The sequence below is a fragment of the Vipera berus genome, assembly GCF_964194415.1.
Source record: "Vipera berus genome assembly, chromosome: 12".
In the NCBI taxonomy this organism is placed as follows: domain Eukaryota; kingdom Metazoa; phylum Chordata; class Lepidosauria; order Squamata; family Viperidae; genus Vipera; species Vipera berus.
Genome location: NC_138215.1, coordinates 4,224,651 through 4,361,036, shown reverse-complemented (window position 1 = coordinate 4,361,036; position 136,386 = coordinate 4,224,651). Strand labels below are relative to the sequence as shown.

General features: G+C 51.7%; 9 protein-coding genes across 15 annotated transcripts in view; 3 read left to right on the top strand and 6 right to left on the bottom strand.

Moving 5' to 3' along the window:
- The window catches only part of VPS33B (VPS33B late endosome and lysosome associated), a 9,491-nt gene extending 5,315 nt beyond the window's left edge, over positions 1-4,176 (top strand). The window contains exons 14-23 of the mRNA XM_081337572.1: positions 2-76; positions 1,238-1,302; positions 1,405-1,459; positions 1,557-1,603; positions 1,739-1,871; positions 1,980-2,053; positions 2,127-2,228; positions 2,330-2,402; positions 2,991-3,101; positions 3,572-4,176. Coding sequence (XP_081193698.1) covers positions 2-76; positions 1,238-1,302; positions 1,405-1,459; positions 1,557-1,603; positions 1,739-1,871; positions 1,980-2,053; positions 2,127-2,228; positions 2,330-2,402; positions 2,991-3,101; positions 3,572-3,651 — 815 coding nt within the window. The 3' untranslated portion in view covers positions 3,652-4,176. The remainder of the gene's footprint in view (position 1; positions 77-1,237; positions 1,303-1,404; positions 1,460-1,556; positions 1,604-1,738; positions 1,872-1,979; positions 2,054-2,126; positions 2,229-2,329; positions 2,403-2,990; positions 3,102-3,571) is intronic.
- A 1,622-nt stretch (positions 4,177-5,798) lies between these two features.
- Positions 5,799-14,421, top strand: PRC1 (protein regulator of cytokinesis 1). The gene is made up of 14 exons (XM_081337393.1): positions 5,799-5,999; positions 6,112-6,244; positions 6,333-6,455; positions 6,532-6,771; positions 6,855-7,025; positions 7,121-7,270; positions 7,446-7,593; positions 7,678-7,814; positions 7,897-7,992; positions 8,068-8,214; positions 10,817-10,918; positions 12,786-12,887; positions 13,659-13,838; positions 14,190-14,421. Exons 1-14 carry the CDS (start codon positions 5,989-5,991, stop codon positions 14,265-14,267), a joined length of 1,818 nt encoding a protein of 605 aa, XP_081193519.1. The 5' UTR covers positions 5,799-5,988; the 3' UTR covers positions 14,268-14,421.
- Positions 14,422-14,656: 235 nt separating this feature from the next.
- Positions 14,657-17,499, bottom strand: RCCD1 (RCC1 domain containing 1; the record flags this gene model as incomplete). Its single annotated transcript, XM_081337009.1, has 6 exons — positions 14,657-15,510; positions 15,589-15,618; positions 15,951-16,241; positions 16,324-16,445; positions 16,530-16,683; positions 16,779-17,499. The coding sequence occupies 6 exons, from the start codon at positions 17,497-17,499 to the stop codon at positions 15,356-15,358; spliced, it is 1,473 nt and encodes a 490-aa protein (XP_081193135.1). The 3' UTR covers positions 14,657-15,355.
- A 204-nt stretch (positions 17,500-17,703) lies between these two features.
- On the bottom strand, positions 17,704-27,986 carry UNC45A (unc-45 myosin chaperone A). 2 transcript variants are annotated; one of them, XM_081337279.1, is made up of 19 exons: positions 27,790-27,986; positions 27,656-27,692; positions 27,394-27,569; positions 27,183-27,275; positions 26,388-26,555; positions 25,686-25,854; positions 23,629-23,799; positions 23,380-23,551; positions 22,814-23,114; positions 22,552-22,646; positions 22,058-22,199; positions 20,602-20,742; positions 20,318-20,445; positions 19,418-19,484; positions 19,213-19,326; positions 18,989-19,104; positions 18,784-18,901; positions 18,548-18,703; positions 17,704-18,300 (listed from the first exon to the last, which is right to left on the bottom strand). In XM_081337279.1, the coding sequence occupies exons 1-19, from the start codon at positions 27,973-27,975 to the stop codon at positions 18,037-18,039; spliced, it is 2,814 nt and encodes a 937-aa protein (XP_081193405.1). In that variant the 5' UTR covers positions 27,976-27,986; the 3' UTR covers positions 17,704-18,036. The 2 variants fall into 2 exon arrangements, with proteins under 2 accessions (XP_081193405.1, XP_081193404.1); XM_081337278.1 differs by having other exon boundaries at positions 18,989-19,326.
- A 9,761-nt stretch (positions 27,987-37,747) lies between these two features.
- Positions 37,748-64,802, bottom strand: MAN2A2 (mannosidase alpha class 2A member 2). 2 transcript variants are annotated; one of them, XM_081337039.1, is made up of 24 exons: positions 64,577-64,802; positions 64,228-64,485; positions 63,742-63,886; positions 51,477-51,648; positions 49,817-49,944; positions 48,441-48,614; positions 47,936-48,122; positions 47,602-47,779; positions 47,298-47,500; positions 47,018-47,200; positions 46,811-46,925; positions 46,645-46,712; positions 46,360-46,525; positions 45,800-46,036; positions 45,589-45,711; positions 44,245-44,359; positions 44,029-44,162; positions 43,791-43,932; positions 43,479-43,612; positions 42,214-42,291; positions 41,833-42,027; positions 41,582-41,692; positions 39,633-41,427; positions 37,748-38,932 (listed from the first exon to the last, which is right to left on the bottom strand). In XM_081337039.1, the coding sequence occupies exons 1-23, from the start codon at positions 64,706-64,708 to the stop codon at positions 41,272-41,274; spliced, it is 3,534 nt and encodes a 1,177-aa protein (XP_081193165.1). In that variant the 5' UTR covers positions 64,709-64,802; the 3' UTR covers positions 37,748-38,932; positions 39,633-41,271. The 2 variants fall into 2 exon arrangements, with proteins under 2 accessions (XP_081193165.1, XP_081193164.1); XM_081337038.1 differs by lacking the exon at positions 42,214-42,291.
- Positions 64,803-66,285: 1,483 nt separating this feature from the next.
- On the bottom strand, positions 66,286-81,566 carry FES (FES proto-oncogene, tyrosine kinase). Of its 4 annotated transcripts, none has more exons than XM_081337737.1 (18): positions 81,188-81,566; positions 80,488-80,661; positions 80,265-80,361; positions 77,771-77,954; positions 77,330-77,467; positions 77,103-77,228; positions 76,751-76,873; positions 75,969-76,155; positions 75,206-75,298; positions 72,989-73,198; positions 71,984-72,106; positions 71,853-71,906; positions 70,942-71,060; positions 69,981-70,075; positions 69,548-69,671; positions 69,036-69,193; positions 68,731-68,853; positions 66,286-66,733 (listed from the first exon to the last, which is right to left on the bottom strand). In XM_081337737.1, exons 1-18 carry the CDS (start codon positions 81,401-81,403, stop codon positions 66,591-66,593), a joined length of 2,487 nt encoding a protein of 828 aa, XP_081193863.1. In that variant the 5' UTR covers positions 81,404-81,566; the 3' UTR covers positions 66,286-66,590. The 4 variants fall into 4 exon arrangements, with proteins under 4 accessions (XP_081193863.1, XP_081193864.1, XP_081193865.1 ...); XM_081337738.1 differs by having other exon boundaries at positions 75,206-75,292; XM_081337739.1 differs by having other exon boundaries at positions 81,335-81,562.
- A 3,058-nt stretch (positions 81,567-84,624) lies between these two features.
- On the bottom strand, positions 84,625-109,172 carry FURIN (furin, paired basic amino acid cleaving enzyme). Its single transcript, XM_081337615.1, has 16 exons — positions 108,994-109,172; positions 102,538-102,840; positions 96,226-96,324; positions 95,243-95,338; positions 94,640-94,768; positions 94,326-94,402; positions 94,009-94,097; positions 93,751-93,923; positions 93,452-93,664; positions 92,438-92,538; positions 92,249-92,352; positions 92,050-92,167; positions 90,989-91,168; positions 90,779-90,903; positions 88,100-88,216; positions 84,625-86,031 (listed from the first exon to the last, which is right to left on the bottom strand). The coding sequence occupies exons 2-16, from the start codon at positions 102,715-102,717 to the stop codon at positions 85,463-85,465; spliced, it is 2,370 nt and encodes a 789-aa protein (XP_081193741.1). The 5' UTR covers positions 102,718-102,840; positions 108,994-109,172; the 3' UTR covers positions 84,625-85,462.
- A 9,486-nt stretch (positions 109,173-118,658) lies between these two features.
- MFAP1 (microfibril associated protein 1) lies at positions 118,659-128,023 on the top strand. Of its 2 annotated transcripts, none has more exons than XM_081337612.1 (9): positions 118,659-118,902; positions 119,010-119,229; positions 119,322-119,451; positions 122,421-122,608; positions 122,849-122,957; positions 123,041-123,201; positions 126,481-126,640; positions 126,825-126,914; positions 127,035-128,023. In XM_081337612.1, the coding sequence occupies exons 1-9, from the start codon at positions 118,821-118,823 to the stop codon at positions 127,215-127,217; spliced, it is 1,323 nt and encodes a 440-aa protein (XP_081193738.1). In that variant the 5' UTR covers positions 118,659-118,820; the 3' UTR covers positions 127,218-128,023. The 2 variants fall into 2 exon arrangements, with proteins under 2 accessions (XP_081193738.1, XP_081193739.1); XM_081337613.1 differs by having other exon boundaries at positions 122,421-122,612; positions 122,853-122,957.
- A 210-nt stretch (positions 128,024-128,233) lies between these two features.
- HYPK (huntingtin interacting protein K) lies at positions 128,234-130,505 on the bottom strand. Its single transcript, XM_081337614.1, has 4 exons — positions 130,269-130,505; positions 129,223-129,278; positions 128,578-128,629; positions 128,234-128,454 (listed from the first exon to the last, which is right to left on the bottom strand). The coding sequence occupies exons 1-4, from the start codon at positions 130,452-130,454 to the stop codon at positions 128,359-128,361; spliced, it is 390 nt and encodes a 129-aa protein (XP_081193740.1). The 5' UTR covers positions 130,455-130,505; the 3' UTR covers positions 128,234-128,358.
- Positions 130,506-136,386: the final 5,881 nt, after the last annotated feature.

The following is a 136,386-nucleotide window of genomic DNA, read 5'->3' as shown; positions in this document are numbered from 1 at the left end:
GATATTGGGGCCTGTGAGTCCATCATGAAGAAAAAAACGAGACAAGATTTCCAGGAATTGTTGAAGACGGAACATGGTAAGAAGGGATGTTCAAGCGAACTGGCTGAATGCGATTATGGGGCTGGAGTTGGTTACTGAATGTGGGAGGGCATCAAACGACGGAAGTCCTCTCCTGAGAATCAGTAGAAGGGTTAGCAAGCGGGCAGGAAACAAGAAGTGGGCGTGTTGGCTTTTAAGGTATTTATGGATAAATGTATGAGGAAGTCTCTTGACAACATCAGAGGCTTGTTGGTTGTGGATGTGAACATTCATGTCTTTTTGCATGCAGTAAGTTCTGTGTTGCTGTGATGCTGACTCCAGTAGTGTAACAAGCATGGGAATGAAAACGTACTACAGATTGTGTTTGACAGGGAGAATGGAATGAGTAGTTGCAAGATACATATATGGTAAACACCAGAGCAAGGAGGCGAACCTTTGCACTTTGGAGGAATGTTTGCAGACGAGAGGGGGGAAAGGATGAAGAAATGTGTTTAAGACCTGCAAATGCTGCATAAGGGAAGTGGATCGGAAGTGGTCCGTCGTATGGAATAAACAACTACAAGGGCAGAAGAGGGCATTGATTCCAACCTCCTTGTTGCTGGGAGTGTCAGGAGAAACACCAAAGGAACGTGAGTGGGTGGCAAAGCCAGGACTGAATAGCCGGGCCTTGAAATAGCTAAGCCTTGAGGTAGTCCGGTCTTGCAAAGGAGATGAATTCAGATCCAGCTGCAAAAGAAGTGCATGAAGGAAGAGGGGACCAGACGGGCAGGGTGTGAAGTGGGGTAAGCATAGCTGAAGGAGAGGAATGCATGCAGAGATGTATCGGAACAGTTTCGGTATCAAGGATTTAGTTAAGACTTTTTAAAATGCCTTTAAATTTCCTTGGCTCACTGGGCTTCGCCTAACCCTACCCCAAAACCAAGGCTGGAATCTGTGTGCATGGAGTGCTGATCTTAGGAATCTCCACACGGTCCCCCTCTGCCAGCCTTGGGCATCGGCCTAATTCCTGAAGATTCTCAGCTTGAGGGTTGGGCTGCTTCTGGCAGAGGGCTGGTGGGCATTGGCTGCTGGCTTTTGGGCCTCCTGAGGAGGGCAGGTGCTGGGAGTCAGAGGCCACGCGGGGCTTCTCAGCAAGCAAGAAAGCTGAGAGGCTGGGCCCGGGCCTGGCTCTGCTCTCATCACTACGTTTGCTTGGCAGCCCTTCTGGAAGGGTTTGATGTCCGGGAGAGCATCAGCTTCATCGAAGAGCACATCGACCGGCAGGTGAGAGGAGGGTGGATCCCAGGGGACCGAGGCAGCGGCCCGAGCCCAGGCCTGGGGGAGGCTGTACACTGACCAGCTTCTCCTGCCCTCTTCCTGGGACAGGTTACCCCAATTGAGAGTCTGAGGTTGTTGTGTCTGCTGTCGATCACGGAGAATGGTGGGTTCTGGCTCGGGGGAGGGAGGGAGGGAGGCCTGGGTCAGGCAGCCCTTGCCGTGTGCCTTGACCCCCCGCAGCTTCTCCTCCTCTTCCCCAGGACTTTCTCCCAAGGACTACCGCTCCCTGAAAACCCAGTACCTGCAGGTGAGGCTGGAGACGGGGCCCTCCCTTGGGTGGTAGAGAGGCCCCAAGTCAGTTTTCTGGAGGTGCAGCTCTGCCCTCCCCCAAGGCTTTCACTTACTTTCACCACCTTCTGCGTCGGTCCCTGCCGGTTGGCAGAGTTACGGACCAGAGCATCTGCTGACCTTCCACAACCTGAAGCACTTGGGGCTCTTGACGGAGCAAGCGTCCGGGGAGACCCTGACGGCTGTAGAGAACAAAGTCAGCAAGCTGGTGACGGATAAAGCGGCAGGTAAGGGACCTCTGGGATTCCGTTGCGCCCTGGTTCCTTCCGGGGAGGGACAAAGAGATGGGTATCTTCAGTCCTCAAGACCCCTTTCGCCTTCCTCCCCCTCCCCAGAAAAGCTGTCAGATGCCTTCAGTTCCCTGGCCAGGAAGAACAATTTCCGAGCTATAAGCAAGAAACTGGGCCTGGTGAGTTCCTGGCTCCCTTAACTAAGGCAGGGAGGGAAGAGGCCTCCGGTTGTGACCACCTGTTTCCTTGCAGATCCCATGTGGGGATGGAGAGTACGACCTGAAAGTGCCCCGGGACATGGCCTACGTGTTCAGTGGCGCCTATGTGCCCCTCAGTTGCAAGATAATGGAGCAGGTGCCTAAGAGCCTTTGAACTGCTGGGACTAACGGGGGTGTTTGGGGGGGGCTCCTGTTCCCCCCTTGGCAGCTCTGGCTTGACTCCTTCCTCCATCTCAGGTGCTGGAGCGCAGGAGCTGGCTGGGTCTGGAAGAGGTGGCAAGGCTGCTTGGGGGCCACGAGTTTGTCACAGGCAAGTGGCTTGCCGGCTCCGCTGCTTCTCCGGCTTAAAGACGTTTACGCGGACGGGGGTCCTGCTCCTATCCATCAACTTCACCCTTCTGGACAGCAAGGGGCATGCTGCTGCCTGTTCCCCTCGGTGGCCGCGGTGGGGATTTTATTATCAGTACAAATACTGGCATATGTGTCCCCCAGGAGTTGTGGTGGTAAACTCAGTCTTGCTAAGCTGTCTAAAAGGCAGTATCAGCAAGAGAATTGGGGAAGTTAGGAGAGCTGCCAGGGTCCCTGTGATCCTCCCAATTCCCATTCTACCTCAGAGGTGCTGATCTTCAGGAATCATTGTTAAGACTGAGTGGATCCAGACCTAAGGAGGGCATGAAAGAGAGACCACGTATTGCTCAATCAGTCATGGCAGGCCTCCGTAGGAAAGCTGCTGCTGCCCAAACAGTAGAGACAGGGCAGGAAAGTTCCAAGAGCTCTGTGTGTGTGTGTGTGTGTGTGTGTGTGTGTGTGTGTGTTTCTCAGCATTCTGCTTCCGGGGGTGAGCACGCGCCTTCCAACTGACCTGGAGGCATGGGTTTAGGTATGTTTTTCCTTGCAGCTGCAGAAGAGCCGCGACTTCCAGCCCCCCAGCAAGTCATCCTGGCAGTCTTCTTAGGAGGCTGCACCTTCTCTGAAGTGGCTGCTCTCCGCTTCCTTGGCAGAGAAAGAGGTAGGAGATGCACCCAGACTGGGGCAATTGCTAATGGGCCTGCGTGGTGGAAAATTCCAAGCCCCTGCATATAAACCCGGTGGTGCTGCTGCAAGTTAGATTGAGGTGAGGGCCCTGCATTCTAGCCATTTTGGAAGTGAGCTTGAGCAGAGAAAAAGTAAGCTTTTTGTAACTAGTCTCCTTTCGGCGTCTAGTTAGGCAGATCAGTCGATGGTAGTAGCTTCCTGCTCGGCTTCCTTTGGGACTGAGTTTGGGGTCTTTGGGGTTTTTGCCTTGCTCTTCCTTCAGGAGGTCAAGCGAGTGCAGGTAGCCCTCCCTCCTTCAGTTCTTCTCACAGTCCCGTGGGATAGATAGGTTAGGCTGACGAGGGGCTTGAGCCAGGCTCTCGCCATCCCTGCCATCCCACCCTCCAGGTCAGGGAAGGGGTTTGTTCTCTGCAGGGTTACCTTTCGTGCTTGCCTCCCCACCAGGCCTCCGGTTCATAATCTTGACGACGGCCGTCACCAACAGTGCTCGCCTGCTGGAATCCACCATGGAGATGAGGGTGTGACTGCATCCGGGGCAACCCAGAGGTGAAGGGATGCTTTGAAATCCCTTGGTGTTCTGCCCAGCCAGGGAGAGGCCGTGTTCCCATCAGTTGGAGAATCACGGTCATTCGCCCAAGCGGGGACAAGAAAAGTACGGAGGACTTTTCCCTTCTGGTCTTCTGCCGGGAGCTGCTGCGATCCCTCAGATCCCTCCGTTGGAGTTTTTTTATTAATCGGAAGGTGCCTCTTTGGAAGCAGGAACTTTCCTTGGGAGAGGAAGTGTCTAGCAAGGCTACGAAATGTGCAGCAGTGAAAAGAAATTAGAATGTCTTTAGTGAAAGAAAGAAAGCCCAGAATTTCAGACGGCTCTTTTCTCCTCAGCCAGGGAAAGTGGATGAAGAAAAAAACCCCTCAGACTGCCGCCCCCCCCCCCCATATTTTCAGCCTTCAGCTATTCTTTTCTTCTGCAATAAATGGGTCCATGTATAATGTGCATAAACATCTTGCCAGAAACCACAGGAATAGAACAAAATAAAAGATTAATTGAAGTAATTGCTACTGGTCAATTTTTGCCTATCATGCAAGGCTTCCTGTTCCTCTGTGCCCGCTCGCCCTCGTTCTCTCCCTTCCCCCAAATCCCAAATCAGTAAAACTGCCTGGTGATTTTTTTTTTCCTTTCGAGCGGAAGCTGAACCAAACCAAACTGGGTGGAAATGGGTGGGGGACCCACCACAATTGTGGGGCGGCAATTGGGAAGGGCAGAAAACGTTACAAAGAGTTTGACAGCCACATGGTAGAAATGGCGAGGTGGGGAGCCACAGAGGAGAAGGGCTGGATTCACCCGTCTTCAGAGACAGGACACTTCGCATGGATGCCTTAAATGGCCTCAGATTTAAGGCAAAAAGATTTGTTCCCCAACTCAGCGGTCCTCAACCTGGGCAACTTTTTAAGACTTCTGGACTTCAACTCCCAGAATTCTGGGAGTTGAAGTCCACAAGTCTTAAAAGTTGCCCAGGTTGAGGACCCCTGCCCTGCCTGAGTAAAACCACTTCTTTAGCCGTAGCCTCCAGATTGTTTGCATCCAACAGAAATAGGCATGGTGGAGCAAAGGAAGGTCCTGGTTACTCCGACCCGGGGGGGGGGGGGTCTTCAAACTTGGCCCTTTTATGACTTGCGGACATCAACTCCCAGAATTCTGGGAGTTGAAGTCCGCAAGTCATAAAAGGGCCACGTTTTGAAGACCCCTGCTCTGACCAATTCGCTAACTTTCCTCCCACCACCACTACCTCCCCCCCCCCCCCTCTCTTCGTTCATGTTGGATTCGGGACTGGACCCTGCCGTTTTCTTGGTGAGATTTTAAGAGGTTTTTCTGAAGCCTTAATAATAATAAACCTTTATTGTCAAAGTACAACATGTGTACATTGAGATTAGCTGAGCCTCCCCCGTGCTCTCTCCCCCCAACACAGTGACAACAAACCCTCCATCCCACCACACCATGTGAACCAACTGCACCACACACCGGCCTCCCAAGTCAATTCTGCATAAGATTATGTCCCATTTAAAAGCCTAACAGCCCACGGATAAAAGCTATTTTTCAGCCTGTTGGTACGGCTGGCTATATTCCTGTATCTCCTACCGGATGGTAGGAGAGTAAAGAGATACCGTCCAGGGTACGCTGCGCACCACACGGTTCTCAGGCCTCAGACAGACGAGGCGATTAAGGCGCAGCGTCGCCCCAACCCGGAAAAGCAGGACGGGCAAGAGGGGGCAGCTTGGGTGGGTGAGCGGTGCTTCCATTGGGGGCGGAAGAGCGGTGCCAGCCCCCGCCTGCGGCCACCGGGGCTCGGCCTTGGAAGACGCCCTTTGCCTAGCTCAGGGGGGCCTTCAAACTTGGCCCCTTCAGTCATTGGAGTTTTAATATGGCTTTTAATTATTGTTTATATTCGGGCATAATATTTAATTGTCTTTTAACTTTTGTATTTCGCTTTTATATTTATTGCCCTGTACACCGCCCTGAGTCCTTTGGGAGAAGGGCGGTATAAAAATTGAATAAAACTAGAAACTAAAAAAAAAACTAAACTACTTGCGGACTTCAACTCCCAGAATCCCTCAGCCAGGCACGCTGGGCTGGGAGTTCAAGAGTCATAAAAAGATCAAGCTCGAAGCGCCCTGGCGTAGCTGGCCGACGCGGCCCCGCCCTCGGCGGCCTCCGCGCCCTGATTGGCCGTCGCAGAACAGCCGTGGGCGGGGCCTCGGACGGAGCCAATGGCAGCGTGGCGGGCGTTTGAATCGCCCAGCAGAAACGGTCGGGTCGGGGCTGAGCTGCAGCGGCCGCGGAACCGCCCGGCCGGCCGGCGGAGATGAGACGCAGGTGTGGCGCGGGGCCGGGGGGCGGGGGGGGGGGTCCGCGGGGGGGGGGCGGCGGGGGCCGGGCCGGGGGCATCCGAGCTGACGGCCCCCCTCCTGCTTCCCTCCCTGCGCAGCGAGGTCCTGGCCGGCGAGTCGGTGGCCTGCCTGACCCAGGCTCTGGGCCACCTGCGCGGCATCTGGGAGGAGATCGGCATCCCGGAGGAGCAGCGGCTGCAGCGCACCGAGGTGGTCAAGCGGCACGTCAAGGTGAGCGGGCCGGGCCGGGGCCGGGCTGGGGTGGGTGCTGCGGGGCGTCCGGCGGCTGAAGCGCGCTCTTCTGTCCGCTGCCGCGCAGGACCTGCTGGACCGGATGGTGGCGGAGGAGGAGAGTCTCCGGGAGCGGCTGCTGAAGAGCATCGCGCTGTGCCGGAGGGAGCTGGCCGCGCTGTGCCAGGAGCTGCAGCTGGCGCCCTTCCAGGTGAGTGCACGGCGCGGCGCCCCCCCCATCCCCCCCGCGGGCCTCCGAGCCCGCCTGTCACCCGCCTGTCTTGCAGGAGGAGGAGGAGGCCACTATCCTGCAGCTGGAGAAGGATCTGCGCACCCGCGTGGAGGTGATGCTCAAGCAGAAGCGCGAAAGGCGGCAGGAGCTGCGCGCCCTGCAGGAGCGGGACCAGGAGCTGGCCGGGCTGCTCGGACAGGCGCCCTACAGCGGCGGCGTCAGCAGCGAGACCGTGCCCACCTTGGCCGAGCTGGACCGCTTCCGGCGCCACCTGGCATCGCTGGCGGCTGAGAAGGTCTGGGCGTCTCCAAGGGGCGGGTGGGCGGGTGGGGTGAGGCAGCTCGGTGCTGACCCTTTCCTTTCCCCCCCCCCCCGTAGGAGAACCGGCAGGCCGAGTTCATCCGCTTGAAGCAGCAGGTTGTCCTCTGCATGGAGGAGCTGGAGCAGCAGCCCAGCACTGCCTTTGAGCAAGAGGTCGTGTGCCAGAACGCAGGGGTCTTCGGCCTCTCCCTGGACATCCTGGCTGCCTTGAAGGATCTGCTGCAGCAGGTTGGGGGAATGGGCTGGGGGGGCGGGGGAAGCACCCACCTACCCTCCTTGAGTTCTGCTTGGTCCTAAGGCTGCTCCTTTGCTGTTCCTCCCAGCTGGAGGCCAGGAGAACTCAGAAAGAGGCCATGTGTGACGAGATGCGCTCCCGCATCCTGACGCTCTGGGACTGGCTGCAGGTGCCTCCCGAAGAGAGAGACGCCTTCGCTCCGTACATGGAGGGCTCCAGAGCCAGCATTATGGACGCTGTAAGAGGCTGGGTTTCCTTCCTGGGCACGAGGGCCCCGTTGGTTTCTGGGGGGGTCCAGGAGCAGCACTCTCCCCTGCGTTCCCACCTTGCCATAGAAACATGGTGTGCATCAAATAAGCCCTTCCTTCCTTGTGTTTCGTGGCCTCGACTCTCCTCCTCACTGCCTCTTTTAGCTGCGCCTGGAAGTCGACCGCTTGGAAGAACTGAAGTGCCAGAACCTGCAAAAGGTGGTGGAGGCTATTCGGGCTGAGCTGGTCACCTACTGGGACAAGTGCTTTTTCGGGGAAGAGCAGAGGCGCTCCTTTGGCCCCTTCTATGAAGGTGGGTTGGGGGCCAGTCTTGGGGGTGAGCGCAGCCCTCTTCAGGAGCCCTTCCTGCCATCCCTCACGCTTTCCTCCTTCGTAGACACCTTCACCGAAGAGTTGTTGCAGCAACACAACAGCGAGTTTGTGCGACTGAAGCATTATTATGAGACGCATCAAGAGCTCTTTGAAGCAATCCAGAAATGGAAAAGGAGCTGGTGTCTCTTTCAGGAGCTTGAGGTAGCGCTGGGCTGGACTGGGCTGGGCTGGGCTCAGCTGCCACTCCAAGCAGCAGAAGACACTCGCCTTTTCCTCCCTGTAGAAAAAGGCCACCGACCCAAGTCGCTTCGCCAACCGAGGAGGCAACCTCCTGAAAGAAGAGAAGCTGCGTGCCAAACTGCAGAAGACCCTTCCCAAGGCAAGTGGTCCCAGTCACTCTCCCCATCTCGTGGGCCTTTGGCAGCCCACCCTAAATGGCCTTCTTCTGGTGCAGCTGGAGGAGGAACTGAGGGTCCGCGTTGAACTGTGGGAGCAAGAGCATGCTCAGGACTTCCTAGTGAGCGGGCAGCGCTTCATGGAGCACGTGGCTGAGCAGTGGCGCCTTCATCATCTGGAGAAGGAGAAGGAAAGACAGGAGCGGGTGAGTTGGCAGCCTCGGGATTTCAGCCATCTTCCCGGTCAGGCGGTTGTCGGTTTATCTTGTCCAGCAAGCGTAGCAAGCCTGTTGACTGGCGAGGGTGCTTAGTCCATGTAGCCAGAGGGCAGCCAGGAGTGATTTTGCCTGCCAGCCCTAACCCAGCGGTTGCTTTCACCACCTCCCATAGAGGCAGTTCTGGGCTCCCTCCAAGAAACACTGGACTTTTTTTGTTTTTAATAGTAATTTTATTAAAGATTACAACGATAAACACTAAAGTTTATTTTTTTATATTTTTTTATAAAATTTATTGGCTTACCATAGGACAGGGAGTAGGCAACCTTGGCTCTTTTATGACTCGTGGACTTGGACTCCCAGAATTCCTGAGCCAGCCATGCTGAGGGGAGAGAGAGAGGTTTCCAAGCTGAGCCAGGCTGGCACAGGAATGCTGGGAGTTGAAGTCCACCAGTCATAAAAGAGCCAAGGTTGCCTACCCCGGCTTACAGCTACAATAATAAGCTAAAACATAAAAAGTTAAGAACCCTTTTAACTGTAATATAAACTTAAAAGGATAAAAAGAAAAAATACAAAACAAAACTAAAATAAGAATAAAGGAAATAGGTAAAGAAATGACTTTTCCCCTTTAGTGTCTTAACATACAGCAAACTCAATCCATAAGGCCTTGTCACTTCAGTCAGCAAAGATCCACTGAAGGGATATATCGGAGATAAGAATATGTCTAGTTCAACCTTCATCAAATGAATCAACCTTTATTTTTAACAGTCATGGTCTTACTTCCTTCAAATAATATGCTAGACCTAGAGCATAATTTCTTCTCGTTTTTCTTTGTCGCTTCTCACAACATTTTTCAAAGCTTTTAACAATCCTCTTCTGTAAATCCAATATAGGAAAATTACCCAGGTTACTGTCTTGCTTTCTTATTAATTATTAAGCATGAGCTAATTTCTTTTGTATGTCCAGTGAAGCATCTTTTTCCTTGTCATTCTTGTACCCTTTAGTTTTTCAAGCTACTTTCAGATCAGTCACAATCATGCCAAGAAATGTTTGTTCATAAATGGCATCTTTGAAGCCCAGTCTATCTATAGAGGCATATATTAATTTCTGGCTCGCTCTTGTTCAAAAATATTCTTCAGTACATCCAGTATTAAAATATTTTGCTTCATTCTATATTAGTAAGTCAAGTTTGAGTGTTCTCCTTTAGTTGTAATCTTTAATTCCTTCTAGTTCCTTCCAGCGTCCAATTTTTAGTCTTATTTCTTTCAAAGAATTCAAAATGAAAGTGTCACAGGAAAGATTCTTTAGATTCAAAAAACTTACTTCAAATTTATCTTGTCCTGTTGTCCATTTGTGACTTTCTAAATCAATGTTTTATTTACCTTTTTACTGTTTATTCCAGAAAAAAAATGTTAATTATTTAAACTTGTATTTAAAACTTTCTTGGTAAGGCTGATGGAGATTCACCTAGTACTGTAAAACCTTTCAGTCCAAAGGCTCCTGGTAGCTGAAAAGCAGTTAACAAGTAATTTCCGAAAGCAATTAGAAAAAGAAGTAGGCAAGCCTAGTGACCAACAGCATCTTGAGCAAAAAGCAGTTCAGTGGTGAGAAAAGTCAGGTCTTGCCCTTAGGCAAGAAAAACCAATAGGGGGTAGCGAACGTGAGAAAGAGTTAGGTGTCATAGTGGACCACCACTTAAGTATGAGCCAACAATGTGCTGCAGCTGCCCCCAAAGCCAACACAGTCCTGGGCTGCATCAACAGTGGGGCAGTGTTAAGAATTATGAGAAGTGTTAGTACTGCTTTATACTGCACTAGTAAGACCACACTTGGAATATTGCATCCAGTTTTGGTCGCCACAATATATAAAAAAAGTTGTGGCTCAGCATTGTCTGAGATTGTATATGTATAGGCCAGGGGTAGGCAACCTTGGCTCTTTTATGACTCGTGGACTTCAACTCTCAGAATTCCTGAGCCAGCCACGCTGAGGGGAAAGGGAGAGGTTTCTAAGCTGAGCCATGCTGGCTCAGGAATTCTGGGAGTTGAAGTCCACAAGTCATGAAGGGGCCATAGTTCCCTATGCTGGCTCAGGAATTCTGGGAGTTGAAGTCCACGAGTCATAAAAGAACCAAGGTTGCCTACTCCTGGTATAGGGTCTCTGCTTGCACAGCATTTGGACTAGAAGACCACCGAGGTCCTTTCCAGTCCCATGATTCTACTTTCTAAGATGGCGATTCCTTTGCCTCCCAGATCCCTAAACCCATCAGAGACCTCGGGAGTCTGGTCACAGCGATCCTGTCTTTTCTGGGTTTTGGGTTCCACCACTGGATTCCACAAGGCTCCCTTCTCCAAGTTAAAGCAGAGCCGGTGTTGCTGAGAGCACTTGGCACAGAGAAGGTGAATTGGGAGGCCTTGCAGCTCCTCTTGCAGTGTCTTCCTCCCCCAATTTCTGACTTGCCCTCCGATCCCAGGTGTGATAGCCAAGCAATAGGTCCATCTCTCTGATGAATTAAGAGATCAGCCAATTTCAGATGAGGTTTCTGAGGTGGCTGTCAGCTCCCCTTTAGCCTATTCCGTTCCCTTCTGTCTTTCAGCAACTCAAAAAGTCCCGACAGACGGAGGAGGAGATGCTCTACGGCAGCACCCCCACCAAGAGACGGGCTTTGGGTATCACCACACCTGGCAAAGCGCGAAAGGTAAGGGGGGTCGCCCAGAAGTCAGGTTTGCCTTTTTACCTCACCTATAGAAACGCAGGACAGCTTTTTCCTTCCTTTCCCCTTTCGTGTCATCTTTTCCTTCCTTATTTGTGCCGCCTCCCCCCAACTCTTCCCAGTTTTCTAAGCGTATCCAAGCAGCAGCTTTTGCTTTTTGCTCCCACAGCTGTTTTCTAAGCTGCATAGTTTTGCCCGGGAGTTTTGCTCAGGGTAATTTTTTTATTGCTGTTCACCAGGAGAGAAATTCTTGCCAGACTAAAGCACACTCTCTGCATAACTGCTATCTTGGAAAGGTTTAGGCCCCTCTCTGCACGCCAATGACTCAGAGTTGATCTGAGCTGGTCTGCCTCCGAGTTCCTTGGGAAAGGCCCCCAGCCTCCCGCAACTCCGCACCAGGCGGCAGAAGCATACAATCCATCCCTGTGCAAGAGACACATTTCAAGGTACAGTTGAGAAGAACAACAAAGATGATTAGGGGGCTGTAAAGCTAAAACATACGAAGAACGGTTGCAGGAATTGGATAGGTCTAGTTTAGTGAACGCTGTTACCTTCCCACCGGAGTGGTCCCTATTTTTCTACTTGCATTTTTTTTACGTGCTTTCGAACTGCTAGGTTGGCAGAAGCTGGGACGAGTAACAGGCGCTCACTCTGCTACGCGGCACTTGGGATTCGACCCGCCAAACTGCCGACCTTCTGATCGACAGGCTCAGCAACCTAACCCACTGAGCCACCGCGTCCACTCCGGTGGGAAGGTAACAGCGTTCCGTGCGCCTTTGGCGTCTAGTCATGCCGGCCACATGACCACGGAGATGTCCTCAGACAAGCGCTGGCTCTTTGGCTTTGAAACGGAGATGAGCACCGGCCCTTAGAGTCGGAAACGACTAGCACGCATGGGCGGGGGAACCTTTACCTTTACCTAGTTTAGTGAAAAGAAGGAGTAGAGGTGACATGATAGCGTTGTTCCAGTATCTGAGGGGCAATCACAAATAAGAGGGGTCAACCTATTCTCCACAGAGGCAAGAAGCAGTGAGTGGAAGTTCATCAGGAGGACATCCAACCTAGAACTAAGGAGGAATTTCCTGACAGAGCAATTAATTATGGAACAGCTTGCGAACAGTGATGGCGAACCTTTTAGAGACCGAGGGCCCAAACTCCAACCCAAAACCCACATATGTATTGTCGGGTGCTGGGTGGGCGTGGCCCATTGGGTGGGCGTGGCTGTGGTGGTAATGGCAGACTGGGTGGGACTAAAAAGTTCAAGCAATCAATTTCAACTTTGCAAGATCTTTTTTTTCCCCGCGAGAAGTTGAGATTGATTGATTGAACCTTTATTTTGCACACGGCGGCGGAGGCCTAAAGTGAAAAGATTTTATAAAACCCAGCTGAAGGTCTAGGACTGGGGCGACGGCATGCGTGTCCACAGAGAGGGCTCTGCGTGCCACCTGTGGCACGCGTGACATAGGTTCGCCACCACAGCTCTAGAAGTTGTGGGGGCTCCATTCCTGAAGATTTTTAAGAAGAGATTGGATAGCCATTCGTTTGGAGTAGTATAAGGTCTCCTGCCTCCAGCAGGAGGTTGGACTAGAAGACCTCCAAGGTCCCTTTCCAACTCCCTTATCCTGTTGTTCTGTTATTTTGAGTCTGCCAGTATGAGGCACAATAAAATTATGTCCTTGATCAGGTTTCTAGTCCGTTTTCTGTGCAGCTGAAGGTATTGTGATGTAAAGACATGCAGTAGATCTGAAAGTGAGAACTGATTAGCAGCACTTTCCCCCCGAAACGGCGTTCAGATTTTGTTGCTTTGCACCAGGGACCGCTTTCTTTGCTAACGCCTGGACTTTTCTTGCAGCTCAACAGCACCACCACAACTCCCAACAGCACCATCCGCTCAGCCCTGAGAGGTTCAGTGTTAAATTCTCCCGGATGCCACCCACCCTTGTCTGGAGGGAAGGTAAAGAGCTGACCTCTTTGGTCTGGAGGGAGGCAGCCTCCAGTCCCACTCCCAGCTGTTTCGGAAGGCCAAGAGGCAGGAGAAACTAGAGGAAGCAAAGCAGTGGGAACCGGGCAAAGTGTAACCCAGGAGTAGAAAAATTACGAAATAAGGGGAGAACTGTAACAGAATAAGCTTAGAAACGAGAGAACGTAGAGATTGCTTCCTGGAGGAGCTGAAGGGCCTCAAGGCTCCCGCAACCACAGCTAAGCAGCAGCCTGGCTTTGCGTGTGTTGTCAGCTGGCCTGAAACAATTGCCGCGCTCAGTGCTGCACAGGCCTCGGGTGCAGCTGGCACTTGGCAAGTGTCCTGGCCAAAATAACACCTCCCAGGGTTCAGAGTAGGTTAGTCTGCTTAAGAGGGCTGCTGCCCAAATCCAGCCCTTTAGCTGTGGTGCAGGCCTTCCGCAGCTCAGGTTTTCAGAATGCAAACAAAATTATACAGAAAGCAAAAGCAACGTGGCAGTTGGGATGTTCCTACATTGCTCCCTCAGCTGTGCCCAGGTGAGAGCACCAGAGCTCATGGAGCCCACACGGCGCACACCTGCACTAGGGGTCGCATGGCTTGGTAATGCCTTCAGACCAATAGTTGGAGGAGGGGAAAATGAAGAACGGCAGCCATAAATTCCCACAGGAGGTCCACCAAAGGTTAACACCTCTGTCAAACGTGGCCCTTCCTTTAATCTTCTGACTGTCCTTGCCCAAAGTGCCATTCCTCTCTCTGTGTCCGCAGCTTGTCCGGACCCCCACCCCTTTGGTTGCCAAGACCCTTCCCAAAGGCCAGACGGAACGCAACAAGGAGAACGTGCCTCAACTCAACAGGACAGCTCTGAGCGGTGGGTGTACCCCGACAGCCCCTGCCCAGCACAATGGCAGTATTTACTCTGTTGCCAGCACCTATTCAGCATTTGCGGTAATTCCCTTCTCCCTCTTCTCCCCCTATCCCCGCTGGCTTTGGAGATAGATGCACTGCGCAAGAATCGCTAGATAGCTGCACTCCCCATGAGGGCCTCTGGCCAGTCGGCCATTGCCAAAGGAAGGCCAAGGGGCTGCGTGGGTCCCATTTCTGCCTTGATCTATCCCTGAAGAAAATCCCCCCCCCGTTTCTTCCCTGCCACTGCTTCCACTCCCACCAAAAGCCCCTCTGAACATACACCCGTGCATGTTGTCCAAATACCCATCCCACTGCTTCAAGTGCGTCCCCCCCCCCGCAGCTCTATCCAACTCCGCATCCTTCACACCAATTGTTCTTCTCCCTCCCCAGCGCGCACTTTCAGAGGCTTCCAAATCTGAGCACCCGTCCCACATCCTCAACTCCACAGTTTCCAATCCTGATGGCTGAAGGGGGGCCGTTGCCAGCCCCGGATCCTCTCACCATATAGGATCTGGCATGAAATGGACCTTCTGGGGCACGGTTTATGCTACTGCTTTTAACTGTTTTTAATGAATTGATTTCCAAGTTTCATGATACAGGGAATAAAAGTCTAGATGCAGCAGCTGTTCTGGGCCCAGGCCTGCTGCCTTATTCATGGGGGTGGGGAGCAGGGAGCGGTTTGCCCCTCTCCTTTCCTTGGGCAACTGAAGTGGATGGTCCACCCAGGTCCTGCTCATCAGCAGGTGGCCTTCTGCTCACCTTAGCCACAGGAAGGGGAGAAACTACGGGGAATCCTCTGGGGTGCACTGTCAACTGTCCAGTTGGCATTTGCAGAAAAAGAAACTCCTGGGACACGGTTTTACCAAGAATATAATACTTTACTGAAAATTTACATTGGCACAGAAGAAGCGAAACCAGCTCTGATTTTTCCACAAGAAAGCTTACTTAAATAGATTCCCTCGTCCCCCACTCCTCACCCACTGGGTATTCACATTGTCCAATAGTAATACTACTTCTTGTTCTGGGAAAGGTCCACTTCTCCATCCAGCACTTGTGTTAGTGATGTGGGTGTTCTTGCAGGCTCTCAAAGACACCTCGGGTGCCTAGATACCATCCCTCCCACCTTTGCATTCTATTCCCCAATCTCTCCTCTGCCTTTGGTCAAGCTATGAGAGGGGGAGAAAATGCAGGTGAATCAGTCCTGACATGCACAACCTCCCTCTTCACTGACTGGCCCATCTTATGGCTGGGCTAAGAGGCTGGCATTCCTGGCACTTCGACTGTCCATTTAACGATCATGGTTTCTTTAAATGTCTTGACTTTGCTCTGCACAAATTAAGATAAATTTTATTCTGCATTTAATGTTGTGCTTCTGATATGTAAACATGGCTCCCTTAAGAAACATCTGGGCTGCTCACCTCGGAGGAAGCCTGAGGCGGCCACTGACAACCACCCCCTCCCCAATTCTCGCTCACGGGACGGACGTCTTAGGACGATGGAACCTCCTCTGCGAAGGAGCTCTGCCTCCAAAGACACGCGTGGCAGGCGTGGCATATTCAGGGCCCACCCTCAGCTGCCTCGGCTTGGACAAATGTGGTCCACGGGCCACAGACCACATCCTGCACTCTGAGACTCCTCTCCACGAAGTAGCAAACTCTCCTTGGCTGGTCAGAGGTGGCCGCATCCTGGTGCCCCAACTGGCCATATTTCCCTAGTAGGGACGAAAGCAACCGTTGGCCCCACAAAGCCCGGGGCCACAGACCTCCAGCCCCACAAGCGCTTTACCTACCCCAGCCCCAGGTGTAGAGGTGTCCGGTGCCTGAAATGGAAACGAGCAGGGTTAAGGCAGGGGTCGGCAACCTTGGCTCTTTTATGACTCGTGGACTTCAACTCCCAGAATTCCCGAGCCAGCTAAGCTGGCTCGGGAATTCTGGGAGTTGAAGTCCGCGAGTCATAAAAGAGCCAAGGTTGCCGACCCTTGGGTTAAGGGATGCAATGGGGGGGGCAGGGAGAGGTTGAAGAAAGCCTGCAAGTTGTGAGCCGCTGCCCGACCATCTTCCCTGCTTTGTGGGGGACGGAACCCGCGACCCCTTCGCCCTCGCCGGCCGCTGCCTGCCCGCCTTCCTTCCCACTCCGGGAAGGACCCCTTACCCGTCACGGCGGCCGTGTGTCGGGACCCGCAGCTGACCCGCCGCAACTCGGCCTCCTCGGGCAAGTCCAGCAGGGCGGGGAAGGGCTGCACGGAGACGAAGGGCGCTGCCTCGTCCGCAGCCTCCGGCCCGTCGCTGCCCGGGGAGATGCTGTGCTGGCCAAGGGGGCGATTCCGCGGGGCCGCCTCGGCCTCCTGGCTGGCTGCTGCTGCTCCGCTCCCGGCGGACATTTTGCAGGGCAGCCCGAGCTGTCCGGCCTCGTTCCAGCCCCACAAATACAGATCGCCCGCATCTGGGGGAGGGGAGGAGGGGTGAGTCGCCGTCGCGGAGGGGTCTCTCGCCCTCGCCCGCCCGGGAGGGGCCGCCCCGCTCACCGCTGACGGCCGCCGAGTGCCAGCCGCCCGCCGCCGCCTCCGCCACGGCCAAGCCCTGCAGCGCCTCCACCGCCCGCGGCTCCCGCACGCTCTCCAGGTCGCCGTGCCCGAGCTGCCCGTGCCTGCCGGAGAGGGAAGGGCGCTCGGTCCCGCTCCGTCTGCGGCGCCCCGTCCGAACACCCGCCTGCCCGCCCGCCCGGGCTCACCTGCCGCCGCCCCAGGAGAAGAGCGTCCCGCCGGCGGCCAGCAGCAGCGCGTGCTCCAGGCCCAGCAGCAGCCGGCGCGCCGGGAGGGCGGCGGGCAGCGCGGTGAAGAAGGGCGGCCGGGGGGCCACGTAGCCGCCGGGCACCAGCGGCAGCTCTGCGGGGAGGGGGGGGGGAGAAGGGCGGGTCAGCGCGGAGGGGTCGAGGGCGCGGCCGGCCCCCTCCTCCCGCCCGCCCGCCGCCGCCGCCCACCTGCCGCCGCCGCCTCCTCGGCCCGCAGCTCCCGCCGCCAAAGCGGCCGCCCGTCCAGGAGGGCGTCGGTCCCCGCGGCGGCGGCGGGCCAGGCTTCCAGCGCGTCCTCCCGCAGCAGCAGCAGGTGCGTCTCGGAGGGCAGCGCGTCCAGGCAGTCCCGCGGCAGCGCCGCCGCCACCGCGCCCTGCAGCCGCACCCGGCCCGCCCCGGCCCCGCCGCCCGCCGCCGCCACCACCGCCGCGAAGCTCCAGCTGGGCCTCACGCGGCGCACCGGCCCCTCCGCCGACAGCGGCTCCGGGCCGCCCTCGGCCCCCCAGCGGAAGCCGAAGCAGAACCAGCCGCTCCCCGCGCCCGCTCCGGGCCCGGCCGCCCTTCCTCCGGCAGGCATCGGCTCGGCGGGCGGGCGCTTCTTCGCTGGGAGGCCGCGAGGAGCCGCCCGGAATCGGCAGCCTCCGCCCCGGCTGAGCCGAACGGCCCGGATCGCTGCCTCCCCCGCCCCGCAGCCCGGCGGGCAAGTGACGGTCGCTGCCGCCGCCGCCGCCCCGCGGAGAATGGCGGGCAGGCCCGGAAGCCGCGGGGTGGGGCCTGCGCGCTCGGCCGGCGTCTTCTCGGCCTTTTGAAGAGGCGCCACCGGCCCCCAGGCAGGGTGCGAGTTTATTGATTGATTGATTTGATTTATATACCGCTCCTTCTCCTGAGTTGGGGATCCGAGCGGCTCCATGGGAGGGAAGTGCGATTTCCCCCTTAGAGGCAGCGTCTTTTTTATTTATTTTTGGGACTTATATGCCGCCCTATCTCCCGAAGGACTCAGGGCGGCTAACAATAAAAGACAATAATACATTTTAAAAAAAAATCCTCTCCTGGGACCACATGGAGCTCCTTTACAAATGCTGCCCTTTCAAACACAATGTACCAGACAAGGGAAGAGGTTTCTTTTGTTTTTATTTATGCAACATGTCCCATTATTCCCTGCAGGGCTGTCTCCCAGAGTGTACAAAACGCGGAAAGTGCAAGAGAGAAGAACGGTTGTGTAGCAGCAAAGAGAAGGGCTGAGGCTCCGCAGGGGGAGCGCAGGCTGAAGGAACAGCCCAGGCAAAGGATTTCCTGGGGAAGGGGGAACTGCTCCAGCCCCCTCCCCCCCAAGAGCTCCTGCTTTGCCAGGCCCCAGCAGTCAGTAGTGCCCCACCAGGCCCAGCCCAATGCGTGTGGCGAGGCGCAGCAGAGGTGCTTCCGAGAGGGCGCGCACGGCACGAGGGCCTCACTCCCTGACAGCAGCGTTGGGCTTAATCAAGCCGTAAGAGACGGCCTGAGCCAGGCACTCCTGGGCCACCTGGGCCACCTGGGGCTTGTCCTCCGCCCTGGTCGCCACGGACAAGATCTCCAGCATCTCACTCTCCATCAGCTTGGCGGCCACCTCCCGGTCGGCTGCCATCATGTTTCTCACCACTGCCACACCACGGTGCTGAAGCTCTGTGCAGGGGCTGAGCAGCAGAGACTGCAGGATTTCCAGCCAATCCGTGGTCTGGGGAGAAGCACCAAGAGGCATGTGGCAGGCATGCCCGACCCTGCCCTTGCCACCCGCCGGATGCCCCACCAGGCAACAACCCTGCTTCCAGAGCTGGCAGCGTCCCTTGGAAAGCAGGCCTGGGGCAGAGGGATCGCGCCCCTAACCCTACCCAGCCTCTCACAGCAAGGCACACCCCTCAGGTGTAGGTGTAGGTGCCCGTGCGTTTCTGCAAGGCGGGGGGGGCTGTCTCAAGCAAACTTACCAGTTGGGAAATCTGCACACCGATCTGTGGCAGCAGCGAGGTCAAGACTGCCAATGTCCCAGAAGCTGCCCGACGAAGCCTCTCATCTTCCTCCCCACAGTACAAAACCAGCAGTTTCAGACGATCGCTGCCTTTGGCCAGAAACAGCTCCGCCACCTGTACGAAAGATGAGCGGCTGTCAGGCCTGAGGGGCCGCTGCCCGGCCACCCACCGCCAGCCTGCTTCTAGTTGCTCACCTGGGGGCTCAGGGCCAGGTTGCACATGCACTCCGTGGCTGCCAGACGAATCATCTCGTGCTCCTCAAACATGTAGCCTTCAATCATGGGCACGGCCTTTTCCTTCACAATCTTCTGCCTGCAGGAGGCACGGGGAGAAGTAGCCACAAAAGCCATGACCAGATCCCAAAGGATCCCACCCACCCCAAACCCAAACGGGCCTCACCTGAGCCTCTCACTGGTCCCAGCCAGGTTGGTGAGCGCCATCAGCCCCTCAAAATTCTGCAGGCCGGAACGAGTCAGGTGCAGGAGGCTGACCAGGGGCCGAACCACCTCGCAGACCTGCGGAAGAAAAATGGCCAGCTCAGCCAGGAGCCCTGCCCTGCTCACGGGAGAGGAGGACTCGGGGACAGCTGCCTCCCAGGCCCACCGGTGCTCGCCGGCACAGACCCGCTCTCCAGGAAAGGCCATCTCCGGAGCCGTCGTGATGGCGATCTTGGCCAGAGCCTGCGCGGCCTTGCTTTGCCCCACTTCAGTCCCCTCAAGAGCCAGAGGGATGAGCGCCTGTTGGGTGACAGGGAAGGGGGAAAGAGACTGGTCAGCCCGAGGCCCTCGTTGGGAAAAGCAAGAGAAGGAAGGGGGAGGGGATACTGACCTTCCCTCCTCCAGCAGCTACCACAGCCCCACGGTTCTCCGGGTTATCCACTACGGCCAGAAAAACCCTGTATGTAGCACAGCAAAACATGCGAGCGGGGTGTGTGTCAGAGCCAGGTTCAAGCGCATACCCTCCCAGCAGTAGAGAGAGGCAAACGAATAGGAGCCCTTGTCTCCACCCTGCCCTGTTAAGGCACAGTCCGAATCACTGGGCTAAGACACACAGGATCCAGAAACCCTGGAGAGCAACTTCAGGCGGAGGTGACGTGGCCTCCTCTGGGATGCAGGACTGTAAGCTTAAATGCCGTTTTCCAACATTTGGGACTCTTTAGTTTAACTGAGGAGCCTGGAGGGGCCAAAAAACAGCAACTGCAGAGAGTTGTATTTTTCATCCCTAGAGTCTCTTGTTGGGGCCTGACGCACACACACACACACACACACAAAACGAAGACCATTCAACTAATGTTTTCCTGTCTCGGGAATCATAATGCTAGTTTTCTCCAATAAGCCGCAGGGAGAAAAAGATGCTTCAGACCCTTTTCCTGGAAGGACTATGGAGGTGCATAGAGCCCGTGGACTGCTGATTTTTCAAGTGTCTCCTGCAGCGCTTTCCCCTCCCTTCCTTTGTCCAAGTATGCATCTTAGAGGAACCACTGCCAGGCAAGGTCAGCAGCCAAACGGGAAGCTGTCTCTCTCAGGCATGTTCAATCAAGGGAGCGTTAACCAATGTCTCTCGAGCTGTAAGTCACCTTTGCCCTACCGCAGGAGAGCTGAGCGCCCAGCTGTCCCCCCCCCCCGAGACTCATGCCATACACTGAGCAACTCCTCCCTGCTGCCAGCCCCATCTGACTGCTCCAGGTTTATTCGCCTCTGGACCCCAGGCCAAGCCGCGGAGCCTCACCTGGAAATCAGCTCCCGACAGGCAGGGCTTAAAGAAGGGCTCTCGTTCTTGACCATGCAAACAAGTGCCGAAACCACACCAGCCGCCAAGAGCTTCTGCACACGCCTGTGGACGAACTCTGGCTTATCCTAGAAGAGGAGGCGAGTGAAGCCACACAGCCGGGGGAGCCCTTTGCGGGAACCTTCATTGCACCTCTGCCTCCCCCCCCTAAGATGCCCGGCCCCTTCCCTCCCGCAGGGCTTTCGCCTCCGCTCTTCATCTCCCCGGGCGTCTGTCCTTCTCACCTTCGGGTGCTTCTCCGGGATGTGCTGCTTAGCGTATTTAGCGAGCTCCACCATCTGTGGGTCAGGTTCCTCAAAGTCATAGCTGCTGGTACAGTTGACCAGCGTCGAGGCCACTGCAAATACGCAGCTCCGATTCTCTGACTAGGATAGAAGCAAGGAGAAGAGAGGGGAGGTTTGTTCGGCAGCCCTTTGAGTTCACCAATCAGCATCTGTCCCACTTGCAGATATCCTGGAATTCTGGAGTTGGATAAACGATCCGCTTGAGGCAGAGTGTTCCAAGAATCAAAACCTGAGCATCCCTGGAGACAGCTGTCTTCCTCCACTGGACAGAAACAGCCCGTCTCCCTCGGGGTGATTGGGTCAACTGTCACACTTGTCTTATCATTAGGACAGATCTTCCAACATTCAAGCAGAATCTGTCTTCCCCCTGAACCACCAATCAATGTGCTGCACAACAATCTTTTCTTCAAAGTGCTATTCTTTTATTGCAGACAAGTGTGCAATGCAGCCATTCCGGATACTGACATGGCACTTTTTCAAGCACGGGGGCAGATCCAGATTTGAGCACCGACTCCACCCAACCTGAAGCACATTCTCACATGCAGCAAGAAAAAAACAGGACAAAGTGGGAAGTAGACGCTGCAACAAACCCAGACGCCTACATCTAGACCAAGAGCCTCATCACAGGCCCAACGAGAACACACAGCATCACATGTTGCTCCTCCAATGTGAGACATGCCATCATTTGCTAGGAATGCCCCTCTGGATTCTTCATACAACCAAGAGGACAACTCTGCAGAAAAGCGTCAATGGACATGTTTGACATCAGGACTAAGTAACATCAGAGCCTTTCAACTTTCCAGGAACCTCCATAGCAGATTTCAAAGTGACTCTTTTAGAAAAGCAGGACCGCCAAGTGCGGAAAAGGGCTTCAGACAATCTCAGAAGGTTTCAACAAATACAATGGGGTTTTAAACAACTGAGGAGGCACTCACTCGGTCTCAGATGTCATTTCCACCTGTCAGACCAACCATCTTCGTCTTACCATTCCCCCCCCCGCACTTCGCTCCAATTTAACCTCACACCAGTGCAGCTACTCTGTGCATCTGATGAAGTGAACTGTAACTCGTAAAAGCTTATGTCTTTCCAAAAGTTGTTGATCAGAAAAGATGCAGTTTTTGCCATCGCAGACTAGCACAGCTCTCCATGCCAAGAGGTGGGAACCCTGTTGACTTTGCTTGTAAAAGTCAGCAAAAGGTCACAAATAGCAGCCATGTGACCACAGGATGCTGTGGTGTCTGGACCTCCAAGGACCATTTGCAAGTCGCATTCATTCAGACCCAACACAAACCTGACCAGTTGCTGAATGAGTGGTTAAGCAAGGACCACCCATATTAGAATATGGCTGATGGGATAGTTTCCTCTCCATCTTGTTCAACTCCCAAAGAAGCTCTACCTGGGCCAGCTGGAACAGAGCCTGCAGAGCTGCGTGGTCCTCCATAAGTTCTTCCTTGACATCTGCGTCCAAGGTAAGGAATGCCAAGCCTTCTGCTGCCCAATGGCGGGTGCCAGCATCAAGAGTCTCGTTGCACAACCATCTGGATGTGGGACAAGGGGACACCAAGGCAGGGAGCATTAGAATTTCACTCTAACCATTAGTAAAAAGAGCTCAGACGTGCAAAGTCGACAGCAATCATGAAATACCAGATCCAGACCATATTGCAACCACATCAGATCTGTTCGGGCTGTTAGCTACTATTCAGAGCATGCATAAAACATGTCACCCCTGGATCACACTCACCCCTGGATATCCAGCACGTTTACAAATGGGAAAGCAGCAAGCAATGCTTAATGCCTTCTCCCCAAAAGGGTACCGGACCAGGTGGAACTGAAGGTGCGAGAGTCTTTAGGGTGGAGCACCTCTCACAGCCAAGGAAGGGCCACACTCACTTGCAGCACTGCTTGGCCAGTTTCAAGGTGGAGCCTTCGGCAAACTGTTTCATGCTGAAGTCTGTGCCCCCTGCCGAACCCAATTTACAAAGGCCCTGAAAACACAGGCAACAATCCATCGCACAACTGGCACTGGGCAGGTGTCACTTACCAAAGGCCTTGTCCCAAACAAGCAAGGGAGAGAAAGGAGTTGCATCTGAACAAGCCCCCTCCCTCCCTCCCTGTCACCCAGCCTAATCCAGAACAAGCTGCACCTACTCACCACCAGAGCCCGGATGCGAATGCTGTCACGCACGCTGTGCTTGTAAATCTCCTTGAGCAGCGTCACACCGTTTGCAGTGATGAAGGAGGCACGTTTGGCCTTGTCAGCTGCGTGGATCAGGGCCTCCACAGCCACAAGTTGGTGAGCCACCTGGGATGAGGCACACAATGCCAGAATGTTCTCCATGATGCCATTCAGCTCCAGCACCTGGTTCCCAGCCTCCGAAGGGCCTTGCAAGAGACAGCTCACTGTCTGGATGGCCCTGAGTTTCCCAGGCATGCCATGGTCCTGGAACAAACCCCTGGAAAGGGAGAGCACGCACCGGTATCAGCAAAGAGACTAAACGCGAAACTACTATGTGAATATTGAATGTATATTATAGGAAGAAACCAACAACTGAAGCAGCTCCTACCTCTCTCACTCGTGAGGCCTCTGCCATGAAACACTCACCAACAGAAGCTGGCAAAGCCAAGAGAGACAACCAGCCCAACATTCATTGCTAAGAGGCGACAGTGTCAAACAGCAGCTCTCTCCAAAGGGCTGCATTTACAGACTTGCAGACCTACCGGACGTATTCCTCACAGAGGCGATGGAAATTCTCTCTCTCGCCATCACACTTCAAGTCGTCATAAAGCTTGCTCAGCAGCACGGCCACTGTCATGGGGGTGTTCTCTGTCACAGGCAGGCCTCCAGGACTGTGGGGTACTGTGCTCCCGACCTCCAGGATCTCTTTGAGACCTGCAAAGAACCGTGGCTGACTAAAACGGAGGAGGAGCCAAGAATAGAAAAGTTGCTGCCCGGAGAGTCGTGCTCACCATGATCAATGACCCAAAGGGTCAAAGAGTTGTTGGAGGCCTGCAGCGACTTTGGGGCTATTGCGCTGATCAGCAGGTTGAGGATGCTGTCGCGACCGTAGCAAGAGATGCCTGCTCGAGTGAGAGCCTCCAACAGCCATCTAAGGAGCAGTTTCAGCTCTCTGGTTGAGTCTGCAGCAAGAAGCACCAGTTAGAGGGGTAAACGACACCCCCACTGATACTTGTCAGCTATCGCCACTTATAGCACACAAGTGAGCAAAGGCATAACTTGACTTAGCATCACATTGTTCTCCTGCAAAACGTCTAAGATGCTTTATCCAAGCTGAATGTGAATAAAAACATAAATATGAGATGTCTAAAAGCACAATAATGATTAGAAACACACACACACACCCAGGTACATGCAGCAAAAATTGAACAGGCAGGCCAGGCTGTATTAATGTTGCAAAGCTGGGAAATATGCAACTTAGATTTCTGGCCCTTCCTGGTATGAGAGTCTTGATCTAGAGCAGACATCTCAAACTCGCAACGTCACGTGATGTTGCGTGATGTATCGGGACTGTTTTGCCATTGACGGCAATGGGGTGGGCATGGCTTCTGCGTGATGCGTCCAGCCCATGGGCCGGCAGTTTGACATCCCTGATCTAGAGCACCCTGTACAGGTAATCCCTGAGTTCGTGTTCACCTAGCGCCTGTTGGAAGTTACGTGATAAGTTCCCCCTAGTGTTTACGAGCAAGTCCTAAAATTACGAACTAGTTTCTTTGCCTTTGAGGAAGGAGAATCCATGGAAGCTCCTGGGTGCCGTAATATTGCGCCAGTTCAGGCAGTTCAGGCACTTTTGCAGAAAGTAGGTGCCTGAACTCTCGTGAAATCACAGAGCCTAGAAACTTTCATTCTCAGAGCAAAAAGTGTTTGCGGTGCTTGTTTCCTGCCCCTTCCCAACTCCTTTCTGCCACCACTGGAACACTTTTTGCCTGAACCGAGACCTGACAGAAACTGGAAGTGTTGTCTGTGTGCAAATGGGGTGCTTGGAAACTGAACGATTCGCTCCGTTTCCAATTGCCCCATTTGCACGCAGGCAAAACTTCCGGTCTCTGGGCGAAAAATGTATGAGCACCTATGAGACGCTTGGAAACAGCGATTCACTCCGTTTCCAAGCGCCCCACAGGCATTGAAACACTTTTCACCCGACACTGGAAAGTTGGTCTGTGTGCAAACAGGGCACCTGGAAACGGAGCAAATCGCTCTGTTTCCAAGTGCCCCATTTGCACACAGACGAAGCTTCCGGTCACCATCAGGCTTCTGTCAGGGTGACAACTGTTTGAGCGCCTATGGGGTGCTTGAAAACAGAGCGAGTTCCATTTCCTGAACATTTCCTAGACACCCCATAGGTGCTAACACACTTTTTGCTCAGACGGAGACTGGAAGCTTCGTCTGCGTACAAATGGGGTGGTTGGGAATGGAGCGAATCCCTCCTTTTCCAAGCATCCCATAGGCGCTCAAATACTCTTCGCCTGGACGGAGACCTGACAGTGACTGGAGGCTTCATCTGCAAAAGAGGATGGGTGCCTGAACTCATGCGAGGAGGCACCCAGGAGCTTCCATCGACTCTCCTCTCCCTCAAAGGCAAAGAAACAACGGCAAAGAGGAGACAGAGCTTTGCAAGGTGAGTCCGGTGCAGCAGGAATGGAGGGGGAAGCATGAGGTATCTTAGTGGGTCGGGGAGGCCTTGGGGGCCTGCTCCATCACTAGCCCCCCCCCAGCCTTCCCCACCCTGACATACCCAATGTGCACTTAACGAACCACGGATTCAAATAGCAAACGCGTGGGCGAAAAGCAGGGAGTGATCTCATTCAAGGTACGAGATTCACTTCTTCCAATCCTCAAGCTGCAAATGGGATGGGCAGGCTCCATTGCATTCGTAACTCGAGGACTACCTGTAATCCATCCAGACTTAAGACAGCATCATGAAAATGTGTCTCTGACCATCCTTCTCCTAAGCAGTACAGGCAGCGATGCGACCCCTACAACTTCAGAAAGGCAGCTGGAGACTCACCTGATGCCAAAACATTGTCTTTGTGCAGCACTTCTTTCTGCAGGCCCTGCCTGAGGGTCTCAAACATGACTTGCAACAGGTTATAGGCAGCCAGCGAAAGATGTTCATCCTCCCTCTCGAGCACAGCAAAGAGACGTTGAGGCCCCAGGTCTCTCAGAATCACCACTGTCTGTAAGAAAGTACCCAGCTTTGAGACAGCGGAAGGACCTATAGACCTGTTTTACCTATCATCTTCTTTGAGAACCAGCTGCTCCTCTGAAATTCAAGTCTAACTAGAATAGCTCTTGAGGAGGCAGGCACTGCTTCTCTAACTCCTAGAGAAGTAAAGTCTTGGGATCCAAGATCAGAGTTCAGCCACGCTGGTGTCCATTCCAATATGGCAAGGAATCACCAAGATTCTGTGAGCAACCCAAATCCAAAACTATTTCCCAGAACTGAGCTGCAGAATGACGTGATCATCTTGCTCTTTACCAAGCCCCTTTGCTAGGTCACAAAACCAGAGGCAAAAAGGAGTCTGGTTAGCACAGATGCTTTCACGAGTTCCTAGCTCTGTGCAGTAGGTGTTTCAGGAAAGACCCCCCCCCCCAATATGCTAATTATTTGGTTAGATACTCCAAGAGAAGGTTAAGTGCTGTTAGCAGTCAGGAGGTAAACCATGTGAGTCCCCAGCTCTGAAAAAAGTCATCTTGCAACAGCCCTTACTCGAGAACAGTGACCGCGGCAGAGGCCAGTGAAGGTCCGCAAGGCTGCTATCATCATATCCAAACGGCCTGTGTCCAACAGCTGCAGCAGTAAGCACACTCCATCATTCTGGAAAATTTTCTCGGCACCTGGCTCCTCTCGAGCCAGCACTATCAAGTTCTGAGCTGCCTGGTCAGAGAAAGAACAAGTGTTTTTAACTACCTGAACTTTCCCTGTTCATTTTGATTTATATTGCATTGGGAAATCCTGACCCATCAGATGCCACCTCTTGCTACACACCAGCAAGAGCAGACCTACCAGCCTAAGCCCCTATACTGGGCTTCACGCCCCACACACATAAATCCAATCCAGAGAAACCATTAACTAACAAAATTTAAAGTCTGGTACTATTTCAAACCAGGAAAGGCTGCTATAGATCCTTTGGGGGAGGGAGTGAAGGAAGATGGGGTTTGGGGTCAAGCCTCAAAACCTATGACCCATTATTGTGAGACTGCATGCTCACTTACCCACTGACTGCCCCTACCCCCTCTATACCCACAAGATTATTATTTCCATTTGTGGCACAATATTCAAGTGAAAGACCAGCTAAAGGGATGGAATATCTGCTAAGCTGCACGAACATGCTTGTACAATTCTGCACTGCTTCTACACTCTTCCCAGCCTACCTATCGCTTCAAACTGCAAACTTCTGAGACTGTCAGAACAAGAAGTTCATCAGGCTTCATGAGATGCAGCACACGTCGCCCATTCCATGGCCCAGGTGCATCCTAACCCCCCCCCTTTCTCGACCCATACCTTTTGCTTCTTGTCCTCATCCTTTTCCTCGTTGTTCAGCAGCAGCTTAAACATGGCTTCTACTTTTGAGTCAGTGCAGGTCATGACTTTCATCTGAGACCGAGAGGAAGAGACAGGCCAGCTCAGAGCCTTGCCTGGAAGAAGCCCAAGAGCGCCGGCCCATCCCCAAAGCCTCTCGGGACGGCGGGAGCGGAGGGAGCCCGGCGCCTACCTGCTCCTGGGCGCTGCTGCCGAGGTCGCGCAGAGCCTCCTGGAAGGCCTTGTTCTTGGGCTCCAAGCGCACACACCGCTGCAGGTCCGAGGCGGCCCGGTCGAGGCGGCCCAGGCCCCGGAGGGCCTGGCTGCGGCGGAAGAGGCTCTTCACGTCGTGCCCGTCCAGCTCCAGAGCTGCGCGAGACCAAAAGGGAGGCGTTTCGGTGGTGCCGGCGCCGCGGGGGGAGCGGGCGCGCGCGGGGGTGCAGCGGGCCGCTCACCTCGGGAGGCGTCCGCTTCGGCTTGCGCGTAGTCCTCCTGCGAAGGGAAGGCGGGAGACGGGAGACCGGGGAAGACGCGCCCCCACCCCACACACCCCACCGGCCCGGCCGCGCCCCCCGGCGCCCCGGCTCACCAGCTTCAGGTGGCAGGCGGCGCGGTTGCGGAAGAGCAGGGCGCGCTGGGAGGCCGCCTCGTCCCCGGCCTCGGGTGCGGCCAGGCCCAGCGCGCGCGCGTAGGCGGCCAGCGCCTCCGCGTAGCGGCCGGCCTGGAAATGCTCGTTGCCCTCCCGGCGCATCGCCGCCATCGCCGCGGCCGCCATGGCGCATCGAGTGGGCGTCAGGCGGACGCGACGGGCGGCGCTTCCGGGGGCGGGGCCTGCGCGGGGCACGTGACGGCGCTCCTTCCGGCGGCGCGGCGGCGGCGGCGGCAGAAGAAGTGCAGCAGGTCGGCGGCGGCCAGCGCCAGGAGGAGGCCGCCGTAGAGCCCCACGGCCAGCAGCGGCAGCAGCAGCAGCGGGCTCCTGCGGCGGGACGGAGCGGCGTCAAGCCCGGCGGGCGGGCGGGCCTCCCGACCCCCTCCCCGGCCCGCCCGCCCGCCCGGCCTCACCGGGGCCCCGCCGGGAGGGCGGCCGAGGCGTTGGCGCTGCGGGGACGGTCGGGCCGCGGGCAGCAGGACTTGAGGGCGCCGCTCCCGCCGGGCTGGCAGCAGTAGGCGTCGGCCGGGCCGTCGGACAGGCGCGGGCAGAAGAAGGCGGCGTGGAGGCGCCCGTCCGCGCCCGAGTAGCCCTCGCAGAGATGCGCGTCGGGGGCGGCGTCGCTCAGCTCGGACGAGCCCCGGCGAGAAGCTGCGAGCGGCGCCTGGAAGGAGCCGGCGCCTGGCCGGAGGAAGGCCGGCGGCAGCAGCAGCAGCAGCAGCAGCAACCGGAGCAGCATCTTCCCCGCGGCGCCCAGGCGGAGGCAGCCCGGACTGGAGGGGAAGGCAGCGAAACCGCGCTCACCGACCTGCTGCCACATCCATTAGCAGGCGCCTCCCCTGCCATTAGGCCCTGCTGCTTTTAGCCCCGGCCTAAGTGGGGACTCTGCCAGGCTGGCGGCGGGGAAGATCCATTAGGGAAAGGATTCTGCTAATGGGGGTCCTGAACTGGCCTGGCTGCTCCAGAGGTTTGGAGAAAGACGAATGAATGCGATGCCATTTGATGAAGGTCCTGGCTCACGTAGCAGGCCTTTTCCAAAGCCGGTCTGGACTGGGCAAAGCCGGCCTCCTACGTGCCTCAGCATCTGTTGTAAGACTGCCAGGGGAGATGGGATTTCAAAACAGCAGGAATCATAAAGCTGGAAGGGGACGCTTTTGTATCCTTCCCCCAGGAAGGAAACATGCAGACACCCGAAGAAGAGAGTTTCTCCAATGTTCCCGTGTTAAGAAATAACGTAGCTCAGACATCCTCGGAGGGGGGGAAAAAGGCATGGATTGGAGGAACAGAGTCATCAATTTGTAGACAATTTCTTAAGGGAAGTGAGTTGTCTTACTGGTGCAAAGACTAAAGATGTGACAGGCTGGCTATAATACTCAAGCCCACCTATAATTAGCCCCATTTGGGGACAAATGATATAATTAAGAGCCTGAAATCAATTTCAAAGGACTATGCTTGATGGTGGTATTGGCTTTCTACATCGTGGATTAGGGTGTAGAAAGCGCTACACTGGAGCCTACAGGAAGGACTTCAGGCAAGCTGCACCTCACAATGACTCTGGTGTACTTGGGAAAAACTGGCTCAGTATGCCCGAAGGGCTTTGAAGTAAAACTACAGGGGGAAGGAGACAAAATTATAGGACTAAACACAAAGCACGAAGCCCTACACAGCTACACAGTGAGAAAGTGGGTAGTGAAGAAGCATACAGTTAGATTGGAAAATATAGGAAGCAAGTCCAGTGCCAACAATAAAGGCTCAAATGCCTCCATATAAATGCTCAAAGTAAAGGGAACAAACAGAGCTTCAAGTCCTAATATAGGAGAGGGCAAATAACATATTGTAGCTATTACTGAAACTTGGTAGGACAAAACCCATGATTGGAACACACAACTGGAAGGATATAAATTCAAAAGAAATCTAACGAAGGGGGTTGCATTGTATGTAAGGAAATACTACCCTATACAACACTAGGGATGAAAACCTTGGAAGTATTTGGCTAAATATTAGAGGAAAAATAAATGACATAACCATAGGTGTAAACATACCACACAACCAAGAAGAGGAAGTAGATGAACTCTTTGCTAGTTTACTTGTGTGCAGGAAATATGCCACAGTACACTGGGAAACTGCAGATTCCTGACGTGCCTAGATGACAACTTTGTCAAAAAAAGGTAGAGGAGGGAACTAGAGGCACAATCCTTACTAAAAGTTTAGTTAGTTTTAGTTAGTTTAGTTTTATTTGATTTGTATACCGCCCTTCTCCCTAGGGACTCAGGGCGGTTCACAGGGCATATATAAATAACAATACAATACAATACAAAAGTTAAAAAAAAAAAGATTAAATCAATGCCCAGTTAAAAACAGTAATACAATTCTAAAACAACAATTTAAAACCCAAATCCCCCGTCAGGCCAGACCAGCTAATTCAAATAAATGGGTCTTCAGGCCACGACGGAAAGTTCGGAGGTCTGATGCCATCCGGAGCTCCACCGGCAGTTGGTTCCACAAAGCCAGGGCACCCACAGAGAAGGCTCTCCCCCTGGGGGCCGCCAGTCGGCATTCCCTGACCGGAGGCACCCTGAGGAGGCCCTCTCTGTGGGAACGCACAGGGCGGAGGGGAGTTGACGCCGGCAGCAGGTGGTCCCCGAGGTAACCCGGACCCATGCCATGTAAGGACTTAAAGATCATAACCAAGACCTTGAACCTCACCGGGAAGACAACTGGTAGCCAATGCAGCTCGCGGAGCAAAGGTGTAACATGGGAGTACCGGGAAACTCCCAAGACAACTCTCGCGGCCGCATTCTGTACCAGTTGGAGCCTCATGGGAAGCCTCAAGGGAAGCCCCATGTAGAGAGCATTACAGTAGTCAAGGCGAGAGGTCACGAGCGCATGAGTGACCGTGCACAGGGCATCCCGGTCCAGATAGGGCCGCAACTGGCGCACCAGGCGAACCTGGGCGAAAGCCCCCCTAGTCACGGCCACTATATGATCTTCCAGGGTAAGCCGTGAATCTAGGAGGACTCCCAAGTTGCGAGCCCTATCCACGGGGGGTAAGAGCTCACCCCCCATAGAAAGAGATGGAACGTTTTGAATGTCCTGGGATGCCGGAATGCACAGCCACTCAGTCTTGTCAGGGTTGAGTTGAAGTCTGTTCCTCCCCATCCAGACCCGAACCGCCTCCAGGCAACGGGACATCACAGCGAGGGCATCACTGGGGTGGTTTGGGGTCGAAAAGAAAAGTTGGGTATCATCGGCATATTGATGATACCCAACTCCAAAACCACGAATGATCTCACCCAGCGGTTTCATATAGATGTTGAACAGGAGAGGCGAGAGAACCGACCCCTGAGGAACTCCACAAACGAGAGACCTAGGGGCCGATCTCTGCCCCCCTGCCAACACCGACTGCGAGCGTCCCAGGAGATAGGAGGAGAACCACTGAAGAACTGTGCCTCCCACTCCCAATCCCCTAAGACGCCGCAGCAAGATACCATGGTCGATGGTATCGAAAGCCGCCGAGAGGTCTAATAGGACTAGGACAGAGGAATATCCCCTGTCCCGAGCCCTCCAGAGATCATTCACCAGAGCGACCAATGCCGTCTCCGTGCTGTACCCGGGCCTGAAACCCGATTGGTAGGGGTCCAGATAATCCGCTTCATCCAGGACCAGAGGGAGCTGATGCGCCACCACACTCTCAACAACCTTCGCAAGAAAGCGAAGGTTGGAGACTGGACGAAAGTTGTTCAAAACAGCCGAGTCCAAGGCAGGCTTCTTGAGGAGAGGTCTCACCACCGCCTCCTTCAAGACGGTGGGGAAATAGCCCTCACTCAAGGAAGCAGATATAACCGCCTGGAGCCAGCCTCGTGTCCTCTCCCTAGCTGCATAAACCAGCCAGGAAGGGCACGGGTCCAACAAACATGTGGAGGAGCTCAGCCTCCCCATAATCCTGTCCACTTCATCAGGGGTCACAGAGTCAAACTCTTCCCAGATAACGTTGACAAGACCGCCCGTGTCCTGATCGCCTGACTCCGCCCAGTTGGAGTCCAAACCGGTCCGAATCCGAGCGATTTTATCCGACAGATGTTGACTAAATTCCTCGGCACGACCCTGCAAGGGGTCCTCCCTCACCTCCTGATTAAGAAGTGAGCGAGTCACCCTGAACAGGGCGGCCGGGCGATTATCTGCGGACGCGATGAGGGTGGAGAAGTAATTACACCTCGCCACCCTCATCGCTGCGAGATAAGACCTAATATAGGTTCTTAACCGCAACCGGTCGGGTTCGGATCGGCTAGACCTCCAACAGCTCTCTAGGCCCCGTTTCCGACGCTTCATCTCCCGGAGCTCCGCGGAGAACCATGGAGCTCGCTGGGATCTGCGCCGGGTCAGGGGCCGCAAGGGTACAACCCGGTCAAGTGCCTCAGTGGCTGCCCTTTCCCAGGCTTCCACTAAGGCATCCGCCGAGCTGTGAGCAATGGAGGCAGGTGGGGACCCCAGCGCCGCTTGGAATCTATCAAGATCCATTAAGCGTCTGGGGCGGTACCATCTAACTGGTTCCGTGTCCCCACGGCGGGGGGTGGCAAAACGGAAGACCAGCCGCAGGAGATGATGATCGGTCCATGACAGGGGCATAATAAATGGAGAGCCCCCACCAAGATCATCCAACCACCGTCTAGATAAAAAAATCAGGTCAAGGGTGTGGCCTCCCTCATGAGTTGGTTCTGAAATTACTTGCGTCAGGTCCATGGCCGTCATGGAAGCCATGAACTCCCGAGCTAGCTCCGATGAACCTCCCAGGGATGGTAGATTGAAGTCTCCCAAAACTATAAGTTTGGGAAACTCAACCACCAAACCCGAGAGGATATCGAGCAGCTCGGGCAGGGCTGCCGCTGTGCGACTAGGCGAAATGTACACCAGCAGCAAGCCCAACTGCGCCCCAGAACCAAATCTCACAAAGAGAGACTCACACCCGACTATCTGAGAAACGGTGGACTCCCGCAGACATAAGGTCTCCCTAATGGTAACTGCCACTCCCCCACCCCTACCATGAGCTCGTGGCCGGTGTAGCACCCGGAAGCCTGGTGGGCAGAGGTCAACCAAAGGGACCCCACCCTCTGGGCCCAACCAGGTCTCCGTGATGCAAGCCAGGTCCGCATGCTCACCCTCAACTAAATCCCTAACGAGGGGAGCTTTGTTAACCACGGACCTGGCGTTCAGGTACACCAGCCGGAGCTCAGGAGGCTGAACATCCTCGCTCCCGGGATCTCGGGGAAGAAGCAGAGGGTCGGAGCGCCTCACCGCTTGCAAGTAGCGGAGACGGCCCTCCCGGTAGCGATACGGCCCCCTGTCTATCCGCCTGCTGCCATTCCCCGTCGTGGGAATTGATAATCCCACGACCCGCTCATGAGCCCCGGCGACAACGCCACCCCGTTCTCCCCCCGTGCAGTCAGACCCAAGTCTGGCCTGAACCATGGTTGATTGGCCACCCCCCATAGCCAGACAACCCCTATCTCCCACCCCACTCCCTAGCCCTATAAAAAATTTTGATAAAAAGATAATCAGAGGCTTTCTAGATTTACATTGATGGCCCCTGCCCCTGCCCAGCCATCTCTCAGAGACCCAAAACTCGGGCCCGTCATCGAGGTTAGAAATGTTTAAGGAGGCGGGTCACACCCAGGAGAGGGGGGCACCCCTGAGGGCGTACAAGTCCGTGCTCGTATACTGCCGCATGAGTCTAAAAAAGTCCAGTCAGTCCAGGATAGGCATCCCTTAATTGTCCATGGGAGGATTGAACATAAAGACAGATGACTGGATCCCCACCCAACTTCACTGCCACTCAGTTGGGTGCCCCCAGAGACAGGCCGCTCCCCGCCCTCTCACGACGGGTTGAGACTCCGTTCCTGGGGGTGGACCAGGTATCCTCTGGGTAGGCAAACCCCATAGAGCTCCCACCTCTATGAGGTTGCAAATGGAGAAGTCCAGCCACTCTCCCACCGTGGCCGAAACCCAGGTGTGTCGAAAATCCAAAGGGAGAGGGGGGAGGGTAGGCAGGCAGATGGTAAAAAGTGTGTCCAAGGCAAAGAGGGAAGGCAGGCCAAAGTAAAAAGATAGTCTGAACCACCGGCGTCACTGCAAAAACAGTTCGAAGATGATACAAGATGCAGGAGCCCCATGTCATCCTTGCTCCGGTAAGATAACCCCCGGTCGTCCTCTTCGCCACCAAAGCGGTCCGAAGACGCCGTCGCCATAAGAGGCGACCTGAAGCAAGGGTAAAAATCAGCCATCGCCGCTGAGATGAATAATAGCCGCCCTCTCCACCGCCAGAGCGGCCCGAGGGCGACACCACTACCGAAGCGGGCCAAGGCGGCTTGGGGCCACATGGGAGTCCCGCCGCCGGCGAAAGGGTCAAAAGCCCAAAAAAGGCACCAAAGCCAGCAGCCGGTCTCCGCAGACGAGGCAACAATCTCAGAAACGCCGGTAAAGCTAGCAATGGCCCTGAGGCAAGCTGGTAAGTTCCCAAGCGTCCGGAGCATGCCGTCGTCGCCGTCGCCGCCAAACTCGGGGCGCCGCCACCGCCGCTATCACCGCCGAGCGCGGCCCAAAGACTCCTCGCACAGGCTGCAACCCGCGCCGAGGCCAACGCCCACGCCGTCGCCGCCATCATCACCGCCGCCACCCGGACAGCCTCACAGGCATGCTCCTCACCGACGGGCGTCCTCCTCGTCAGCCCGAGCCGGCCCGAGAACACCAGAGTGGCCCGGACGGCCCGAAAGCAGCAGGGAGCGTCACGCCAGACACGAGCAGCCCAGACGCTCCGGGGAAGGTAAAAAACGGCGGGAAGAGGCAGCCGGAGGGCAGCAGGGGCAGCAGCCAGCAGCCAGTCGTTCGAAAAACACAAGTCCAAATAGACCGCTGCCGGCTTCGTCAGTCTTCGCGTTGCCGCTCTGCCACTCACCAAAAAGCCCCAATCCCATCTCAGCAAGCCATAAGGCTGTGAGGGGCTCCCAAGGGACGCCTATCAGCTGGAGCTGGAGCTGGAGTTCGCGGATGAAATGATTGAGGGAGTAGAAGCTATAGGAACTGGGGAGAGTAACCATCTCATACTTGAATTCACCATAATGCAAGCATAATACAACTACAGGTAACAACCAAGTCAGATTATTATTGTAGAGTCTGACTTCAACAGGCTAAGAGGAAAAACTAGGAAGAATTCTGTGGATGAAAATCCTAAAAGGAAAAATAGTGCAAGATGTCTGGAATACTCTGAAAACAGGATAGTGAAAGCCCAAGCAAAACTTAATAACACAGAAAAAGAAAAAAGACACTGCACAAGGCCAGCTCTGACAAATTGAGGAACAAAAAGATCAAATATAAAAAAATGAAAAGAGGGACATAAAACAACAAGCTACACAGCCCAAATCTGCAAATTGGGGTTGGGGAAGGTAAGGCCCAGAATGGCAACTAATGCCAAAATAATTTTTAAAATTTCAGTATGTAAGTAACAAAAAGTCAAGGAAACAATAGGTCCACTATTGGGAGCAGATGACAAGAAGATGACAGGCACCAAGGAGAAAGTAGAACTGCTTTATTCCTTCTTTGCATCTGTCTGAGAGTATTGGGATCTGTGGGATGTATTAGTGAGAAAGGCTCTGACACACTCCCACCCCAAAGACTAGTGTCAAAATCTTTCCCTGGACTAAACTCCCAAAGCCTAAATTTTACTCAATGACCACATGAGCTAGGCAAGTTTCAGCCTTCATAGACAAAAAACTAAATTGTGGATTTATTCAACTGGCGAGGCTGCAAGTGGCAGACCCAGTTTTGTTCCAGGAAAAGGATGGAACTCTTTATCTGTGCATGAACTATAGTGGGCTAAATGCAGTGTGCATGGAAAATGTCTTACCTGCTGCCCCTGATGAGGGACGTGGTGCATTTAGCCAAAGGCAAAATCTTCACTAAGTTAGACTTACAGAAGGCTTAGTACCACGTTCAGGTCAAAGAGAGCAGTAAATGAAAAACTGCATTTAACTTCCCTCTGGGATGCTTTCAATTCTGGGTTCTCCCTTTGGTCTGCAAGGGGCCCAATGTTCATGCAACTGATAAATGAAGTGCTGCATGACTATTCATACAAGGGGATGCTGGCATACTTGGACAACATATTAATATATACTGAAACTTTGGAGGTGGATGTGAAATTGGTGCTGGCATTCCTAAAGAGGCTCTGAGCTGCTGAACTGTATGCAAAGCTTTTTAAATGTGAATTTCACCAAGATAAAACTGATTACTGGGCTTCCGCATATTCAATGGAGTGGAAATGGACCCAGAAAAGGTGAAGGCACTACTACAGTGGGCCCCTCCCTGCACTAGGAAGCAGTTGCAGAGTTTCCAGGGCTTTGCCAATTTTTACCAGCAGTTCGTTCCCTTGTTTGCAAAGATCACGTTGCCGATTACCAGCCTCTTAAAAACTAAACGGGAAAACAAACTCAAACTGAGTCAGCCACTTAAATGGGTAGATGAGTGCCGGGCAGCATTTGAAAAACTCAAAATGGCTGTTCGTGGCAGAGCTCATTTTGAAGCACCGTGACCCAGTATTCCATTGGTAATTCAGGCAGACGCGAGCGACATAGCTGTGGGGGCTGTGTTATTGCAAAATAATGCCCAGGGGTTACTATAACCATGTGCATAACGCCTCTAAAAAACTGACTGAGGCCGAACAGAGGTGGGCAGTACGGGAGGAGGAGGTATATGCAGAGAGGTGGGCTTTGCTTGCTTGGAGGCGCTTTCTAGAAGGGGAAAAATCCTGTTCGAAGTATGGACTGACCACAAGAAACTGGAAGCTCTGAAAACCCCACGCACTTTATCCCCCAAACAAGGTGCATTGGGCTCAATACTTTAATCAGCTCAATTTTAATCTGCACTACATTCTGGGGGGAGGGACTTTATGGTGGACTCTGTCCAGGTTGCCCCAATACAACAGTATTAAGCCTGAGGTTGTCCGACAGGTCGTCCCCTCGAAGTAGCTAGGAGCCCCAATAACCACTAGGACTCAGGCAAAGAGGGGACCTGAGATTTCAAATGAACTCTGTGAGAAGCTTGAAGAAGTGCTTAAGCTTGACAGAGGGCTAGCTACCCATCAGAATGACTGCACCATCCGCAATGAACTAGCATGGGTTGGAGCCAAATCATGTATGCCCTCAAGCTTGAGGAGCACCGTTTTAAAAGGTGCTCATGATTCTAAGTCGGCAAGACATTTTGGATTTGTAAAAAAAAACTGCACTTGTTTAAGTGGCAATTTTGTTGGCCTTCTTTGGAAAAAAGAGATTGAAAGCTATGTGGCCAGCTGTCCAGTTTGTGTGGCAGCAGAGGCCACTGGGGACGCCTATGGCACTTTTGCAGACTGTAGCCAGCTCCCAGGCATAGTGGAAAGAGATATCTATAGACTTTATTGTGGAATTACCTGAAGTGGGGGGGAATACTGTTATTAGGGTTGTTACTGATCTTTTTCAAAGCAAGCGCACTTTGTCCCCTGCCCCAAGATTCCCTCTGCAAAAATGCTAGCTAAACTTTCGTACAACATGTATAGATTGCATGGTGTGCCTGAGTGCATTATTTCAGACAGAGAAGTGCAATTTTGGCAGGAATTTTTGCAAATGTTGGGAACTGCCCAGGGCTTAAGCTTCTCCTATCAGCCTCAAACTAATGGGGCATGTGAGAGAGCCAATTTGGTCCTGGACCAGTACCTGAGATGCTACATTAATTACCAACAAGACAATTGGACTGACCTCTTACCTTTTGCAGAGGTTGCATATAACAGTTCTGTGCATAGTAGCACAGGATTCACTTCATTTAAGGTGGCCTCTGGTCAGGACTTTGTAGCAATGCCAGAGCTGCCTCAAGAGAAACCTCAAGTACCCTCCTTAGCGAAGTAGATAGCAAAACTCCACAACAATTGGCCAGTAGCCCGTAAGGCATTATGTCAGGCACATAAAAAACAAAAAAATGAGTGACGCCAAAATATTTTAAAGTGGATGATAGAGTTTACTTCTCCACAAAGTACTTACAGTCCACCCTACAGTCGAAGAAACTGGGTCCTAAATATGTAGGGCCATTCCCCGTAGTCACTGTACAATTGGACTTGCCTCTTAAACGTATTCACCCTGTGTTTCACTGCAGTTTATTGAAACCTGAAACTCTGTCACCTCTTTGCCCTGCACCTGATTCCCCTCCTCGGTCCATTTTAATTGAAGGAGAGCAGCATTTTGAAATTAAAGAAATTCTGGATTCAAGGAAACATACCTAGTTGCATGGAAACATTTTCACAGAAAATATTTTCACAGAAAATATCCTGACAAGCCCTGAATTAATGTTATTCTGTGGTTTGGCGTAATTCAGTTTTCCCTGTGTAATTTTTGTTTTTTTTGTAGGCGCAAAAGCCCTGTGATGGGGGGGCAGGAGGTAGATGTCGGCCTCCATCTTTGATTGCTTGCTGTCAGCTACTATGGCAATGGGAAGGGGCAGCAATGGGCAATTGAGGGGGGAAAGCACACGGGAGGAGACTTCATTGGTGGAAATTTTTCATGAAATTTTGTAGCAGCAAGCTTGGACTTTATTTCTTCAAGGTCATTTCTTCAAGCTTTAGTATGCAGCAGCCAGCGACAGTGCACCTGATTCTCAAAACGTTTTTGGGCTGTTGTGTGACCTCTGGTTGCCTAGTTACATGGGGGAGGGTAGAATTTCAGATTCCTTTAAATTTGAATGCTTCATGCAGTTTTGCCTCAGATCTAGCCTGAATTAACTGCAGTCACTTCTTTCCTAGTAAACGTACCTTTTCTCTAAATCTATGAAGGATTTTTCTTTCTTAGGATTTGAGTAGAGGCAGCCCTGACCCTTGCTCTGAGGTGCCTCGCAATGTACATCCCTTATTTTGTGTTGGCCGTTCGCAGACAATAGAGCTGTAGTTTTGTCCTGAGTGTCGCCACGTACCAGCTTGACCGTCAGAATGCCATACTTCAATCTTTTCCTAGAATTACTTATATTTCTCTTGCCTATCACCCCAACTTTTGGGACGTCAGCCAGAACTGCACCATTCCTAAGATGGAGGAATAGAGGAGAATCGCAAAGTAAACACTAGGTCTATACAGGGATTCAGATTTTCAAGGCAACTGTTTGGGCCATGTGTTGGCTACACGGGGTTGGACTGTTTGCTGTCTCTTTAAACCAAAAATGTTTTTAAGTCTTGAGAAATCCCGTAGCTTCTTTAAGGAGCTACCAACGGATGTGGTGTCTTAATCTCTGGGCACTAGGAATTAACACTTGGGATCTGGATTACTGCACAGCAGTAGTAAACACCGGAAGCCTATTTGGCTTTAAAGCTGGCTGTGCCCCAGAATTTCCTCAGGGTGCCTGCTTTAATAATAAGTTGAGACTTCTGCGCTTGGAACGTCACAAACCTCTGAATCTCTTTTTCCCGAGGTGACTCTCAGCTTTGGTTTGGTTGTTTTTCATCCTTACGTGGAAGGTGAGACCTGACTACATGCATCCACTGCATGTTTTACCAATCTTGGGAAGTGAAGCTGGACAGATCCCATTTCTTCTCCCGGATAGCCAATTTTCCTGATTCTAACCCATTCACTGGCTCTGTTGGTTGAGCGACAGCTGGAGTAGGCCAACCCAACTCAACTTCTGCTTGATGAATTCCCGGCTCCTCCCCACCACCCACAGCAATTATTGCAAAGACAAGACACAAGTGTGCACTTGGAAAATTAGAAAACCAATAAAATATTACATACATAAAAAAGACACGAGTGTGCACTTTCACATCCTGTTCATTCAGTTAATGCAGCACAAATTGAGCAACACAGGAAACAGTGGCTTGCTTCCTCCTCCTCCTCCTCCTCAAGTAATCAACATCCCTGAAAACCAGGAGGGATTCCAGTCTAATTTAGACTTCCCAGCATTTGCCATATGCATTACGTACAGCTCTTGCATCACATGCTGAAAACTCCGCCTATGGGAAGATAGTCCTGCGGTCTAAGATACTATGACCTAGGAGTGACAGCCCACCCATCGACCTGTTTGTAAACATACTACATCCAAGAAAAGCCTGTCACAGAGACATAACCCTGTCGAAATGAAACGGGCAAAGAGCAGAAAACAACTCTGCTGCCTTTGCCCATTTCTAGGTTGCCCTCCCGGCGACAGGTGCTTGGCAGGGAGGAGCACCTTCCTACGCTCAAAACTGGTGGTCTGGGCAGTATGACCAAGTCCTGCAGGGCCCGATGCCATCAGATTTGCAAGAGGCCCTCCAGAGTCACAGGGCTTTCTTCACAAAGGAGGCTAGCCCAGAATTAGCTGAATCACAGTTTATTCCAATGCATTTTCTGGGCTCACACGACACACTGAGCCATAAATGAAGTGGGTGGGCTGTGCACAGGTGCCATGCAAAAGGTGGCACATCCCAAAAGTTTGTCCGGGCGCCCGTTGGCCAGGGGAAAAGGGCAGTTGGGGGTAGGAGCTGCTCTTCCTCAGCTACATGTTCTGTAGCGGGAGGGCACTGCTGGCTTCACCCTTCAGAAAGGAAAGGAAAAGAGTCTGAGCCAGCCGGCTCTATGAACCGCAACCCAGCAGCGGGCCTTATTTGATTCGAGGCAGGAAAGGGAGCAGAAACGTCCAGGGAATTTCCTGTCTTCATCCATAATGAAAAGCCGGGCCTTCAGCAGACTCGGCCTTGTGCTAGCTAAAGGTTGCCTTGGATCAAGCTGCAGCGGTTTCGGGGGGAAAGGCTTCCGTGCAGCGCAGCAGGGTGCTTTTCCCTCCCCTCTGTAGCTCACAGTACGAATGTAGTCAGCATCTCTCTAGGGAATTCACTGTGGAGAAACACTCCCTCCTATATGAAAAAATACGGGGAGCTGCTTCCCAGCCCTGAGTGAATTGCCATCCAACCCCTGCTTACAGGCCTTCCACCACCCCCACCCACCCACCCCCGCTTTCTGGAGGAAGTGGGCATGCAGAGACGAGGACTTGGCTTCAAGCTGCAGGAGCTCCACTTAGCCCATCCTCTGTTCCACAGTGTTTGCTACACACTGCACCTGTTTTGCATGTCCGGGATCAGTCAAACCAACTACAGAGTTGGTTTCCGGAGCCAGGGAAGAGCAGGAGTGGGGTTTTCCACTGCTGCTCAAACAACGTAAGCTCTCTCTCCTCCCAGCATAGTCCGCTGCCCTCCGTGTCAAACTAGAACCAAATTCTGGAAGTTCTCCAGGCACAGGTAGCACCCCGGGCAATTTCTGCAGCATCAAAGGACACAGCTACCCGAGGATCTCCTCTCTCTCTCTCTCTGCCTGGTATGGAGCAGCACCACCCTTTGGGGCAGCTGCGCCAGAGGAGGGAGAAGGCCCAGGTGCAGAAATTCCTGATGAAGGGTTCAGGCTATCCGAAGCGAAGACGGAAGGTGGCGATCTCCATGGGGTCAAGGTGCACCGTGGTGCTGTTGGGGGAGGCCGTGGCCAGCGGATACATCAGTGTCAAAGAAGAGGGCTGCAGGGAGATCAGGTCCAGGCCCTGAAATAGGCTACCTAGGGACAGCTGAAGAGCAAGAGACAAAAGCTGAGGGTGCAAAGGCCCAGCAGCCCAAGATCCCCTTAATTTCCTAAAGCAACTTCACACAAACTCCCCCCGCCAGCGAATGCCCATTGCTGGTCCCTTTCCCTCCAGGGCAACTGAGAACATCCAGACGTACCACGCCCTGGGTGGTGGTGCAATTGAAGCCCAGGTTCCTGGCCTCCAGGCCGCAGTCGAAGCCCTTCCGGTGCAGAATCAGAGCTATCTCAGCAGACGGCAAAGCCTCATCCTGGGGAGAAGAAAGCCCGTGTACCACCTGGGAGCCCCAGGGCTTCTGCTCAGCAGGCAGAGAAGGCCGGGGAAGCAGGCAAGGGTTGTCTAGGCCGAGGGCTCGGCTTCTTTGCTCAGCTCTGCCAGACCAGGGCTCACCTCTCCTTGCAAGGTCCGGAGGTTGAGAAGATGGAAGTCGCAGGGCACCGTCGTCGAAAGGGGTGCAAAAGACCTGAGTGCTGGAGGGGGCAGTTTGTCCCGCACGAGTGGCATGGACAGAACCTCCGCGTTCAGGTGCATGGAGGTGATGTGGCTGAGCAGAGAGGGAAAGCTGGTGGGCTGCTCCTCCTGGGCCTGCAGCAAGAGCGAGAGAAGATGGAGACAGCCGCACAGGCCGTGGAGCCTCACCCTCAGATGAGCCCCACAGGAGCCTCTACCGTTGCTAAACTATTGGCTACTAAGCATTACGCTGGGCTCACACACACACACACGCCAACAGGGCAGGGGAAGGCCAGACTACACCACCAGACCAGATTTTACCTCTGGGCTTTCAGCCTTGCCGCTAGGGAAGACCAAGTCTCTCAGCATGGAGGCCAGTTTGGAAAAGAAGCTGGAGCTCTGGGGGGCGGGGGGGGGGCGACGAGAATAGGTAGGTTACCAGAGTGAATATCACTGCCTCAGATCTACAGCCCTCGTGGACAGGAAGCTGGTCACTCCCTCAGCTGGGCTGAAGAGGAGACGGCTCTGTATAGTGTGCTTCCTGGGGCTGATCCACTTCCTGCCTTTCACCCCTCTGGGTCTGTTTGGATCATCTCTCTTGGGCTTCCTTTATTGCCCTTGCTCTCAGCTCCTGTGAGGTCTAATATCTCTTAGATCCGTGGTGGCGAACCTATGGCATGCGTGCCACAGGTGGCACGCAGAGCCCTCTTTGTGGGCACAGGCGGCGTCTCCCCAGGCCTTCGGCTGGGTTTTATAAACCCTTTTTGCTTTAGGCCTCGGCCGTCATGTGGGGAAAAAAGGTTCAATCGATCTCAACTTCTCGCGGGGAAAAAAAGATCTCGCAAAGTTGGAATTGATTGAACTTTTTAGTCCCATCCAGTCTGCCGTTACCACTGCAGCCACGCCCACCCAGTTGGCCACACCTGCCCAATGGGCTACGCCCACCCGGCACCCGACGATACATAAGTGGGTTTTGGGTTGCAGTTTGGGCACTCGGTCTCTAAAAGGTTCGCCATCGCTGTCTTGGATGGATCTCTAGTTATATTTATTCCCGACAGAAAGTTCTCTCTCTCTCTCTTTAATCTCCTCCTCCTTGGTTACTGATGGCTCTTCTTTTCTCTGTCACTCCTGTTCTGAGCTGGAGAACACGAGCATAAAACCGCAGCCGCTTTAAGACCATTGACTGGGGGAGAGGAATGCCTTCCGCTTTCTCTTTTGAAACGGAGAGGAAACCTTTTGTATTTCTCCTGGCAGAAAAGGAGGTGCAGGGCAGCGAGGCAGAGGGGACGGGGGCAAGAGGAAAGGCCAAAGAGCTGCTTCCGAGTCCCTTCTCAGGCGGGAGACCTTCCACGCCAGGATCGTTGCCAGGGCTGCTCTGCCTTCCAAAGTCAAAAGGAGAAAACGGGCTGGGTGCTCAATGGCAAGAAGTGAGTTTTAGTCACGGATGGATTTAAATCCATTTTCGCAAGTCCTTCTGAACAGCCAGTTCAATGAGACCTATTTGCAGGCACTCAAAAGGTTTCCCCAAGAAGTCTCAGGCAAGGAAGGAGGCCCGATCTGGCGGGGGCAGCTCTGGGGCTTCCTACCTTGTTTGCCGAGCTAAATCGTTCCAGCAGGAGGCGGAAGCGATGGCAGGTCCGCTTGTTGTCCTTCAGACCTTGTCCCAGTCCACGGTTGTCATCCTGCATGAGACGCCGGTCCAAAATCACCTCCAGCTGGCCTGGCAATTCGTGGGGAGAAAGGAAAAGCCCGCAGTCAGGAGTTGCCCCCGTCCCGCAACCAGGATCTCTCTGAGCCGATGAAGGGTTCTCCCAAGCCTCAAGCACAGCCCTCGTCCTTCCGGCTTTCCCCCCAGGCTGGCCGCTGGGTGCTTCTGTAACCCATTCTGTCACGCTCACCACTGCTGAGGCTGGACACTCCCAAGGCCTGGGCTGTGTGCAGAGTCAGGCGGTGCTGGCTATCCTGGATGTAGGCCATGACTGGCATGGGGTAGAAGTTGGCCTGCAGTGGCAGCTTCTTCAGGTACTGCCGGGGCTGGATCTGTGGGGCAGGCACAGTTGGCAAAAAGGTGGGTGGCCTCTCCAGCTGGACCCGGGAGGGGGCAAAGGGTGGTTCAAGCTTCTGCCAGCCCTTTACCTGAAAGCCGTTCAGGTCAGTGAAGAACCTGCCCCTGCTCTCAATGTCGCTGCTGAAGCGCAGAGCCAGCTCCCTGTTGACGTGGTCACGGATGTCCACCAGGCAGGAGATCTCCAGGGAGAGGCCATCAGCCCCTGCGGCCAGAGAGGCAACGTGATGTGACTTTGCCACTCTGCGCAACCACATCCCATCCTGCAGCACGGCCAAAGTTCTCACCTGGCACATTGTAGAGCCGGACCACCTCCTGGATGTGCTGGTGGTAAATGGCTGCCTCTGAAAAAAAGGGCCCCTCGGTCACCCGCACCACCGGAGGGTCCTTGGGGGTGTAGGGCTACAAAGAAGAAAACGGGGGGAGCCAATGCAATTCATCTATTTCCAGCCTGCTTTTGACTAGTTTTTAATGGTACAATAATAGTGCAATTTACAAACAATTACACAAAGGTGCACGTTTGAAAATGTTAACAATTAACAAGCTTTTTTGGGGAGATATCCCAGATTCAAAGAAAGCAGCAGCAGCAGCAGCAGCAGCAGCAGTAGCAGCAGTTCTGAAACCATTAAGCTCTCTTTGTAGCACTTATCAAATAAATATTAGGCCAAGCATTTCCTCCAGGGAAGGGATGAGTAGTCATCCGTCAAAGTCAAGCGGGCACTGCTGATGTGAAAGCAGGAGCCCAAAGCCATCCGTGGCAGAGCCCAGCAAGCGACCACTCTCTCGGCGCACCCATGGTTGGGATGCCCCCCTCGCCCCCCTCCCCATCTGCAAAGAGTCACAGAGGCTGCTTGCAGGTTGAGGATGGGGTGGCCCTGAGTATAACAGCTGCTTGTCTCATGCTGGAAACAGACCGAAAAGGCTCTCCCACCTCCCACAAAGGCTGCCCTCCCATCCCGGGGGATAAGAAAGGCAGAGTTTCATGCCCATTTGGAAAGCAATGAGGCCGGATCCATCGTAAGCAGCCCTGCTGCATCAGATCCCCTGGCCCACCTCATCCAGTGGTCTGCTCTCCCAGCGGCCAATGAGGTAGCCAAGGAAGCCTGCGAGTCTCTCAGGAGACGACTAGGAAAGGGGTAGGCAACCCTGGCTCTTTTATGACTCATGGACTTCAACTCCCAGAATTCCTGAGCCAGCCATGCTGAGGGGAAAGGGAAAGGTTTCCAAGCTGAGCCATACTGGCTCAGGAATAGTCCACGAGTCATAAAGTGGCCTAGGCCAGGGGTAGGCAACCTGGGCTCTTTTATGACTCGTGGACTTCAACTCCCAGAATTCCTGAGCCAGCCATGCTGAGGGAAAGGGGAGAGGTTTCCAAGCTGAGCCATGCTGGCTCAGGAATTCTGGGAGTTGAAGTCCACGAGTCATAAAAGAGCCAAGGTTGCCTACCCCAGGACTAGGACCTCCGTGACTTGGTCCCACCCTTTTGGAAACCAGCCAAGCATCATGTCTCGTGGCAGGCAGATGGACAGACAAGATGCAGGCTCAGCAGGATGTCCAAGGGAGGACCCCTTCTGTCTTCACCCCTTCCCAGGTAAAGGTGAGCAAGCCCAGCCCAGGCGGCCCACTCAGACCTTGGCTTCACCATCGGGCAGGAAAAGGTAGGCACCGCTCTTGTCCTTGGTCGTCCGGGTCCCGTAGACAAGGAACTGGCTGCTCAGCTGCTGCTCCCATTGGCCACCAACATGATGCACGCTCTGCAGTCCGCAAACCCAGCGCCAGTTAGTACGTTTCCTCCCCCTACCCTCCCTTTTCCCCTCCAGCCTCGTCCCCTCTGCGGGTCACCTTGAGCGAGCCGCTCGGCCCTGAGAAGCAAGCTCTCAAGTGCTGGTTCTCCAAGCAGAAATCGTCCACGGTGGTGGGCAGGACCTGTACGGGCACGGCTTCGTGCTTCTGCCCAGCAAAATCACGGCCGTGCAGGAAGAGGCGCACTGAAGACGTCAGCATGTTGTGGCTATCAAAAGACTTGATCAATTGCAGGACGGTGAGGCCCAGCGCCGGCAGGCGTATCATGACAGAAACCTGTCAATGAAGAATAAAAGAAGTCTGGCGGAGGCCCTTGGTCCTTCAGGCCCATCCGTCCGTGCAATGGCGGCTAAGACCGCGGCAAGGTTCTTCCATAAAGTCTGCGGTGGTGGAGCCTCTCGGGAAGAAGGCCGGGCATCCCCACACCGGCTCCCCTCAGAAACTTTCCAGATAAAATTGAGACAAAAGCTGAATTATGACGTTCAGGTCCACACAATCTATGGTTCCTCTGGACCTGCATGCATTTAAAAGGCTCTCTGCAGATCTTACAAGGTTGGCCTCTGTCGTCCCTGTTTTCCCTGCCAATCCTCCCAAACTACCTGGAAGACGTCAGGCACCATGTTTGTGGCCGACTGCCACTGGGCACTGAGCTGCACAGCAAGGGGCTGTCCTTCCTCGTTCAAGATAGAGACCCGAGGGGTGTCCACCAGCAGGGATACCACAGTCAGGCGTTCTTGCTCCAGGGGATTGAATACCACCACAAACCTGCAAGAGGGGTGAGCAATCTCAGTGGTACCTGGTTCCACCAGCAGCAGAACTCAGTCCGGACCATTGCCAGACCCCACTTTCCTTGGCTGGCTGCCCTCCCGCACCCCTTCTCCCACCTGGGCGCGGCATCCAATTGGATCACCATTTTCTCTGGCAGCGAGTCCTGATTGAGGCGGGTCTCATCCTGGAAGGGAGAAGGAGATTGAGCGCATCCCGAAGAGGCCCCTACCCCTTCGCCAACATTCCTCCAGGCATAAAAGGCACAGGGAGGTGAGAGCTCACTGCGCCAAGGAAGGGCACTGCCATGTCATAGTGGTAGGCCTCCTTGTCTGCCAGGACCAAGTAATGGGCAGCATTGATGATGACCCTCTTGGCGTTCATCAGCGAGTGAAGCAGCCTGGGGTGGAACGAGAAGGAGGAGGTTAACCAAGCAGGAAGCTGGACTGCCTCGCCTGGCCCGTCCAGCAGCCCTGCCAGGTTTGCTCCTACCTGACACCGTAGTCCACCACTACCGCTTCCTTGGCAGTGCCAGTAATGGCATCGTGATGCTGGAAGAGTCCCAGATTGCGCCGGGCATCTGTGAGCATGGCGTAATCGGACAGTGGGTACCTACTCTCCATGCCAGCGTGGCGGGCGTGACTCAGGGCCAAGCTGTATAAGGTCTCAGCAGCTCTGTGGCAACAGGGCAAAGAGGACATTAGCTGCGCCAGGCTGAAACGGGGTTTTCCCCAGCAGAGCCCCTCCTCCCCGGGGGGGGTTTGCCACTCACCGGAGATGGGCTTCAAGCACTCGGCCCATGCTCTTGTAGAAAGGCCGGGAAGTGTAGTAGCCCGTCCAGTAGTGGTCTTCCCGGTCTGCGTAGGAAAAAAAGTCCCCGCTGAGCACCGGGAAGCCAGGCGGGTGCATGCCCGGGAAGATGCCCATCTGCTTGTAGAGGGCATCAAAATAGTCTGAGAGTGTCCCAAACTGGGCCTGCAGGAGAGAGCGAGCATCACGTCAGAGACCAGGACCTCAGCAAGCCACCTCCCCGTCCTGCCCTCCTCCTCCTCCTCGGCCAAGACCGGGCAGTCCACCTGCACGTGCAGCTCCGGACGGGCATTCAGGAAGTCAAAGAGACGCTGGTAATTGAGGAACTGGGCATCCCATTCCTGGGGCTTGTCGTAGCGGAAGTCATCCCCCAGGGGCACCAGCAGGACGCTGCTTCGGAACAGCTTGGACTTCTTCCGGTACTGGTCAAGCAGAAGCTGTGCCCTGGGAAGGGAGGAAGCCAGGCTGGCTGACAAGGGCCCCGAGCCTGCTGGGATGGGGAGGGAGAGCAGGGCACAAAGACAGAGAGGAGGAAAGCGGGAAGGGCTGCAAATGCCTTTCGGAGGCGGGACTGGTCCCGAGCCCCTCTCAGTCACTCACCGCTCGGCCACATTGCTGCTGGTGATGGCCTTGGGAGGCACTTTCCAGGGACAGTTGATGCGCCCACCTGGCAGCCTCTTGAAGTCAAATTGGCAGCAGACTTTCGGGTCAGGCCCACAAGTGTGGGGCACATCGTAACTGTAGAAAGGCATCATGTGGCAGAGGAGGTCTGTGCTGGAGTCTGGATCTGGGGGGGGGGGCAAACCAGAGCAGATTCACGCTCCTGTCTGCTCAAACGGCCCCCGCAGATCCCACATAGACCAAGCCAGCCTAGTCAACCGACATGAAGGGGCTGCACTTCCTGGCTGCTGGGGGGAGAGAGACAGGCTCTGCATGGTGGTTTGGGGGGAGTGGGGTGCAATAGGAAGAGGAGGGAAGGGTATTGGATACGTTGGCTACCTTAAGGTATTTGTAAAATTATTAAAGGTGGGATACAAATAAAAATTCCAAGGGGGTTGCCCAATGCTCGGGAAGAAGAGTGAGCACAGGGTCCCCAAGCCCTCACCCCAACTCTGCCTCCAGATGAACTCCAGGTTCCGAGTAGCTGCAAAGTGCTTCTTGATGGCATAGTGGACACGCTGGATGAGCATGCTAGTTAGGTTAGCCCGACGCAGGAGATAAGGCATGGTGGCGCTGTGACCAAAGGGATCCACTGCCCAGCCGGAGCGTGGCGTCACCCCTGCTGAAGAGAGAAAGGTCACACACAAGGCCAGCTGCAGCCCTCCTGCCCAGCCCCCTCTACCCTGCCAAGGCAACATGGACTGTGTGGTGTCCTGCCATTCGGTCGGGGTGGGGGGAAGGTTTCTGACATTCTTTGCACGCTTTCACTTTTGCTGTAACCCCTTGGGAATTAGGGAGGGGGACTATCTTAGAAGACGGAGCAGACTTCTTCCCAGCCAGTTCGAGCCTGCTTCCAAGGCCGTTGTGCCCTGAGGGTGACCTGTTATCTGCCCAGCACCTCAGCGTTCTCATAACATCTCTACGGCATCACACTGGCTGCAGGTGGACTGGTTTTTTTGAGGGGGGGTGGAAAATGGGTTTGGGGAAAGTGAAGGAATTGCTTTGTGCTTCGTCGTCAGATTCTGCCTGACTTTTCTGCAACCACTTTCTCTCAGTAAAAGTTATTTTGATCAACCTCAGTGGAGTCAGGAGTTTTACTTTCCTGAGGATCGGCTGGGGCAAGTCCTTACGTTAGGCGGAATCTGCACTCTTGGTCAACCCAGAAAGCCACTTAGCCCGACCGCGGGGACTGTGCAAACGATGTCAGCGCAAGGCAGTGGCCAGGAGGAAGCTGAATGCTGGCGGGAAGACTCCTCAAGGGCTCTCACCACATTTCCCCACATCCTTCACTACCACAATGACTTCTTCTGCCATCTCCCCTCTTTTACCCATCAGCCTCCTCTCTAGACTCTCCTCCATCAAGGCAAAGAAATCCATAGCATCCACTTGCCAGTAAACTAGAGAGCCCTAAACCTGGCTGGAGGTGCTTCTACCTCGCATTCAGTGCCCCAGCACAACCAGACTCTCCCTCCCCCCGCTCTCAAACCAAGCCTTTAAACATACAGGACGTGCCTCAAAGCTGAGACGGCAAGCCCTGCCTCTCCTTGTGCTTACAGCTGCGGCTGCTCCCATGGCCGAGGCAAGCCAGCCTCTTTAACCAAGGAAAGACAGACTTTCCGCTGGAAGGCTTTCCTCCTGACGACGGGTTGCTTCTTTCTGATACAGCATCCAAAATTCCAGTGAGTAGCCTGAGAGCTCCTGGAGTGCCCAGCTACAAAGACGGGATTCCTCCCAAGTGGCCCCAAATCCCTTCCAAGCGATGCTGCCACCAGTGCTTCGGCCTGGCCCTCGCACACCGCTGGCCTCAGTCACGGCACTCACCAATGTTCTTCTCCAGCCACTGGTGCCCTTCAATGAGCTGGTCAATCATGGCAAAATAGTGGGAATTAGCTTCATCTGGCATCACCCAGCCTCCTGTGGCCATCTCAAGCTGCCCATTCCCTATGAGCCTGCAAACGAGAGATCTAGGTCAAAAAATCTCCAAAGGAGGCAAGTGCAAAACATTCCCAAATGTCTGAATATTTAAACCGGGCTGGGCCAACCCGGTTCTGAAGCGTTTTATGCAGAACAGTCCCTTTATGAACTCATTCAAATTCAAGACTTCTAATTTTTGGAATGATTGGAGCCATCTGTAATGGGGCATTCTGAACTAAAGATGCTCAGATATAAAACACCTGCACCCTCCTGCCCACTCAAGCAACAGTCTAGATATTCTTCAAGAGTGATTCAAACTTTTAAAAAATTGGTCAAAGTATTCCGCAAAAAAACCAACATCCACAAACAGAATTTCTGAAATTGCACCACATGGTTAAATACAAAATACACTTAGCACATCACAATGGCAGTTTTCACATAATGCCCATGCCTTTCAGCTTAAGACAGTGGCCTGGTTCATGCAAAATGCTCAGGTATAACAGTATGGAATAGTACCACTATATCCCATATGTAATATTATTTCTTTGTCTGTATATATTTCAGTGAAGAACTCTGTCTTTCTTTGCATTTTTTGGCTTGTTATCCCTATGCAAGCTTTTATATCCATGGTGGCGAACCTATGGCACACATGCCAGAGGTGGCACTCAGCCCTCTCTGTGGGCACTCAGGATTTTGGGCACTCAGTCTCTAAAACGTTTGCCATCACTGTTTTATATCATTCTCTTACATTTTTCATCTATATCTGTCTATCTTTGAAACCAGAAATAATTGTTTCCTGCTAACACTCTCTATTCTATCAGTGTTACAATTTTAACACTTAACATTCTACTGATTTTTATAACGTGGGTGGAAAACCAATCCTCAAATTCCCCAATAAAATTTGGGAGCAATTTGTTTCAGCTTTTGTGGGTGACAGAGGAAACACAAAAAAATGTATGATGTCCAAGTTACTTAGGGAGATGACCTCTATTGCTGAAAACAAATTGTACATCTTTTGCAGCAGTCTAGTGGCTCAGTGGGTTAGGACGCTGAGCTTGTCGATCAGAAGGTCGGCAGTTTGGCGGGTTGAATCCCGAGTGCCGCGTAGCAGAGTGAGCACCTGTTACTCGTCCCAGCTTCTGCCAACCTAGCAGTTCGAAAACACGTCAAAATGCAAGTAGAAAAATAGGGACCACTACGGTGGGAAGGTAACAGCGTTCCGTGCGCCTTTGGCGTCTAGTCATGCCGGCCACATGACCACGGACAAGCACTGGCTCTTCGGCTTTGAAACGGAGATGAGCACTGGCCCCTAGAGTCAGAAACGACTAGCACGCATGTGTGGGGGAACCTTTACCTTTTTACCTAGTTTCCCTAGTTATTACTTCTGCATACAGGATTACCTCTGTGGTTGAAATATTTACATTTCTGCACCAAGTTCTTTCATGGCATGAATGAGGCCAGCTAAGCTACATTACACTCAGCCCATGATATGACCCTTCTAAAGTTATGTTTCCCAAATTCTAAAATCAGAAAATAAATCGCACACCCATACACCGCCTGCAGTTACCTGCGGACTACAGCCCGTTTTTGGCTGCTGATGTTGTCCCACCATTTGGAGAAGAAGGAGACTTCAGACCAGATGAAGCGTCGCCGGGGGTCTTCCTGCAGCTTCAGCACCATATTGTTCAGAATGTGCTGAGTCTGATCGACGTAGTATTTGTCAAATGTCTTGATCCAGCCTTTGGGTAAGAGACAAGGAAGCATTATAACACGCCCATCACAAATACGTTGACACACTAGCTCTTGACAGAAAGAGGAGATGTCTGGAAGAGAAACTGAACAAGAATATGCTACTGTGGTCTCAATCAGGGAATTGTAATGATTGAAATAAAATGGTTTTTATGAAGGTAGACTTTGCGGTAACATGCCCATGGCTCAGGTCTGAGGAATCGGGAGAAGAACCAGTTAAAACTTTGGTGTATGAACAAAAGCAGCAACAACTTTGTTCCTAATGACTCAGGAGTAACACTACCTATTATTACAATCTAGATGCTGCTCCATATCCAGAAAGTCTGAGCATATCAGATTTTAAAACAAGAAGTTTTTATAACCATTCAGTCCCATGTATCACTGATTGGAGATAGCAGGAGCTCATGTCCAAATGCCTGCAAAGTTATATTTTTACGACTCTCTGAAAAGTTACTGAAGAAGGGTTGTCTGGAGATAAGTTCTCCCAAAGTACTGGAGGCCACTACAGGATCCTACGCTTTCAGTCCATGCGGCAGGGTTTTCTGAGTAATTTGGGTGACAAAAACCTCTTGACTCAGTTTTGGTGTATTAATTATCATTTAATTTGCAAATGAAAAAAAATAGCTCAATTTTTTTAAAAAAAGAAAAGAAAAAGATAGAAAACAAACATTGTTCACCACAAAATGGGTTGCCATGAAGGCAATAATAAGAGACAAATGTATAAATAAAATGCAGGATCAGAAAGAAATCTGCAAAAAAATGATGCACATATTTTCAGAAACTAAGGATTGCTGTATAAAATATCAAACTCTCTGTTAACACATGCAAGTAACTGGAAATGAAAAGGAAAAAAATTCACCATTTTAGAAATTGACAAAATATCAACCCAAATTTTAATACAAAAGTACTATAAATTTGACAATAAAACCTCAAGATTTTTGGTTAATGTTTTTAAATGGAAAAGCGTATTAGAATAGAATAGAATAGAATAGAATAGAATAGAATAGAATAGAATAGAATAGAATAGAATAGAATAGAATAGAATAGAATAGAATAGAATAGAATAGAATAGAATAGAATCTGGAAGGGACCTTGGAGGTCTTCTAGTCCAGCCCCCTACTCAAGCAGGAGAATCTATACTATTTCAGACGAACCAAAAGGAAAACACAGCAGCTGCAGGACGAGAAAATAGGTGCCCTGGATGGAAAAAAAAATGGGCCTGAATGGGGAGAAATTCCACTTCAAGACCAGATGCTGAAAGGATTACAGGGATATTAGGTAAAAGGTGTCAGAACCCGACTTCCAGTTTTGCGCCCGTAGTGCATGGCCGTGTAAGAGCGGATCTCTGCTCTCCATGGCTAGTTTCATCCTGCCAGGGATGGGCCTGAAGTCGCCCCAAAGAGGTGACTGTAAAGGTGGGGCGCCCCGCTGATCATGGAGCAACAGTAATTGCTTCGTTTGATCCGGGGAAAATCCTCCAAACCCGACAGGAGAAAGGCTAGCCGTATGCCAGCATCTAACCCAAGCTACCTGCAGCCAAAGTCCAATAGCACAAACAACAACAACGGTGAACAGCGTGCTTGGAATTGGTGAGAGTATTTGATCTTCTCTCCCTTATTTTGTAACTAAGTCCCTGGGAAAGATCTCCAAAGCAAAAAAAATCTCCAAAAATGAGGGGAGGGGACTACATTCCCATTCCCCCATAGACGGAAGTGGTGAATTAACCTTTAAGGAGGAAAGAAACATATTGAAATTAAATTTAAAATACTACAAACTGATCAAACTCAGAAACTAAAATAAACTGCTAAGATTATATTCTAAAGGAGCTTGATGAAATTATATAAAAAAAGAAAAACTTCTTGTCTGAAAGAGCTGAAAAACAAATATTTTCTGACATCTAGTGGACAATTAGAATATAGCACATTAAAGACAACGCCCACACAAAAAAGGTGGCTAAATATACTGAACTGCAATTCTGACTTGGTTGGCAATTGACTCCTGAAAGAAAGAATTGTTATAAAATATTAATTTTAGCCCTGATGTTAAATGGCTATACAGCTTACTCTTTAAATGCTGTAGCAGGGAGAGGGAGAGGCAGACTTAAAGGGAGTGTCAGATCTGCCTGGCTCAGCTTGGGGGGGGAGCCTCTCAGGCATCCTGACAAAAAAAGAAGGGGAGGAAGGAGGAGGAAAGGGCAATAAAGCTTTGTGTGTACATGATAGGAAATCAGGAGGGTGGGGGGAAGACAGGTTAGAACATGGGTCTTCAAACTCGGCCCTTTTATGACTCATGGACTTCAACTCCCAGAATTTCTCAGCCAGGCATGCTGGCTGAGGAATTCTGGGAGTTGAAGTCCATGAGTCATAAAAGGGCCAAGTTTGAAGACCCCTGGGTTAGAAGGACCACAGCAGCCGGATCCTGTTTGTACCAGCATCCCATGGCCAGGCACCCTGAGAAATATCCAGACTACCCCCCAAACGTCACCCTGCCAACAAAAGTGCATATAGTCAAGGCCATGGTTTTCCCATTTGCAATGTATGACTGTGAAAGTTGGACCATAAGAAAGGCTGAGCGCCAAAGAATTGAGGCCTTTGAACTATGGTGCTGGAGAAGACTCCTGCAAGTCCCTTGGACTGCAAGGCGATCAAACCAGTCAGTCCTAGAGGAAATCAACCCTGACTGCTCTTTAGAAGGCCAGATCCTGAAGTTGAAACTCAAATACTTTGGCCACCTAATGAGAAGGAAGGACTCGCTGGAGAAGAGCCTCATGCTGGGAAAGGTTGAGGGCAAGAGAAGAAGAAGGGGACGACAGAGAAGGAGGTGGCTGGATGGAGCCACTGAAGCAGTAGGCGTGAGCCTAAATGGACTCCAGAAGATGGTAGAGGACAGGAAGGCCTGGAGGAACGCTGTCTGTGGGGTCGCAATGGGTCAGACACGACTTCGCAACTAACAACAATAACCCCCAAACATCTCAGAATTCTCAAAACATCTTGGATTGGCTGGAAACGAACTGGCCATGGAGGAGGAGGAGGAAAGGCCTGGGAGGCAAACCGATACCTTATTTTGCATCCAATGAAGCACGGTGGTTTCAGAGCTGGCTTGACTTTACCCAGTGGTGGGATTCAAATACCCGAACCACTGGTTCTCTGCATGGATTCCACTTCCGGAAATCCATTCTGAGTCGGGGAGGCCTCCCAGGCCCAGAACGGCCCATCGGAAGTGCATGGACGCCACTTCCGGAAGTCTGTTCTGAGCCTCGGAAGCCTGGGGGAGACCTCCCAGGCTCAGAATGGACTTCCAAAAGTAGCATCCACGCATTCCCGGCGATCCATTCTGGGCCTTGCGAAAAAGGGCTGGGACATCAGCCAGTTCGCCGAAGTCAAAAAAAAATTAGCTACCAGTTCTACTGAACCGGTGCGAACCAGCTGAATCCCACCACTGACTTTACCACAACCATCACTCTTAGTAAAAGAACCCTTTGCTTTAAGCAAATGGAGTCGAAGGCTTTTCTTCCCTAAGGGATCGGATTGGGGCAGGTCTGACAGGGAACTTCGGTATATTGTTCATCACCAGCCTGAATATAACACCCCATATTTGAGTACTATGCCATGCCAGTAAAGATTCAATCAGGACCCTGTACTCTAATAACAGCCAATGTATATTTTCTACCTTTGAAAAGAAATCATGAGATCAGGAGCTTATGGAACAAATTGGAACGTTACTCCCATAATTTACTTAATGCGTGCCCATCAACATATATTGATAGGGGGAGACTTAAATTCTAGGGTTGGCAGCGACAATGAAACTTGATACACACAATCTTCATGAACCTATTTTCGAATCTTACTTATTTCCACGTACAAGGAAATTGAAGCAAACTTCACAGGCTTTTGCCTAGCCCAGGGTTAGGCAACCTTGGCCCTTTTATGACTCGTGGACTTCAACTCCCAGAGTTGACGTTCCCAGAGTTGAAGTCCACGAGTCATAAAAGAGCCAAGGTTGCCTACCCCTGGCCTAGCCCAAACAACTAATAGGCTAAATCTTTACATCTTGAATGAGTCCCTTAAATCAGACCATCCTGCAGAGCTTATGTATTGGAATGGGCCCAAGAGACCCACAAACTATAGACCACGGGCGTCAAACTGCCGGCCCGCAGGCCTAATGCATCCCGAGGAAACTGCGCCCACCCCATTGCCGGCAATGGGGAAAAAGCTCTGATACATTGCATGACGTCACGTGACATGTCTGCTATAGACTGTGTAATTGTATCTGGAAAGTTTTTACAGTTTTTACAGTTTCTTGACTCTTTTAAATTCCCCTCCGCCCAAGTCAATAGTGATCATTTTCCACTTATTCTATGATTACCCCTTAGTTGGACAGATCTCCACCGAATTAATGCATGAGTGCAATGGTTATCCAACTATAGAGTAAAAAGGGTCACTCAACTAGATAATTCAATAGCTGAACAACTAGTTACTGCGTACTTGTCAAGACGTGCACTCTCTGTCAACTCTACAATGAACCCTGCTGCAGCCATTTTCCTTCTCATTCTAGGTTGCCACATAGAATGGAAGGAGGGGGCCTTGCCCAGGTGCTTCGCTAGTCAAAATAATCTTCTGTCCCGTGGGAACCAAGGTCATCTACTGCTCCCACAATCAGGGACTGGACGTTGTATAAGAAAGCCTGCTGAATGAATATATTGGGGAACGTAGTTGATTGCAGTTTTGTGGGTGGGACATTATACTTTGGAACTGGGTAATTTTTAGTTGGAAATTCAGACTTGGTTTCACTTTTGATGGTGCCAATACTTTGTAACTAATAAACATGTTCATTGAGCAATTTCCAAGCCTCGGAGTTCTGCTTTATTTGTCTCTGTCTGTCGAAACCATGACACTCTCCATACAACTGATTCATCTGATGACCTCCTAGAACTATATATATATAATAACCTTGTACAGGAGCTTCAAAAACACGTCCTTTAAAATAACACAAAGCACCATAAGCAGCCAGCACAATCACCAGAACTATAGTTTGATGCAGACTACATAGAAATCAGGAAAAGATTAACAGCTAGCTATAAATTACACAAGGCAAATAATAGTAGCAGAAGAACTACTTGATCAGAAACGAGGCTACAAATATCTAATCAGGTGAAATAAAATAAGAGGCATGAAAGCATTATGGACTTGTCTTATTCATTCAGTTAAAACAAATTATTCTTCCCTTTTTTGGCACATGATTGCAGGATCTCCTGGCCATGCCAGCTGGATAAGTTTATATTTCCGGAAATATAGGAAATATAGGAAAATCGCTATAGACAGCTCACTGACAAATAGATCTTTCTATACTGATATGGAGGAACTGCCTATTTGGCAACTGATAAAACCCAAGGAGGTTATGGACTTAATTTATAGTCTCAAATCAGGGAAGGAATTAGTTGAAAATGGTATTTATACCTGAGCTAATTAAAAATTATGCATCATGGTTATCCCCTATATTGTCATCACCTTTTACAACAATTGATAAACCTGGTGTCATGGTTCCGATAGATCAGACCAGCAAAAAGAACTCCAAGGCAAAAAAGTTTCCTTAAAGAACATATTTAACTACATAATATCAGCACATTTAAAAGTGAAGCCAAGACTGAAACACTTCCCCCCAATGTTACTAAGTTACAAAGTGAAAGTTCCCTCCCCAGTAATATGTCATAAATCACATTCCCCAATTACCTCCTTGCGAGGGCTTTCTAATGAGAGTTACAGCCCGGCCAAAAAACCAGTTACAATGACCTTGGTTCCTACAAACAATTTATTGGTACAACTAAAATAAAACACTCATCCCCCCTCCCAATTCTGTGGCAACTGAAAACGAAGGGAAAATGGCTTCAGCTAATTTTGTTGCAAAATTGACGTTCGGATCCTCTAGAACAGGGCTTTTCAATCAGTGGTACGGGTACCACCTGTGGTACATTGGCACCAGGTAGGTGGTACGCGGCCATCCTAGAAAAGTGGTAGCGGGGAAGGGGAATGAGCTGAACCGGTGGCAGCACCGCACAAGCCTGAGCGAGAGACGGCTGCAGCTGCAGGGCTGTCAGGGCTGAGCAGAAGCGCCAGGATCAGCACTTCTTCGGGGCTGTCAGGGCTTAGTGGAAGTGCCAGGATCAGTGCCAGGGTCCAGCTGGAACTCGACACCGTTCCTGGCGCTTCTGCTGAGTCCAGAAGAAGCACCGATCAGCTGGAATGCTGCAGCATTTCCAGAGTCTTGTGATTTACATTCAGATGCTTGGCAACTGATTCATATTTATGACGGTCACAGTGTCCCGGGGTCATGTGAAGTGACCAAAACCTGCTGCAACCACCCAGCAGATGGGGGAAATAAAAACCAAACACCCCCCACCCCACCCCCACTGCCAATCCTCAACAGAAATGCTCACAACAATGAAAACCTCAGACAGGAGGAAGAACGCCGCCAGGCGGGCAGGCAGGTGTCTTGCTCGGCTGTGGCTTGGGGGGCACTTTTTTCAGGGCCATTGTAACTTTGAACAGTCACTAAGCGAAGTGTTGTAAGTTGAGGACTACCTGTACTTCATCACTTTTTTTCCTTTTTTTTTTTTTTGGTCATCAAGTTTTTGACACCTTGCTAGGCAACTGGTGGAACTTGGATATTGCCATATCCTAAAAGTGGTACAATGGGTGAAAAGGTTGAAAAACCCTGCTCTAGAAGAAGGAGAAATCCTGCAAGTGAGAAAGAATTAAAATTAGGAATCCCCCCGAGGTTTATTTGGATGTTTTTCAAAAAATCTACATATGAATCTTTCAGCTTTCACATCAGTACTTTCCACTCAAGCGGCCTCTGATAATGGGTATCCCTTCCATTGCACTAAATACTGTAATTTCCCTTTGTATAATTTAGAGTCAAGAATTCATTTTATTTCATAATGAGTCTCTCCCTCTACCACAAAAGCACCAGGTGCTTGTTTGGGTGGAGGTCTTAAAGACGACTCCCTGAAAGGCTTCAACAGACTGCAGTGGAAAACTGGGTGGATTTTTCCCAAGAGGTGAGGGAGTTTTAATTCCACAGTGACTGGATTTATAATCCGAATTATAGGGAAAGGTCCAAAGTATTTCGGTCCTATCTTTTTCCTAGGCAACTTGAGTCTTAGGTGTTTTTGTAGCAAGATACACCCTCTCCCCCACACAAAATGGTCTCTGAGGAGCTCTTTTCTTGTCAGCTTGTTCTTTGTAGATTTTTGAAGCTTTCTCTAAAACGTTCTTCGTGTTGTCCCAGACAGCCTTCCACAGCCGCTCCGCTGAACGCTTAAGGGAGATGTTCGAGATGGGAGAGGGAGAGCCGATCACCCGTCAGATGCTCTCCAGTGACCGGGAAGAGAAATGTTCCCAGGACCAGCAGCCAGCAAAGCGAAGCCCCAGTCCCATAGTGGAGGCTCAGGCTGCTTCCCCATTGGACTCAATAGCCTTAACTCTGAGTCCAGTACATCAGCAGAGCTCCGACCGTCATCGACGTCGCACCAGTCCTGACCGTAAGCAGCGTTACGCCAGCCCCGAGCACCATCGATGCTTGGTCAGCCCCGGCCAGTCCCGACCACCGAAGATGCTATGCCAGCCCTGATCGTCGGCGCCACTACGATAACCCTGACCGTCAGAGATGCTACACAAGCCCTGACTACTACCGATGCCAGGTCAGTTTCGATCGCTATTCTCGTCGAGATAGTGCTGACCATTATCAATGCCGGCCCAGCCCTGACCATCACAGACATCTGGTGAGTCCAGGGCCTCAGCCTTGGCTTCAGCAAGCAGGGGGCTTACAGCGAGATCAGCTCCAGCCAGCTGGCCTAATACAAGCTCTTTTGGACCGGCAGCGCCCAGCAGATCCCCTTCCCATCAAGCCTACATTTGATGGGGATCTGGAAAGGTTGCTCTTTTTCCTGAATCACGTGTACACCCGTATGCATTGCAATGCTCGCGCCTACCCAGACCCTGCCTTTATGGTAGATGCGGTGGCAGCAAACCTAGAGGGGGAGGCGGCAGAGGGGGTGAATTGCCTGCATAATGAGCAAGCACCAGAACTGTGGAATTTCAGTCTGTTCATGCGTGGGTTAAGATCCAGATCTGAAGATGAATCCTTAGCTTTGGAGGCAGAGAAAGACATCAATGAAATAAAGCAGAGGGGTCAGCCAGCGAAAGAGTATGTGAGAGAATTGAGAAGGGCGGCTAGCCGAATCCAGCAGTGGCCAGAACAGTCCCTGGTTCACCATTTTAAGGCTGGATTGGATTATAACTTATTCCAAGCGTGCACTTACAGGGGGGGTCCCTAATCAGCTGCACAAATGGTACCGTCTGGCTATAAACCTTGACCTCGAGCTGAACTGCTACAAGAAACCTCCTATGCCAGGATCCAGACCAAAACCAGACCAAGGGAGCCATCGGACCCAACAACGAACCCCCACCTTACTATGACCACCGGAGTCCCTAAGACACCTACACCAGGGCTTTTCAACCAGTGGTATGGGTACCACCGGTGGTACATTGGCACCTGGCAGATGGTACATGACCGTCCTAGAGAAGTGGTAGTGGGGGAGGGGAATGAGCTGAAGCAGCGTCAGCACAGCACAAGCCTGAGTGAGAGATGGCTGGAGCTGCAGGGTTGTCAGGGCTCAGCCGAAGCACCAGATAAGCACTGAGCTCCAGCTGATCCTGGCGCTTCTGTTGAGCCCCACAGAAGCACCAATCATCTGGAGCCCGGCGCTAATCCTGGCGCTTCTGCTGAGCCCCGAAGAAGCACTGATTAGCTGAAGCCCGGCGCTGATCCTGGTGCTTTTGCTGAGCCCCACAGAATCGCCAATCAGCTGGAGCCTGGTGCTGATCCTGGGGCTTACAACAGTCACTAAGCAAACTCTTGTAAGTTTTACTACTTTTAGGAGATAGCAATATCCCAAAATATCTGAGTACCACCAATCGCCTAGCAAGATGTCAAAAACTTGATGACTTCATACTTTACCACTTTTTTCCTTTTTTGGGAGGGGGGGTCATCAAGTTTTTGACACCTTGCTAGGCGACTGGTGGTACTCGGATATTGCCATATCCTAAAAGTGGTACAACGAGTGAAAAGGTTGAAAAGCCCTGACCTACATGACCTCCGATCAAATGCTTCAGATGCGTATAGGTTCTCCTGCTTGAGCAGGGGGCTGGACTAGAAGACCTCCAAGGTCCCTTCCAGCTCTACTCTATTCTCTCAGGACTCCTGGTGGAGACTGTAATGCTGCATCTAAAACCACAGGACTCCTGTGCATACAATCAAAGGGATGGATCTGGTAGGTAGACAACCTCTTTCTCATTATAAACAAGGAACAACTAGAGAAGGCTTGGCTGGGTGCCACTCAGAGTTTGTTAGAAAATGGGCAGCTATATAAATGTTTTAAATAAATAAATGCACACCAAAATTATCAACAATATCTTCAAAGGAATAAAATTCCCAAGCCAGACAAATCCCTCCTTCCAATTGTATCATTGCCAGGGACCCCCTACTTGCAAAATGAGCCTTGGTGGAGCAGTGGGCTAATGCCTCCTTAAGTAACACCAGCTGCCTGCAATTAGTGCAGGTTCGCATCCCACCAGGCTCAAGGTTGACTCAGCCTTCCATCCTTCCGAGGTAGATAAAATGAGGACCCAGATTGTTGGGGGCAATAAGCTGACTTTGTAATAATGCCGCTTGGGGTGTGTGTGAAAGCCCTAATAAGCAGGCATATACATAGAATGAAGGCTACTGCTAAGCTTGTAAGCCGCCCTGAGTCTTCGGAGAAGGGCGGGATATAAATGTAATAAAAATAAAATAAAAATAAAATAAAATCACAAAAGAATTTTAAAAAATCCTCAACATTTCCCAGGGGGAAGCAAATACTCCCTCAGTCCACCACTACAGTGCCTTCAAACAATCAAAGACACAGCAACAGATGAGGATGAAATCATGGCCTCATTTGATATCTCAGACCTTTTCACATCCACAGATCCAGAATCCATGACATTTCATCTCATCGACCGCTGTTTAACACATACTTTCGATTCGAAGGACAAAGTTATCAAAAAATCAAATTGAGATCACCACTTTCAGGACTCAGAGCAGAGGTTATAATGTAACGTCTGGAATCAATAGCACTTTCACAAATTCAATCCAAAAAATATGGATCGGGTACGTACATGACACCATCACAACAAAAAAGGAACTATTAGAGAACACCCTCAAAGCCATCAACAACATCTTCAAAGGAATCTCACACACAAGGGAAGAAATAAACAACAACTCACTACCCTTCCTGGTTATCCTGATCAGCAGAGAGTACGAAGGCAAACTAAAAACACATGTAAAGTTTACCAAAAAGTCACCCATCCCAATCAAGTACTCCAGTACCAACTGCCCATAAGAGAAGCTGCGTAAGAACTTTATTTAGATGAACACAAACACTGCAGCAACCCTGAATAACAGAGAAAGGAAGCATATATTTTATTTAATTTTATTATTTTATTTTTTAAAATTTGTTTGCTGCCCATCTCGCCGTGAGTTGACTTTGGCTTACAAGGTTAAAATATACAACATCTTCTAACAAAATAGATATACATGCAACTTCATCAAAAAGCGCCTGAACACTCAAGCCAATATAACACAACCAGCACAAGCTGTAAAAAGTACAACACTGCCATACATCAAAAACTACCAACAGACTACTACAACCACATGTCATCAACATAGCACACAAACCAATTAAAGCTCTCCAAAACATCCTAAGTGGTCAAAAAAAAAACCCAAGGAAAAAAAAACACCCAGCAGCCTCAGAGGTAAAGACAGGACTCATCTATTCTACAACATACAGTGTAAATAAAGACTGAGACAGCCAATACGTAGGACAAACTGGCAGAAGATTGGCAGAACACATCCAGGAACATAACTAGCAGTTAGAAGACATAATGAAAAATCTTTAATTTCACAACCCATGGACAGGCTTAACCAGTTTCAACTGGGAAACCGTGACCATCCTAGACCAAGCCAAGTCCAAAAACACTAGAGATTTCCTGGAAGCCTGACACTCTGTCAGAATCCATTTATATCACATTTCATAAATGTATGGGTAGAATATTGTGTTTATTCTGGGAATTCTGCCATCTCTCCGAGGGGGGGGGGAGAGGATGGTTACTCAGATTGCAGTGGGCTGTGTTTCAAAGACCAGGGGGGGGGCTTTTGATCTGGGGGAAACGGGGGGGGGGGGAGAGAGATCTGGGCTGCATCTCCATTTGCAACTGAGAGGAAGAAGACTCTGACAAATCGGCCACCAATAAACACATAAACAACAGGTACATATTGTGCAAAAAGGGAACAAAAAAACCAAAACATTCCCTGCCAACAATCAGCACCCAGATGAGCAGAGATTAACACCAAGGTTAATATCAGATCCTCAATCAAGCCAAAGCACCAACCCTGGCAAGGCAAGCCACTGGAACATCAACTGAGAGCAAACCCCACTCCGTGCTAGCCCGGATGATAGTTTGGGTCATGAAACGTCTGCAAGAAAACAACCCAGAACACCAAGGATTCCACAGTTGGATCTTGAGCTACATATATATATACTTCCCCCCCCCCCCCCCCCGTCATTTCCTTCTCTGTTATATTGTCTTTTCCGAGGTACCTTTGCTTTTAATGCGTTTAATTTCTTTGGTTTACCGTTCTTTTCGGCTTACTCCGAAAGGTAAGAATTGAAGCAAATAAATAAATCACATAGGAAAAAAATGAAGACAAGCATCTCAGCAGTGGGATTGTAAGCCGCCCTGAGTCTTCGGAGAAGGGCGGGATATAAATGGAATTAAAATAAAATAAATAAATAAATAAATGTTATGCTCGGGCCTTTCTCCTCCGCCGCCCAGTTCCAGTTCCGCATCCTTCCCCTCCAGGACCAGACGGGGACCTGTAGCGCCCACCGGCTCCGCATCGCCCTCCCTGCCACAGCCCCCAGTCTGCCCCCCACCCCCAGGGAAGGGCAGCCCGCCCGCGCCTGCTTTCCGCCCCCGCCGTCTCACCTGGGTCGTTGTGGGAGTGGGGCACCACGAAGACCTGCAGCGGCCGCGCATCCCACTCGTGGGGCTCGTAGGTGATCTCGAAGCCCTGCTTCCACGCTCCGCCGTCCTGGTTGTCGTAGGGCAGCAGCGCTGACACCGCCAGCATCTGCGGGCGGAGGAGGTGGGAGGCGGTGGGCGCATCGGGTGGCTCCCCCCCCCACACACACAGACACAGGAGACACACACACACACACACACACACACACACGAGACACACACACACACAGAGACACACAGACACACAGACACACACACACACACACACACACACACACGAGACACACACACACACAGACACACACACACAGACACACACACAGACACACGAGACACACACAGAGACACACAGAGACACACAGACACACGAGACACACACACACACACACAGAGACACACAGACACACACACACACACACACAGACACACACACACGAGACACACACTCACCTGCAGGTCGGGCTCGGGGCGGGCGGCGCGCGGGCCCGTCCGGCAGTCGCCGGGCGCCACGGAGAAGAAGCCGGGCCGTCCGTTGTTGGGCAGCGCCCAGGAGCCGTTGGGCAGCCGGACGGGCAGCGGCGCGGTCCGCCCCTCGTGCCCGGCCGTCAGCTCCAGCACCGAGTCCTTGATGCGGCCGATGATCTCGTGGTTCTCCTCCAGGAGCTGCTCCAGCTGCTCGATGCGGCTCTGCAGCGCCGAGATCTGGCTCTGCGCGGCGGGGAGGGAGGGAGAGGGGTGAGCCTGGGGGACCCCCGCCGCCCCCCCAGGCCCGCCCGCCGCCTCCCCCGCCCGGACTCACCCGCGGCAGGTGCCCCCCGGGCAGGGGCCGGGCCGGGTCGCGCTGCACGTGGTCCAGCATCAGGTAGAGCGAGAAGACGGCCACGCAGAAGGCCGCCGCCCCGCACACCGTCACCTGCTTCTTCAGCTTCATGGGCTGCGCTGCCGCGGGCTCTCGCCGCCCCGACCCAGCTCCTCCGCCGGCCGCCCGGCTCCCGCCGCCGCCGCCGCCGCTCCTGCCCGCGCCGCCTCGCCAGTCGCGCCTCCGCCGCGGCCACAGCGGCCCCTGCCGGCCCGGGCGGCCCGACGGTCCCCGGCCCGCGCCGCCAGCCTCGCCCCCCGCCCTGGCTGGCTCCAGGCGGCGCCTCCCGGCCCGGCCCCGCCGCCGCTGTGGCTGCTCCTCCTGCTGCGAGGCCGGGCCCGGGCCCGGCGGAGGATCCGCGCCTGGAAGGCAGGCGGGGCGCCGCCTCGTTCCCCCAGCGCCCGCCGCCAGACGGGCCTGGGGCGCCCCCACGGGCAGGCTCCCCCGCTTGGCGCCCAGGGCCGCTCCGTCGCCCCCGGGCTGGCCTGCGGCTGGGCCCCGCAAGGGTCGGGGGGAGGAGGCCCAGCTGGCCAGATAAGGGCTCTCCTCGCCATTCTTGCCAAAGGCCCGAAGCAGCTGCACTGAGTCCCCTCCCGGAGCCCCTTCCAGCCCTCCAGGGGCTCTGCGGGCTGTTAAGGGAGGCTCCGTTTAGCCCAGGGGTAGGCAACCTCGGCTCTTTTATGACTCGTGGACTTCAACTCCCAGAATTCCTGAGCCAGCATAGCTGGCTCAGGAATTCTGGGAGTTGAAGTCCACGAGTCATAAAAGAGCCGAGGTTGCCGACCCCTGGTTTAGCCCAAAGCGGTGACCTGGATGAGTTGTTGAAACTTATTGAAGCCCTAAAATTGGCTGAATAATGAGCAAAACTTTTGCCATCTGTATTCTTCCCACTGAACTGGCCTATTCAATAACCTCAAAGATGGGAGAGAGAGAAAGAGAGGCGAGCATGGATTTATGATTCATGATGGAGAAGCAGCAGATGCACATCTGCAGGGCTGTGGTGATGTTCCTAGAAGGAAGGGCAGGACCAGCATCTGGTTCTCCTGCAAGAATGGATCCCTGCGCCTGGACCACTCTGGGGTGGCCTGTTGTTACTGGCCGTAGCAGTTGAAGGAAGAAAGGTCGTGCCAATAAATTACTGGTGCTAATTCCTGATTCTTCTACAGCAGGGGTGTCAAACTCGCAACGTCACATGACGTGTCGTGACATATCGCAACTTTTTTTCCATTGCCAGCAATGGGGTGGGTACGGTTTCGGCACGACGCATCCAGCCCGTGGGCCGGCAGTTTGACACCCGTTTTAGAGGCTTTGTTTGGGAGCTATAAAGACAAGCCATGCTGCTGCTTTCCCAGAAACGGTGATGGTTTGGCTGATCTGTTTCATTGGGTGAATGCTCTGGCCTCCTTTCAATGATTGTGTGTATCATTTGGATCTGAACAGATGCTGCTGTATCGGGGCTGTAAATGGTGAATATTGTGGCAAGTTTTGGATGAAGTATCCCTTGCTTTGTTCCTGGTATAAGGTGGTGCTTCTATAACTATAATGAAGTGTCATGGTTTAGTTTCAAACGAAACATTAAAACCTACCTCCTCCCCATCACAGTGAAGGGTTTATAAAATACGAAGCCTCTTACTCCTTAAATTCCTTCTTCTATAGCCTCGTATCTTGTCTATTTTATTTGAGGTGAAGACTGGGACTTGCTTTTAAATTAAGCATGCATTTTTGAGAATACAATCTAGACATTGTAATGATTATTGTCAACTTTAGGGAAAATACAGATGACTTCAAAGACCGAAGCTTTAGGTCTCTTCTGGCCACAAGCAGGCAGGTGACCTGACTGGAGATGGTCTGTATGACTAGAAAGATATGCCAGGAGTGAAATGCCATGGTCTGGGATGTCAGCACAGCATAGGATTTGAGAAGTGTCCATGCAGACATCCTGAGATTAGCGTTCTCACCGTTGCTTCTTCTGAATCACAATCAGGTCTTGCAGCATGCTAGTGAAGCTGGGTCGCTTCTGTGGTTCGTATTCCCAACACTTTAACATGAGCTGGTATACATCTTCGGGACATTGGGCTGGAGCACTCAGACGAGTACCTGGAAAAAGGGGTAACCATGTTATGGAAGGGACGTCTAACAAGAAACAGAGCCACCTTTTCACAGCTCAATATCTTCCTGAGAATTAAAATCAACCAACCAATCAAACCAGCTATCACAAACCTGATTATGCCAGTTAAATTTAAGTGGCTGATTCTGTGCTAATTATTTTTTTCAAGTCACCCTTAAGGGCAAGCCACATTGCACATTGCCTTGCAGTAGTCCAGTCGGTTCATCTAGGAATGATCTTAGCTGGCAAACCAGCCAGAACTGATAAAATCGTTTTTCATACCACTGAACTATACATACGTGTGTATAGTATGGTTAGGCGTGTGTCATGTATGTGTTCCACTTTGAGAGCGGGCAACTAAATTTCATTTTTGATGTGTGCCGTTGTGCCCACGGTAAAACAAAAAAGACAGTAAAGGTTATCTCATCTAACTCAGCAAATGAATGTTAATTGTTTGAAGCCCAGCACTAAAACCAATAGCAGTGATTTTATCTTCAAAGTACTTAATGATTAACAGCAAATCTTTCTGGAGCTGTGATATCTTTTTCTACTTATTTGGCTCCTCTAAAGCCTTTACCAGGAAACGCTGTAAGGTGAATTGTGAAATGACTTTTGTTTCAGATATCGCCCCTATCATTCAGGTTTACTCTATGAAGAGACCCTTTGTGGCAGACATGTCAAACACAAGGCCCGGGGGCCGGATCAGGCCCGCGAAGTGGTTTCATGCGGCCCGCGAAGCCATCCTGGAAACAGTGAGGGAACGGCCCCCACTGCCTTGGCCCTGGCCCAGAGACCCTCCTCCTGCCAGAGACCCTCAGATCTGTCCCACTCCTGCCCAGGCCCCCATAGGCATCCTTGATGTAGAGCTGGCCACGCCCACCCAGTAGGCCATACGCACTCTAGCCACGCCCACCCAGTAGGCCACGCCCACCCTGGCCATACCCACCCGGCCCCCTGAGGGCAACCTCAATGCTGATACGGCCCTCAATGAAATTGAGTTTGACGCCCCTGCCTTGTGGGAAACCGAGTCGGCAGACCTTTTCAGTGCTACAAGGAGAGCCCAGGGCTTTGTTAGCAGAACAGAAGGCAGATCAGATGGGGAATCCCTGAAGATGATTTAGCAATTTGCCAGAATCTATTGCATTTTGGTCTGTGCACGTGTAAATATATATGTACTGTGTGTATGTACAGTATATATGCGTTTGTATATGTGGCTTCCGATTTTTGTAGCAGTTATAAGTCTAAATGAGCCCTGGTGGCGCAGTGCTTAGAATGCAGTACCGCAGGCTACTTCTGCTGACTGCCGGCTGCCAGCAATTCGGCAGTTCGAGTCTCACTGGCTGGAGGTTGACTCAGCCTTCCATGCTTGTGAGGTTGATAAAATGAGGACCCAGATTGTTGGGGGTCAACGTCCTGACTCTGTAAACCGCTTAGAGAGGGCTGTAAAGCACCGTGAAGCGGTATATAAGTCTAAGTGCTATTGCTAAATGTACTGTAAATTGACCACTTTCTCTAAAGTTACATTGTGGCTCTCTTCTTGCTGTAATCCTATCTAATCATCAAAACCATACATTGATTTTTTTTCCCCTGCTTTACGCAAAAAGTTCATAAGGGGTTTCCAGTCAGCGATAAACTTAGAGGTTGTCTTTTGTCTACTCGAACCAATCAACCTGGCCATTTCGGCAAGTTCCACCATCTTCACCAACCATTCCTCCGTCGTAATTACTGTCAAAGAATCTATTGGATTCTGAAAGCAGAGCAAGTGATGGATCGGCACGGAAAACAGGAACTAATTGCTGAACCCCCATGGCTTGGCCATGACATTCACCCCTATCACCTCTGACCCTCTAGCTTCCGACTTAGGTCTCGAGTCTCGCCCCCAGGTATTCAGCAACCAAGCGGTTCCCGACCCTCTTCAGAATCATTTGCCGCATGATTGTGTGGACTCTGTGCCTCCTGCTCCCCCATAAACCCTTTTGGAACTCACCCTTCTCCACAGCTTCACGAGTTTGCTGGTTGTTCATATTGGCATATGGTGTGGCACCCAGGCTGAAAGCTTCCCACAGCAGGACCCCAAAGCTCCAGACATCGCTTTCCGAGGAATACCGACCTAAGGTGGGGAGAGTAGCAGGCATGAGCTGGAAGCATGGAGGCTGCCCAGAATCTTCAATCTTTCTGGCAGGGATTAGACTAGGCGGTTGCAAGAAGCTCAATAGCCGTGGTAGCGGCTGAAAACAACGCAGCAGGCCTGGACTATGGCATTTGCAGGGCCAGAGCCTGGGAACCCCGTACCGTAACTGAGTGCCTCTGGAGCTGTCCACTTCACAGGGATCTGTTTCATTGCACCCGTGGAGGAGTAAACGCCATCTACTTGTTCCCGTGACATCCCAAAATCACTGATTTTCAGCGTGCTATTTTCCGTCACCAGACAGTTCCGCGCTGCCAGATCTCTGGAAAGCAGCAGAATCACAGGTGCCAGTCAGGCGGTCGCTCGGAGGCCCCTGGGTCTAGTTGTGGTCGGGTACTTTTTCCAGCAGCCTCTGCAAGTGGCCACCTCGCTCTTTCTCTGTTCCCTTCAAAGAAAGGCTCCTCTGCCTTTTCCACCAGGGCACAAGGCGACTGACCGGATCAAGTCTCGCTCAGCATACCCCTGCACCTCTGATCGCAGCAGTCAGCAGCCTCGGACATGGGACATATCGGAAAGGGCCGGCTGACATCCCCAGGCAGACGCATCGGGAAAGACTCAGCTAAACCCACCCCAAAGCCCTCCTGACTTGGCTGCAGGCCGGGCCGAGTAGACTCACCGGTGGATGCAGTGCTTGCTGGCCAGGTATTCCATCCCTGCGGCAGCGTTCTCCATCATCTTCAGGAGCTCCTTGACTGTGAGCCGAGCCCTCTCGTTGCGTAGGAAGGTCAGGAAGTCACCCCCTGGGTAGGGAGAAGGCAGAGGGTGAGGCCACTCGGGGACAGGAGCATCCCAAGTCATGAAATCTAGTTCAACCTTTCATCCGCAGACCTCCCTGGGGACCAGGGGGTTTCAGGTAAGCAGCAGAGAGAAGAGGAGGGGCACCTGGGCATTCATGAAGTAGCCGCTGTCAAGGTAGGTAGAGAGAAAATTCTGAAGCCAACGTAACGGCCAATCCTGGCCTCCGTCACTACTTCCTGGAAACGTTGGTGGCGGGCAGAATACAGGCTCCAAGTTTCAAGAAAGCAAGCGGAGCGAAAGGCCAGACTTACCTTTTACGAGCTCCATGACAATGTAGATTGGCTGCTTCTGAGTACAGACTCCAATGAGCCGGACAATATTAGGATGGCTGTACTGCTTCAGGATCCTATAGGGGGAGTCAGAGTAGACACAGCTGGAAGGGCCAGGCCGTAATGGGCTCCTCGGAGCCTGGGAAAGTGGATGGCAGTCGCAAAATACACAATGCAGATGATCTGCACGGGCTTCTTCAGAAGAACTGCTAGCACCCCTCCGTGTATCGGTGGGTGGCTAGCAGAGGATTGGGATAAACTGGATGGTACAGTAAACGTACCTAGTTGCCAAGATTTCTGTAACCCAATCCCCTTATTCTTCAATACCTCTGGTTAAGAAAGACTTGCAAAAACAACACCAAAGGTTTTATAGCCAGCTACCTTGAGCTGTGCCTGCTGCCTCCTCTCCAATGCTCAGAAAAGAGGAGCCCACAGCATCAAACACAGGTGTGCCATGAGATGGCAAAGCAATAGCAATAGCACTTAGACTTATATACTTTACAGTGATTTACAGCCCTCTCTAAGCAGTTTACAGAGTCAGCCTATTGCCCCCAACGATCTGGGCCCTCATTTTACCGACCTCGGAAGGATGGAAGGCTGAATCAACTTTGAGCCAGTGAGACTCGAGCTGCCAAACTGCTGGCAGCCGGCAGTCAGCAGAAATAGGCTGCAGTGCTGCATTCTAACCACTGTGCCACCAAGGCAGGGGATTGCAAGGGAATCGCAGAGTCTTGGCTCTCTGCTGATCTGCCAGAGCAGGCAGATGCTCCGATGGCTCCGTCAAGAAATCTCCTATAAGCTGGGAAAGAGCAGTCACTGGACGGCCAGTGAAGGAGCCATGCGTTCCCTCACTTTCTATTGAAAGGCAGATCCTGAACGTGGCCTTGGCGTCTGTCCTGCGGTGATTGGCTGAAGGCCTCAGCTAACCAAGAGCCATACGTACCCAGCCTCCTGTAGAAATCTGGTCTTCAGCTCATTTGGAAGCGTTTCACGGCAGGATTTCACGGCCACTGGAGTGTTACTGCCACGCAAGAATCCACTGAAGACCTCTCCAAAATTGCCCTGTGGAATAAGGGCCAAGACCTTGCAGCAGCAGCTCTTCCTTCAGCATGGCAGGGAGTAGCCAAAGGCTGGAAAAGCGAGCTCGAAATTTGCTGCATTCTGGCCGAACAAGCCAGTTCCTAAACCTCTGAAGGACAACTATGGTTAAGAGATTTCACAACTCACCTTTCACAAAGAAACAGCCACCACTAACAGAAGATTGCAGCAGAATAAAAAACAATAATTAGAAATCCATTCAATGAAATGAACTCAGGACTCGGTAAACAACATTGAATCAACACAGTGATACATTTTAATCAATACCTTGGAACAGAACTGAGATCATAATTATTTAAAGCAGGCCTTCAGGCAGAACTATCAGCTAAATAAGCCCTTCCCCTAAAGCGTGAAAAGGCCTTTCAGCTCCTTTGTAAGGCCAAAAGGAAAAAAAACCCACCTTCCAGAGAAACAAAAGAGTGTGATTCCAGAGTCGGGTCCATCCCTAAAGGCTTGGAACCAAGAACTCAAAAGGAAAAGAACGCAAAAGCCAACAAAACTGTAGGGTGAACTTGTGCAGCAGTGAACACAGAGCCCGGGGGATCCAGAACAAGGCCCGCTGACCACGTGCCCTTTCAGACTGGACAAGGAGCACATCCGGAAGCAGACGGCTTCCTTTTCAATGAGGCGGAGGGCAACTGAAGTTGCAATAACCTATTGCTCTAAAAGGAAAGTTCTAGGCATGGAGGAGGGCACAACAGATCAGCCAGGTGCTTCTTCTCTTCAGAGGGATTGCTCTGCTGAGGCATCACTCACCTGCCCAATGCGTTTCCCCAGCACAATGTCCTCATGGTCCAACACCCACTTGTCCTGGGGGAAGAGCAGCCCCGTCATTTCTCCCCAGACAATCTCCAGCACGCTCTCCAGCACCACCATCAGGTTCCTACCTTGGGGATGGGCTTGACCAGCACAATGCCACTTTTCTTCGTGATGGGCTGCCTGGACTTCAGGAAATGGTCAACCAGCAGCGGAATGGTAGGGAAAGCCTCACTCTCCAAGCGATACAGATTCTGGGGGGAAAGAGCACCCCACCATTACTCTGGTGGGCTACAGCTTGTGGGGAAAGTCGCTTCCCCTTCTGTGCCATTGCTTCCTCTTCTACATTTTCCTAAACGGAACAGGATTCTCATACCGACCTAACAACCTCCCAAGCCAGCTGGTGGCAGAACTGTATTCCAGAACTAGATCTCTTAACAAAGAATTTCCCTCCTGCTAATTTCACTCTTGAAGAGGGCCAAGAATTGTGGAGTCTTATCGATACATAAAACTGTATACAAGGTCACAGTACATTTATTTGTTTATTTATTTATTTAGTTACAGTTATATACCGCCCTTTCCCTGAGGACTCAGGGCGGTTTACAGGGAATTAAAAATCCAACATAGCTGGGCCAAGATCCTATCCCGCTGAAATTCACAATGCAGAGAATAGGGAACGCCATCCTTTGCATAAGAAATAGCTTTCTTCTAGAATACAGCAGAGTTGAACTGGTTGAGCATGTGGCTCAAAATTCTTCGAGCAGAACTCCAGCCCAGCAAACTACCAGGCAGACTCCATGCTATCTACTCCTTTGCCATCCACTCCGCTGGCATCAGCCTTCAGACCCACCACCTGCCAAATTCCGTATGGGTGCTCTGATGCCACAGGGCAGCACTGAAACTCAGCTTTGGTGTGTTCACTGGCAATCTCATGCACAAGATTCAGGTTTTGGGGGGGGGGGTTGTTCTGCTCAATCAAGGCCCCTAGGACTTCTTACAAAGGGCCAGAGACAACAGCCAGTACTGGAGTAGAAGGCTAGTTCCCAATGAGCAAAGGTGACTGGAACACGCTCAATGACTTGTTTGCACAGGGTGTAGCCTCCCACTGCTACCCTGATGTTCCCCCGAGCACTCACATCAGCAGCCTGCAGGATGAGGTGCCGTGGTTGCCCGTCCCACAGCACCGAGAGGACATACTCCTGTTTGCCTTGGCTCTCCCGCACCAAGAAGTCACCGTTGGTCTGCAGAAGCTTCTGCACCTCCACGCGGGGAATGGCGCCGTGGTACCAGGTCTGCTGCCCAAGGGGCTTCTGCACCTCAGGGATCTGCGGCAGAGAGGGTGGCAGCTGTGGAAGAGACAGAAGTTCAAGGGACTTTCTTTGCTCGTCTCCCTGCAAGGGGAGAGTCACTTCCGGCACCAGGAGAGGATGGGCAGATCCCTTCCCTGCAAATAAGAAAGCAAGGAGAACTTGGGAGAAGGCAGGAGGGGAGGGGAGCACAGCTGGCCTTTGGCGAGGAGAAGGAAATCCAAGAGAAACAGGACAAGCTGAACAATCATCCAGTACAGGTAGTTCTCATTTAGTGACCACTCGTCGAGCGACCGATTACGGCAGTGCTGGGCAAGGAGACTTGCCACCAATCCTCAAAAGTTGCAGTGCTATTGCAGTGGCCCTGCAGCCGCGTAATCACAGTTTGGCAATCGGCATGCAATAATAAGGGTTGTAGCATCCTGTAGTCACATGATCACCATGGCAACCTTCACAGCCAGCTTCTGACAAGCAAAAGTTAATGGGGAAGCTGGCAGGAAGTTGCAAGTCACAGTCACATAATGCCAAGCTTAAGACACAATTTCTTTAACGACCGTTGCCAGAGCTACCATCGGAAGTCCGTGCAGCCATGTGATTTTATGACCACCTCACTTAGCAAGAGTTGCCAGTCTCAAAGTTAACTGAGGGCAGGCTGGCGAAATCCGCTTCCACCTGGCTGGCAGAGAGGGCAAGTGGAAGGCCAAGCTGGGCTGGGCGTGGTCGGGGTGGAGGAGGCCCTCCCCTTTGGAGAGACAGGCTCTACCTGTCCCTGAGCAACAGCAGGTAGACCAGGCCACCCCACCACTACTGACCACCCCCCACCCCTTCGTTGAGATAAATTATCTTGGCTTTCTTGGGGCTCCTCCCTGATTTCCTGTCCCTTCAGCAGCAACAACCCAAAAGATTGGGGGGGGGAAGAGAGTTTGACAACTCCCGAAGATCCAGCTGGGAAGCTGCACGGACAAGGCTTCTGTCGGGAAGAGGCGGAAAGGGCCGGTGCTGGGGCCACAGCTATATTTTAGATTCTAACTGTATTTTTTTTTACTCAATTTCTATAGCAATCCATTTCAGTGACTCTGAGCAGTTTACAATTCCAATCCGTAAAAGCAATAAAAAACCTTTAAAAACAATAAAACATCCACATTTATTTTATAAGCGGGGCGGGGCGGGGATGGGATGGGAGCAAAGCTGAATGGTGGGGACTGGCCCTTTAAGAAGGGGTGAGAGTCTTGGAGCTCTCACCCCTGTGCAGAGATTGTGCACTCTGATTGTGACAACAAAGGGCAATCAAGGCCCAACTCTTCCTTCAGGAGGCCAGAAGAAAGCCGGATGATGTTGCCTTGGGGCTTTTCGGTCAGTGACTGGTGACTCAGAGGTTGGCCAAAGGGCCCCCTTTTCTCATGGATAAATGGCTTCCCTGGAAGCAACCCTGGTTCGGCTTTAGATTGCTCAACTTCACTGTCTCTCTGCTGAATTTCTTCTTCTGGTTTCCTCTTTTTTTCTGATCGTAAGAAATGCCTGGAGATCCCTCAGCTTTGCCCAACTGACGTTGTTGCAATTACGCCACTTTCAGTTCCTTACCAAAAGCCAACAGTTTTGGAATCAGCCTAGCGACCTTCGTACTTTGCTCAGACTGAAATCCTTTTCTTTTAATTACGGACCTGTTGATCTCGCCTCTGGACTCTCCTGCTTCTTGTTCCTTCCTCCTCCTCCTCCTCCTCCTTTCACATTTTTAGCTGCCTCCCCACCTCTGCTTGTGAAGCACCATACACCGCGTCCATGCACTTTCACACATTCCATTATTTAAAGAAAGTTAAGCTTCAATTTTTGGGATGGTGGCAATAAGATGTTTTTAATTATTTTATCCCAAAACAAAGCTAAGAAATAAATGTGCTACTTCTGAACTAATGCCAGTTTTGCACGTTTCCTCATCTAGCATATTTTAAGAGCAAATGTTTGGGACTTTTTTGGCTTTGCCTAACTGGTCAGGAAACCCAGCTGGGCAGGGAGGCAGTGAGAAGCGTCCAGCAAGGGTTGGCCACTCACAAAGACACGTGGACGAAAAATGCCTGAGATGTGATGCTTCAGGGCCTCCAAAGCTGGCGGCGTTCGGCTCCAGTCTCGCTCGGACTCCTGCTCCTGCCAGAGAAGATGGGCAGAGAGTGAACGTGGTGTGAGCAGTGGGGGGAAACAGCCCAGAGAGCCAAGCTCAGCACTATGTCAGAGACCACCGCAGAGCAGCCCATCCAAGAGGCAGGGCAGAGAAAAAGGAGTGAGTGGACCAAGCCCCTTGCTTGTGCCCCTCCTGTCTCCGCGATCAGCACAATGATTAAGTTGCCCTGAGGCAGCCTGGGGCCATTCGGGCAGGCTTTGCTACCACCTTCCTGCCTTGCTCTGACTTGGCAGAGCACTGCTTATACCCGTGTTGGTGAACCTATGGCACACATGCCACAGGTGGCATGCAGAGCCCTCTCGTTGGGCACGCGTGCCATCGCCCCAGTCCTAGGCCTTCAGTTGGGTTTTATAAAAACCTTTTCGCTTTAGGCCTCCGTTGCCGTGTGCAAAAAAAAAAAAAGGTTCAATCCATCAATTTCAACTTCTTGCGGGAAAAAAAATAATCTTGCAAAGTTGGGATTGAACTTTTTAGTCCCACCCGTCTGCCGTTACCACCGCAGCCGTGCCCACCCAATGGGCCATGCCCATCCAATGGGCCACGCCCACCCAGCACCCGACTATACGTAAGTGGGTTTTGGACTGCAGTTTTGGCCCTCAGTCTCTAAAAGGTTCGCCATCCCTGGCTTATACCCACCCCGGAAGAGAGTGACTGCCTGTCACCCTGCAGATCAGGGACAGGTGGAGGGTCCAGGGGTCCCAACTCATCCAGCTTCTGTTGCAGCAAATCCCTTTGGGCCTTGAGTTTTTCTTGAGTGCCCAGAGCAAGATGGAAAAGGTGGTAAGCTTCATGCAGGGACTTCTGCCTTCCCAGGTGGAGGATGCTACGGAAGAGAAAGAGGTGCATTGGCTGGAGCACCCAAGGATAAGGCAGCACACACGGAAAAGGCTGCCTTGCCAAGGGCAGCACATCTGTGGCAGAAGATCAAGGGACCACTCAACCCTCCAAAGAGGCAGGAGATCTCTGGCACAAGACCTATTCGCATCCAGCATGTGGCTCCCTCCGGGTGGGCCTGCATACAGCAATTAAGGAGAGAAGAATAAAAGCTTCTCTGTGCAAGAGGAGCACTTCTCTTAGATTACTCGCTGCATGCAGAGGGGCAGGGGTGTCATGTCGTGGGACATCAGGCAGAGAAAAGAAGGGTGAGGAAAGGCTCTGGAGCTGTAGAATGAGTGCCAGGGAGTTGTGCGGTTGCCCCATCTTCTGGCCTCTGGGACGGAGAGCCGCAAGACGGGTTTCACGCAACCTCGCAAAGGGAGAAACAGAAACTAAGGGCTATTCTAATGACAAGCATGCGTTGCAGAAGTGAGCTTGCTGCTCTTCCTTGGCCCTTCAGGATCTGCACCGTTCCGTTTGGATAACAGTGAAGGAGCCAGAGTGGCAACTTGGAAGTTCCTGCTTCAGTGGCACAGCCTCACCCTTTTCCTGGGCTTCCTGCCATCTCATCCTTCTGGATTTCAGCTTCCAGCATCTGGACATGCTTGCCATGGCTGTCAGTACTCTCTGTGGCACTGGTCAGTTCCTCCTGCAGGGAGGTCAGCCTGCAAAGCAGAGAAGGGGCTTTCCAGTCTCACACATAGAGGACAGCCCCATACTGAGTTTTGTGAGCCCAGGCTCAGCTTACAGGGTGGCCAGTCGATACAGGCTAGTCTCTCTTCCTCCATCCCTCCCTGCCCCCCTAGCCTCAGCAGTGCCCGTGCAGGTGGGCTGGATCGCCACCTCACCCGGGGGCAGCCTTCTTCCCGGAGGGCCCCGCCTTCCCCTACACACGTGTGTTGCAGGCTTTCCAGGGTGAGCTCGTTCAGCTGGAGCTGCCCCTCTTGCAGGACCTCCATCTCGGCCTCCTCTAGCAAACTCCTATCAAAGGTCGCCAGGCCTGGCATCTCCTGCTCACACCTGGAGAGAGAGAGAGAGACCCCCAGCCAGCCTGAGAACGGAAAGCCACCGGCCCCTTGCTCTCCCAGCTGCCCAGGAGATAAACCCTCAGCAGACCATACCTGCAAGGGGGAAGGAACTCTTCGTAGTCAATGGCTGGCTGGATGCGGTCGATGGCCCTGACCATGGCCTGGTGCACAGCCACCATCTCCTCCTGTACCAGGCTTGTGATGCTGGCGTATTCTTGCAGGGTTGCCTTCCTGTTGGTACAAACTCGAGAGGATGAATAGAAAGAACAGCATTCACACGTGCACGTGCGGTTCCCTCTCTGCAGTCAGCAGGACTGTACAGAGCGCGGATAACAAGAACGAAATTCTAAGCCAAAGGAATGAAGGCGGGAGGTAAGGAAAAAGGGCATTGCTAACTCTACCCCAGCAGTTCCCGCTCTGCCCCCCTCTCCCCGAAGCCTAGTTTTGTTTCATCTCCCCTCCTGAAGGGAACCAGGCAATCCAGCCTGAATCGCCCTCGGCACCAACCCGTCCAGGCTCCACTGCTTCTCTTACGTGATCTGGGTCATCTCCTGCAAAAGGCCATGCAGGGACTGGAGAAGGCCGGGCAGGATCTGCTCATAGTGAAGGCTGTGCTGCACTTCCGCAGCTCGCAGGGCCAGCACGTACTGGTTGTGCGAGGAGTAGAGCTTCCAGAGGCTGCGGACGTACCTGTCCTTGGCCTTCTCCCGTTCCTTGTCTGAGGACAGAGCCACAGAAGGGGAAGGTAGGATCATTAGACGGCTCCCTGACTCAAATCGGTCGACTCTTGCAGCCCCGTCCCCCTGCGAAGGATTTTCCAACGTCTCTGGGGCGGCAAGACCCAGGGTGGCACCTTGGCAGGTGGCTAAAAATCCTGGGGAAAAGGGCTCCGAAGAACAAACACAACTCACCACGAGCAAAGGAACAAAATAACCCTAACTGAGCAGGTAACAGTCACAGATCTTACGAGATTTCCTGTTCAGTGAAAAGTTGATATGCAGCTATTACAAAAAGAGCAGATTCAAAACGAAAAGCCCCGTCCGTCAACTGGAGGAAAAATAAATTTCTAATGTAACATCTCTGTACAAATCCACGGTGCGGCTATTCCACGAATACCACCGCAGTTATGACTGTTGTATCTCGAGAGGAAAATTCTGGATTGAGAAGTCGTACAAAAGTGGTCACCTAAACAACCAGAGAGGCATAGCAACACACCTGCAAAGAAGGGTTCATTCAAGCCTATTTAGATTAGAACAAGAGCAAATCAGGAAGATGCGCTAGAATGGGCATACTGCAAAGAAATATGACTGTTCCTCGAAACAGGGAGGCCTCGTTCAAGTTTTAAAAATCCCTTCTTCAGCAGAGGGCACATTGCGGTCATAAAAGAGCTGAGGTTGCCTACACCTGGCTTAGGTCAATTGCATCACCCAGCAGAGGTAATCTGGAGGGGCTGGGCACCCTGCCTTCACGCAGCCCCCCTCGTCCCCCCCCCATCTTTCAAAATACCCATTTTATTCTCAGGCCATCTGAAAGAGACAAGATTCAGTGGATGAGGTTGTTTTTTCTCTGCACATATGTTTGTATGTTATTGTTCTGGACTGTGTGTTTTATAAAATGTTTTATTATGTGGTCTTCGTTGATTATGAATTCGTATTGAAGAACAGCAGCATGCTATTCTTATTCATGTCCAACATCCAATAAATCAAGGTAACAACTCTTCGCTCCTTTAACTGAAATACACCACCACCTGATCAGGACACACACACAAAAAAAATCCTGCAGCAGTTGGGCTCTAAGCCAAGGAGGACTTTTTGCATGGCTACCAGCACACGGAGTGGTGGTTGGCTAGTTGAAAGCAGCCCGAAGCACAGCAATAATAAGCACAACTTATAGAGTAGCCATGTTACATACATGTTACATGTTGCAAAAGCAGGGGGGAGAGAAGACACTTATGCAGCCACATTCTGGACCAGCTGTAGCTTCGAGGGTAGCTCCATTTAACCCACATTGCAGTGATCCAGAGTGAGTTGATTTGGGCCAGAGTGACCGCGAGCAGGGCCTCTGGACCCAGGAAAGAACACACAGTTGGTGCCTAAAATGGGTTTGTAGAAAGGCTTCCTCGGCCACAGCTGCCGCCTGCTTGACAGGCAGGAGCTGAGAATCAAATAAAGCATCCAAATGACACCTCAGGTGGAGCTGGGGAAGTGCCATCGCTGTTGAGAATTAAATATTAAATCACAGTGGCCAGCAAACCCTTGAAACCAGAGCCTGTGAGGTCTCGCCGGGGTTGAGCCCATGCTTGGTCTCCAAGTACCAAGAAAGGATTTGACAGCCTCTGGTTTGGCTGGGAGGAGAGATGTTAGCCTGATCCTGCACTGAGACGGTCAGTCTCCTGGTTCATTCCACCTCCATGTAACGGAGAGAATGTGGAGTCCTTCTGAGCAGCAGCCTCAGACTAAGTCTCTCCTTGTCTAGCAACACCAGCGAAGCCTCGCAGAAAAATGCCTGGTGGTATCATTGAGAGATCAAATGGGACCAAGAGAAGTTGCCCCATCCTGCCTGGTCCTAGCCGATCACTGACAAACGCTACCACCATCCGGCACCATCTGTGTCCTAAGAGGCATCCAGGCTAGGGTTTCTTTGGAGATATCTTTTTTTTAAAAATCCCATTTATATCCCACCCTTCTTTGAAGACTCAGGGTGGTTTACAATCTAAGAAGCACAAATCAATGTGCTTAGCAATAGCCTTCATTCTATGTATATGCCTGCTTATTAGGGCTTTCACACACACCCCAGCAGCATTTTCACAAAGTCAGCTTATTGCCCCCAACAATCTGGGTCCTCATTTTACCTGCCTCGGAAGGATGGAAGACTGAGTCAATCTTGAGCCTGGTGGGACTCGAACCTGCACTAATTGCAGGCAGCTGGTGTTACTTAAGGAGGCATTAGCCCACTGCTCCACCAAGGCTCTGGTTGGCTGTTGAGCATTGTTGACATTCTCCCATTCTGCCCCTGGCGAAGGACTCACCTTTGCTGGCCTCCTGGTATTTGCGCTTTGCCTGCGCACACTCTCGGATGTGGCTGTGGTACTGGACTCTCAGGCGCTCGGGCTCTTGCTGGGTGGTCTGGAAAAACCAAGAAGACAGCTCAGAAGGTCTGGCAGCCCCGGTGGATTCCCCCACCCCCCTGCGGTCCTGGCCCTCTCCCTGGGATCCTGTTGGTGCCAGGAGGGCTCAGCCAAATTGCAGTACCCGGATGAAATCCTGGTTCATTTGTTGCCACTGTTCACTGTAGCACCGGTGCAGCTGCTGCTTGTCTTGGATGAGCAGGGCCAGCGTGTTCAGGGGTCCCGCCAGCAGGGCTTCCGCGTGGCGTTCTAGAGCTTGGCTCAGCGCCTCAGTCTGGGTCACCAGGGACCACCAGCACTGCAAAAGAGAGGGAGACCAGAAGCCTGCAAAATCTGGCCTAATTCCACGGGGGGGGGGGGACTTGAGGGGGATGCCCTCTAGATGCACCTCGGGCTTTACAACCAGTTTGCGTCAAGTTGTAGGCAGGAGAGCTGAAGGCAGGCCTGCCGGCTCTCCCCTTAACTGACCCCGATGGCGGAGGGAAATATGCCATGGTCGGAAAGACCCCGAAAACCAGTTTGGTCAGTCCCAACTATGGATTTTTTTAAATGCATTTTGACGGTCAATCAACCTGACTCCAGGCTGGAGCCCCTGGCTCTTTTAGAAGGCTGGGCCTTGCCGGGTCTCTCCGAAACGGGCCTGCAAAGGTGAGGAGCCCAGTTGGAGAAGCGCAAAAGGCGTCGGCTGCGGTTTGTAACTTGTCCGCCGCTCGCTCGAGCCACCCGACAGCCGCGCCCTTCGGCGGGCATTTCGGACGCGCCGAGGCTGCTCTCCCCGCCAGCGGACGGATCGGGGAGGCGAGATCCCGCCCGGCGCTGCCTACCTGGCCGATCTGGCCGGCGAGGCGGGGCTGCCGGCCGCTCTCCTGCTTGCCGGCCAGGCTGTGCATCTGGTGCAGCAGCGCCGCGTACTCCCGGTCGCTCTTGGCCCGCTGCCCCATCCACTTGCGCAGCCCCTCCAGCAGCCGCACCTCCGACTCCTGCAGCCGCAGCAGGGCGCTGTGGCCCTCGGGGCAGCCCAGCGCCAGCCCGAAGCCCATCGCCGGCCGGCAGGCAGACGGGCCACTCGCCCGCCCCGTCCCGCCTCGAAGCCTCGAAGCCCCGGAGCCGCGCCTGGCTGGCGGCCGGGAGACCCCCGACCCTCCTCGGGCTCCCTCGCGCTCTCCCGCGGCCCCCCTCCCGAGCCGTCCAGGCGGCCCTCGCCAGTCCGAAGGGCAAAAGAGGAACAGGAAGCCTCCCGGCGCCCGCCCGGCATTGCAAGACGCCTCTTCCTGCGCCGCTTCGCCTTCCCGGCTGCAAGGGCAGGAGAGCGGGCCGGGCCGCTCGGGGCCTTTAAGGCAGCGTTTCCCAACCTTAGGAACTTGAAGATGCGTGGACTTCAACTCCCAGAATTCCCCAGCCAGCTATGCTGGCTGGGGAATTCTGGGAGTTGAAGTCCACGCATCTTCAAGTTCCTAAGGTTGGGAAACGCTGCTTTAAGGAGCCCCACTCCTTTCGGCTCCCCGGCCCATAGGGGCCCCAGAGGGCGGCGGGTGGGGAGGCCGGGACGGGCGGCGGGAGCCTGGCTGACCGGCGCTGCTGCCCCCCCAGCAAGCCTGCCCGGATGGGGCTCGGCGTCCCTGAGAATTGCCAGGGGTGGGCGGGAAGCACCTGTTTTGGTGCAGGTGTTCAGTCGGCGGTCACTCGACGGGTGGTCCCTCTTTCCCCAAAGGTGTGCAGAAACGAAGCGGTGGGCTTGGCAGGTGAGCCGAGGGATGCGGAAGCAGGACTCTCTCTGGACCCCGCAGATGAAAAAGTGTGATCCCGATACTCAGCTCTGCAATAGGCCTCCTTCCAAAATGCTCTAGGCCAGTGTTTTTCAAACTTGGCAGGTTGAAGATGTCTGGACTTTAACTCCCAGAATTCTCCAACCAGCATAGCTAGCGCGGGGAATTCTGGGAATTGAAGTCTATACATCTTCAAGTTGTCAAGGTTGGGAAACACTGCTCTAGGCTAGAGCAGCCACTTCCCACCCACCCACCCACCCCAGCCAGCTCAGAAGGGGCAAGGGGTTTGCTTGGCCACAGGTCTGTCGAGCAGTTGCCGTTACAAATTATTTTCTCCCCCCCTCAAAAATAGAACTGGGGATTCCGGGTTTTTTTTAAAAAAAACAAAACAAAACAACTTAAGAACAGCCATGGATCTATCTAACTGCCACAATGTTGGCAAGTGCTTAAAACAATAACTGCATAACGACCAAGACAATCTGGGTTAAGATTCTTCCTCTTCCCCCACTGGCAGAGCGTTCTCTTCACCAGCCTCTGCCCTTTTGCAGCCCCCGCCCTTGGGAAGGGGACAACCAAATGCACAGAAGGGATCTGCCGGCTGAGCCTGGTGGCTTTCAGTCGGTCCTCCCGGATTCCAGCTGCCTCTTAAGTTCTGGATCTAATACAAAGTCTGATGTGGAAAGTGCCCAAGTCCAAATGAAGACACCCATAATGGAGTGTCGTTCGTGTGTGTGTGTGTGTGTGTGTGTGTGTGTAGTGCACTATTTATCTGAGCAATTAGTTTATTGGGAATGGAGCTGCACCATCCACATCCCCAGGAGACTGGGTCTCTGTCATGTAGCCTGGAAGTTAAAAAACAAAACAAAAAAGGCTCCTGTGTGAATGAGAGGAAGGAAGGCAGAGGGGTCTGTGGGAGAACCAGGCTTCTCCTGGGAATCTCCAGAAATAAAGAAGAATCCAGGAAGCTGAGCCAAAGGATCACTTGCTTCAGGAAGTCACTAATGAAAGGTTGCAGGTCGAGGGCTACCTGCATTATCATGCTCTGGGCAGCCCTGTAATTATCTCCTCCGGGTTTCAATACTTATTAAAGTTTAACAAGAAGTGGGGCTGTATGTTTTTCCTCTGTAAGCTAAAAGACTTTTTTCTCCTGCAAAATTTGACTGTCTCCCAGGTGGGACTTAGAAGGCTGAGCTCTGTAGTCAGCTGTTTTGCCATTTCACCTAACCAGAACGGCAAGTCGGCAAGTCGAGTGACAGTAGAGCCCATATTAGGCTGCCATTAGGCTGGGTGCCAGGCGAGGTGCCCCGAGGTGGTTTCCTTAAACAGGAGATAGGAGCCTGCTGTAAAGATCCAGAGGCCTGCAGAAAAGGTATTTTCTGTTTATCTCGCCTTTTCTATTTGCATAAGTAACTCAAGGCAGCAAACACACACAGTACTCCTTCCTCCTCCTGTTTTCCCCACAACCATCAGCCTTGGTTGGGCTGAGAGGGGGGCACAGGCCCAGGGTCACCCAGCCAGCTTCCATGCCTGACTGAGTATCCCAATTTCTAGCCCCTTGCCTTCACCGCTGGCTCCAGTTGGGACTTCCAGCCTTCCACCACGTGGCCATTTCTGCCCCCCCCTCCCTCCCACTTCTCCTCTCAAACTGCTCATTATGTAGTCTTCCTCTCTAAAACTTAAATCTGCTTTTCATCTTGCATTCTGGATGGCTGAAAACAAGTGGTGGCCCTCTACCGTGCCATTTATTTCTTGTGCTGGAGGACATCCAGGAACAGGATTCTATGATTTATAGCCCTTCTCGGGTTTAAACGATTCCCCCAAATCTCTTTGCAGGTCCCCAGGAAATCCCTACTGACTCCTCTGAAGCTTCCGTTTCTCCGTCTCCCCTCCAAGGGCTGTTGCCCGGATCCGAGCATCGTGCTTGGGATGGGACCGTCCTATTCAACGCCTCCAAGTTGCAGCATCATCATAGGGTAGGAGGGTCTGACTGCCCACATTGTGATTTCTCCACACAGCCACGTGGTGGCAGCAAAAGCTGGATCCATGTCCTTACTATAAATTTATAATATTTTCATTCCACCACTAGCTCCTGCCCTTGAATTTTATCTGCTTTTATTTGGAATTTGAAGACCCGGCGCAATAAAGCCCAGTGAAAGTCTGCCGTCCCCCAGGAGGCCTTGGGCCTTCCTCAGTTCTGCCAGGAGAGGAAAGCAGAGGGCCTGGACCAGGGGTAGGCAACCTCGGCTCTTTTATGACCCATGGACTTCAACTCCCAGAATTCCTGAGTCAGTTGTGCTGACTCAGGAATTCTGGGAGTTGAAGTCCATGAGTCATAAAAGAGCCGAGGTTGCCTACCCCTGGCCTGGACGGAAGAGGCCTCAGCGAGTCAGATGTTCCTGGGTTTCAAGTAACCAGCGGGGTATCATGGTTCTTGATTAAGGCTTTTAGGGGTTGACTGAGGCTTCTGGTGAGAGAATACAGCAAGAGAAACCAGGTTTGCATAGTTCCAACATTTAATAAACTTTAATCTCTCTAGAGTTATATCCACATCCATTAAATTAAAAAAAAACTGGCCCCAGGAACTGGCTCCTTCTTCAAATTACAATAAATCATTGTGCACCAAAAAAGTTATAGAAAAAGTGTCCTGGGCAGCCCCAGCTGAGCAACCTCTACCAGGCCGGCTCCCGAGGCCAGGGGCAGATAGATGCCTGGCCGGGACCAGAGATTGTCATCCGAGGGGGGGAAGGGGGGCAACAAGGCACGTAGGACAGGTGGAAGCTCCAGCAAAGCTCAGCAGATCCAGGGAGCAGCCGCCAGGGGGCGCTGGTGAGCATGCCAGCCGGCTGGCTGCCCCTCCAAGGTCCAGAGAACCTGCTCACAGGGTGTGTGTGTAGGGGGGGAAGGGGGCTGGGCAGCCCATCCGCACTGAGCAAGGCGGCGTCCTCGCGGCCCCCTTCCTGACTGCCCTGCTCAGTCAGGGGCAGAGGGGGTGCAGCAGATCCTGGGCAGGTCCTCCTGGCCACCAGGGAAGTGAGGAGGGGAGGCGATGCCCGGTTGCCAAGGCGGGAGGGAGCTGGAAGCCCTCCTTGTGCCTCAGCACCCCCACTTATCTAGGGAGACGCACCCCCCCCGGGCCCCACTTCCTCTCCACCGTAACAGGACAGACTGGTTTAGTTTTTAAAAAAACTTTGGTGAATTAAAACCAGAAGAGAATGACTCCAGCAGCAGCATCAGGCCCACGAGACACACGGGGGCCCAGCCCCAGGAGACAGCAGGAGCCCCCCACCGCCACAAGGGTGGGTCTGGCCTGCTTCGCCAGGGGCTGCAGACTCATCAAAGTCTTTGGTCTCTGATGAAGGCAGTCCTCTCGCCCTGGGCTTCTTCATCCTCCTCCGCCTCCTCCTCCTCCTCCAGCCTCTCCTGCCACAGAATGGAGGGCAGCCCTTTGTAGGCGATGAGGTTTCCGCTCTCCAGGGAGTAGGTCTTGTACCCGCGCAGGCACGGCCCCAACCGCAGCTGCAGCACCAGGAAGACGGCGACGAACACCAGGACGATGAAGGCACAGCTCAGGCCCGCCACCAGGAGTGGCAGGTTGGAGGGGGGGCTGGCAGGAGCCGCGCCCTCTCCCCCCAGGGCAGGAGAGGCCCGGCTGCTTTGCGTCTGATGGGAGCAGGTGTGCTCCTGACTGTTGTAGTGGGCATGAGCCGGGCAGGACAAGCACTGGGAGGCTGAGGTGCCCAGGCAGGTGGCACAGGATGGATGGCAGGGCACACAGAGCCGGGGCTGCAGCAGGTGGGGGTCCAGGCTGTTCTCCAGAGGGGGTGGCCCCAGGGCCGGAGCAAAGCCAGGCGGACAAGTCTTGAGACAGGTCTTCTGGTGGAGGTAAAAGCCTTCTTCACACACTGCAAGAGAAGCCAGAGGAGAGAGGATGTAGGGCAATGTCTGGCCAGAACCACCACCTCTGCTCCCTAGGTGAGAAACCATTATTCTGGGCAGCCTGGCAGTCCCTGCCACTATTTCCTTTGTTCGCACTCTTGCGTCTCTCAGCAATGTGCCACGAAGGCAGCTGCAGAGCCATCAAAGCCCCTGCTTGGCTAAGGTGGCAAGCAGGCCCCAGTGTGGACCAGAAGGCTTCCAGTGGCCCAGCAGAGGGGCGGAAGTCATAATGCTCGCAGTATTATACCTGCGGCCCCTGATGTAGAATTGCCGGATGGGAGATGATCTGACAGCCACGTAAACGGCTCTGAGCTTTTCAAAGTAGCCTTGGAATAAATGACACAACTGGAACGGTGGCCACAATCGTTACCGCTTTTACAATGGGATAAATACTGAATTAACTAAGAAGATGCTGAGCTTTGCAATTAACGAAGTGGCTTTTACTCCACAGGACCCGCTATTTCTCTGAAAAGTGTTGCATTTCTAAAAAAAAGATGAATGAATGTGGACAGGAAGGGAAGGGAAAGAAAAAGCATTGAGCCTTCTCTTCCGAATGGAGATGGTGAAGGTGTGCAAGGAAGGGAAGGGAGGGGTTCCATTAGGCATGAAAGGATCAAATGGAGCGTCAGGAAGTAGGAACTTGTGTCTTCTGGATTGTCTGTAGGAAGTAGGAATTCAGAAGTTGAGGATGTTATGCTCCGAGAAATGGCTACAACTCTCATGTTACCAAGTTTGGTAATGAAATGTCTGCAAGACAGCACCAAGGACCCCTACATAGACCCACTCCTCCTCCTCCACTCCACAAACCCCACTCCTCCTAGCCCTAATAATGTTACCTAGCTGGGTAATGAAACGTCTGCGAGAAAACAACCAAGCCCTCTGCCTTATCTCAGTGCGGAGGGAGGAAACAGCGAAGACCTAACAACCTCGAGAGAGGCGCCTTATCAGCTTGTTTCCCACAGCTCGATGTCACCTATGGACTGGCCTGTTTGAACCGACCAGATGGACAGCTGGGGTGGGGTTACCATTGTGTGGTTTTACCTATTGCTTCATGTGGGAAACCCTCAGATCCTGCCTAGATTTCCTGCTGTCTGTACCTGCCAATAAAAGTTCCTTTTGAAATGAAGCAAGTTTCAAGAGTTCTGCTTTCTTGGTAGAAAAACGGAGGCAGGTCCTTACACAAACTCAGAGCGCATCAAGAGACTCACAGTTCAACACTGAGCTACAGATCTTCTATCAGTGGCTATAAAGGAAGACGTTTGCTGCACAAATGTCCCAAGGAATAGGACGTAGAAGTAAAAGAGGCTATAAATGTTATAGGATGACTATGGGAAGTGAAAGTGAAAATCCTGCATGAAAAAAATAAATTAGCAGATGAATTAATCTCAAACTAAGTTGAACAGGAAGATGATGTGGAAGCCACTTGAATAAAGCAAAAGGGAGAATGCGACAGGTGTCCATAAGAGGATGGAGTGAAAGAGCCAATTGGAAACCTAGAAGCAGATGCTGGACTGAGCGCCACATGGCGGTCCAAGGGTGGCGGGAGGGGGCAGCTCTCTGGGCCTCCTGTGCTCTCCCCCTCCCATCAGAGCCAAGTCACACAAACCGCATCAGGTAAACCAGTCCTCCTTCCTGTGCCAGGGCTGGGGACCGAGTTACCCACCGCTCTGGCAGGAGTGCCTCCAGGCCCTCCACTCGGAGGGCCACGAGGGGGCCACCGGAAGGGGGGGGGTCTGAAACCGCTTCTTGGCTAACTAGCCCACTGAAGGGGACCTGGAGAGAGCAGCAGAGAGTGGTGGGCCCAAATGGACAGACCCAGGAAAACAGCCACCAAGGGAGGACTCCTCCTCCTTTCACTTGGAGTCAGGGAGGGGGCAAGAGAGGCACCCATCAGGTCCAGGCTGTCCAGGGACAGGGCAGGCCCAGAACCATCTTTCTGCCAGCTGGCACAAGCCCGGGCCCAGGGCAGGGGCCACCCCCGAGAGCGGAACACTGCTCCAAGCAGTCCGTGGGCAGTTTTCCCTTAGGTCTTACCCACGCAGGCCTGGTTGGTGACCAGGGTTTTGCAGCCACTGGTCTCAAACTGGTTGGAGAGGTCGGGCAGGTCAGGTCCTGTCCCGTACAGAACCAGGACGAACTTGGTGAGGGTGCCTGAAAAGCGGAAGGGAAAGAGGGGTGAGTACCGCGAGCAGCCTCCCTGCCGGTCCAGATCCAAGGGGAGAGTGTGCCACGCTGCCCGGCAGAGATGCCAGCACACCTCACGGCCTTCTTCCCAGCCAGCTCCTGCCGGAGGGATTGGGCTCCTGAGTTCCTACCCCGTGCAGAGCTAAAGCTATGCCAACTTTTCAAGAGGACCGCTTTATTACTTCCTTTGTCGCTACAATTTGTCCAACGATTGGGCTGTTCTTTGAGGCTCTTGAATCCTATTATACATTTTTTAAAATGCGTTTAGTCTGATAATTCACATTTACGGATAGTCCTTGCTTAATGACCAGTTACGATGGCGCTAAACCAGGGGTAGGCAACCTTGGCTCTTTTATGACTCGTGGACTTCAACTCCCAGAATTCCTGAGCCAACCATGCTGAGGGGAAAGGGAGAGGTTTCCAAACTGAGCCATGCTGGCTGAGGAATGTTCCGAGTTGAAGTCCACGAGTCATAAAAGAGCCAAGGTTGCCTACCCCTGCGCTAAACCAATGACAGTTACTAAGGTAAAGGTAAAGGTTCCCCCGCACATGCGTGCTAGTCGTTTCCGACTCTAGGGGTCGGTGCTCATCTCCGTTTCAAAGCCAAAGAGCCAGCGCTTGTCCGAGGACGTCTCCGTGGTCATGTGGCCGGCATGACTAGACGCCAAAGGCGCACAGAACGCTGTTACCTTCCCACTGTACTGGTCCCTATTTTTCTACTTGCATTTTTACGTGCTAACTGCTAGGTTGGCAGAAGCTGGGACGAGTAACAGGCGCTCACTCTGCTATGCGGCACTCGGGATTCGACCCGCCAAACTGCCGACCTTCTGATCGACAAGCTCAGCATCCTAACCCACTAAGCCACCGCGTACCTAATGACAGTTACTTTGTTGTTGTTAGGTGCGAAGTCGTGTCCGACCCATCGCGACCCTATGGACAACATTCCTCCAGGCCTTCCTGTCCTCTACCATCTTCTGGAGTCCATTTAAGCTCACGCCTACTGCTTCAGTGACTCCATCCAGCCACCTCATTCTCTGTCGTCCCCTTCTTCTATTGCCCTCTGTCGTCCCCTTCTTCTATTGCCCTCGATCTTTCCCAGCATTAGGCTCTTCTCCAGTGAGTCCTTCCTTCTCATTAGGTGGCCAAAGTATTTGAGTTTTAGCTTCAGGATCTGGCCTTCTCAAGAGCAGTCAGGATTGATCTCCTCTAGGACTGACCGGTTTGATCGCCTTGCAGTCCAAGGGACTCGCAGGAGTCTTCTCCAGCACCATAGTTCAAAGGCCTCAATTCTTTGGCGCTCAGCCTTTCTTATGGTCCAACTTTCACAGCCATACATTGCAACTGGGAAGACCATAGCCTTGACTATACGCACTTTTGTTGACCGGGTGATGTCTCTGCTTTTTAGTGTGCTGTCTAGATTTGCCATGGCTTTCCTCCCAAGGAGCAAGCGTCTTTTAATTTCTTGGCTACAGTCCCCATCTGCAGTGATCTTGGAGCCCAGGAAAATAAAATCTGTCACTACAGTTACTACCAGTCCTCAAAATTATGGCTGCTGCAGGGCCCCAAGATCAAAATTTGGGTGACTGCAAACTGGCCTGCATTTACGACTGCCCACCCCACTTACCCACCCATCCCTCCCCTTTTGGCTACCCTGCACTCTGCTGCCACTGTCCCCAGCTGACCTCCATATTTCCTTCCCTCTGCTGCCGGCCCAGGATCCAGGCGCTATGGGAGAGACTGGCCCGGGACCCCCGTGGTCAGTGCGGCAGAGCCTCATCTGCCAAGGGAGGGCCCAGGCAGAGAGACAATGCAGGCAGCGACTCCTGCGGGAAGGTGGCAGATGCTGGCACTGTGGAAGGGCACATCTGGAATCAGCAGAGCCGCCTTTTCTAAGCGGTGTGAGGGTCGGTGATGTCAGTGGCCTAACAACCACATCACTTAGCAAAGGAAATTCTGGGCTCCCTTAGGACCGTTAAGCAAGACTTCCTGTGTTTACAGGATGGTCCACATCTTAAAACAAGTTCTGCAAGGGGGAGGTCAGCTGAGCCCAACTGTCATTCCCAGAGCAATGGCAAATGACCCTGGAAGTTGTTGAATTCCTTTGCCCTTTGGTGGGGGGGGGGGCGAGGTTCTGCTGGGGGAATGGGGGAAAAAACTTCCCATGGAAAAACCTGTTTTGCAGGCTGTTTTTCCTTTGGGAATTGACAAGTGGGAAGGAGAGCAGTTTGCCTCCCACCCCCGTTCTCCACACTTAATTCTGTAAAAACAACAGCAAAATCATTGCAGTCCAATGTTTGCGGTAAGACTTGGGACGAAAGAGCCACATGGCTGAGCGATTCTTCCCAATGCCGTCATGTCGGACACAGTGGAAGGGGAGGATAAGGACTTCCCAATCTTACAGCTGGCTTGAAGTTTGAGCGGGGGAACATCTGGGGTAAGGCCTGGAGCCACCACCAGCACTCGGGGGAGTCTTCCCGGCATCTGGGCAGACAGCGCCAAAAGGAAACATTGAGGAATAAAGCAGATTACCGTAGTTGTTTGCTTCGCTCGTGTTCTCAATTTCCAGCACCCATTCGCCAGCCGGGTCTTCGTCCCACGAATGCGTCGTCATGAAGGCCCAGTCGTTAAAGCCATCGGCCGAATAGTCCCGAGGCCTGGCCAAGAAGAAAGAGGTGATGGGGAGGGCTGAGCAGAGGCTCGCTGGTTTTTCGGGACCAGAGGCGGCAGGGGTCAGCTTACCTGGCAGCCAGGAGGGTGGAGCGGGTGCCCATTGGGCTGACCAGGTGAATGGCCAGGTCTCCGCGGCAGTTGTAAGAAAGGGTCAGCCTGGCTTGGACGTGCTCCAGTCGAGCCACGTAGTCAGCCTTTCCCCAGCAGGCCTCCACCTTCTGCCGCACCTCCAGACGCTTGCCGATGTCCCTGCGGGACACAAGGATACTCAACAAGGCAGCCAGCGGCCATGGGGCCTCTTCCCCCGTGGAGCGGAGTGGATGAGCCCCCCTTGTTAAAGGCACTGGATACACGCACTAGCTGTCTGGCTGCCTCATGGTTATTTCTCTCAAGGTGGTTTTTACTTATTCATTGCACTGGAATTCTGACTTTTATATTGTGGGCCAGCCAGAGTCTCCCTGGAGTCGGCAGCACCAAAATCTAAATCAATCCGTCAATCCTGACAGGACAGCTGGGTGCCTAAGTAGGCAGGCCCATCTCTAAAGTGCCGGCACTGGCTACGAGGGGCATGGTGGCCTGGTGAAGGAGAAGAAAGGGGGGGCTCCCTTGATCCCTGGGGTCCCTGAAGTGTCCCGTGGGCCTCCTGGAGACACTCAGTGCCAAGAGAGGGCAGACACTACTCATCCTCGCAAGCACGTTCCTGCACAGGTAATCCTCGGCTTATGGCATTTGGGACCAGAATTTTTGTTGCCAAGCAAGGTGGTCATTAAGCTAGCTGTGTCCAATTTTATGTCCTTTTTGCCACGGTCGTTAAGCTCCGTGATAAAGCAGATCGGGCTCCCCCCATTGACTTTGCTTGCTGGAAGCCAGCTAGGAAGGCCCCAAAAGGAGACTACGTGACTCCAGGATGCTGCAACCATCATGAATACTTGTTGGTTACCAAGCACCCAAATTTTGATCCTGAGTCTGTGGGGATACTGTGAGACTTCTAAGCGTGAGAATCGGTCGTGAGTCACTTTTTTCAGTGCTAGATATATATAGTTTACATAACGGTCACTCAACATATGTTTGTAAGTTGAGGAATCCCTGTATCCAAGAGGCCCCCACCCCAGGAGGGAGAAGACACCCACTTCGGCTCGGGCAGGATGTCGATGATGCACTTCCGCTGAGGCCCCACTGAGGTCCAGTTCTTGGCCAGGGACACCATGGCGCCTGCATCCAGCAACCCGTAGCCGTAGGAATGGCTAACTGCGGAAAGAGGGGCGAGTCAGGGCTGGGCAGGGCAGGAGGGCGTCTGCCGTGGCCTGCCTGCTCCATTCCCAGGGCTACCTTTGCGTCCCACCCCGTTGGTGGTCCAGTCGTTGGTGTTGAGGTGGGCAGGTTTGGAAGTTCGCACAACCAGATGCTGCATGTCTCGCCAGGTCAGGTTGTTGCTGCAAAGAAGAGGCAGATGAGTCGGCAAGGGCAGCTCCACCAGGCCCAGCTTGCACTGGCACTGCCACCTCCCTCACCCCTTACTTGGCTTCCAGAGCAAGGGCAATGATCCCAGCGGCCAGGGGTGCCGAGGCAGACGTGCCAGTGTGCGACTCGGTGCATTTCTGCCACAGGTCAGTTGTCACCTGGAGGACGGAGAGAGGAAGGCCAAGCACAATCACAGCTTATTCGGCTGCCAGCATAGCATCCCCCCCACCCCACCCCTGGCACCTCTATTTCCTTTGAAAGGGAATGGACCTCATTCAGTGGCCGTGGGGACCACCTGCAGGGCTGGCGCTCCCAGCCCCTCAGCTCCACTTTGAGTTAGCCTCCCAGGAGACGTGCGTGCAAACACGCACAGCGACATCGGGTGAGCCCCCCTGGCATCTCTAGCCGGGCAGAAACGTGCCCGAGAGCTCCATTACTTTGAGCTCTCTTTTGAGCAGAGAGACTCTTCTCCTAAAACCCAGGAATTGCCATAAGGAGGATTTCTGTCCAGCCACAGACAAGGAGGGAAGGGCCTTAAGCCCCCCCCCAAAACTTTGGCCTGAAACGTTTCAATGTCAACAGAAAGAATAACCGGGTGTTTTTGCTTTAATTACTCCCAATGTAACCTGAGGCGCAGGGAAATGGCTGCCCTCCGCCATGGATGCCTGCAGGTGACCAGATACAACTTCTGGCTCTGCCCCCGACGTGCAAGGAACAAACCTGAAGCCTCAGACTGTCCCTGCTGCTTGCACGGGTTTCCCCTTTGTAGTGTTTCTCCTCTCCAATTCCTACCACTGTGCAGACCCCCAACAAGGGGTCTCCCTCTGGCCTGCCTTCCTTCCTTGCCCCCAGTGTCCCTCCAAGCCATTTACACCACCAGATTCCCGGTTCTTTCTGCACTCTCTTCATGTCGTTAATCATCTGTGATCTCTTGACCCAACCTTGGCACTATGGCCAGCAATTGTAGTCCAGCAATCGCGGCATCCGTAGCCAGCAATCCTGGGTTTGGCTTCCAAAGTGCCCGGGGGATCTTTGGAGCACGTTTCTGTCCTGGGACCAGGTGGGACTCACAATCTGTTTCTCGTTCTGGCTGCCGCTGCTGTAGGTGGTGGCCAGGGTGGAGGAGCAGGCCTCGCTGTACCAGGGCACGTTGCCGTACTGGGTGGTGCTGCTGATGGAGAGGGTGTAGATGCTATTGGTGTAGCCATCGCAGTTGCAACTGTCACGATCGCGGCCACCATTCCCTGAGGCCCAGACGAAGATGGAGCCCAGTCCGTTGCGACCCTGAGAGAAGGGTTGGGTGAAGCAGGTGGGGGCCTCGGTGTACACCCTGACTGGTCCCCAGCTGCCCACCTGGCTTGCCCCCTTACCTGACTCACGCCCCGGCGGAAGGCCTCTTCGGCCATGTGGGCGGGGCCGTCCACAGTTTTGCCGTCGTCCTCCGGGCCCCAGCTGGCACTGTAGATGTGGATGTGGTCGGGGTTGAGGCCTAGGGAGCGGGCTTCCACAGCATCTGTCACCTCCCCGTCCAGCATGCGGACACCTGGAACAAAGGTGGCCACTGCTTTGGCTGCTTCTGGCCAGCCGGCCCAGCCCAACCACAGGCAGAGCCCAAGGTTGCTCCTCACCTCCGATTTTGGCATTGAAAGCCACGCCCACACCACAGATGCCGTTGTTGGCCACGGCAGCCACTTCACCTGCACACCGAGTCCCGTGCCTGCAACGGACAGAAAAGGCTGAGCCTACGCCTGCGTAAGGAGGGTGGACAGTTCAGAAATGCAACAAACAAACCCCTCCTTCTTGGAGGCCTGACCCTGCAAGAGTGCAGATCCCGGGCAAGACCCCAAAATGTGACCCTCCCAAGGGTTGGGGGTGGGGAGGGGGTCTTCCCTGGAAGCTTCTCATCCCAGTGCCCCATGTGCCCAGTTACCCTCCTCCCTCCCACCTGTTGTCATTCGTTTGTGTGTAGCGAGGCTGAGGGTCCGGATCCTGGTCATTCACGTCAAAGCTGGCAGCGGGGTCCTAGGAAAGACAGAAGCCTCTGAGGCCTTAGTGCTCCGCCCCTTCACAGGAGACGAGGACACCGGCCACCCTGGAAACTGGCCCGCTGGCTGCTGGGAGGCCTGTCCCCCCATGCCTTGGCTGGGCGTGGGGAAACTTGGAAGGGTGGGCCCTCCAGCGAGAGACAGCCAGGGCCCTAGGAGGCCTTTGCCCTCCCCTCCCAGGAGAGCCAACATGCCCCTCCTCTCCTCCACTTACATAATTGGCCTCCAAATCTGGGTGGTTCTTCTCAATGCCATCATCCAGGATGGAGACCACCACCCCACGGCCAGTGTAGCCCTGCTGCCAGGCCTCCTGCACATTCAGGTCTCTCTGGTTGCTGTTGGACTGCAAGAAAGGGGAGCAACAGACCCTCACCCCAAAAGCAGGAGTACAGGGGCTTCGAGAGCCCATCTTTTCCTTCCTGAGGCGGAATTCCCCCAACTAATTGTCCTCAAAAAGAGAATCTCAAGCCAAAGAGGGGAGAAACCCACCCACCCAGGCTCAATCTCACAGCCCACACCCCCTTTTCAAACATTCATTCAAGTAGAGAATGCCCTGCTAGCTCTCTTGGTCTCTTCCCCCGCCACGCCCTCTCTGTGCTGCTCTCCTTCAGGGCACGCTCTGCCACTGCCTGGCTGCCCTTCGAACTTGCTGGGAACCAGCGGGGGACGCTCTTCGGACACAGCCATTGGGAAACGTTTTGGAGCCTCTGTCCTGCTGGCTGGAGTGACTAAACACTGCCCCTCTGCCCCTGGCCAGCCCCACCCTGGGCCTCTGAGAGGGCGAGTCCCGTCTCCCCAAGGCCGCCGCCTCACCTACCAGGTACCACTGCTGGGGGAACTTCGGATCGGTTGGCTCTAGAAAGGCATCCCGCTTGGTCCGGCGCTTGGCCACCTGCTGCTCCAGCCAGAGCACCTGGAGAGAGATGCGCGTGGGTACACTGCCCGGTTCCCGCAGGTGCCAGAACAGCAAGGCCAAGAAGAACCGCTGGGCAAGTGTGTATGTCCAAAGATGCCGCTCTGAAGCTCTGCCAGCACAGAGCAATCTTGCCATCTAGTCCCAACAAGGACCACATGCCCAGCCCTGCCAAGAGGGCCAGGGAAGGCCCTTGCTGGCCAAACTGCAGGGCCCCCCCCCACCGCCCTCTGCTCATGGCCAGAGGCTCTTTTCAAAAGAAAAAAAAATCTCTTTGCAGCTAAGCAGACCCAGTGGAGGCTGCACGGATCAAGCCTTTGTGCTGTGGTGCGATGAAAGATTTGATGGGTTTCCAGGCCTGGGTGACCATCTCCCACTGCCCTGTTCCACTCAGGAAACAAGACCTGCTCAGCACGCGGGACCTAAGGACTCTGCTAAGCAGGGGGGGGCTTTGCCTGGGCCTCCCTCCCCAGGCAAAGGAAGCCCAGCTCGGCCAGTCACAGCCTCGCTCAGACTTGGCTTTCCTATCTCTCGGCTTCACCTACTTCATCCAGTGTTGAGCTGGAAGAGAAGCCAGAGCTACAACCCCCCCCCCTTTTTTTTTTGAGGAAACGACTCAACTAAGCATCTCCTGCCAGCCCCACGGTCTCCTACTTCTCCCCAATGGGCATCGGCCCAAACCCTCAGCAGACCATAAACGGGGAGAGCGGCCATTCCATCCCCTGCTGGGCAACTCTCGACAGGCAGGCAGGCAGGCAAGAAAAGGTGCCAGCGGCTCGTGGGAGACCAGGAGGAGGCCTGGAGCTCGGTAGGGCAAGATTCATGGCGCAGCCCTCCGGGGCAGCCCCCTCACTCTGGGGCCAACTCTGCAGGGCCGGAATTCATACCTGCGGCTCTCTGGACAAGGAGCTGTGCCAGGACCGGTGTGGCGAGAGGGAGCGCTTGGCCACAGCCCGGTGGTAGAAGTGGTAATAGTCCCCAATGATCTGAGAAGAGAAGCCAAACAGACCAGGCTTATTCAAGAGCTGGTCCCAGAGAAGGTGTCCAGCGCCCACAGCAGAGGAGGGCTGCAAACACTTTGGGGGGGCCTCAGGAAGATGCTCTCCCTCTTGCCCTGGCAGCTTCCTCTGCTCCTTCCTCACCTTCCCAAACTGCCCAGCCCCAATGGGGATCCCGAGACACCTTAAAACCAGCTCCCCCAAATTCTGCCTCTCAGGAGCTGAAATAAACCACCAAGGCAAAGGGCAGCGATGTGGTCTGCCATCTTCCTCCCGCTGCGGGGGAGAGGGAAGGGACGTGGCCCCCCCCAGTGTGAAGCGTCCTGAGCAACTGCACGGAGCCACAGGAAGGACAAAGTTGACCCCTAAACTGCAGGGGCCCATCCTGACAGCCAGCTGTCTGCCCCCGGGGACGTGAGTAATCAGTTTGCATCATCATCATCATCATCATTATTATTATATAAAACTTTTATTCATAAAACATGAAACTCAGTCAACCGAACACTCAAATTGACTGGCACTGATGGTTGACAGGGTTGCTGCCAGCATCCTAGGTATCAACCAGGTATCTCCTTAAAATGTAAGATGTTCCAAGTAGCACAGTTTTTTGTAGCTTTGCTGGAGTTATTGCAGGATGATGGTGATGATGATGATGATGATGATGATGACGACGATGACGACGACTACTACTACTACTACTACTACTACTACTACTACTACTACTACTACTTTGCTGGTCAGAAACCGGCTTGGAAGTGACTTCAGGAACACTGCAATGGTCATACATACAAAGACTGGTTATAAGTTATTTTTTTCCAGTGCCATTGTAATTTCAAATAGTCGCTAAATGAATGGTCATAAGTCAAGGACTACCAGGAAAGATGATCAAGGGGCTAGAAACTACGTTCCACTAAGAGAAAGCTGTTGAGCCTTGGGAGAAAGTTAAGATTCCCGAGTAGGAATATGATAGTACCCAGTCACCCCAAAGGTCAAGATCTATTCTCGCTCGGGGCGGGACAGCTTCTGAATCGGCGGAGAGAACCCGCTTGGCCTTCCTGGACTGAAGGGGGAAGAGAAGAGAGGGTGCAAAATTAAGAAACAGACAGCAAAGATGGAGCACCGTGCAGGAGTTCTGTGGAGGGCACCTAAATGTTCCTAAGTTGCTTCTCAGCTATCAAAGATGGGGACTGTCCCACATGCCCTTGATGAAGACAGAACCAAGCTAATCCACGATTCCTTTCCATCTCCTTGCAGGGGGAAACAGACTGCTGATTGGGCTACCTCAAATGGAAGCTGGACTGGATCCAGTTAATCCAATCTAATCACTACACTTCTCGGCCTTCTTTGGGGGAAGAGATCCTCCTTCCCTTTGCAGTGCGCAGCTCTTGGTGGCGATGGGAGCCAGGCAGAGAAGCCCTGCCAGGCAATCCAGGGGAAATGCTGCCCCACCCAGAGCCCCAAGGCATCCAGAAAGGAGGAACAGCTGCCCCCTGCAGCTGGAACTCTCTTCTTAGGGGCTTCAACAACAAATCCAGATAGTCTCTTGAGTTTTTCCCTCCCTCCCTCCCTCTCATGCTTGAGTGAACCAAGGAGCGTCTTTCTCCCACTGTCCCGCTTTCCCCAGCTTAAAGCACGGTTTTTGCAACTGCCATCTGTGCCGCTTTTTGCCAAGATCATCTCCTCGGCGCTCTGCACCACCCAAGAGGTCCTGCTGCCACAAAACCAGTAGGTTGAAGGAAAAATTGCACTCCTGATTCCGGATCCCCAGTGGCAGCAGTGGGCAGCTGAGGAAGGAAAGACAGACTTTCCACCACCGGCACCAGATCTGGCACGGCAGTGCCCATCTCTCTGGGCTCCTGGCTGGTCTCAGTGTACCCGACTGGCAACTGGATCTGCAAAGGGCCTGGCCCATGTGTCCCCAGCCCTGAATTAGCAAAGGCCTTCTCAAGCTCTCGCTGAGCAAAACGTCTGTCGGTTCCTAGCCCACCGTCTGACTAACCAGGGGAGGTTCTTGCGCAAGCAGACTTGTGCTGCTGCTGCTGCACCCAGGAACTGGCATCTTGGTTGTTCCAAGCCAGAGCTGACCAGCGCAACCTTGCAGGCCCCAGGCTACAATCCTCACGCAACTTCCATGCCTAGTTCTGCTGCTGCAGGAGCAGCAGCAGCAGCAGTGAGAGGGTATTAAAAAACAAACAGGTGTCTGCAGGCAATACACAAGAGCAGCTTTCTTACCCCAGGTGGCCCTGACCCTCTCCTGCTCCAGCGCAAGCCTGCCCCAAGACCAGATGTGACCCTAACCCTGAGAACCTTTGCAGATGCTGACCAGATAGAATACTATCTGTGTAACTGGGTCAGTTTGTCCCACCGACCCCCTGTTCCAAAAGATTTGGCCCCATTCATGAACCTGTCTCGGGGGCAGATGGCCTGTTTGCCCTGTGCTGGTGAAATGCTTGGCCGAGCAGAGAAGACATGCATCGTTCCAACAGGGAACGGAAAGGCCACCTTCCCACACTGGAAAAGGAGGGGCGCCCCAGTTCCCTGAGAGGAAAAGGGCCCAGCCGAAGCACGAGGGGCTTCCCGGCATTGCAGAACGGGCGAGCGGGGGGGGGGGGGGCTGCCAATGCCAGGAAGGAGCTCTGCTTTCTAGGCAGCCTCTCCCTCTCCCTGCAAGCCAGCTCCGTCACCTGCGGGCATCCTCTCCCTTGCCAGCCTCTTTCCCCATAGAGCCCACGGGACGGCAGCAGCCAGAGGGTTAGGGAATCACCCGGAGCTAAAACTACAAGGTGCCTTGAGGCATCTCTGCATTAATCCTGCCCTGGTCAGATGCCCAGAGAGAGGAAGTGTGCCACATCTATGACTGGCAAAGGAATATGAGAGGCAGAATTACCTGTGGGCAGCAATGTAACCCCCCCTTCCTCCCTCCCTCCCCTTTTCCGTGGCAACTATTTTCTCCCCTGCTATCCTCCACTGAGTCCCCAAGATCATAAGTATGTAACACCACCCCCAGCTTTGTGCCCGTTGCAATTTGCTGAACATCCCTTCTGTTCCCCCTCCCCTACCTGCCCCTGTCCAAGTCATGCGTGACAGCTATGAGGAAGGCTGGACCCTGGACAGACCTTCGTGAGACTCCTGGCCGAGTTCCCTCCTTGTAGACACAGAGCCGCTCAGGGCCAACTGTTGGACACGGATGTTCAACAGGACCACCATCTGGCGGTGGGGCTGCCCATCCTACATAATTCCGTAATTCCAGGAAGTTATTGTCCACCTGGTCAGATACCTTATTGATGTCTAAGTACACAACATCCACAGCATTTCCTTGCTATGATGATCTCTAATCATTTGTCCAAAAAGACAGATTTACTGACATGACCTATTTCTAACTAACCCACATTGGCTTCTGGTAATCACCTTGTTCCTTTGCAAGTGCCTAGAACAGAGGTAGGCAACCTTGGCTCTTTTATGACTCGTGGACTTCAACTCCCAGAATTCCTGAGCCAGCATGGGGGAACTACGGCCCCCTCATGACTTGTGGACTTCAACTCCCAGAATTCCTGAGCCAGCATGGCTCAGTTTGGAAACCTCTCCCTTTCCCCTCAGCATGGCTGGCTCAGGAATTCTGGGAGTTGAAGTCCACGAGTCATAAAAGCGCCAAGGTTGCTTACACCTGGCCTAGAACCTTCCGCTTGATGATAACCCTTTCTAGGATTTTCCAGGTCTGTAATTTCCTGGCCCCACTTTTTCCCCGTTTTAAAAATAAGGGAAAAACTTTAGCTCTTCTTGAAATCTTCTGGCATTTCAGTCCAGAGGTTCTCTGTGGCTTTGAGTTCCCATCTACCAGTTTATCATCTTGGGCTATAATAATCCATCACTTCCTGCCTATTTTGAGCTACGTTTGGTCTTCATCCCCACGCAGTGCATCTTTTGTCAAACTGGGCCATTTTCTTTCCTTTTGCAAAAAGGGAATTAAGCAATTAAAATTTTCCGCTGTTGCCTGTCACCATCTCACTCGGTTCTCCAACCTGCAGATCAACCACTTTCTCAAAACCATTTTTAGTTATTTTTGGTACTTATTGTGAGCCTCATTCTGAACCTCCTTACAGATTATAGCTATTCTGTTTTTCCTATAGGCCTCTCCCCCACCCCCACCCGTTTCCATTTTTTTAAACTTTTTGTTTTTTTTATTTATCTGAGAGTTCTGTATGCAACCACACTGGACTTTGCATTTTTCCCATTTTTCTCTCTCTCTGATGTCATTTGTATTTGGGTCCTAATTATCTTATTTTTTACAATTTCCGAACTCTGACTGGGACCCAAGTGGAGTGAAAGAGTTGCTTCGGCGAGCCGGGCACAATGCACCCTCCACGCAAGCCCGCTCTGTTCACCAGTTCCATCACCCTGCTGAGTCAGGGTGCCAGGTTCCTTTCTCATGGATGGCTGCCAAGCCAGGTCTCCTATATTTATGCTTTATCTTTTCCTGCTCAGATACAAAACTTGATCATTTCTCCCTGTTAAAACCTATCATTTTCATTTCTACCAACTGCTTAAGCCTGACTAGATTTTTTCAATATTTACTTTTTCTGTGGCATCCTTAGTGCTCTCTGAGCTTGGCTGTTTGCTTGTAGACATTTCGTTCCCAGACTAGGTCACATCTTCAGTGCTTCTGAACTGGATGGACTGAAGATGTGACCCAGTCTGGGAATGAAATGTCTGCAAGCAAACAGCCAAGCTCAGAGATCAGCAAGGACGCCACAGCTCAATTCTGAGCTACAGAGCTTGTCTTGTTTTGTCTTGTGGTTCATCTGAGGCATCGGCCATTCTTCCATCTTGGTGCCATCTGTAAATCTAATAATTTTTCCTTCAAACTGTTGAGCAGCAGAGATTGTGCCTTGTGGACCTCCCTTTGTCAATTCTCTTGAAGTATCTGTAATGTTTACAGTATCTTAGAAGTCTGTGTGAGTTAGTGACATTCAGTACTTTTATCCATTATTTTAAACTTCCAATCCTTAAAAATGGAACGGGAAGGGTTTGAAAGGAAAAAAACTAAAGTAGCCCTAAGACTCAAGACTGTGAAGAAAATGTAACTTTCATGAACAGTATTTCATTCCTGCCTAATCTTAACCCAATGAAACCACTGGTAATGCAAAGTTTGAGAAGATCAGGGACTCCCTCTATGGATGAACAGTCATGATGCCTTACATAACACACCTTTCCCAAGAAACACTCCACAATTCAAATGAGGGGCACAGTGATCCTCAAAAACATGTCATAACAAATGTCTGACTCTAAAGAGGCTGGTGAGGTTGCATGAAACGGCCTTTGTAAAAGTCCCTGGTAAACTCTAAGCCCGCTCCTCACACGAACAGTGACGTCTGAGCCATTGCTAGCCTGAACACCAGAAGAATGGGGTGGAACTGACATCACTGGCCACCATCCCGCATCAACCCTGGGCAGCTGGGCCCTCTGCCAAAATCACTGCTGCAAAGATAAGAGCCTGCTGGAACGGAGATAGCTGACGAGTCATCAAAACAGCAATTTCCCAGAGCTAACATAAAATGTCCTGTCTAAAGAACGACACCACCGCTTCCCATCAGTGGGGCACTCGTGACCGGCAGAGGCAGACAGGAAGCCCAAGGGCCAGCTCCACATGAGCTGAGACCAGCTTCCCAACGGAGAAGTCAGCGTAGCCAGGAATTCAGCCACGAAAGCGAAAGGCTCCAGATGCTTCCAGGCCAAGGAAAGAGTTCCAATCCAAGGGAATCTCTGCAGCTCAAGGGGGTCCTTGGTGCTCCCGGAGGTGGGCTGTTGCTCGCAGATGTTTTGTTACCCAACTAGATCGCATCTCTGTTCAGTTCAGTGCGCTCAGTTCAGACGCACCGAGGATGCGGGTTCTCAGGTAACCAAATGTCTACAGGCAAACAGCCAAGCTGAGAGGGCACCAAGGTCTCCAAGGGACCAACGAGTGCCAGGGAGAAAACTCCCCCACTCTTCCAAGAGTCAGGATCTCATGCAACCACCCTGGCTGCTCCTCTGGTATCCAAAAATCCTAGGGAATTCATTTGCACGAGGCCCCGCAGCAGGAAGAGTAGCACCCCTGCAGCCCCTCCCTCACAAGTAGCGCAACCCCCCTGCAGTGCAATGGGCAAACCTCTGCTCGCGAAAGACGGCTTAAATATGAGCAAATGCTGTTAGGAAGTAACTCACCGGTCCCAGGTTGAGGAAGCCATGCTTCCTGGCCATCCGTTCGGCTTCCTGCAGGCCGGCGGGTACCAGGACAGCCCAGGTATTGGTGTAGATGTGCTGGCTGAGTCCCTCGCTGACTAGAAGGGCCAAGGGCGCTGTCATCACCCACCAGAAAAGCAGCAAGGACAGCCTCCGATCCATGAAAGCCAGGAGGGAAAGCAGAGCTGGGCAGCCAGGAGAGACCCTCGCACTGCCCGGCGAGGGCTCAGTCGGCCTGAGGAAGCATGGGGGTCGGTTCTGGACCACACATCCACTGCGCAGCACCTGGAGATGAAAGGAAAACACAGGGCTCAGAGCGGACCCCACCAGCTCCAAGATGCTGAGAAGAGGAAAGCAGGGCGTAGCAAGAGGCTGTGCCCGACGTCTGCAAATAGGAGCCAAGCGGGCGGGGGGGGGCACAGGATGTTGTCATCATAAAGCACCATTTCCCCAGTTCCTGAGCCCAGATGAGGCGCAAATACCCACTCTGCAAGGCCCTCAGTTGGGATGGGAGGCACTCTGGGGGCTTAAGTCCCCCTTCTGGAGGACCCCAAGGAGAGGGAAGGAGGTGCTCCTGTCAGGGCTTTTCAACCTTTTCACCCACAGTACCACTTTTAGCATATGACAACATCCGAGTACCACCAGTCGCCTAGCAAGGTGTCAAAGGAAAAAAGTGATGAAGTACAGGTAGTCCTCAACTTACAACAGTTCACTTAGTAACTGTTTGAAATTACAATGGCACTGAAAAAAGTGCCCCCCAAGCCACAGCCGAGCAAGACACCTGCCTGCCCGCCCGGCGGCGCTCTTCCTCCTGTCCGAGGTTTTCATTGTTGTGAGCATTGGCAGCGGGGAAGGGGGGGATGTTTGGTTTTTATTCCCCCCCCCTCTACTGGGTAGTTGCAGCAGGTTTTGGTCACTTCACATGACCCTGGGACACTGTGACCGTCTAAATATGAATCAGTTGCCAAGCATCTGAACGTAAATCACAAAACCCTGGAGACGCTGCAACATTCCAGCTGATTGGCGCTTCTTCTGGGCTCAGAAGTGCCAGGATCAGCACCGAGCTCCAGCTGGAGCCTGGCGCTGATCCTGGCGCTTCCACTGAGCCCTGACAGCCCTGCAGCTCCAGCTGTCTCTCGCTCAGGCTTGTGCGGTGTTGCCACCGGTTCAGCTCATTCCCCTCCCCCGCTACCACTTTCCTAGGATGGTCGTGTACCACCTGCCAGGTGCCAATGTACCACAGGTGGTACCTGTACCACTGTTTGAAGAGCCCAACACTCGGACAAGGAGAGGAGAGTGGGGCAGGGGATGCTCTCCAAAGCCCTTCCTGGCCCCCTTGCAAAGATGTGGCCAGAAGCAACCCAAGCGAGCAGACAAGACTGGGAGATGTTAGGCTCCTTCACAGTAAGGATTCTTTGCCACACCACACAGCCTCATTTGTGTTGAGGAACCAATTTGCATCCTGTGAAGCAGCTACGTATTTAGTAAAATCCTAACCCTCAAACCACTCTGCAACTGGATGTACTATGTTATTGCTTTTCTTGCGACCAAAACAATCTCACAAGGAGCTTACAGGGGGGGAAATGGAAGCTGAAAACATGCTGTACATAAATGAACAAGTCTGCCAAGAAAAGGCAACTTATTTGCAAAAGGAGGGGGGGTGTCCCCTGCAGCCAAAGCTCCTCTCTTGTGCTCTAAACCAGGCAATCATCCGCTGTGCTCTGATCTCTCCACCGAGGAGAGTGCTGGCTGGAGCGACCATGGAAAAATGGGACAGCCACACACAGGCGGCATGTTGGGAGAACAAGAGGCCTGTGGCCTGGAAAGCAGTGGAGCAGTGGAGGTACCATGCACCCTGACCCCAGCCCTCCTTTGTTGACTCAGCAGTGCAAAGGGCAGTATCGATCGGCCTTGTTCTGTGGGCAGCTACTGTTTGTGCTTGACCTCTCCCCTCCATCTGTTGATCCAAAAACCCGGTGTGTCTGCCCAAGTGCTCTAGCACAGGTGGTTCTGGTCGGGGCTGAATGCAGGTCCCAAGGCTGAAGAGTCAGCAGAAAGGTGACCAAACAGAAGGTCATCCCAGCCAGATGAAGGTCAGGAGAGCCGGAGAACAGGGGAAATTCTACCCAGCCACATTATTTCACCACACTTGCTCTTCCTGTCTGGCCCAAGAGTGATCTCCAGCCTTCTAGCAGAACAAGCTTATTAACTGACCGAGCAAGGAAAGAACCCTTTTTTGCAGGGGGTAGTTCAGGAACAGATGGAAGCCATTGCTGTAATTTGAGGAAATGCCACTCCGAGGGAAGAACAGGTTCTGCCCTGGACGATGGACGGATATGTGTGGCAAAGGCCAACCAGGAGCTCTCGTTCTCCAGCCAGTCTGGCAGAGTAAGCGATACAGCCAGTGCATCTTCAGGAGGGGAGGGGTTCCAGCCATCTGTCTCCTGGCAAAGAATCCAGGGGGGGTCTCCCTGGAGGGGAGGGGCAGGGGGAGGAAGCATTCCATGGACATACTAGAGATGTGCTTCCATGGGCCGCTGAAGGGAAGGAACGGCTCACATGCTTTGCCCAGGAGTGTGATAGGCAGGTGACAAAATGGGGCTTTTGAGGGGCTGCCACAAAGAAGGAGGGGGGTGGGGTGTCAATGTATTTTCCAAAGCACCAGAAGGCAAGACAAGAAGCAATGGATGGAAGCTGAACAAAGAAGCAACCTAAAGCTAAGGAGAAACTTCTTGACAGTGAGAACAATTAACCAGTGGAACAGCTGGTGGGTGCTCCCTCACTGGAGATTTTGAAGAAGATACTGGACAGCCGTTTCTCTGAAATGGTATAGGGTCCTCTGCTTGAGTAGGGCGTTGGATTAGAAGACCCCCAAGGTCCCGTCTGTTATTCTGGCACCTTTCCCAGGCCCTCCATTAAGAATTTGGCACATTGAGCTAAATATACAAAGGCCCCCACTAATTAGTTAAAGAGCTGCCTCTAGACATTCATTTTAATAGATTTTTAGAAGCCTGCAGTTGAAACTTCTTCATGTCTACTTACCCGGAAGACCCAACCTCATTTGGAATTTAATCCCAAGCCAATTGCCCTTTTAGCATTTCTCTTGACATTTCTCCAAAATGTGCCCCCAAGAAGCCACATCTCACACACACGTGTGCGCGCACACACACAATCTATCAATTTAAGCAATTTCCCTTATCTTGGAGCCCTTAGAATCATAGGCTAGAAGATACCTTGTCCAACCTTCTGCTCAAGGCAGAAGACCTCATACCATCCTGGTCAAATGTTTGGCCAGTCTATTTTTAAAAACCTCCAGTGATGGAGCACCCACAACTTTGAGAGGCAAGCTGTTCCCTTGATTAATTGTTCTCACTGTCAGAAAATTTCTCCTTATTTCTAGGATGGATCTTTCTTTAATATGTTTCCATCCATTACCTCTGTGCTTTGGAGAATAAGACAATCCCCTCTTGTCTGTGACAGCCCCTCAAGACATACTTAGCTTCCTCAACTGTTCATAATACTATTTAGCCTGCAGACCCTTATTATTAGGATCTCTTACTTGAGCCGTGGGCTGGACTAGAAGACCTCAAGGTTCATTCCAACCCTATTATTCTATGTTTGATGTTCATCTTTATTGCTCTTTTCTGCAGACTTTCTGAGCATCTTTTTGGTATCACGGTGACCAAAACTGGATGCAATATTCTAAGTGTGGTCTTACTAGTACAGTGTAGAGCGGTATTATCATTTCACATGATCTTGATTCTATCCCTCTGTTGATGCAGCCTGGGAGTGCATTGGCTTTTTTGGCAGCTGCAGCACACTGATGCTCATATTTAGATGACTACCCAGTAGGACTCCCAGATCCCTCTCAGTTAGTGATGTTGAGCCAGGTGCCACCCACCTGTGCATTTGTTTTTTCCTGCCTAAATGCAGGACCTGACTTTTCCCACCACTGAACTCTATCTTGTTGGAAAGGGCCCAGTTTTCAAACCTGTCAAGATCTTTTTGAGTCTTGAGTCTTATCTTCCAAAGTGTTAGCAATCTCCCCCCCACACACACACACACACAAGCTTGATGTCAATTTGCAAATGTCATGAGTTCCTTTTCTGTGCCCTTGTCTAGGTCATTTATGAAGATGTTGAAGAGTACTGAAGACTTGTTTTCAAAGTACTCGTGTTGGGCATTCCCAACGTGGGATCAAGATTGCTCTTAGCACCAATTTATACCTTCTGGGCAGATACAAGCAGCCACTTTCTCAAGGATCACCCTTGGCTTTGTTAGCAGAACTGAGCAAATGAAGAACACGGGGACACACAGACATCTTTCAGCAAATCTGGGAAGATTTGCCAAGGCATTTTGTTTCCAGCCACTGTAATTTCTAAAGGTGAGAAGGTGCAAATTCACTCAGGCCCTGGAGCAACTTCAGAGATAACCACATCCTAGCCACGAACCCCATTTCAGCTCTGAGGCCCACATCCCCAAGCCCTGTTTGCTCAGGCCCAAAGAAATCAGGGGAAAGCATGCCATTAGATGCTCAGCCCTCAACCCACTTTGAGAAACTTTCCATGGACCAGGAACGTGAAGGGGGCTGCTATGAGCCCTTTCTGGATACAGAGCTACAGGTGAACTTGACTACAGTAAGGTGCACACAGGAAAAGGTGTAATTTCCGGAGGCAATTCTCACACCAGCAGCTAAGGCATTTATTTCGCTCCTATTCTCTTATTTTGCTCCCCAGTGACTCTGTCCCCTCACACAGAGTATTCTTGGAAGAGTAAAAAACAAAAATAAGAACCTCACTAATGCCGGGGATGGGCACCCAAGGGAGGTGGGAATTCCTATGCACGAGGAACATCTTTCTACTCTAGCGCAACTTCTGTTGGCCAAGCCCTGCCACAGCTTAGCTTGAGCACTTGAGACCACCTGATGGCTGGGAAGGGTCACAGGTGCAGTGGGAGCTCTGCTGTTGGGGGTGGGGGGCTTCAGATAGAAATGGCAGTTAGTTTGGACAGACGTTGACCAAGACAAACCAGGATGGCTCCTTGGGGCCAAAACACCCAATTCCCGATCCGAACCTTCTTGTTCTTGGCTTGCTCTAGACCGGCACAGATTTTGGACCATAAGAAAGGCTGAGCGCCAAAGAATTGAGGCCTTTGAACTACGGTGCTGGAGAAGACTCCTGCGAGTCCCTTGGACTGCAAGGCGATCAAATCGGTCAGTCCTAGAGGAGATCAACCCTGACTGCTCTTTAGAAGGCCAGATCCTGAAGCTGAAACTCAAATACTTTGGCCACCTAATGAGAAGGAAGGACTCACTGGAGAAGAGCCTAATGCTGGCAAAGATTGAGGGCAAGAGAAGAAGGGGACGACAGAGAATGAGGTGGCTGGACGGAGTCACTGAAGCAGGAGGCGTGAACTTAAATCAGGGGTCTTCAAACTTGGCCCTTTTATGACTTGTGGACTTCAACTCCCAGAATTCCTCAGCCAGCAAAGCTGGCTGAGGAATTCTGGGAGTTGAAGTCCACAAGTCATAAAAGGGCCAAGTTTGAAGACCCCTGACTTAAATGGACTCCAGAAGATGGTAGAGGACAGGAAGGCCTGGAGGAAGGTTGTCCAAGGGGTCGCGATGGGTCGGACACGGCTTTGCAACTAACAACAACAAAGCACAGATTAAGTGTGCGGCCAGCTCAGGGGGAAAAAAAAATCATTGTCTGTCCTGGCCAGAGTTTTTGAGAAGAAGCTGGCTTAACTAGTCTACAGCCCCTTCAGGCTCCTTCCGTGGCTTCAGATTTCTGTAAACAAGTTCTTCTTTCCCAGTTCTACCCAGACGGTGCGAGACGTGCGGTTCAGCGTTACCCCCCCGGAAACTCTCCCCGCCCCCGCAGGGCCTGTGACTCACTCGCGGGTTCGCCCGACACCCCGGCCGGCTTGGGCTGCAAGAGCTCCGGGCGGCCTTCTGGGCCACGCACTTCCTCCTCCCGCGGCCGGGGAGCGGGGAGGCCCGAGGGAAAGCGCCGGGTCGGAACAGACAATCCCCCCCCCAAGACGGAGCAACGCCTTGGACCGCCGGATCTGTCCCGGGGGGTCCAAGGCGCCTCCGCCGGCCCGAGCGCCCTTTCCTTCGGATGCCAACGGGGCCAGCCAGCTAATCAGCTGGCGGAGCACCGGTCTCGGCCCCAGCGCGGCGCTCTGCCCCGAGGGCCGCTCGCCCTCCGCCAGGCCGGCCCGGAAGCGGAGCGTCCTGGCCGCCTCGGGCTGCATGCGGGACCCGGGGCGGAGGGGAGGGCGAGGGGGCGCCAGCCGCCCAGGGAGGCCCCGCCGAAGCCGAGCGCCGGGCCCGAAAGGCGGCCGAGCCTCCCCGTCCTTGCCGAGGCAGCCCGCGCCCTTGGAGCCAGCGCGGCGGTCCCGGAGCGCGCCCCCCTCCCCAGCCGTCGGCCTTACCTTCCAGCCCGCGGGGCTCGCGCCGTTCTGCTCACCGCGGCTGCCCGCTCGGCCCCTGGGCGAGCGGGAGCGGCGGCGTCGTCATCGCGGCGGGCGGGAGGCGGACCGGGAAGCCCAGCCGAGCTGCCCCCGCCCCGCAGGCTGGCAGCGGCCTGACGCTTGTTGACGCGCCGGCTGCGGGGCGGCCCCAGCCCGGCGCCTCCCCTCCCCTCGCGCCGCCCGGGATCAGCCGCGCTCGCAGGCGGGCAGGCGTCTCTCCTCCTCCCCCGGCCTCGCCGCCTCGCCCGCCGCTCCCTGCGCGGCTCCTCCGGCCCGTCGTCAGCCGCTGCTCTCGCCCCGGGAAGGCGGCGCAGGGACCGGCGGGGCTGGCGAGGCCGGGTGCGCCCCGGGCTGCTGCTTGGCCCGCGGCGGACGCGGCTCTGGGCACGGGGACCCCCGCGGCTTCGTCGCCCGCTCCGTCCACGTGCCGAGGACGCTGAGCTCGGCCAAGCTGGGTCCGGAAGTTGCCGGGCCTTTGCGGGTCGGTGCCCGGGAAGAGCCCGTGGAGTACCGGGTGGCCGCCGGGCTGGGAAGCTCGGAGAATCGCCGCCGAGCGGAGCCCGGGCAGGTGCTGGAGCTGCGGGCGATGCGGAGGCCTGTCTTCCGCTCCGCTTCTGGGCACCGCGCTTGGAAGGGGACAAACGCTGAAGGGGACTCGGGGCGCCGGGAATTGTCCAAGGTCTGGAAGCCGAATGGCTTGAAGAGCGATGAGAAGCCCCGGGGAAGCGTCGCTTTCAAGCGGGGAGCAAACCAAAGCCCTGCGGCAGCCAAACGGCCGATTCAGGTTGGAGAGAAGCTGGGATCTCGGCTCCAAAAGACCGCCAGGGAAAGAAATGCGGGCCTGGGGCTTCCCCTTGCTGGAGGCTCCCAAATGGGGCTGGCGGATTTGGTGACTTTGGGTAGACTTTCTTCCAGGCGGCTGTTCTGGAGTTGCAGCGCTGGTCTGAGCGTCTCTGAAGTAGGCAGTCCTATTTCGGAAATGGATTGAGGCAGCTCTGCCAGGGGCCCTCGAGGTCATTAAGCCCACCTCCCTGCAGGCCTGGAAATTAAAGCTTCCCCATTGAAGAGCACCTATGGGGAAGTGGTTGCACGTCAGATTGTTCTGTTAGGAAGATTTTTCTCACTTTCAACTGGAATTGGTCTTCTGTTAATTTATTCCTTACTCCAGAGTCTGCATTCTGCAAGTTATCTTCAAAACACACACACACACACACACACACACACACACACACACACACACCAGTGACCTCTTTTGGAGAAGTCCTTTGAAGATTGCTTTCTTGTCTCCCCTGAGATATCTTTTTTCCAGCACGACTTCATGGGAGTTGGCCAGTGTTTGTTAACCACATGCTTCATGGTAACACATGCAAATCACTGAAATCTCCAGTTATTTTTTAACTAATCTCTGCAATCCCCCCCCCCACCCCCAGTTTCCTCATCCTTTCCCTTGTAAGGAGGCCTGGAGGCTCATTTCCTGGTTGAAACCTTCAACATGGAATTTGTCATTGGCTTCCTCTTCAAGTCCAGGCTTGTTACTTCTCCACCCCGTTTCGTTCTTGAGTCCTCATCTTTTGCCATCAACTGATACTATATTCACTGGCCAGGCCAGTTAACATTACCTTTGCCTTCTTAGTATTTAATAGTTCATTTGCCATTTTCCAAGGAGTGATTCTAGGTCTTTAATTTCTGCTATCAAAGTGGTAAATTGGTAATCCATATGGTAAATTGTTAGTGATTTGGCCTCCAGTTTTGATTCCAGCTGTCATTTCTTTCAGTCTAGTTGTCCTTTGAATATGTTTGCTGCACACTTAGATGTAGGAAAGAGGGGCGCTTTCCTCTCGCCCACTTTTCTGCTCTGAACCCCTATATTTTTCCAACTGCCCTGCTGCCTTGCGAACAGTCAGGCAAGGACCAGCTTCTGTCTCCACGCGTCCCAAAGCCGCCCTTTCCCTCTGGATCCTCCTGTTGGGAATTGTCCTGAGTTGGCCTTCCAGGTCTGCCGAAACAGAAATATGCCATCAAGGAGGTGTGGCATCTGGAGGAAATAAATGTGCCAGAGACTTTGGTGTTTAAAGTGGCAAATAGGGTTGCCTGAGTCAGATACCAAGTTCTTTCCGATGGTTTTTGCTTTAAGGCAGCCTTTGCCTCATTATAATTCAAATCGCTCAAAGCATTGGAGAAAATTCCCATTTTCCTTTTGATCGCACACACCAAGTGGTTGCAAAAGTCTCACTAAGTATTTGGCCTTGTGGAAAGCAGATAACCTTCCTCCAAAAATTGAAGATTCAGATTGTGGTAACTTCTTAATAATAAATACTTACTTACGGGAGCACCTGCTGCCGGCGTCATCTTCCCTTCGTCCTGTGCGCTCCCACAGAGAGGGCCTCCTCAGGGTGCCGTCAGTCAGAGAGTGTCGGCTGGCGACCCCCATGGGGAGACCATTCTCTGTGGGCGCGCCAGCCCTTTGGAATCAATTACCGGTTGAGCTCCGGATGGCTCCCGACCTTCGCTCTTTCCGCCGTGATCTGAAAACCTACTTATTTGAACAGGCCGGCCTGGTCTAAGGGTTTGGAGTATTTTTAACTATTTATTGTTAGGGCTAAATTAATTTAATCTTATTTTTAACTTTTGTATGTAGTGCTTTTATTGCTTTTATTGCCCTGTACACCACCCTGAGTCCTTCGGGAGAAGGGCGTTATAGAAATCCAATTAAATAAATACAGTTCTTCTATCTAGACAGCTGCACTGGGGAAGCACCTGGGTGCCTGAAATGAGTTTCTCCAAGAATTTGACTCAAATCGGCCAGTCAGAAGCCTGGTATGGGCTCAGCTGGCCCAGAAGCAACGTTTGGGCAGTAACCCCATGGCTCCTTGAGCTGCTCTGCTGGCTCCGGTGGGCTTCTGGGTGGGAGTCAAGGGGCTGCTTATCTCCCATAAAGCCATCCGGGCTGTTGCAGGACTGCCTCTTCCATCGTTTCTGCTCTGCCCTCCAGAGCTGGTGGGAGGGCGTACTGTGGGTCCCTTCTATACAACAATGTCCTTTGTTGCCATGCTTGCTCTGTAGCTGCGCCTGCCCCACGGACCGTCTGGGTGGCCCTGATGCTGGCATCCTCCCGCAAGGCACCAAAGGCTGGCTGTTCCACTGGATTCAGGCCAAGGGATTAGGGGAGCCTTGCTGGCTAAAGGTTGTTTTTCCAGGTCGGGACCACTGTTTTAACTTGGGATGTTTGGGGTTGGATTGTGAAGTTGTTGGCTGGAGTCGCTGCTGTGGGACTGGCGCCACAGAACAATGTTTGCTATGCACTGGTGCATGGCTGCAGAGGCAAAAGAAGCTCCTCTGGGGCACAGATGTTGTCTAAACACTGCAATATTCTTTGGGGTTGGCGGGCTGGGGTGCCCCAAATTTCCTCCCCTGGCTGTCTGTTTCACCTGGTTATTTCTGGGACAGAAGGATGAGGGAGCGGATTCTGGACTCTCCTTGTCAAGTTTTCAGATTTATTCATGATACACATTTTCAAGCCTTCAATTATCTTTTTCTGTTTTAAGTATTATTTAGTTTTGTTTGAAGAGGTGGAAAACATTAGCCGAAAAAAAGTGATTGGCCACTCTGACAGATACATTAAAGCTTTGTTCTGTAATCGTTGGGTGATACTTTTATCATACTGTTTTATTCATTTGCTAATCCTATTGTTTGTATTTATCACTGCATACCATATACCTATTTATTTAATGCTTACCTGGAAATGCCAAAGCACCCACCTCCTCCCACAGTGCTACCAAAATACCTGTTAGTGACATAGAAAAAGCCCCAATGCAGGAAACGACTCACCTGATAATCCCTCAAATACTAGGCCAAAGAAGCACACACACACACACCCCAATGAAACAGTCACATACACATACACTACAATTATTATTTTTTACTTGTGGGGAATTCCATATCAGGTGTGTGACTTGCTAGATTGGGTTTTTTTTCCTGTGTCAGCTCTTTTGCTGGCATTGTGGGAGAAAGTGGGTGTTTAGCATTTCTAGGTCAGACCTTCACCTCTGCTTTGCACCAGAACAAGACAGGATGCAGATTTGAGGGCCCTGCACCTGCCACATTTCTGTGGCTCTTATTCTCCAGATCTTAACTGGGCAGAGTTAATTCAGCGATTGAAGCAGCATACACTAAAATAGCTTCAGGTTCAAGCAGAAAGACAATCCATGTTTAAAATATTCCAGCATGCAGAAATAAGGAATGTGGCTGATTGACAAAACACAAGGAGTAATTTAGATTCTGATATACAAACCATAATGAAGAAAACTAAATTCAGGAATAGCATTATGGGTAAAGCAGACTACAAGCTTAGAAAAGAGAATTGTGCTTTTTTATCTAATAGCTAGTAGGTCCTGATAGAAAGCTTATTCGTATACTTTCCAGGGTCAGGGACCATCATTAACAATTTCTATTCTTGATAGAGTTGTTAAATAGCAGGTTCTTTGGCGCAGGAATGAAGACGAGGTAATTGAGTACAGGGAAACTCATATTTTATTTCGTACAGAATCTGTACTGGCAAATGGCTGCAACTAGCCGCATTATATAGTCTAGCCCCTAGGCGGCAGCCAATAGGTTTGAAACAACCATTGCTGCCTAGGGATAGCCAATTATAGCGCTGGAGACTTGTAGTCTGGGTTGCTGGAGAACCGTTAGCTGCTCCAACCCTCGTGGTATTACTAATGAACCCAGTACGTAAGGAGTCATATTCTTTTTTTAAAAAATCCTTTCCGCCAGTAATGCAATTCTTCCTTTGTAGAAGAGCACAAATAAAACAGAAATAGAATTGCTCTGAAGCCAATCAAGCAAAGGTTAGGTTCACACAACAAATTAATCTTCAACTTTCTTCATGTTAGGAAACCAGAATCCCTCTGTCACACAAAGTGCCCAAATAAACCAGACCATATTTTTAATATGCATGTTGCTTAATATGATGACCTTCCAAACTAGAAATCCTTGACCTCCTGCCAGGGGAAGCCTGATTAGTGTCTGTAGCCAGCATGCCGCCAAGGCTTTGCATCCCAGAAGGCTAATCTTAGTTGATCTGGATCAAGGCCAGCCAGGAGGGCGGTTAGAAAGGAACTGTGGAAACCAGAGGAGGTGCGTCCTGAGCTTGGCTCTCTCTGTGACCCCCTCCCCCAACTGCATTTCTCCTCAAGACCCTCCATGTGGGCAGTCATGGTCCTGGCTGCTTTCATGTTGTTTAGCATGCATCTTTTACTTCTGAAGAGTTTGGAAATCGGGCACCACACAAGGAACTCCCAAAAATCTTTCTCTGTGAGCTTCTGGATATGGTTCATGTCATGCCTCCGTCGGAGCCTGAATCTGCAGAGAAAAATGAGCTGGAACAGGACCCTATGGAGCCTGAGGGAGAGGTGTCTGTGGCTTCAGAGGAATGTGGGGAAGAAAAGGCCGAGGCAGGCCAGGGCCCTTCAGGATTGGGACAGGATGAACAGGAGAGGCAGAGTTTAGGCGATGAGCAAGGGCCACCGCCATCTGATCCTAGAGGATGGAGAGTGGAGAGAAGGAAGGAACAACAATGCAGGCAGGCTCAACTACTCGGAAGGAGAGCACCCCACCCCTCTCCACAAGGCACACCTGGAGACTGAGATTTAAGGAGATGCTGTGGGGAGGGGCATTTGTTGGGAACAAACACTGATTCCTTGGAGTTTTGTGTGTTGCTGCTGATCTCTTGTTCTGTGACTTCTGCTTGGAAACCTGGCAACACCATGCAGACCTGACGAGCGGAGGCTGATGTCTGCAACATCAAGCAAGGGAGCTGGCCAGTGACAGAATGCATCCGGAGGAATGTTCTGGAGGATCACAGGAAGATTAAGGCATTGGCTGGAGCAACTCCTCACCCATTACTTCAGAGAGGGCTTGAACTGAGAGTTGTACCATATGTGCCTGCCCAGAGGAATACCAGACCAGCTCCACAACTGCTACCAGCTGGTGACCAATGTGGAGTTAGACCTAAAGGAGTATAAAGGGCGTGGGAAGCCTGAGATTTGCCCAAAAAAGAGCCAAGAGAAGCGCATGCTGGGTAGGAAGACTCCAGCCTCATCATCCTCTGCCCCTGCTGAGAGCCTGAGGCGTGCACCTGGCCCATGCCTCCGATGTGGCTAGGAGGGACACTGGGCTGTGACGTGCTCCAACCCCTCTGAAAACCAGAAAGGCGCCCAGTGAGGGAAAAGAGAAAATGCGAGCGGCATTCCAGGTCGTTGAGGTCTCCCCACAAAGCAAAGGGAACTCTGGCCATGGAGGACTTGCAGCTGAGCCTCTGTGAGGGCGGCAGTGAGGGAGAGGATGAGCCGATGGCAAGTGAAACTATCAGCCCTGTATCAGCCCAAGTGGAGATGGTAGTGCCCCAGTCAGAGGTGAAGGAGGTAGTAGAGGCCCTCATAGACTCAGGATGCACCAGGTGCCTAGTCAGCCTGCAGACCATGTGAAAGTTGGGGTTGTGCCAGGTCCCTATAGATCCCTGTCGGGACGCTACCATTCTGATGGGAGGGGGGACCTTTGGAGCTCTCTTGTGCTGTGCTTTCTTATTCTCTTTCTCTCTGCTTTGATGTATTATTTATTTATTTATTTTTAATTCCATTTATATCCCGCCCTTCTCCGAAGACTCAAGGTGGCTTACAAACTTAGCAGTAGCCTTCATTCTATGTATATGCCTGCTTATTAGGGCTTTCACACACACCCCAAGCGGCATTATTACAAAGTCAGCTTATTGCCCCCAACAATCTGGGTCCTCATTTTACCTACCTCAGAAGGATGGAAGGCTGAGTCAACCTTGAGCCTGGTGGGACTCGAACCTGCACTAATTGCAGGCAGCTGGTGTTACTTAAGGAGGCATTAGCCCACTGCTCCACCAAGGCTCCTATTATGCTGTGGAATGGGAGGAGGGAGGTTTGTGCTTGGGGCCATCTATTTTATCTCTGCTCCGCAGATCCAAGGACACAAAGCGCCATCCTCTACCGTGGGGACCCAGCAAACAATGTCCAACCCAGGCAGCGAGCACAGAGAGGCTGAATGCTGGGGAGAGACCTCTACAAAAACTCACCCAAACACAAACTCGAGCGAATGGACGGGGTAAGTTGTTGCCTTGGAAGATTCTGAGACACTGGGATGGTCCGTTGGCATGGGGAGGAAGGAGGATTGGGAAGGAAGAACTAAGGGAGTCACCCTCACCTGCGTTACCCAACGACATGGCTGGAAACGCCAAATGGAAGTGCTCTGAAGTGACGGCGAATCAGATGAAGAACTGGATCATGCTGATTGCCTCATGAAGCAAGCCATGCGCTTCATGATGGAAGCATTCCAAAGCCTGAAAACGTGAGAGGCCATAGCCTACCTGGAAAGGGAGAGCGAGAAGCACGAGGAGACCTGCAAGAGGGGGGAATCCCCCCTTGCAGAGATGGCTGCAGTTGCCACCAAATTGGCCAAGAGGGTGATTGCCACACCAGCCAGTCCTCCCCAAAGGGACCCACGAGGCATGAATACTCACAGGGCACATGGGGGGGGGCAGCCCCATCAGCAGGAATGAAAGGCGTCAAATTCGATGGAGACCCTCAGCAACTGGGATTTTTCCTTGCCCATGTCCTGGCTATATACAAGAATATGGGTGAGACATTCCCACCGAGGGATTGGATGAGAGTAGGCAGCCTATTCCTAGAGGGAGCCACTGCCCATTGGATGGTGACCCTCCACAATGGTCTGGAGCTCCAGAATTTCAACTGTTTTAGGATGGCACTGAGGCAGAGGTTTGAGGACACCCTGGCTGACCAGAAAGCCAGAGACCACATCAAAACAGTAAGACAGGGTTGGTGCCCGGTAGCAGAGTGGCCTAAGGTGATTAAATTTATGATCTTCCATAAAAAAAACACCCCAGCAACATTCAGAAATAGCTGCTCTTCCATTTCTCTCCAGCGCCACAAGAATAGGTAAAGTCCATGGTGAATACACATACTACCCAATTGCAGAAAATTTGGCTAATGGTGTTGCATAAAATTGTATGATCCAGAAAGTTCCCTCCCTCACTCCCAGCACCACAGGGAGCCAAACGACAGACAGGAGCCTTTTCAAGTTCTTTTTAAAAAAACATCTTGAATCACTCAATGGAGTAACAGAATAATTTCACTGTTTTCAACATTCCTTTTGGTTCACACAGCAAGCACCCTTTCAAGACTGGAATAGCATTGTGTATCATGTGACTGGAGAGATCTTAATTTTGCTCTATTAATAAAATATTGTAATCTAAACGGATTGCGTCCACACTGAGCAAATTTCTTAGTCCTTCTTCAGAAAAATAGATATTCAATAAGGAAGCAAGAAAGGAGACATATGGACTTATTCCTTTCCTTTATTTATGCCAAACTTTTAAAAAGTGGCTAATATTAAATAGTTTCAAGGGGAAAAAATGTCTACACCAACCCAAAGACATCTGCAGTCCTGGGAGGGCTGGCCCTTCCCTTAAGGCAGGGGTAGGCAACCACAGGAATTCTGGGAGTTGAAGTCCTCGAGTCATAAAAGAGCCGAGGTTGCCTACCCCTGCCTTAAGGCGATGGAACCACTCAGAAATATAATAAATACACGCTGAAATCCATTTAGGCAGGGGGCACGGCAGTAGAATTTGAAACTGGGGCGGGAGGAACCTTGCTCTTTCGAATCTTGCAAATTCTTGAATTTAATCTCTGCTCCTTTGCTGGATTATATGCGACTTCTTACTAGTTCACGCCAGCCGCTAAATACCATATTGGGTTTGGGAATTGGAACCACGTGAAATAGAAAGCGGGATTGCTGCACCTCTCCCTAACCAAGTACGCTTGCTTCCCTCTGAAAATGTGTGCCGCTGCTTCCAGATCGATGAGTAACTACAGTTCTTGAATAAATCCTCTTTTTTTCCGCTCAGAAAGATGCGCGCCTGCTCCTTCGCAACCGACTGGCGCCGTATCTTGCGGCTCGGGGCTTAGGCGCTCCCACTGCCTCTCAGCCTGGAGCCCGGTCTCCGGTCTCCAAAGCTGGAGCGACACCCCGGAGCCTTCGGGGGCGGCTCCCGGAGAGCGACAAACGGCCCAGCTCCCCAACAGGCAGCAAACGCCGCCCGCCCGCCCGGAAGAAAGGGTGCAGGCGCAACTCCAAGAGAAGATCCCCTAGTGCAGGGGTAGGCAACCTCGGCTCTTTTATGACTCGTGGACTTCAACTCCCAGAATTCCTGAGCCAGCCATGCTGGCTCAGGAATTCTGGGAGTTGAAGTCCACGAGTCACAAAAGAGCCGAGGTTGCCTACCCCTGCCCTAGTGGGTAGGCAACCTCGGCTCTTTTATGACAGCTGCCTCAGGAATTCTGGGAGTTGAAGTCCACGAGTCACAAAAGAGCCGAGGTTGCCTACCCCTGCCCTAGTGGGTAGGCAACCTCGGCTCTTTTATGACAGCTGCCTCAGGAATTCTGGGAGTTGAAGTCCACGAGTCACAAAAGAGCCGAGGTTGCCTACCCCTGCCCTAGTGGGTAGGCAACCTCGGCTCTTTTATGACAGCTGCCTCAGGAATTCTGGGAGTTGAAGTCCACCAGTCACAAAAGAGCCGAGGTTGCCTATAGGCTCTGCCGCCACGGGACCTGACTGGCCGGAAGCGGAAGCGAGCCAGAGCAGCCGGAAGCGGAAGCCCGTTCGCCCGTCAGTCCGGTGTTTACTTCGCGGCGGTCGGGCAAGCGGCCGTCCTTCCTGCAGCGGCTCCCGGGCCCCACGCCGTCATCATGTCGGGCTCCAGCAGCGCCCTCATGAAGCAGCCCCCGATCCAGTCCACGGCGGGGGCCGTGCCCGTCCGCAACGAGAAGGGTGAGGAGGGGGCGGAAGGGGGGGTCCTCGGCGGGGAGGAGCGGAGGGGAAAGAAGAGGGGGTGCCGGGCCCGGCTGCAAGGCCTGAACCCCGCCCGCCTCTTCCAGGGGAGATTTCCATGGAGAAGGTGAAGGTGAAGCGATACGTCTCGGGGAAGCGGCCCGACTATGCGCCCATGGAGTCCTCCGACGAGGAAGACGAGGAGTTCCAGTTCATCAAGAAGGCCAAGGAGCAGGAGCTGGAGCCCGAGGAGCAGGAGGAGGAGCTGGCCAGCGACCCCCGCCTGCGCCGCCTGCAGAACCGCGTCAGCGAGGATGTGGAAGAGAGGTGAGTGGCAGCCGGGCTACCTGGGCCGAGCCTGGAGGCTTCTCGGCCTACCGGCAGAGGCAGAGGGAGGAAAATGGCCTCTTGTCTTCCAGGCTGGCGAGGCACCGCAAGATTGTGGAGCCAGAAGTGGTGGGGGAGAGTGACTCTGAAGTGGAAGGCGAAGCCTGGCACGTGGAGCGCGAGGACACCAGCGAGGAGGAAGAGGAGGAGGTCGACGACGAGGTACGTGCAGACGGAAGGGCCAGGTCTGGCGCTTCGGGTTGGACTGCATCTTCCAGCAACATTTTGGAGGTCCTTTGGGAAAGCGCTGCTTTCTGCAGGAGCAGCAGCAGCGAGCCCTCCTGAGTTTAGAAAAGTGGGGAAATATTTTTGCAGTGTGTCCACTAGCCCAGTGGTTTGACTGGGAGCATGTAGGATCTTGGCCATTTTTCCTCAGCTTTTGCTGGAGATTCTGGAAATTGGATTTGGACCATTTGACATGTAGAGGTCCTTCACCTGTGTAATTGTTTTTTATAATCAAATACTTAATAGACAACGTGTTGTCTGGGTCCGTTAGTAATTAAATGGTATATGTTTACTTCTTCAATCTAAATACAATATTACACCATCAAATGTTTCCTCTCTTCTTCCAGTAGTACCTGTTTTCCCAACATAGGCAAATACAATTCTTATTGTTATTAATAAATATACAATTGAATATCAACATCTTTATTACATTTTTCTCATAATATCAATAATGTCAGTTTTAGATAACTTTTCTAACCAAAACCTATCTTAATTGCATTTGCACTTAATATCCATATGTTCAATCAGTATCCTGTTTTTGCTTTTTATTTTTTTTTAATTTCCCATCAGTGTTCAAAATGTCTCTATTTATAATTTGAAAGTAAGTTATATTTGGGTAACCAAAGGTTCCCTTATTCAAATTTCTTAGCATTTTCCTGTTTCCCTTCTCATACCAAAATCTAATATTCTAATTACAAATCTTTCTAGTTATGATAGTACTTTTATTTTTAGCAATTATCTATTCTCCACCATATTCAAACATCTAGCTTAATAATATCCCATCTAATGGATCAAAACCTCTGTTTTCTTCAGTCTTACCCTAGCTTTCTTCCTTTGCTAACTAACTTTCCAAGTCAATGCAGTTGAATCATCAAGTAATTTTTCCTCTGTTTTTATATATACTGCTCAAAAAAGTAAAGGGAACACTTAAACAATACAATGTACTGTATTTAATAGTAGGATGTCTTATTTTGTGTTCCCTTAATTTTTTTGAGCAGTATATATTGTTTGGAATCAGAAAGACTATTTGGTTAAAGTATTTTTGGAAGAACGAACCCATTGATATTAATTAAACAGCCTCCCTCCTTCTCCAGTTCTCCACAGTTCTCCTAACAGCTCTGTCTTCCATTCAATCAGTTCTTCTCCCTTTTCCTCAAATGTGTCCTTAATTCTTGATTGGTAAGATGTCTTTTCCATTTCCGATATTATCACTCCGTCTTCTCTAGTTATTCTGTTGTCTGAATCTATCGGTTAGTTCCTTCCTTTAGGTCCTCCATCTTTGGATCTGCTTCCTCTAGTTTTCCTTCTATTTTCTGGGTTGCTAGTTCCTTCTTTGTAGTCATGTTCTGGGTTTGTAAATTTAGATTAGAAAATTGTTCTCTTATCTCCTTTGTTATTTCTGGTCTCATCATGAACTAAAGCAGGGGTCAGCAACCTGAAACAGTGAAAGAGCCACTCGGAACCGGTTCCCTCACAAAAGGAAAAACTGGGAGCCGCAAAAAATGTGTGCGCATGTGCGTACATGCGCACATGCGCAGAACAGGGTTTGACTGAAGAGTGGAGCCAAGGCGAGATATGCACCTACCCTGCATATTTGAATTGATTGGTTGAACTTTTTTAGTCCCACTTTTTTTTTGGACTGCACATGGCAGAGGACTGGGAGCCGCAGGAGACGGCTGAAAGAGCCGCATGCGGCTCCGGAGCCATGGGTTGCAGACCTGTGAACTAAAGCAATAGTCTCTTGCATTGATTTCAACATGGAGAGAATTTCTGTCTGATCTTCATCCATATTGTCCTGGTGGTATATCAACCTGAAGACTTTGGGGACAGGTGTTAGAGATAATTTTTTACCATTTGAAGCTGAGTATGGGACATCCATTTCATTTTTTGTAGGTGGTCTTTATAATAAAATTTGTTCATCAATCAAAGATTTGTAATCCAAAATATTCCATCATCTCAAGCAATGAAGTGTGTTTCTCCTGCAGAAAAATAGTTCCAAAACACAGCTCTGAAAGTCAGTTAATATTTATATTCGTAGTTCAGGCAAGCCAGTTTCAAAATAGTTCGTCTCTGCCACACAGATAAGCAGCCCAAGGGTTTTTTTCCCCCTTTCCCAGCTGCAGTCTTCAAAAGTGAAAGTTTCCGAGGCCAAACAGCAAGAGTCTTATCTAAATCTGAGCTTCAACACAAGTTTCCTTTAGGCATAACAAATTGTAGTGCCATAATTCGCCACTAGATGTCATTAACGCTGTTTTCCAGCTTTTTAAATCCAAATTTATAAGTTTTCCAAATCTCTTTAAAAAAAAAGTCTGAAAAACACTTAGTCCCCAAATTTGAAAGCCGTATATATGTATTAATTCTAAATTAATCTTGTAATTTTCTCTATTTACCCCAAGTAATTAGGTCACCGCTTTTCTTTTTCTGAGGGAATGGGGTGGAAATTCCCCTTCCTTCTCTCATTGGGGAGGGTGCTTTGGGCAGTTTTTTCCAGGAAGAAGTCTTAAGAGAGCATAGGTCTGAAAGGTTGCTTGTTAGTGCTTATTGTCTACTGTTGTCAGCAGCTTCTGACTGGCTACACAAATGTAGCCAGTCTTTCCCCCGCTGGTTTGGAGGGCTTCCTTGGATCAAACGGAAGGGCTGCTGCCCTTCCGCGATCAACAAGGGTCCCCTCCTTCCTTGTTGCCTTTATGGGGCGACGTTCGACCCTTTCCAGGCTCCCCAGCGGGGCGAAATTGAACGTGAAAGACGGAGCCCCATCTTCCTGCGCCCCTTCCACCGCGATGTCAAAAAACCCCTTCAACTATGTAATTTTAACCTAGCCATAAATAGATACCTGACAGACTGGTTGGAATGGGGCAGGGTGCATGAACACATGATAATCTTTCCCCTTTAACTCTTCTTAACAGGAAATTGAACGTCGCCGTAATATGATGCGCCAGCGTGCTCAGGAACGCAAGAATGAGGAGTTGGAAGTGATGGAACTGGAAGATGAGGGCCGTTCTGGGGAGGAGTCTGAAACTGAGTCCGAATATGAGGAGTATACAGATAGTGAAGATGAAACTGAACCACGTCTTAAACCTGTCTTCATTCGCAAGCAAGTTCCATTAGTTAAGACAAAGAAGGGGAGGAGGTGGCAGTGGGCATTAGTTTCTTGAGCCTGAGAGGTATTTCACAGCTTTTCTTTTAAAATGTTGGTGGCATATAATTACAGCTCCATTTCGGTAGCTTCCCCGGTGTTTTTCCTGCACCGATGAGTGTGAATTTTAATGAGATTTTCTTCTGGAATTTTTTTTAACACGGTTATTATTCAATTTGGCACAAATATCTGTTGCAGAAAGGACCGAATCACAGTCCAGGAGCGAGAAGCAGAGGCACTGAAACAGAAGGAGCTGGAGCAAGAGGCCAAACGTATGGCTGAAGAGAGGCGCAAGTACACCCTGAAGGTACTGGGGAAGGAAGGAGCAAGCGGTTGAGACACAAGGAGTGTGGTCCTTCAAGAGGTTTACTCTCTCCTAAATTACTGCAGATTGTAGAAGAAGAAGCCAAAAAGGAGTTGGAGGAGAACAGGCGTTCTTTGGCAGCCCTTGAAGCTTTGGATACAGATGACGAGAATGACGAGGAAGAGTATGAAGCTTGGAAAGTGCGAGAATTGAAACGAATCAAGCGCGATCGTGAGGAACGTGAGGCGTAAGTATAATCAGATGGAGCCTTCATTGGGTAAACAGTTAAAACCTTTTATCCTCACAAGAGGGGGTAAAAGAAGATGATTGTTGATGCCAGGTTATTTACTACGCCTGATTTTTTTTTATCCAACCCTCCTTCCCAGTGCGGAATTCCAGAACTAGAGCTTTCCGATGGAGGGCCATTCAGCCTTTGTAAGCAGCTCTAGCACCTCTCAAAGTAGCTTGTTCCATTGCCAAACAATTTTGATCAGTGTGACGTTTTCTAACCAAATTCCTTGTAATTAAACCAATTCTTTATTATTTTACTAGAACAGTAATACTGAGCATATCTACCCCTCCACATTATAATCCTTCAAATATTTGAGGACAGATTTGTGTGTGTGTCCTACTGTTTATTTAGCATACGATGAAAATATGACAGAAGAGAAATAAACATATACACCCAATCCACATAATTACCTACAAAACCTCTACAGTGGTACAGCAGTGGCCTCATAATTGGGTATCCAATTCAGCTATCTAGGCGTTCGTCTTTGGTGTTTCTTCATGCAGATCTTCTAAGGAACTGGAGAGTGCACATTGTGGGCAGTTTTGCACACTGTCACATCTAATTCTCTTTCAGTTTTGTCCAGAAGGTAATTTGGACCATTCTTCTCTCCAGCAGTATCGTATCACCCCAATTTTCATCTTATTAGAAAACTACAAGTTCGTTCTTGGTTATGGTCAGTTTAACCCCAATGTCTCCCACTGTTATTAAAGTACTGTTATTAAGTTCTGTAATGTGTCCCAGAAAGGCATGATCCAGATTTTCTTGCCGGCTTGAAAAAGGTACCACGTCTCCACAATAATATTCTTTTCTTGTGTTGCCCAGATGCTTTTGACTGGACCCACTGTTCTCATTGCCTCAATCTCAGTGCTTGCATCCCTTTCCTTCGCATACGATGCCTTTCCTTTTCCCCTCCCACTTTTGAGTCAGTTATACCCTTCAGCCTCACTCCCAACCCCTACCCAGGGTGGGTATCCTCAGGACATCCCAGCCCTATAGCTGTCCTATCTTTTCTTGAAAACCCACTAGTTCCAGGGAGGACAGCTATTCCACTGCTTCTCACTGTCAGGAAATTCTTCCTTATTCAAACTAGGCTGAATTTCACCCTGTAAAACTTTCATCCATTGATTCTTGTCCTGCCCTAACCCCGTTCTCTTCCCGGTGCTGGTCCTTCCAATATGGAAGCCTGGTCGTCTTTAGGCTAAAGATTCACTCTTCTCGGGATTTTGCATCCAAGCCCTCTTTTTGTTGCTCAGCATCCCTTTTGTATTGTGGCAAGCAAAGTTGGACCTGGTATTCTTCTCCAAGAGTGCCTTGTCGGCCCACGTTCATTCTTGATGCTTCTTGTTTTACCTCACCTGCTGTTAAGCCGCCAGGACCTTGGCATGGAGATTTTTTCTTCTGATACACCCAACACACGTAGTAGAGTGGAAGACATTCACTTCTTTCAACCAAACGTACAACGAATATGTTATCATTTTCACATTTTAAAATTTCCCCATCCATTTTCACCTTTTTAGTAAGTAGAAGAGGTACACGGATTAATCATTTCCTATTGCTTTCGCACAATTGCTTTTGCTCACCTTTCCACTCCCCTTTGATATTTTATGAATTAAGTTTCAGATCTGTAGTCCTCAATGTGTCGTATACTGATTCATTCCTTGGCAGTGGGGTAGATTTGAAGAATCTTACATGGGACCTGTTTTTTTCATCACATACTTGTTTGACTCAACAAATGAGAGTGTAGTTTCTCAAGTTCATAACGTTTATCAGGGATTCATTGAAGATCAGGCATCCAGCCTGTACCCCCAGTCAAAAGGTACACTGAACCTCTGAAAATTTGCTTGTTGTGACTTCTTAGGCCCTTTCAATCAGAATTCTGTCAGGTATGCACGACAAACTAATCTCTTTGTAGATTGTGCATCACAATAACATCATCCTTCCAATTGCTTGTCACTGATGTGGCCATTCCATACTCTTTAAACAGTCCACATTATGACAAAAGATCTACATTGTTTCCATTTTATAAAATTCACAATTTATGATTTTTTTTAATAGGTTCCCATAGATAAACTTTGCTGGAGCTGAATTGCTGGTCCACACTACCATCTTTTGGGATAGATTTTCCAGGTGGTAGTGAAATCATGTTTTGCACGGTGGTGAACAGAAAAAGAATCCGTGGTTGATTGAATCAGAAAGGGAGAAGAGAAAAGGATAGTTTGTGCACCATGTGCTAGGTGACTGCATAAAAACATGCAGCTGTATAGATTAAGTTAGTAGAGTAATTACACTATCAAAAGTGTAACAGCAATGGGGATGGAACAATTGGCTCACCTTTCTAGACAATCCAGGCTTCTGATTTTTCTTCTGCTTTGTGCAGAAGAAAAGGATTCATAAGTTAGTTTGCCAAACTGCTCAAGAGCCCGCAGGAGACATATTCAGTGTCTCTAAAAGGACAACAGAGGTGCTCGTGTGCTGGAAATAATTGTTAAATCCTACTTCTGGCAACAAGGATGGCAAAATATTGAATTCAGCTCTCTGGGGAGTCAACCTAGATAATTGGCTTGAGAGAAAGATCTCCCAGTCAAACTACTTCATTCAAGGTGGCTTGAAAATAATCTGCACCAAATGCCAAGAGACTCCTAAGCATCTTGGCCTGGAAGTGAGTAGTAAAAAGGAGCAGATGTTTCCAATCCCAGAGATGGCTTCTTTTAAGAATAACATCATGAGTAGAGCACTTTCATGACATGGTTACTGATTGTTCCCTCTTTTAAAGTTGCAGTTTCTGCTTTCTCAGAATAACCAGATTCTTCCCATCCAATGTGATAAACGTAAGAATAGCAAGGGAGAAATCACAGGGATAAGTTGCATTTTATCTAGCACCTTATCCATCCAGGCTGCAACACTGAAAGGCCTTCATATGCATAAGACCGAACCTGCAGTTGGTCAAGGGCTGTAATTAGTGACACCTGATCTATGGCCAGTGTTAGTTCTGGGTTCTACAGAAACTATCAAGGGGAGTATTATAAATCCCATGATATGATCTGACTCTCGAGGTGTTAAAAGAAAAATCTTCAGAAGAAAACCTTTCTGTGCTGTCAGGAACACAAAGCTAGGCTGTTGTAATAATGGACAAGCCCCACGGCCGCTTGGCAACCTTCTGTGGTTATGGGGGTCTGCAAGCTGCTAAAAGTCATTTATCGAGCTGAAGCACACTCCTCTTTTTATTCTATATAGGATTGAAAAGGAGAAAGCAGAGATTGAACGGGTAAGGAATTTGACTGAGGAAGAACGCCGAGCTGAGCTCCGAGCCAACGGCAAGGTCATCACCAATAAGGCCGTGAAGGGCAAATACAAGTTCTTGCAGAAATATTATCACCGTGGTGCCTTCTTCATGGTAAGCATTTTGCTGCAAAACTGAAGGAGGATCAAATATCTGTCCAGTAGCCAAACCTGCCCTTTGTTATCCTCTGTAACAGCTTTGTCTTCATCAATTTTATCTCCTCTGTAAACTGGAGTGTTGGGGCCTTTTTCTCTATCCCCAGTAATTCTCAGACTTCCCTGTGCTCTTGGTTCTTTAGGATGAAGACGAGGATGTGTACAAGAGGGACTTCAGTGCACCAACTCTGGAGGATCACTTCAACAAGACAATCTTACCTAAAGTCATGCAGGTAAATGGGAGAGGAGCCTGGTTACGAATTGAAGGCAGGTTGAGCTTTGTGGCTCCCACCAGCAGCACCAGGGCCAGGAGAACAATCCTTCCTACACTTTCTTCTCTCTTTGCTATCTAGGTGAAGAACTTTGGGCGTTCCGGACGGACTAAATACACCCACCTAGTGGACCAGGACACAACTTCCTTCGACTCTGCTTGGGGACAGGAAAGTGCCCAGAATACCAAGTTCTTCAAGCAGAAGGCAGCTGGCGTGCGGGATGTCTTTGAGAGACCTTCTGCTAAGAAGCGGAAAGTGACTTGAGTGGGGAAGTATCGTCTGGATCCCTCTTTTAGCTCTGGCTTTTTGTACAACTACTTTTTAACTTGGGACCACAAAATATTTTCATTGGCCTGAATCGACTAAGCTGGTGCTGATTCAGCTTAACAGACTCTCCTTTAGATCTTTTGCAGTCATGTATTTAATTTTGACTGACTATAAAGACATTTGATCTTTACAGGAAGACTGTTTAAATAGTGTGTGTGTGTGTGTCTGTGTGTGTGTGTGGGAGGGCGGAGAACAAATTATTAAATGACCCATGCATCTGAATTTAAGAGAGAAATGTGCCCTGATCTTGGTTGTTTGCTGATCTGATTGTCATACTTTCAACTAAAAATCTGCATTGCTGCATACGTGTTAAAAGATAGGTGTGCTGCAGAAAAAGGCTGGAAAGCAGCTTTCATGAAAGATGCTAAGCCATTATTTGTTTCTATAGTTTACTAAACAAACCCTACTAACATCATGCATTGTTTTAGTGCTTGTGTGAAGCCAGTGCTCTTATTGATAGAACAGTGGCAGCATTAGATTGTTTGCAAGTAAAATAGCATTAGAGCTAATACAGTGTAATTTGTACAAAAATCACTTTCCAGATAATATTGGATTGTTCCATTTTTATTTTGGAATCTGTTGATCTCACAGAACAAGGTTTGATTTTATAGCTGCAGTTTGGGAACCGGAAGAGCTCATGATCTCTTCAAGGTGGTCTGGCCCCACTGAATTCTGTAAATCACCACTAGAAAGGGTACAGGTAATGATAATCAAAGTTGGGAATAAAGTTTATTTTTCCTATCTCCAGATGTTCCTCTTTACCTTGAAAATAGTCACAAGAATCTGATAGCCTTCTTCTGATTTTCTTTAATGCATTTCTTTAAAAAAATTCATAGGTAGAAAATGTGGACTTCAGTAAAATTCTGAAGGAAGGGTCCATTTAAAAGCGTAACACTTTTTAGTTAATTGGGGGAAGATAACTGATTGATCTGGATCAATATAGACACAGTAAGTTGGAAAATCACAACTTTATTTAGTAACTTCAAAATGTGTCATGCAGTGCATAATCTGCATAAAAAAGACCCTCCAGAGGCATATTTTTCATTTTCTCCACAGAAGTATATCCAGCACAGAGTTCTCAATTGGTAAGGGTGATTAGTGCATCCACCACATTGCCCATGTGTTCCCGTAAGCTGCGTTCTGCTGCTGCCCTAGATATCTCCATCTCATTCATCTAAAAAGAAAAGGGTAATTTTTAGCCAGTACAAGTTGCAGGTATCCTGGCAAGACCTTTCTGAGATGTCAAATACCTCTCTGTTAAAGTCAAGCCAACTTGTTAGCTCTGTGCTAAACTTACAATCAATTCCAGATCCTCTTTCTTGATGGTGACTTTTGCCAGCTCTTTTTCTCTACAACAAGGAGAAATGTTTCGGGGTTATATTCATCCCGACAATAGTACAGTCCTTCTGTCCCGAGTACGCCAGATGGAACATAACAGAAATAATACTGCCTATACAACAGAACCCTAAAAAGCCCAGGATTGGTCTTGATAGCAAAAAACAGCAAGCTGGTATCAGACATCAAAACAGATTTAATTTATTTCAGCTATGGCAAGTAAGCTCAAAGTACAAGAGCAGATCAGTATTTCATGCTGTTAATTTCAAATGAATTTTAAATAAGCAAACTTTTCTAAAAGGGAAATTGTATTATAGTTTAAAAGAGAAAGGATATAGAAAATATCCCATCCCAAAGAACTTCAGGGCATGTCAACCTTCCTGAGTATTCCAACTACTGCCAAGACAGGTAGATTGACGTAGAATGGTATATTTTGCCCTTGCCTGGGAAATAGTATTCCATTCTGTTTTGATCATGTGTTCACTGCCACTCCTAAACTTACAGGCATAATTTCCATCGAGGAAAATCAGTTGAATTCTGTATTTTTATACCTATAAGCCCCAGGCTGGTCTTTGGGAACAGGAGTTTGGAAGTGTTAATCACTCACCGTTCCTGCTTTGCTTTCTGCTCTCTAGACCTTCGGTCCCCTATCACTGACATGGCCTAGGAAAATCAAAGCAAAAGGAAAGCTTAGAAACCTTAAAAGTTTGCATATATAAAAACAAGATTATGCAGCAGGCATTGTAGAAAGTCATCAAAAAGTTTTAAAACTAATTTAATAAAACTAAACTAAACTAAACTTTGAACTTTCTTTTCAGTAGTAGTTCATTGTGGAACCACTTGAAACTGCAGAAGGGTAGTGTGGAAACATCCATGCTTAGCAGGAGTTCCAATAAACCTGAGTAAGGGAATAAAGTAATTTTATTTTCTAGGATAAAGATACAATCCCTAGGCAAAGCTTTACAGGGAGAAACCCCAGAAAACCATGACATATTGTGACTTGTAATTTATGTATTTAGAAAAAATTACTTAGGTTTGTCTAAAATAATAGTACGTTTTTAAACAATGATAAATTTAAGAGAACATCACAAAGATCATGTATGAAAGAAAAAGACACAAGTTGCGTAAGAGGAAGGGCATGGATGTTTGCGCTTATTTATTTTGTTAATATGTTTATTTTTTTAATTGTTTTAAAATTTTAGAATTGTAAGCCACCCAGAGACGGGCAGTATAGAAATTAAATAAATAAATATGAATGCGGGGGGAGATGTAGAGAATTAAGCGTAGGCTTAATTAGGGGGTAGACTGTGTGTCAAGAAGTACGAATTAACCTCTACATTGCTGTGGGTGCACGTGGGAATATGGACAGAACCTGAAATTAACTTGGGGGAGGGCTAATCTTCCACAGGAAGGCAACCCAAGAGGAAGAAAGAAGAGTTGTCAAAGGCAGCAGAAGGGGGTCACAAGGGCGACGGCCCGCAGCAATGGCCGGGCAGGCGGAGCGCTTCCCTCTCGGAGGCCGCGGGGAAGCCCGGCGGGGCCGGGACCCGTTCCGCCTCCTCCTCCTCCTCCCCCCCCTCCGGAGCGCCCCGGCCCGCCCGCCCGCCCGCCCGAGAAGCCCGGGGGGACCCGGAAGGGGAGGCAGCCCCGCACCGTTTCCAGGTTGGAGCTCTGGATCTCCTTCTCCTCCGCGTAGTCGGTCACGCGCTCGAGGTCAGCCGCGCCGCTGTCGTGCTTCCGCGGCTTTTCGGCCGGGCGGCCGCCGGCGCCATCCCCGCCGACCGCGGAGCCGTTGGGCTCGGCCTCCAGCTCCAGCTCCACGTCCCCCTCGGCCGCCATCGCCTCGCCGGTCCCGCGATGACGCACTTCCGGCGCGGCGCGCACGGGCCAACCGCAGGACTCGGGAAGGGGAGACGGGACGCGCTTCCGGCGGAGGCAGCTTCCGCTTCCGGCTGGCGCCGGGGGGCGGTGCTGGGTGGGAGTGCGGCAGGGGGGCAGCCGAGGGGGGCTCGCGGGGAAGTGGGAGGCGGGAAGGGGCGCCCGAAGAAGCGGCGGCGGCCGGGAAAGTCCGCGAGCTTCGGAGAGGAACCCGGGAGGTCTCGGGTCGCGCCTTCCCGGCGTGCGTGCGTGTTTTTTTTTGGGGGGGGGTTGGGGCTCCGCGTCCAGCGGCTGGGGAGGGGCTGGGAGGGGCCGGTGGGAGAAGCCCCTCCGCGGTTGAGGCGGAGATCGGGGGATGAAGCTGCCGCCCACCCTGGCCAAGCGGAGCCCTCGGGGCTGAAGAAGCTTCTCGGTCGGCCGGACCCCCGAGCGCTGCGACAGAGCCTGGAAGCCCCATTTGAAAGGTCGGCCGTCTGGGAAGACCCCCCCCCCAAAAGCAGCAGGTGACGTCATCGTGCAGAGGTTGAACACACGGGGGAGGCGAAAGGGAGTCAGGCCGGGGCAGCCCCTTTTCGACAACCTTCTCTAACAAAGAATGGTTAGAAACGAGTTGGTAGGTGACCTCTCACGAAAGGAGTCAAAGAGTCAGCCCAACTACAAGTCACCTTCTTGGCTGACTTAACTATCCAGCTGGGGCTAATGAACAGTGGCTAAGCTACCAACCGAGGAAAATATTTGTAGCTCAGGATTGAAATGTCGGGGGTCTTTGGTGCCCTCTGAGTTGTTTTCTTGTTGACGTGTGGTTACCCAACTAGGTAACATCATCATTGCTAGTGGCTAAGTAAACTCATTGCATATGATAGCGCAAGACAGCCATAGGCGCTTCTTCTGCACCTGCCTAGAGTCCAGGTTAAAGCAGTTCTTTTGTATTTACTATGTTTACCTTTTTGTGTGTTTTATTTTGGTTTGTATTGTTAGGCAACCAGAATTGTTTTCCTGTAAATGAATAAACAGACTTTTTTTCCTCTGTGCTATGCATGGCAAATTGTTCATGGGCTCCACATTCATCTGCACTAATATGGCCAACCGTAAGTTGCCCTGGGCATTTGACTGCTGGGACATATGCATAACATACAATCATCTTGGCGTGAGTTACAGGTAGTCCTTGAGTTAATGACTGTAATGAAGCCTAGCCATGACAGTCGTAACCCAGGAGGACATTAACTGAATCAGGTTAAGTGAATGAATTCCCATCCCTGATGCCCCCCCCCCTGCATTCATTAATCAAATCACTCTCCAAAGCACCTGAAGGCAGGACAAGGAGCAATGGATGGAAACTAACCAAAGACAGAAGCAACCAAGAACTAAGGAGAAACTTCCTGACAGAACAATTAACCAGTGGAACAACCTGCCTCCAGAAGCTGTGAATGCTCCAACACTGGAAGTTTTTAAGAAGAGACTGGACAGCCATTTGTCTGAAATGGTGTAGGGTTTCCTGCCTGAGCAAGGGGTTGGACTAGATGACCTCTGAGGTCCTTTCCAACTTTATTATTATTAAATGCACAGGTTAAGTGCACATGGGGTACCTCAAGGGGTTGGGAAAACAATGGGGCCCTGGTGCAGAAACTAGCACCTGCCTCCAAGCAGCCAAGGCCTCCCCCCAGCTTGCTTGATATCTAATGCTCCACTTCCCACCCCTTGGGGTTCTACATCTGCTTGGGACTTCTTTGCATCAGCCTCCTGGCATCAATTGTTCACTTTCTAAGATCTACAGAGGTCAAGATGTCGGAGTAGGAAAGAAGAAGCGGCTAGGCCATGTGGCAGAAAAGTCGCCGTCTTTTTCTCACGTTGTGAAACTAGTGGAGTTAATGGTGGGGAAGGGGAGGCATGCAGCCATTGGTAAACCTTTCTTTCGTAAGTACTTGGAGGGGTATGTGTCATAACTTTGGATCAACATCTTGAACTTCCTGGGGTTCCGAAGAATGGGGAGAAGCTGTAAGCAGGGGACAAGGCCTGGGATTAGTAAGGCAGTTTGACCTTAACTGTGATTTTTAACAACTTTCAGGATCAAGCTGAGCCACTCACTGCTGTGTGCACAGTGGCCGCAGTAAAATCTGGGGTCTCAAGACTGAGGCTCTCCAACCTCAAGTATGCTCAAGTACACTGAGAATCCAGCCCATTCAGTGATGGCACCAAGCAAAAGTCCCATTCTGATCCCTTTTCTGCCCCTTCATGTGAGGAGGGCATGCTTTGGGCATGGGGTCTTGGCACCAGAGAGGCTTTCCAAGGGATGAGCAGGCAGATGGGAGAGATACTCTTGGGGATCTGTGAGTGGAGAAGACCTTAGACCTGGCCAGGGCATAGACATGTCACTCCTAAGAGCAAACCTATGAGGGAGGCCACAACCCCGACTTGGTTTTCTTATCTGGACGGTGGCGTGATGATCTCGGTGGGGGCTCCCCAACCATTATGCCCCTGTCATGGACCGACCATCACCTCCTATGGCTAGACTTCCGCTTTGCCACCCCCCCCGCCGTGGGTGCGCGGAACCAACCAGATGGTACTGCCCCAGGCGCCTGATGGACCCGGATAGGTTCCAGGCAGTGCTTGAGAACCCACCTGCACTCTCTGCTCACAGCTCGGCAGATGCCTTAGTGGAAGCCTGGGAAAGGGCAGCCACGGAGGCACTTGACCGAGTTGTACCCCTGCGGCCCCTGACCTGGCGCAGATCCCAGCGAGCCCCATGGTTCACCGTGGAGCTCCGGGAGATGAAGCATCGGAGACGGGGCCTAGAGAGCCGTTGGAGATCTAGTCGATCCGAATCCGACCGGTTGCGACTAAGAATCCTCACCAGGTCTTACCTCGCAGCGATGAGGGTGGCGAGATCCAATTATTTTTCCACCCTCATCGCGTCCGCAGATAATTGCCCGGCTGCCCTGTTCAGAGTGACTCGCTCCCTTCTGAACCAAGAGGTGAGAGAGGAACCCTTACAGGGCCGAGCCGAGGAATTCGGCCAATATCTGTTGGATAAAATCGCTCGGATTCGAACCGGCCTGGACTCCAACTGGGCAGAGTCTGAGGAACAGGACATGGACAGTCTTGTCGACGTCATCTGGGAGGAATTTGATCCTGTGACTCCAAAGGAAGTGGACAGGATTATGAGGAGGTTGAGCTCCTCCACATGCTTACTGGACCCATGCCCTTCCTGGCTGGCTTATGCAGCCCGAGAGGGGACACGAGGCTGGTTTCTGGCGGTCATCTCTGCTTTTCTGAGGGAGGGTCACTTCCCCGCCTCCTTGAAGGAGGCGGTGGTGAGACCTCTCCTCAAGAAGCCCACCTTAGACCCAGCTTCATTGAATAACTTTCGTCCAGTCTCCAACCTTCGCTTCCTTGCGAAGGTTGTTGAGAGTGTGGTGGCGCATCAGCTTCCTCAGGTCCTGGAGGAAGCGGATTATCTAGACCCGTGCCAATCGGGTTTCAGGCCGGGCTACAGCACGGAGACGGCATTGGTTGCTCTGATGAATGATCTCTGGAGGGCCCGGGACAGGGGCCATTCCTCTGTCCTAGTCTTATTAGACCTTTCGGCGGCATTCGATACCATCGACCATGGTATCTTGCTGCGGCGCCTCAGGGGATTGGGAGTGGGAGGCACGGTTCTGCGTTGGTTCTCCTCCTTTCTCCAGGGTCGCTCGCAGTCGGTGTTGGCAGGAGGACAGAGGTCGACTCCGAGGCCTCTCGTTTGTGGAGTCCCTCAGGGGTCGGTTCTCTCGCCTCTCCTGTTCAACATCTACATGAAACCGCTAGGTGAGATCATTCGTGGTTTTGGAGTAGGGTACCATCAGTATGCTGATGACACCCAGCTTTTCATCTCAACTCCAAACAGCATCAGTGATGCCCTCGACGTGATGTCCCGTTGCCTGGAAGCGGTCCGGGAATGGATGGGGAGGAACAGGCTTCAACTCAACCCGGACAAGACTGAATGGCTGTACATACCGGCATACCAGGATACTCAGAACGTTCCATCCCTTAACATCGGGGATGAGTTATTACCCCCTGTTAATAGGGCCCGCAACCTGGGTGTCCTCCTAAACTCACAGCTATCCTTGGAAGACCACATAGGAGCTGTGGCCAAGGGGGCCTTCACTCGGGTTCGACTGGTGCGCCAACTACGACCTTATCTGGACCTGGATGCCTTACATACAGTCACCCATGCACTTGTGACCTCCCGCCTTGACTACTGTAACGCTCTCTACATGGGGCTGCCCTTGAGAGCCACTCGGAAGCTTCAACTGGTGCAGAGTGCAGCTGCACGAACACTTTTGGGGGCCTCCCGATACTCCCATATCACACCTCTCCTCCGTGAGCTGCACTGGCTGCCGGTTGCCTTCCGAGTGAAATTCAAGGTGCTAACAATGACATACAAAGCCCTACATAGCATGGGTCCGGATTACCTACGGGAGCACCTTCTGCCAACGTCAACACTCCTCCGTCCTGTGCACTCCCACAGAGAGGGCCTCCTCAGGGTGCCACCGCTCAAAGAATGCCGGCTGGTGGCCCCCAGGGGGAGGGCATTCTCAGTGGGTGCCCCAACCCTCTGGAACTGCTTGCCTACTGAAATCCGGATGGCCCCCGACCTTCGCACCTTCCGGTGCGACTTAAAAACTTACCTGTTCCAGCAGTCCGGCCTGGCCTGACAGCTCTTGGGGTTTCATTTGTTTTTACTATCGTTTTTACTATTGTTTAATTGTATACCTACCTTACTCTGTACACCGCCCCGAGTCCCTCGGGAGAAGGGCGGTATATAAAAACAAATAAATAAATAAATAAATAAAATAAATAAATAAACACCAGCAGTGGGTTTGTTGGGCAAGGTCACAGGAGCAAGGAAAAGGGAAAGACAACAGCTTCTTTTGGAGGTCCACGTAAGAGGGTGTAAGTAGCCTTCCTTTTTTATTTTTTGAATACTGGTGCCCAGAACTGGACATGATATTCCAACTAGGACACAACTGCATTCCAAGGTTAGGATGCTACGACCCAGTTAACAGCATTTGCCCTTTTTTGCATCATATGTTGACTATGTATTTAATGTGTGCATAAGGACACCCTTTTCCCTTGCACACGCAATGCTACCAAGCCAAATCTACCCCAACCAGTATTCCCATATTCATGTCTTACAATTTCCCAGCCAGATGCAGAATTTGGAATCATTTTGAATCTTCACTCTTTCTTCTCATATTTACTGTGAGTTGTGGTGTGGGGGGGGGCACGAAGGGAGGCTCAGCCAATCTCAATGTATACATGCTTGTACTTTGACAATAAAGGTTCATTCATTCATTCATTTTTAGCCACTTTAGTCATTGTTGTAAACGCCCCCTGAAGTCACTCACTGAAGTCATTAATAAAAAGAAACGTCTAGGTGACACCCTCCTTCCAACCAGGGAGGAGCCAAAAATAAGCAGGCTTGGGTGTAAAACCATCCAAGTTTAGAATAGAGCTGGAAGGGACCTTGGAGGTCTTCTAGTCCAGCCCCCTGCTCAAGCTGAAGAAACTTTACTATTTCAGACAAGTGACTGTCCAGTCTCTTCTTAAAAATCTCCAGCGATGGAGCACCCACGATTTCTGAAGGCAACTTCTGTTCCACTGGTTAATTGTCCTCACTGTCAGGAAGTTTCTCCTTAATTCCAGGTTGCTTCTCCCTTTGATCAGTTTCCAACCAACCAGTTCCATGGACTACCAGAGGCTGAAAGCTTGGCTGAGCTCCAGGCACCCGGTTTATGGCAATCCCGAGCTGGGAACTATTGAAAGAGATGAGGCTAATCTGGTATGATTTGTTTGTGGGCAATCCTTGCTGGCTCCTGTGAGCTAGAATGTATCTATTCAAGTGCTCTCAAAG

What these genes read in the sequence shown, in the direction of transcription:
- MAN2A2 (XM_081337039.1), bottom strand. Translation starts at nt 64,708, where the DNA reads ATGAAGCTGAAGAAGCAGGTGACGGTGTGCGGGGCGGCGGCCTTCTGC. An exon ending in CAGTGCCCTTCCTTGGCGCA is followed by an intron (nt 46,713 to 46,810) that starts GTGAGCTCTCAC and finishes TCTCCCTTCCAG; the next exon opens with GATGAGACCCGCCTCAATCA. An exon ending in GCACCACCACCCAGGGCGTG is followed by an intron (nt 41,428 to 41,581) that starts GTACGTCTGGAT and finishes CTTGCTCTTCAG; the next exon opens with CTGTCCCTAGGTAGCCTATT.
- UNC45A (XM_081337278.1), bottom strand. Translation starts at nt 27,975, where the DNA reads ATGGCGGCCGCGGCGATGGCGGCGATGCGCCGGGAGGGCAACGAGCAT. An exon ending in ATGAGGACAAGAAGCAAAAG is followed by an intron (nt 26,556 to 27,182) that starts GTATGGGTCGAG and finishes TTCTCTGACCAG; the next exon opens with GCAGCTCAGAACTTGATAGT. An exon ending in TCCCGGAGAAGCACCCGAAG is followed by an intron (nt 20,446 to 20,601) that starts GTGAGAAGGACA and finishes CTCCTCTTCTAG; the next exon opens with GATAAGCCAGAGTTCGTCCA.
- PRC1 (XM_081337393.1), top strand. An exon ending in TGAAGGATCTGCTGCAGCAG is followed by an intron (nt 7,026 to 7,120) that starts GTTGGGGGAATG and finishes TGTTCCTCCCAG; the next exon opens with CTGGAGGCCAGGAGAACTCA. An exon ending in GTCTCTTTCAGGAGCTTGAG is followed by an intron (nt 7,815 to 7,896) that starts GTAGCGCTGGGC and finishes TCCTCCCTGTAG; the next exon opens with AAAAAGGCCACCGACCCAAG.
- FURIN (XM_081337615.1), bottom strand. Translation starts at nt 102,717, where the DNA reads ATGGATCGGAGGCTGTCCTTGCTGCTTTTCTGGTGGGTGATGACAGCG. An exon ending in CAACGGGGTGGGACGCAAAG is followed by an intron (nt 92,168 to 92,248) that starts GTAGCCCTGGGA and finishes CTCTTTCCGCAG; the next exon opens with TTAGCCATTCCTACGGCTAC. An exon ending in CACCAACCAGGCCTGCGTGG is followed by an intron (nt 86,032 to 88,099) that starts GTAAGACCTAAG and finishes CTTCTCTTGCAG; the next exon opens with TGTGTGAAGAAGGCTTTTAC.
- MFAP1 (XM_081337612.1), top strand. Translation starts at nt 118,821, where the DNA reads ATGTCGGGCTCCAGCAGCGCCCTCATGAAGCAGCCCCCGATCCAGTCC. An exon ending in AGGAGGAGGTCGACGACGAG is followed by an intron (nt 119,452 to 122,420) that starts GTACGTGCAGAC and finishes TCTTCTTAACAG; the next exon opens with GAAATTGAACGTCGCCGTAA. An exon ending in GATCGTGAGGAACGTGAGGC is followed by an intron (nt 123,202 to 126,480) that starts GTAAGTATAATC and finishes TATTCTATATAG; the next exon opens with GATTGAAAAGGAGAAAGCAG.
- FES (XM_081337737.1), bottom strand. Translation starts at nt 81,403, where the DNA reads ATGGGCTTCGGGCTGGCGCTGGGCTGCCCCGAGGGCCACAGCGCCCTG. An exon ending in TTTTTCGTCCACGTGTCTTT is followed by an intron (nt 73,199 to 75,205) that starts GTGAGTGGCCAA and finishes TCTCTTCCACAG; the next exon opens with CTGCCACCCTCTCTGCCGCA. An exon ending in TGGTCAAGCCCATCCCCAAG is followed by an intron (nt 71,907 to 71,983) that starts GTAGGAACCTGA and finishes CTCTTCCCCCAG; the next exon opens with GACAAGTGGGTGTTGGACCA.
- HYPK (XM_081337614.1), bottom strand. Translation starts at nt 130,454, where the DNA reads ATGGCGGCCGAGGGGGACGTGGAGCTGGAGCTGGAGGCCGAGCCCAAC. An exon ending in AGAGCTCCAACCTGGAAACG is followed by an intron (nt 129,279 to 130,268) that starts GTGCGGGGCTGC and finishes TGATTTTCCTAG; the next exon opens with GCCATGTCAGTGATAGGGGA. An exon ending in AAGAGGATCTGGAATTGATT is followed by an intron (nt 128,455 to 128,577) that starts GTAAGTTTAGCA and finishes TTTTCTTTTTAG; the next exon opens with ATGAATGAGATGGAGATATC.